The sequence below is a fragment of the Akebia trifoliata genome, chromosome 14 (assembly GCF_017979445.1).
Source record: "Akebia trifoliata isolate Shusen 1 chromosome 14, ASM1797944v1, whole genome shotgun sequence".
Taxonomy (NCBI): Eukaryota; Viridiplantae; Streptophyta; class Magnoliopsida; order Ranunculales; family Lardizabalaceae; genus Akebia; species Akebia trifoliata.
The window spans coordinates 32,094,431-32,238,078 of NC_141388.1; the positions used below are offsets into that span (position 1 = coordinate 32,094,431).

At 33.8% G+C, this 143,648-nt stretch overlaps 6 protein-coding genes across 7 annotated transcripts; 4 read left to right on the forward strand and 2 right to left on the reverse strand.

Moving 5' to 3' along the window:
- Window positions 1-4,621: 4,621 nt before the first annotated feature.
- On the reverse strand, window positions 4,622-9,261 carry CXIP4 (CAX interacting protein 4). 2 transcript variants are annotated; one of them, XM_086423610.1, is made up of 2 exons: window positions 9,101-9,261; window positions 4,622-8,780 (listed from the first exon to the last, which is right to left on the reverse strand). In XM_086423610.1, the coding sequence occupies exon 2, from the start codon at window positions 8,736-8,738 to the stop codon at window positions 7,809-7,811; it is 930 nt and encodes a 309-aa protein (XP_086279736.1). In that variant the 5' UTR covers window positions 8,739-8,780; window positions 9,101-9,261; the 3' UTR covers window positions 4,622-7,808. The 2 variants fall into 2 exon arrangements, with proteins under 2 accessions (XP_086279736.1, XP_086279737.1); XM_086423611.1 differs by having other exon boundaries at window positions 4,622-8,758; window positions 9,101-9,248.
- A 35,587-nt stretch (window positions 9,262-44,848) lies between these two features.
- On the reverse strand, window positions 44,849-46,152 carry LOC147386791 (strigolactones hydrolase CXE15-like). The gene has a single exon (XM_086421996.1). The coding sequence runs from the start codon at window positions 46,093-46,095 to the stop codon at window positions 45,088-45,090; it is 1,008 nt and encodes a 335-aa protein (XP_086278122.1). The 5' UTR covers window positions 46,096-46,152; the 3' UTR covers window positions 44,849-45,087.
- A 12,528-nt stretch (window positions 46,153-58,680) lies between these two features.
- LOC147386792 (mitochondrial import receptor subunit TOM40-1-like) lies at window positions 58,681-75,434 on the forward strand. Its single transcript, XM_086422740.1, has 11 exons — window positions 58,681-58,978; window positions 63,086-63,167; window positions 63,287-63,386; window positions 63,510-63,605; window positions 63,706-63,756; window positions 65,599-65,664; window positions 68,138-68,239; window positions 69,344-69,412; window positions 69,510-69,593; window positions 73,629-73,724; window positions 75,026-75,434. Exons 1-11 carry the CDS (start codon window positions 58,849-58,851, stop codon window positions 75,080-75,082), a joined length of 933 nt encoding a protein of 310 aa, XP_086278866.1. The 5' UTR covers window positions 58,681-58,848; the 3' UTR covers window positions 75,083-75,434.
- Window positions 75,435-76,814: 1,380 nt separating this feature from the next.
- Window positions 76,815-79,674, forward strand: LOC147386793 (uncharacterized). The gene is made up of 6 exons (XM_086424614.1): window positions 76,815-76,852; window positions 78,327-78,520; window positions 78,625-78,818; window positions 78,938-79,009; window positions 79,103-79,275; window positions 79,392-79,674. The coding sequence occupies exons 1-6, from the start codon at window positions 76,815-76,817 to the stop codon at window positions 79,672-79,674; spliced, it is 954 nt and encodes a 317-aa protein (XP_086280740.1).
- Window positions 79,675-82,451: 2,777 nt separating this feature from the next.
- LOC147386794 (Pentatricopeptide repeat (PPR) superfamily protein) lies at window positions 82,452-84,621 on the forward strand. The gene has a single exon (XM_086424685.1). The coding sequence runs from the start codon at window positions 82,539-82,541 to the stop codon at window positions 83,979-83,981; it is 1,443 nt and encodes a 480-aa protein (XP_086280811.1). The 5' UTR covers window positions 82,452-82,538; the 3' UTR covers window positions 83,982-84,621.
- Window positions 84,622-97,992: 13,371 nt separating this feature from the next.
- On the forward strand, window positions 97,993-100,386 carry LOC147386795 (WAT1-related protein At5g07050-like). The gene is made up of 7 exons (XM_086424238.1): window positions 97,993-98,333; window positions 98,452-98,514; window positions 98,658-98,774; window positions 98,884-99,130; window positions 99,232-99,390; window positions 99,467-99,618; window positions 99,914-100,386. Exons 1-7 carry the CDS (start codon window positions 98,131-98,133, stop codon window positions 100,167-100,169), a joined length of 1,197 nt encoding a protein of 398 aa, XP_086280364.1. The 5' UTR covers window positions 97,993-98,130; the 3' UTR covers window positions 100,170-100,386.
- The last annotated feature ends 43,262 nt before the right edge of the window (window positions 100,387-143,648 follow it).

Consider the following 143,648-nt stretch of genomic DNA (forward strand, 5'->3'; position numbering starts at 1 on the left):
CGTGATTAAGACTCTCAACTCCAAAAATCCATTTTACGTTTGTAGAACTTTGAAAAATCACATTTTCAGTACTTTGACAAATTTTCACAACTTTACATATTTATGATTTTATCGTATTTTTCAAGTCTTTCTACACAACCAAAACCATCATATGAAATTGATTGAAACCTTAATATCACAAATATTCTTTTAAAAAAGAAACATATCTTGATAGTTACTTAGAATGATAGATGTTCATCAATGGATGGCTAGAGAGAACTTATGTCCTCGACTGATTAATAGGACAGTGCCTCCAGACTTATGCAGTGGCTATGCCACATTATGCATAATAGATAGATAGATGGATGGATATCTCACGTTCCCATAACCACGTGAGATATTATTGATGGGAAGATGGTTTAACAGATGGATGTAACTGGAGAGCACTACCAAACCTTTGTTTGTATTTTTTATAAAAAGAAATTATATATATATATATATATGGGTGCCATTCGTTGCCTCACGGTTTACCCTACGCTTTAGCAAACAGTTTTGCGCTGTTTGATCGGACACAATCCAACAGTCGAAATCTATTTAACGTTAAATTATAAATTATCACATTTTTACAGCGCCGTCCTTTAATATTTATTCATTTAGTGTTAACTCCCTCCCAACGTAAAACCCAAAAGAAGAGAGGGAGGTTTGTTCTCTCTTCTCCTTCTCCTTCTCCCCGCTCAACCCACTCTCTCTCTCTCTCTAGTTTGCTAAAACTCCATCTCTTTCTCTCGATCGTGTTACAGCTCTCTCTCTCTCTCTCTCTCTCTCTCTCCCTCTCTCTCTCAACTCAACCCTCTCTCTATATATATAAACGTGTATTCTTGTAAATCATCAGAGTGGAGCAAACAATATCTCTGATTTTTGGTGGAGAGAAGCAGAAAATCGGTTAGAAGAGAGAATGGGTTTGAAGGTTTACAAGGTTTGTTGGAAGAACTCAGGTTACTTTGATTCTGATATACTTGCGGCCTTTGATCATGTTGTGGCAAATGGTGTCGATGTGATTTCGATCTCAATTGGTGGTGGAGATGGAGTTTCTCCTCCATACTATCTAGATCCAATTGCGATTGGGGCTTACGGTGTTGTTTCAAATGGGGTTTTTGTGTCATCCTTAGCTGGGAATAGAGGACCAATTGAAATGTCAGTCACAAACGTCGCTCCATGGCTTACAACCGTCAGAGTTGGAACAATTGATCGAAATTTCCCTGCTGATGTAATCCTCAGCAATGGACAGAGACTCTCCAAGGACAGAAAGGGTTTCAGCAAGAGAGATGAGAGAGAGAGTTCTACGCTCTGTTCTTTTTTGGGTTTTAAGTCCCCAAGGAGGTAGCACTAAATATTCAAAAACAGATGGACGGCGCTGTAAAAACGTGATAATTTATATTTTAACGTAAAATAGATTTCGACCGTTGGATTGTGTCCGATCGAACAGCCCAAAATTGTTTGCTAAAGCGTAGGGTAAACCGTGAGGCAGCGAACGGGACCCTATATATATATATATATATATATATATATTCAAATAAAACTATTTTATTTATCAGAAAAGGGCCATAGAAAACCTAGAAAGAGTGATTCGTTGCTATATTTTCGAAAGCGACAAATCAATCTAAGATAACACTTGATATCCTATCTTCTTTGGTAGTATAGGATACCTTCAATAATACTATAGCTCTTGAGATCAGAGAATTTCTCTTCTTTCCTGGGGAACAATATGTGCGTAAAGGCGGTCTTTGTATAGTGTAGAGACAATCGAGGTTTACATGTATTACCTCTTGATAGGCTTAGATGCAAAAAGAACATTCTAGGACTAGTTAGTGATCATTAAGAGTTTATAGTCGTCAAACAGTTGACCACAACTTGGTTGAACTCAATATTGGGTTCTTGGTCAACGGCTATTCTGAGTCGGATAAATGATTACCCAACTATGGTATGCAAAACCAGACATAAAATCAGATGAAAATAGTAGGATTCCACACCGGATGTTAAGTATTGGAATATCGATTTGCCATAGAACTAATTACACCGACGTGTTTGTACTATGTATTTTTTTTTTTTTTATTTGTATGCACAGATGTTTATATTTTGAAAGCATGTTAGAACTAATTACAAAATATTTGATAAAACTGATAGATTGATAATTATTTGAATTGCCTTAATATTTTTCTTTAGTCCTTATCCGAATGCTATGTTATATTGAAACTTGCATGATTTAAATTTCAGTATGTTTATTCATTACATGTTATAACTAGTTATTAGAACGGTAGACATCCTGCTGAGTAGCTTCCGTTACTCACCCTACCATTCACATTTTCAAATCATACGACTTTAGATGAACCAGTCCTTGAGGAGGAGATTTACGAGGCAGCACCAGAGATAAAATATGTGAATGAGCAACTGCCTCCATCAGCTTGAATAAGAGTTTAGCAGTTTTTTTTGTTTATGTTTCAGTTTGAACAACTTATGTCAGGGCACTGTGTGTCATTTTATTCTAGTATTACATATTAACTATTTTTATGTCAGATTTGGAGTCATCAATTTATGTTATCACAAGATTGAGGAGTGTGGATTATTAATTGATTTTTAGCTTCCGTAAACTATTATCTATTGATTTTAGTCATATTCTGTGGTGATACAACTATTAAACATGAACTATTATCTATTGGGATGGGATAGTTAATTACCTCGAGATTTTAAAACTTAATCATTGGGATTCGTGTTGAGATTTTGGGCATAGGTTTGTAGGTTTTAGCTGAACCGAAAAAATAAATATTGTGTTGATGTGTTCACCCACAAAGTCTTTAAACAATCAATGAAAAGCCAAAGGTAGAAGATAGACAAAAAGAACTAATAAGACTTGTATTTGCTTTCTTTTTCAATCTTCCAATTCATATACCTTATTACCAACTTACGCGTTGAAGTACAATCTAGCAATGTCCCATTGAGCTAAGGCAGAAAATGATGTAGGTCAACGAGTCAAGTTCATGGCACAGATCTCGACATGTGAGGAAACCGAAATTTCCTCCACAACAATCATTTTTAGATTACGAATTTTTCACCTCAAGTCTGTTGGGTATGTATGATCACCCTCAATTCAATGTGGATCACCACTCAATCAGTGTTTATAACTTACTCACTAGCTAATCAAAAAATAATAATAATAAGGTTTGAACAAAAGTATTTATTTTGCAAAGTTTCTTATTTCTCCAACAAGTGATTTCGAAACCTTCAAATTATATAAATGTCTATGGAAGTTTTATAGAAATACAAAGGCAAAACTTTTCATTTCTAAGGTGAGACGTATTAGCAATTTGGCAAAATAATAGAATGGTAAAAACTTTTCTTTATTCATACCACATATGGCACAGATATGTTGGAAGTTTGTAACCATTGCAAGGTCCCTACTCTGAAATTTCCTAGGACAATATAAACCTGGCCTGATTAACTTAGCTAGATGGGGAGAAATGGTCTGAACTGGTTGGTTTTGAGAAATTAGAGAGACGAAGTTTAGATAACGATGTGGAGGACGAGTGTCTAAAAAGGATTCTAAACTTGAGATAGGGTTTGGGGCCTTCGAGATAATGAGATAGGGGAGATTCATTTGGCAAACAAAGGTAAATCAATGGACAGTGCTAATAGGAGGTTACAAGCTTCATCTCAAGGAACCTAGTCAGGACTCCAAGCTGAAGATGGGAACGAAAAGAATTTGACCAAGCTTATCCCTTCAGAAAGGAACAAGTCATGGGCAGTAGTTGTGGGGGAGCTGCTTCTTGGAATGGTAAGGCCTTCTTTATCTTCCATGACACTAGAGTGGTTATGGTTTGTGGAGCCTAATGACACTGGTCAATAAAAAAATTTCTCAAAGGTATTTTCATAATTTCACTAGTACTATGTAAAACGCTAATTATGTTTTCCTGAGGTATATATTTCTCTTTGTTGGTGAAAGGGTATTATATGTAATTGCGAGTTTTCTCTTCATAGTGGAATCAGTGTGATCCGTGGACGTACCTCAATCTTCAGGGAACCACGTAAAATATGTGTTTTCGTGTGTAATTGCATCTTGTTTTTCTTCTCGTTCTCCGTTACTTCTTTGTTCTTCTAAGCAGAGGTTTTCAATGGCAAGATCGTAATCAGTTGTCCAAAAGAAGTTGAAGAGGGAGAAGCTAATTGAGAAGGCTATCTAGTTGGGCATTTCTTAAATCAAATATTACCCTTCGCCCTAGTAAAAACTGTTGTGGAGAGGACGTTGACGACTAAGGGGTCACCTGAAGTATTCTCTGATGACAATCAATTATATTTTTTCAAATTCTCAAAAATAGAGGACAAAGCAAAGAAGCTAGAGTAAGGCCTATGGTTTGTTGGGGGGGACTCCTTATTCTGAGGCAATGGAATAGGCTCATAGAATTGGAAAAGAGGGAAGTTGTCTTCATCCCAACGTGAATCACAACGTTCAAGCTCCCCAAGTAATTATGGACTATTGAGGGCCCAAGTTATGCTGCTAGAGAGGTTGGTAACCATTTGTGTTAATAAAATATGAGCAATCGAACCAAGAAAACGAATTGAGAGAAAGAAAACAAGATGCAATTACACATACAAACACGGAGATTTTACGTGGTTCCCTCAAGATTAAGGTACGTCCACGCATCACACCGATTCCACTATGAAAAGAAAACTCACAGTTACAGATTACACCCTTTCACCAGAAGGAAAAACTTATATACCGTAGGAAACATAAATACGGTTTTACATAATACTAGTGAAATTATGAAAATACCCTTGGAAAATTTTCTTTTAGGGCATCAACCCTTGAACCCACATTTTTTGAGTAAGGACGCCACTGACCCCTTCCAACCCTCAACGCCAAGCTTGACCGACATCTCCATTATGTTAAAAGATGAACAGTACTCCTTGCTAACCAATGCCATCAGGCTCCACAAACAATAACACTTTGTACATGGACAAGGCCACAATGGAACTCGGGAGGATCTCATTTGCTCGAGTTTGTGTGGAAATCAATGCCTATGTCTGAGAAGGAAAAAACACGAAAAAGAGGAGCCTAGTGGGAAAGAAGCAGTTATCAGTACTAGTAGTGTGCGGGGTCTCAATGATCTCCTAAAGCAAGTTGAAGTTTTTAAATCTTGTATTCAAAAGAATAAGATCTCCATTATGGGGTTGTTGGAAACAAAGTTTGAGTTAAGAATAAACAAGTGATTCTTAACCAATGTTGTCAAATGCTGTCACATATTCGCATATGCTACAGTCATATACCCCAAATTATGCTATCTGCCAATATGCGATAGCATATTTTTGTGTGCGATGGCATATGTGATGTGTGCAATGGCATATGTGATTTGTGTGATGGCATATATTTCTGCATTTTTTTTGCAACATATGTCACCAGATATGCGATCTACGAAATCGCATATGCAAACAGCATGTGTTGGTCGCATAAGCTATTTAACAACATTGTTCTAAACAGAATCTGTCCTAGGTGGGACTTTAGTGACAATTTTTCTTATGCCTTTAATGGTTGAATGTGGGTTATGTGGGACAGTGTTGTGGTTACAAGATTATTCAAATGTCCAGGGTTTAGATCCATAGCTCAATTGATTGACGTATTGCAACCTCAACTTTGACGTCAAGGGTTCAAGTTCAGCTTACCCATCAAAACAAAAAAAATGCAAATGTCCAGCCAGATCATTCGTGCCTTCATTGGTCCTATTTATGGGTATATTTTTTTTTCTTTTATATGGTTTATGCTGCAAATGATCAAATCGAAGATGAGAGATTTGGAAAGACATTGCCTCTATTGCTAAATTTATGAAGGTCCCTTGCATTCCAAACTGCTACCGTTGGGGACATTAAGGTCAATGGTTGTAGGGTTCACTTGTAACCAACAGGAAGAATAGTATCCAAGTTGGATAGGCATGGATCGATTCTTTCAATGAGTCTGAAGCTGAGTTCCTCACTAGTGGAGTATCTGATCATAGTCCCATGGTCGTCACCACCTATCAAACAGTCGCATCCGCACAAAAGCCCTTCAGATTCATTAATTTTTGGGCACATGACATTCAGTTCCTTGAAATTGTTTCCAAGGCTTGGGAAATCCAGATTAGAGGCAACCCTATGTTTAGAGTTGTCATGAAGCTTAAATATGTCATCAAATCCTTGAAGAAGACTTTCAAAGGAGTATGCCTACATAGAAATGAATGTAGAATCTGTTGTGAGATAGAAATCTCGTGTGAGGTGGTTCCAGCTTGGTGATTGTCCTATGTTTCTCCCATCAATCTCTCAAATTAAGAAGATCAAAGAACAGAATCACCACCTTAAAGTGTAATGATGGAAGGACTGTTTCAGAGAACAATATATAATTCAATCTGAAATTGTTTAGTACATCAAGGGACTTCTTGAGAAGGAGCTCCCACCAAGTAACCTGAATAATGGGCACATTTTTTTTTATATTTCTAAGGAGGAGAAATCAGAAAAGCTATTTGCATGGGTATTTTGAGGGAAAGAGAGGGATCAGACAAGGGGATGGGATTCCTTGTCCTCGTATCTATTCGTTATGGTGATGGAGGCCTTCTCAGCTATGATTAGCATGCAAGTTCTACTTGGAAGATATAGTCTTCACCCCAAGTGTAGGAATCCTGAAGTCTCCCTATTAAGGGAAAGAGCAAACTCTTCTTTTAAGGTGTTTGTATCAACACTAGAGAAGAGATAAAGAGTATCCTAGGATGTGGGGAAGCTAATCTTCCCATAAAATATTTGGGGTTGCCTCAAGGCTTTCTTATAAAGAATGTGAACCCCTTGTTGACAGATTTTGTTCCAGAATTCAGTCCTGGAAGAGATGATTTTTATCATATGCTAGACGAGTGGAACTCATCAAGTCGATGTTAAATAATCTTCACATCTATTGGTTGAGTACATTCATCTTACCAAAGAGGATTTGGAAAGCTGTGAACAAAACCTGTGCGAAATTCCTTTGAATGGTCCCGGTTTGGGGTCTAGAAAGCAACCTATTGGTATAAGTAAACCACTATTGGTGCCCAAGGAGGAAAATGAATCCAAGGGAAGAATGGAAGCAATAAAAAGTGATATAAGCCTAGAAATACATAGAGATTGTAAAATTATAATTAAATTAGGTATTCCTTCATAACTACTATCGTGAAAGGATTGAGATAGTGAAAATGGATATCATGATGAGAGAGAGAGATGAAAAAATCCTAAAAGATCTCGAAAGAATGATCGCCAGCTTGCTAAGTTTGTTGAAGTAGTCAGTGTCAATAACTAACTAGCTAACTTATCAAAATAATAATAGTAATAATAATAATAATAAGGTTTAAGCAAAATTATCTAATTTGCAAAGATTCATGTTTCTCCATAGAATGATTTCAAGACCTTTAAATTATATAAACGTCTGTGGAAGTTTTACTCAAATACAAAGGCAAAAGTTTCCGTTTCTAAAAGTCGGATGTATTGGCAATTTGGCATGGTAAAAACCTTTCTTTATTCATCCCACATATGGCACAAATATGTGGGATGTCCATAACCACCTGAGGGTCCCAACTTTGAAATCTCTTAGGACAATATAAAACCTGAACCAATGGAGAGAAATGGTCCGAATTGATAGGTTTTGAGAAATCGGAGAGGCCAAAGTTTAGATAACAATGTGGAGGACCAAGGGGGCCCTTGGAAGTATTCTCTGATAACAATAATTCATTTTTTTTTTAATTAACACAATAATTACACCAATACAAGTCCATAAGGGGGAATTACCTTTAGCATTGTTGCCGCCGATGCTTCTTACTCCTCTTCTCAGATCGCTTGGTGCCCCGACCAACCCGTGAATCATCCAAGTTGCTCGTACCAGAATCTGATGGTGATTCTCCCCGCCTACTCTTCCGCTTTTGATGTCTATCCTTATGACTTCTCCTCGTTCTCTTCTCCTTCCTACTTTTCCTATGACGGTGACGATGCTTATCATCTTCATCCGAGTCCTCATCTTCATCTGAAGACTCGTGTCTCTTCCTCCTCTTCTCCTTTCTTTTATCCCTACCATCTTCATCATCATCATCCGAATCATCACCACCACCCCTCTTCCTACTACTCCTTTTCTTCGATCTTCCTCTCTTCTTCCTTTCTCCATGATCCGATCCCTCTTCATCCGAAACCTCCTTTTTACTTGCCGACCTCATCTTCGAACCACCCTTTTTACCCATTCGAGCAGAAATAATCCGCTCAATTTCCAAATCAACATCAGAATCCGAACTCTCGCTCTCTTCCTCCTCTTCCGAACTTTCATCAGAGCTCTCCACTCCCTTCAATTTATCCAACCCAGATGAAATTGCAGCTTGAAGGGCAATTGGGTCTTTCTCTTTGTTATCTTCTTTCAAGCTGAGAAAATTCCGACATTGGAAAGTGAGGTGTCCGACACGACCACATTTCTTGCAAGCACCACGGGCTTCATCAGCATTTGATCCGGTAATACGGGCAAGTGCAAGAAGGCCTTGGAAGCTAGCATAGGCATTCTCGCCATCAGGTTCAGCATTAGAAGACTGGGGTTGAGTTGATTGCTTTGCATCGTCTTTGTTGGGTGCATATGGATCGTACCCAATTGCGCTCTGCCATATGCCATGGGTTTGAAGAGCAGCGCTACTGTGCACCCGATTGTTCGCTGGCATGCGAACCCTACCCGCTGTGGCCGGCATTTTTGAATGTGTGGAACAAACTATCAAACGAGAATACCGTCACTGAATTTGAAAAAGAGAGAAATATGAATCAGTGTTGCAAAACCTAGAAATCAATCTATCTATCATCAATTCGATGGATATTCATAATCAAATTCCGAATTTGAATCTGATTACCTTATCGGATATCAAATAACATCCGATTCATCTTCAAGACTTCAACCCTCATTTAAAATCTGTAAATATCCCTCATTTTCTACTTAAGTTATAAAATAAATAAAAAACCCTAGATTCTTTTTTATTTTTCCTTTAACCCATTAATCTTCAATCTGTGTCAAAAAAAAGCCCATATTTTTCATCTTCAATCTTCAAAAAAATCTTACCCGGATTGATTTGCGTGAGCCCTGAGTTCTCTGCCGCAAGAGATCGCTGCTGGTACGTAAACCCTAAAGGGAAGAACGAATGTGAGGGTGAAGATTGAAGAGAGAAGATGAGGAAATTAATCGAATATGCTTTTTGTTTCGGTCTCTTCGTTTTAGAAAAGGGAAAATTACTTAATAGTCCCTGATGCTGACTTTTGTGGTTGATCAAAACATGGTTTTAAAACTCGGTATTACGTATCGTCTCGTTCACCGCTGATACCGAGTTGACTCGGACGATACGTCTCGTCTCGTCGAGTCGTCTCGTTCAACCTTGAAACAATGGTTTTTAACCATTTAAAAAATCTGAAAAATTCAGAAAAAATTCAGAATTGATTCCTATTAAAAAATGAACCTAAAAAAAATATATAAAATTAAAAAAAAAAAATCATAATACACATATCAAAATAAATAAATTAAATATTTACATTGATACGTTGTTTCATTTTCATTGCACAAGTACACTAAACTTTTTTTTTCCAAATACAATATTTAAAAAGCACCAAACTTACCATCAAAAATATCAATTAAAACATTAATTTCAATTTGATAAAAATCGGTATTATAAAAATTGGATCGACCCGTATTGAAATTTATTTTTATTCGATCTCAATATGATTCAAATATGTTTCAATTGATTTTCATCATATTATAAGTATGATTTGACATATAAAATACAAAGAAGCAACATTCAAAAAAATAAAATACAAAGAAACTTCACAATTATGTAACACAATTGACCTACTTTCTCACATTTTATTGGATAGGGACACGATTGATCCATATGCCATCCGATAGGTTACTGCATCAAATTTTTATCGGATCTAATTTTTATTGGAACCCAAATCTTTAATCCATGTATGAAGTTATCTAATAGGCACAAATTGGAATTTGGATCCATTGACAGCCAAACTATTTTCAAAACCCAAATCTTCAATCAAGATATGAAATTATCGAATTTGAATGGATCGGATTTTGGACCCATTGATTGCCTTACTATTGAGGGGATCATAGTAATTTATGATCCTAAGTATCCAATTACATCAGTAATTAGCAGTTGAGAAGCATCCTATATTTGCGATTTAGAAAAATGACCCACAATTTAACGGTGTTGATTCAATGTGCATCATTGTTCCATCACTAATTTCAAAAATATTCGGTAAAACTCGGTTAACTCGGACGAAATTTTGATATTTACATATCAAAATAATATATATATCAAAATAAATAAATTAAATATTTACATTGTTACGTTGTTTCATTTTCATTGCATAAATGCACTAAACTTGTAAATCCACCTTTCACTTCGATTTCTTCTTGAATCGGATAATTTTTTTTTCAAAACCTTGATTTTTGTTCTTCACTTGATGGAGAAGATGAAGAAATAATGGAGAACATTGATTTGGGGGTGAAATAATTGAAGAGAAAGGTAAAACTCGGTTAACTCGGACGAGATTTTCAAAATCTCGTCCGAGTCAACTCGTTTGTCTCGCGAGTTAATGAAAAAACTGCATTTTCTCGGTTATCTCGTTCGTCTCGGACGAGTTTTGCGAAAATATCGTCCGAGACGACTCGCATAACTCACGAGACGCGGTCGTCTCATAACTCATTGTGAGTTGGTCTCGTTCACCGCTGATACCGAGTTAACTCGGGCGATACGTCTCGGTCTCGGACGAGTTTTAAAACCATGGATCAAAATGGTTCATTTAGTAAGCCCCTATTTTAAAAACAGTCCTTAAAACTTCGTTCAAGACATTTCTCATGGTCGACATGTTGAAATTGTCCTAATCATTCAAATTCATAATTTTTCGTCTAAAAACATTGGATTCCTAACATCCTGGTTGAGAATTTTGGAGACTCCATTAAAAAAAAAAAAATGATTTGAGAAGAAAGAAGAAGTTATTTTTAAGGATTTTTTCAAAAATTTTGAAGTTGTATGAACAGACTTGAATTTTTTCAATTGTTTTACTTTTTTCTTTTATATTTTATGAAAATTAATTAAGGATTGTTCTTTTGATTTGAAATCATCTACACAAATCGTTATGTCAAATTTTAAGTTGATTTTTCCATGTATTTTAATTGGAAAAACTTAGAAAAAAAAATGAAATCAAGTGGATTTTACAACATCGAGATCTACAATTTTTTTTTAAAATATTATTGTCAAGGTCACCAATGTTTTTAATTATTGTCAACCTTACCAACTTTTTTATTATCGAGGTCGACAATTTTTTTTTAAATTATTGATGAGATCGACAATAATTAAAAAATTGGTGACCTCGACAATAATTTTTTTTTTTAATTGTTGATCTCGATGATGTAAAACCTACCTAATTTCAACTTTCAACCTCAAGACAAGATAGAATTTTTGGGAAGTTAAAAATTATAAACTTTTGGATAGAAAATTGTAGAACTATTTTTTATTTTACAAATGGTTGAGATGAGGTGGAAAGCAATAGAATTTTGGATGGAAAATAATTGGATTTTTTATCTTTACAAATGGATAAGTTTGACTTTTATATTAGCTTGACTAAATAATCCCCAGTAAATTCATCTGAGAAATTTTCGTCTGACCCAAGTCGCGTATCCCTATTGTAGGCCAGTTGAGCCGTTTTCTTGGGAATAAATCGTTGACAGTCCGGAAAATTTATCTTTTGAAATTACTATGAATTCATTAGTCAAATTTATTTCTGGAAAGCATAGTTCAGATCCAGAAAATCCAGATGTCTTAAACATGGAAGAAAATTCTATTACAGATATTGAAACAAGTTTACACAATTGGAATATACCAAAAGTTCCAATTAAAAACATATATATAAAAGGAAACTTTCTCACAAAAACAGACTATACAATAAAAACATGTGAACAAACAATCCCTTTACTAACAGATCATCAAACAATAGAATTATTTTCCAAAGAATCAATTTTAAGACATCAACAAAAACACAAGTTCTTACATATTGGATTAATTCAAGTAGGGATAAAACCCCTAACAAGAATAGGATTGAAAGCCTCAGTATTATTATGTCTTAGAGACAAAAGACATCTCAATTTTACAGACTCCCTATTAGGATTAGTAGAATCAAGTCTCTGTGATGGACCAATATATTTTGACAGTTTTCCCAATTTTACAGTAGCTCTATCTGACCCAGGAATAATGAAAGTCTTAAGTCTTAATATACAAACCTCAGGATACAATATGATACCTGGATCCCAACCATTAGCCTTAGTTTTTAGAATAGTATATAAAACGATGAATACAACAATAAACCCAGGAGCCCTGTCAAAACCATCTTTAGAAGGAGAAACTCTTTTGCTACAAAGTAATATATACAAGTCAAATAAATTAGTTCCTAAAAGAATCTCCTGGAATGATGTCCAACTACCATCAACGTGGAATCTGACAGGAGAAGGTCAATCACAAATACCAGAAAATAAGGAACCTAAGTCAATAATTCAATACCCAGATGGAAACATAGAAATAAACTTTCCTTCATTTAAAAGGTCAATAATACTTACAGATGAAACAAGCTCTGTAACTACAATACCATTAACAGAAAATTTAATCCCAGCAAGAACATCCTTAAGTAGAGCCTCAACAAGTAAGGATTTAAAACTCAAAGGAATCAAGGATGAAACAATTCTAGTAGCATACTATCATGATCCTAGAAAATTAACTACTCAATCTCCCAATTCTTCACCTACCCAATCACAAATGCATGATGACCTGCCCCAAATAAATGTGATAAATAAAATAAATTTCAAACCAGACGTTTCACAAATAAAATTAGAATATCTCCTATCTAAAGAAAGAGAAGAGTTTGAAGAAAGATCAGAAAACTTCCAAGAACAAGTATGGGAATACTATTATGACCATCTAAATGAAACAAAGAAACAAATCCCTTTCTTTACCTGGTATAATATGTATTTCAAACAACCAACACCAATACATAAAGAAATTGATGTAATAAAATCAAACGTATGGGATGTTCCTAGAATAGGACAAATAAGATCTATCCATCCTCCTCCTATAAGTGAAATAGTTATCCCAGTAGATAAAGATACAGTAATAGGATCACCTTATAAAGCAGTAAAACCAGAAGCGGAGCCTTTAGTACCCACAGGAAAAGATATAAATAATATAATGAAACAAAACAATTATACAAACAGATACCTCAACTCAATTGGTGAGCAATTAACAAGAATAGAGAACAATTCAAAATCTACACTTCCAGAAGTCAAACAGACTTCTGTAATAGACCAAACGAAAAATAAAACTCCACTTTTTACACTGAAAGCGCCCTCGATCCGCGGGGTGCGCGGATCCACTTTTGACCCTTGAGGTTTGGGAGTCGCCACCTAGTTATTGTGGTCTAGGAACTAAACTGACTCTAACATGGATAAAAAGAACTAATCTACCATAAAAAATCTGAATTCGGGGATCATGTTACGGGGTTGGAAGGTGTTAGGCACCAACCCCGCCCGGCCAAAGCCGGTCTCTACTAACTTCCCAATATATCACATTGCTAAAAACCTAGATAAAAATAAAAATAAAAATTTCATACCTTTCCGATAGCAAAGATTTTGCTCCCTCAGATCTGACAAAAATAGCTCCTTGTACTGTATTCCCTTACTTCGTCGTCTGTCTCCGGATTTGACTTCGGATCTCCTAGATCAAGGTATCTCCTTGTTTCTGAATCTGAACTCTTCAAGTTGTTACGGATTTAGGGGTGTTTTTGGAGGGATTTTAGGTGTTTTCTATACTAAAATTGAAGGGGGAATGTTAGGTAAGGAGTTGGGGCTCCAAAACTAGGGTTTATGGGGGGTTAGGGGAGCTTCTAGACCTACTTCTCTTAGGGTTTATTATTTCATACGAAAATAGGGTGTGAGCACCTCTATTTATAGATGTTTTTTGAGTTGATTTGGATAGAGTTAGTGTTTAATTAGAGATCTTTTAATTAGAGTTGTGTTTTAGTTAAAATTGTTTTAGGTAGAATTTGTTTTAATTAGAATTGTTTTAGGTAGAATTGTTTTTAAGTTAGAACTCTATTAGATAGAGTTATTATTTAATTAGAATTGTTTTAGGTAGAATTATTTTTAAGTTAGAACTCTATTAGATAGAGTTATTATTTAATTAGAATTCTATTATGACTTTAGGTCTTATTTGATTGACTTTTAATGTTTTGACTTTGGTCTTAATTGATTGACTTTTAATATTTTGACTTCAGTCTTGCTTAATTGACTTTAATTTTGACTTTAGTCTCACTTGATTGACTTTAATACTTTGACTACAGTCTTGCTTGATGATTAAATTTTTTTGGAGAACCCCCTTCCATTATTTCTTTAATTCTTTGGACCCCCAAATGGAGGGGTCTTTAAGAAATATCCCACGAACCCTCAACAATTTTGCCTGAGAGTCCGATTAATCGATTTTTTAGGTTCAAAATTTTAAATTAATTTCATTAATGTTTCACTTTAATTATTTAATGTTTTATTTATTAATTTCGAATTTTTAATTATGAAAATTGTGAAATTACCGTTTTGCCACCAGAGAGGACTTTTCACGTTTTAAGTCGGTTTTTTAATGTTTTAGGATGTTTTAGAATCGATTTTTCGTAAGGAATTCAATGGAAATATTATTTTGTGTCATTTATGAAGTTTTTTGTGTGAATTGGTTGTGAACTTTATGAGGGGCATTTTCGTAATTTTGTCAAATTCTGTTTTAAATTGGTGAAATGATTTGATTTTTGTTTCGATTTGCTGTTTTATGTGTTCGAGAGGGTTTTCCTAAGCGTAACGCAGGCTCTAGGGTTGTTTTGAGGTTAGGGGTTTATTTGGTAATTTGGTAATTTTTTAGTGATTTTTATCGTGAAGCTTCTTTTTGGTCTGCAAGATGATGATTTCTATGTTTCTGGGGTCGTATTTTCCTAGCGTAGCGTGGTTTCTAAGGTTTTGTAAGTTCGAGATACTTTATCCGGATTTCTGAAACGTATCTGGTAACAAAATAAAGTAACGGAATACACATCCATCATTGGGAATCATTGCGATCGGGTTGACGAGTTGATTAATCAGGCGAGTGCAAAAATGGGGTGTCTACAGATGCCCCTCTTTGGCAGAGGGTTGAAGCAAACTAGATAGAAAATCTTTTTGGTAGATAGTGCGATATCCGAATGCCAAAGCTAGTGACAGTTCATTTTGCAGCCTGATTTAGCAATTCGTCAGGGTGTTCGGATCCTTGAGCGTAAAACTCTCCTCGAACTAAAAGGTTGTCAGGTCCTCAAGCGTGAGCTTTCACTGACAGTGTCAGATCCTTGAATTTTAAAGAATTCTCCTTGACTAAAAAGTGCAAGTGTGAGTGTGTATACTGTGTGAAACTGAGTAAAAATGTGCCAAGTCCTAGAGATCTTCTCTCACTGACAATAATGATTCAAAATTGAGATGCACTTATGCAACGAAAACAATCATAGTAAGGTTTAACAAAAGTAATTGGAGTTATAACATTGTAGGAACTTTGTTAAATCCTATTTGAAATTCTTTTTAGAGTTTGAAAAAGTTTGAGTCTCATTTATCGGACTGGAGCCTATTGTAGCCAAGCTTCTCAGGCTAAGGAACTTAAACAATCCTATTAATTTAATATGATTTCAAACAAAACTGGAATCTCGTTTCTCAGACTCTGGCTAAGGTTTACAGGAACTTAAACAATCCTATTAAAATTGGAGTCTCGTTTCTCGGACTCAAACTAAGGTTAATAGGCACTTCAAAAAGCCTATGATTCAAAACGTTGGAGTCTCGTTTCTCGGACTCGAACTTAGGTTTATAGGCACTTCAAAAAGCCTATATATTATTCAAAAAGTTGGAGTCTCGTTTCTCGGACTCGAACTTAGGTTTGTAGGCACTTCAAAAAGCCTATTCATTCTAAAAGTTGGAGTCTCGTTTCTCGGACTCGAACTTAGGTTTGTAGGCACTTCAAAAAGCCTATTCATTCTATGATTCAAAAAGTTGGAGTCTCGTTTCTCGGACTCGAACTTAGGTTTGTAGGCACTTCAAAAAGCCTATTCATTTTATGATTCAACAAGTTGGAGTCTCGTTTCTCGGACTCGAACTTAGGTTTGTAGGCACTTCAAAAAGCCTATTCATTCTATGATTCAAAAAGTTGGAGTCTCGTTTCTCGGACTCGAACTTAGGTTTGTAGGCACTTCAAAAAGCCTATTCATTCTATGATTCAACAAGTTGGAGTCTCGTTTCTCGGACTCGAACTTAGGTTTATAGGCACTTCAACAAGCCCATTCATTCTATGATTCAAAAAGTTGGAGTCTCGTTTCTCGGACTCGAACTTACTAAGCCACGTTTCTCGGGCTTAGATTTATAAGAACTTAAACAATCCTATTAATTGATTATATGATTCAAAATCGAGTTCAAAGTTTGAAAGATCAGGCCTTTATTGGCTTATCATGCATCTGGATTCGTAATTATCATTGGGTTTCGCCGGACTTTTAAGCTTTTGTATGATTTTATTTTTATCATGTGATTAAAAACAAAAACTTTGGAATTAAATGACCTTCAAAAATGCCCCTAGTTTCAAGGTTGGCTTTAATTGGGACTTGACTACGAGACTGATGGAATGGATTACGCTTGAAAAATATGGACTCTGATGTATGATAGATAAAAGAACTGACATTCTCTTAAATTTAAGACTCTTAAGATTATCATATGTGCAATAAAGAATTGATCATTTTCTTTCGAATTTCTTTTGAAAAAATGCTTGAGCTGGACTTAAAAAATCTTGATAAATATTAGAATAAAAGATCTTCCTCTTCAAAGTGGTTGATGATTCTACATCTTCCATTAGCGAACACTTGAACAAGTAAACATACTTTTGAAGATCCTACAATGTTCAAGATGACTTCTGATTTTTTCGACTTCAATATTGTCTTTGTCGGATGTGAGCTCTTGGCTAAAAGACAAATATCGTGGCTTGAATGGTTCTGCAGTTTCTGCACAAGCTTCCTTCTGAATTTTTCTTCTTGACGGGACCTTTCCTCCCATTTGATGATGCCCTAATTTTTGCCTAGATCGCCTCTTTAGGTTTTCAATCTAGCGGGCTTTGTTTTTCTTTTTCTGATGATGCCTTGATTTTTGCCTAGGTCGCCTTTTTAGGTTTTCAACCTAGCAGGCTTTCTTTTTTATGGTTATGCCCTAAATTTTGCCTAAGCCGCCTTTTCAGGTTTTCGACTTAGCGGGCTTCTCTTTTTTCCTTGATGATCTTGTATAACCAACTCGACAACTTCTCAGTTCCCTGCACCTTAACCGAGTCAATTAGCCTTCAGGAGGACTTAATAGGTGGGCTTAGGATATGGTTTAGAAAGAAAAGATATAAGGCTCAACTTCCCAAAATGCCCCTAGTTTGATATTCTCTCTTTTCTATCAATTATTTTGATTTTTTTTTCTAAATGCCCCTAGTTTGGCATTCTTTTCTTTTTGTCAATCCTTTTGATTCTTTTTTCTAATGCCCTTAGTTTAGCATTCTTTTCTTTTGAACATTTCAATAGTAGATTTTTCTTTTGGATGACACTTTCCTTAAGAGAATACATTTTTCTTTTAATGACCGGGCCTGAAGTAACTTCTCAGGTTGCCTACGTACCCCAAATATTTCTTTTTTTCCTTTTGGGATCAGGTCAAAACGTAGTTCATAAAAAGATTCCCTCCTAAGGTTAGTCGGTATGGTTTAGAAAGAAGAGGCTATTGATTTTTTTTAAAGGCTGCGAGGGGCTAAAGAAAGTTATCTTTTTCTTGGTAAGATAGGAAAATGGTTCGACCAATGAAGACCTCCTTTTGTGAAATACTATTTGATTTGGCCAAGGTTTTAGGAACTTGATGTCTTGATTGCTCTATCGAGTAAGGTCTTCTTTTGAGAATGAGTCTTCAATCTTCTTCTGAGAATGAATAATCTTCAGTCTTTTTCTGATAAAGAGAAATCTTTAGTCTTCTTTTACAAAGTTGAGTGTGATTGACTTCTTTGTATTTGAAGTCAACCCTTTCCAAACTTCAAAAAAAATCTTATATTCTTTCGCGAATGAGAACTCTTCTTTCTTAAGTGAAAAATATGATGAATCCCTTCTTGTAGATCTTAACACCTTTGTTGATGGTTTTAACTACATCATTCTTGATAATCTTTGATTTTGAAGTTCACCCTCAATTTTAGGATTTGATCAATTTTGGTGCAATCTATCCATGTATTCTTACGAGACCATGCAGGAACACTGTTGAATTTCTCAAGTAAATTTATTATTCTCTTATTTTTTCTAAAGAAAATGAAGTACCCATTTGCACTTGTTGAGTGTACTCTTTAATTCAAATATTTATCGAGTTTGATTAGTGAGCTTTGAGTCATTTCTCATGTTATGCTCAAATCGTTATTACACGCATGATAATCAGAAGCTTCTTTATTTTATTGGAATTGAAAAACATAGATTGACAAACTCGACTAAAACTTGAAAATTGAAGAAAGACTAACGTAACTGAAACAACTAACTGGATTTAAAGACTGACGAAAACTGGATTGAAACCCAAAGAAAATTAGGGACAATTATCTACAAAGAGAGAATGTCTTTCTGAGTGGATGGACTACTTGGATTTGACATTAGTACTTTGACTAAATGACTCTTTTGACGGACCCAAAGTGGTACAGATGGAGGTTTAGACCGTTTAGGACCAATTATCACCTGATTGGAAATAAACCAAGGTTAACCATTGACTCTAAAGGTTTGACTCTTAACCACATGATTAAAGTTTTGACATAAAATAGCCCAAGTCTGACGGAAAATCGAATCCAAATGCACCATAAGTCTATAGTGACCAAGAAAGTGAGAAAGGTTAGATGCGGGTCTACCCCTGATTGGGATTGAACATTTGATCAAATAAATTAATTTGATCTTAAGATCGAATCTTTCTAGATAAAGTGGTCTGGATCTTTAAAAGTGAAACCAATTAGTCCAACTGATTTGGTATTGATCAGTTTGATCCATTTGTCCATTGGGTCAACTGGTTTAAGTGATTCAAATTAATCAGTACATTTCACCGATTGGGTAGGACCGACATTGCGGGTTTTGTTTGATTATTTTGGATCGGTCCGCCCATTTACCTGTTGGTTGGATTGAATAACGCAACCCAGGAACACCCATAGTCAGTTCAGGTCGTGACCTATAGAAAGGCTTCTAGACTCTAGGTTTACTACGTGCAATGCAATTTTATCTAGCCACCCTTGCCCAAGCATACCTATATACCTTTCGATACGTGGTGACTTGGTTTGATATACCGTATAGGTGATAATCTAAACATCAATTCACTTCTCTGAAGCCAAAAACAACCAGTTCGATCTCCAGTTGAGAGGTGGCGCACAATGCTGAGCAAGGGCCCACTTAAATACCTCTCGTCTAGAATAGACGTAGTCTATCCCCCTCGTACAGTAGGGTACAACGGGGCAAGATCTTACTTAGGCACCGGTTTTGACCAAGAAGTGCAATTGATATACTTAGACTATCTTTTATACCTACGGGTACGAGTCAAGAGTTGTAGCTTTCATAAATGGTTTGGCATCCCACGAGGGGACCGACCACGTACTAGTACTACGTTGGCAATCAGGACATGTGACTGTGTGGCTTACAATAGGTCAAAGGCTCAGGTCGCTCCAGCCTGGGTGCATCAACATACTTCTCAGAATCACCTGATCAGATGGTATTGATGCCCCCAGTTTGATATACCCTAAGGTACGTGACTGGAGTTGTGGATTTCATGAATGACGTCGCATCTCCGAAGAGACCGGGCCACGCACTAGTGCCACGTTGGCTAAATGGAACGTGTAAGTGAGTAAAACAGTAAACGTGCATGTGGTGTGTGTAAAACAGGGTAGGGTGTGCCCGGGACCTTTTTCAAACAAATGGGCCCATGGATCCAATCAAACCAATCATACATTTAATCAAAACCAAAATCATTCAAATCATATGAATATTCAATTAAGATCACATTATTCCCATCACATTAGCACATTAACATTACGATCAACATCAATCATGTATTTCAAGCAAGATCATGGTAAATTAATCAATAAATATGGCATATGATAATGATCAAACAAACATTGCAATAGGCATAATTTTTAAGGTCCAATCAATGATAACTTTTGGGTGATCCAAAATAAATCGAGATTCCAATAGGTGTTACATTGATGATAGAATGACAATGGTTGAGATGAGCTCACTCTCAAGAACATTAATTGTGCCAACATTAGATAAATTCAGATTTTCTGTGAATTAGGAAAATACAATCTGAACTTGCATCGATGATATCTAAGGCTCCCGATAACGAAATTGAGTGAACTCAAGTTCTAAATTAATCTACTCGATGAGATCTACATTTTATTAATAGGTGTCCAGACTTAGTTCTCATCAGAATGTTCTGTAAAAACGTTTTAACGTTGCTGTCCCAATCTTTCATTCAGAAATAATTCCAGATTTACAGATTGAACTTGCATCGATGATATCTAAGGCTTCCGATAACGAAATTGAGTGAACTCAGATTCTAAATTTATCTACTCGACGAGATCTATATTTTATTAAGAGGCTCCCAGACTTAATTCTCGCTAGAATATTCTCTAAAAACGTTTTAATATTTCTGTCCAACCTTCATCATTCCATCAATTTGAATCTTTCATTATTTAGGGATCATCAAAAAGTGATCCTTAATTGGAAAAAAAAATGCAATACTCAAAATCGTCTACAATCAAGACAAAAAATAAATAAACAGAAAAAATAAATAAAATAAATCTAACTAAATAATAAAAAAAACTAGGTCATCTTGGTAATGCTCCCATACTTGGGGTTTTTCAAGTTTGATCCTCAATAGTCCCCAGTGGAGTCGCCACTGAAAGCGCCCTCGATCCGCGGGGTGCGCGGATCCGCTTTTGACCCTTGAGGTTTGGGAGTCGCCACCTAGTTATTGTGGTCTAGGAACTAAACTGACTCTAACATGGATAAAAAGAACTAATCTACCATAAAAAATCTGAATTCGGGGATCATGTTACGGGGTTGGAAGGTGTTAGGCACCAACCCCGCCCGGCCAAAGCCGGTCTCTACTAACTTCCCAAATATATCACATTGCTAAAAACCTAGATAAAAATAAAAATAAAAATTTCATACCTTTCCGATAGCAAAGATTTTGCTCCCTCAGATCTGACAAAAATAGCTCCTTGTACTGTATTCCCTTACTTCGTTCTGTCTCCGGATTTGACTTCGGATCTCCTAGATCAAGGTATCTCCTTGTTTCTGAATCTGAACTCTTCAAGTTTGTTACGGATTTAGGGGTGTTTTTGGAGGGATTTTAGGTGTTTTCTATACTAAAATTGAAGGGGGAATGTTAGGTAAGGAGTTGGGGCTCCAAAACTAGGGTTTATGGGGGGTTAGGGGAGCTTCTAGACCTACTTCTCTTAGGGTTTATTATTTCATACGAAAATAGGGTGTGAGCACCTCTATTTATAGATGTTTTTTAGAGTTGATTTGGATAGAGTTAGTGTTTAATTAGAGATCTTTTAATTAGAGTTGTGTTTTAGTTAAAATTGTTTTAGGTAGAATTGTGTTTTAATTAGAATTGTTTTAGGTAGAATTGTTTTTAAGTTAGAACTCTATTAGATAGAGTTATTATTTAATTAGAATTGTTTTAGGTAGAATTATTTTTAAGTTAGAACTCTATTAGATAGAGTTATTATTTAATTAGAATTCTATTATGACTTTAGGTCTTATTTGATTGACTTTTAATGTTTTGACTTTGGTCTTAATTGATTGACTTTTAATATTTTGACTTCAGTCTTGCTTAATTGACTTTAATTTTGACTTTAGTCTCACTTGATTGACTTTAATACTTTGACTACAGTCTTGCTTGATTGACTTTAAATTTTGGAGAACCCCCTTCCATTATTTCTTTAATTCTTTGGACCCCCAAATGGAGGGGTCTTTAAAGAAATATCCCACGAACCCTCAACAATTTTGCCTGAGAGTCCGATTAATCGATTTTTTAGGTTCAAAATTTTAAATTAATTTCATTAATGTTTCACTTTAATTATTTAATGTTTTATTTATTAATTTCGAATTTTTTAATTATGAAAATTGTGAAATTACCGTTTTGCCACCAGAGAGGACTTTTCACGTTTTAAGTCGGTTTTTAATGTTTTAGGATGTTTTAGAATCGATTTTTCGTAAGGAATTCAATGGAAATATTATTTTGTGTCATTTATGAAGTTTTTTGTGTGAATTGGTTGTGAACTTTATGAGGGGCATTTTCGTAATTTTGTCAAATTCTGTTAAAATTGGTGAAATGATTTATTTGGTTTCGATTTGCTGTTTTATGTGTTCGAGAGGGTTTTCCTAAGCGTAACGCAGGCTCTAGGGTTGTTTTGAGGTTAGGGGTATTTTGGTAATTTGGTAATTTTTTAGTGATTTTTATCGTGAAGCTTCTTTTTGGTCTGCAAGATGATGATTTCTATGTTTCTGGGGTCGTATTTTCCTAGCGTAGCGTGGTTTCTAAGGTTTTGTAAGTTCGAGATACTTTATCCGGATTTCTGAAACGTATCTGGTAACAAAATAAAGTAACGGAATACACATCCATCATTGGGAATCATTGCGATCGGGTTGACGAGTTGATTAATCAGGCGAGTGCAAAAATGGGGTGTCTACATACACCATATGAGATACCAGAAAAATTAAGAATAACAATTCCAGATAAACAAGAAATGCTACAAGAGATAAATGAAAAACTAGCCAAATTAAATTTAGGAAAGGGAAAAGAGGTCACAGTAGTAAACAAGATAACAGAAATAGAATCTGACTCTAATTCAGAAAATGAGGAACAAGATTATGTAATGACTAATTTAGACCAAGTCTCAAGCCAATTTCAAGAAAAAATCAATATGGCTACTACTATTCATAGAGCAAGGATTAGACCAAATCTACCAAACTATTACAATAGACCCTCTCCAATAGATATGGGATATGAAGAAAGGAGCATGACTACCCAATCCGTATATGATGGAAAATCCCTATATGAATGAAACATAGATGGACTAACAGAATACAATATCATAGGTTTATTACAAGAAATGACCATGGTAAGTACAGCCGCACAACCTTATGCAACAGACCATCAAATAGCACAAAAACTAGTCTCAGGTTTCACAGGCCAATTAAAAGGATGGTGGGACCATTATGTCACCGCAGAACAACAAACTTATATACTCACTAAAAACAAGACAACTGAAACAGGAGTCTTAATCAAGAACGAACAAGGTCAAGATATAGGAGACGCTGTTAACACTCTCATTCTTGCTATAACAAAACAATTCATAGGTGACCCAGATCCCTATAGAAATAGAGCCTCAGAATTATTGACAAACCTTAGGTGCCCAAAACTCCATGATTTTAGATGGTACAAAGATGTTTTTCTCACTAGAGTATTACAAAGAGCAGACTGTTCTCAAGGATTTTGGAAAGAAAAATTCATTTCAGGATTACCCACTTTATTTGCTGAAAAAGTTCGTACAAGAATCAGATCCTTAAATAATGGTACCATACCATACGACACTCTCACATATGGACACTTAATAGCTTATATACACGAAGAAGGCCTCAAACTTTGTAATGACCTTAGACTCCAACATAAATTAAAACAAGATCGAATCTCTTCCAGAAAAGAATTAGGCCAGTTCTGCGAACAATGTGGCCTTCCTCCGCCTTTTAGCTCCTCCCCTTCCAAAATCTCCAAACGTTCAAAAAATTTTCACCCCCGAAGGGATAACAATAGTAAAAACAAAAATTATGAACCAAAACGGACATCCTTCTATAAAAAAGCCCCTAAACACCTAAAGAAAAAGTCTTTTGAACGTCCAAAACAAAAAAGGAAAATACCTATATGTTTCAAATGTGGAAAAACAGGACACTATAAAAACCAATGTAAAGTAAAACAAAAAATAAATGATCTAGAAATAGATGAAGATTTGAAAGAACAATTAGAAAATCTAATGATAAACTCTGAATACAATAGCACTAGCAGCAGCCAAGAAGAAATAATTGAAGAAATAGCCTCTAGCTCTAGTGAACAAGAAGAAAAGAAACATTCACTACAATTTTGTAACACAACCTGTAAATGTAAATCAATAAACACCTTAACCAGAGAACAAAAAGTACTATTCGATTATATTGACAAGATACAAGATCCAGAATTACAAAAATGGTACTTATTACAATTAAGAGAGACAATAAAAAAGGAAGAATCAAAATCCCAGGAGTTCCAAGGATATAATTTACAAGAAATTTTTGATAGAATAAAGACACCAGAAAAAGAAGTAACAATCAAAGACTTACAGAGAGAAGTAAATCAAATAAAAGAAGAAATAAAGAGATTGCATATTATAAATAAAGGTCAACAAGAACAGATTGATTTGTTAAAATTTACCAAACCAAAACAAAAAGAAATAATACAAGATGAGGAACAAACAGAAGAACACTTTATACAAATAATTAACAAAATACAATTCCAGAAATGGTTTGTCAATATAGAACTAGTAATAAACAAAGAATTCGCAATCACAATTGTTGCTCTAATAGACTCAGGAGCAGATTTAAACTGCATACAAGAAGGTATAATACCAACAAAATACTTTGAGAAAACTACAGAAGGAATATCAACAGCAGATGGATCAAGTTTAAAAATAAAATACAAACTTACCAATGTCCATATTTGTAACCAAGGAATTTGTATAAATACTCATTTTATCCTAGTTAAGAATCTAACCCAGTTTGTAATCTTAGGAACACCATTTTTAGCATTAATACAACCCTTCACAGTAGACTCAAAAGGAATAAGATGCAAGTTGTTAGATCAAGATGTACAATTTGAATTCATACAAGAACCCCAAGAAAAGGAACTAGATATAATAAAAAACAAAACCATAACAAAAACAATTAATCTAATAAATAAAAAGAAAAAACAGTTAAAGTTTCTGAAACAAGAAATAAATTCATTAAAAATTGAAGAACAACTTCGAGATCCAGGATTGAAAATAAAGATACAGAAATTTAAACAAAATCTTGAAAAGGAAGTATGTTCTAATTTACCCAACGCCTTTTGGTATAGGAAACAACATGAAGTCCATTTACCATATGAACCAGACTTCATAGAAAAGGAAATCAAGACAAAAGCAAGACCTATTCAAATGAAAAAGGAAGATTTAGAATATTGCAAAAAAGAAATACAAGACTTATTAAACAAAAAACTTATCAGACCAAGTAATTCCCCATGGAGCTGCCCTACCTTTTATGTCAGAAAACATTCAGAAATAGAAAGATGAGCACCCAGATTAGTAATCAACTACAAACTTCTAAACGAAGCCCTTAGATGGATAAGATACCCAATACCTAATAAAAAAGATTTATTGAACAGGCTATATGAAGCCACTATTTTCTCAAAATTTGATATGAAATCTGGTTTCTGGCAAATCAAGATAACAGACAAAGACAGATATAAAACAGCATTCACAGTACCATTTGGACATTATGAATGGAATGTAATGCCATTTGGTTTAAAAAATGCCCCAAGCGAATTTCAAAAGATCATGAATGACATTTTTAATCAATTTTCAAAATTTATCATAGTATATATAGATGATGTTCTTATATACTCAAGATCAATAGACCAACATTGGAAACATCTAGAAGCCTTTATCAATACCATTAAACTTAATGGATTAGTAATATCAGCCCCAAAAATAGTTCTATTCCAAACCCAAATAAAATTCCTAGGACACAATATCAAAGATGGAACAATAATCCCAATAGAAAGATCATTACAATTTGCAGATAAATTTCCTAATGAAATCAAGGACAAAAAACAGCTACAAAGGTTTTTAGGAAGTCTAAATTATATAAGAGATTTCTATCACAATCTACACATCATAGCAAAACCTTTGTTTCAAAGATTAAGAAAGAAATCTCCAGAATGGACCAAAGAACATACAGAACCTGTCAAACAGTTAAAATTAAGATTAAAAGAAATACCCCGTTTAAATATCCTAAACCCTCAATCATTAAAGATAGTAGAAACAGATGCAAGTGATATAGGATATGGAGGAATATTAAAACAAGAAATAAATAAAAAACAAGAACAACTAGTAAGATACACCTCAGGAATTTGGAATCCTACACAACAAAAGTATTCCACGGTCAAAAAGGAGATTTTATCCATCGTTTTATGTATTTCCAAATTTCAAGATGATTTGCTCAATCAAGAATTTGTTTTAAGAATAGATTGTAAATCAGCAAAATTTGTTTTAGAAAAAGATGTTAAAAATATCGCTTCAAAACATATTTTTGCTAGATGGCAAGCTATATTATCTATTTTTGATTTCAAAATAGAATATATAAAAGGAGAAGCTAATTCTATACCAGATTTTCTTACCAGAGAGTTTTTACAAGGCAAACAAGATGAGTGATAACCCGTTAAAACCTAAGTCCAAGAGTTCTTATGCCATGGCAACTGCCACTCCAGCAAAGATAACTCCAGTCAATCCTCTCCAATTTGGATCACCAAGTAACCTGTCCAACAAGTTTCAAGTTTTAGGTACCACAAGTCCAATAAAATCCTTCTCAGGTTCCATAGCAACTTCTTCAACCCAAGAACAAGAACCCAGTTCTCCCTTTTCTTTAAGGCCTCAATACATCTACAAGCCCAATTTAAGCCCAATAATGACAATAGAACCAGAATTAGAAAAGTCGTGTCCAAAAACAATTGCTCAGTCAATCTTTGTCAAACCTAACCATTTCATCTCTTCTGTCCATACCAAAACCCAAAAGTTTTATGAGTTTATCCTCGTAGATTCAGACTCTGCTCTCATCACTCATACTCCAGACAAAAACGACCCAAACAGAATCTCCCACTCAAAGTGCCAGATCCTAAAAATCCTTACTCTCAACACCTGGGGACAGAACCCCAACACAATGAAAAAATTATCTCAACCCTTCAACCCGCAATATTACAATTACTGGGATTACCAAAAGGCCTGGTTCAATACTTTTACCTTCCAAAATGACCAATATAACCATTCCTGGTTTTTCTTGTTCAACAATCAAATCAAAATCCAATTCCCAAATTGGTTCGCAGAGTGGTGGAACCAATATGGACCCATTCCAGCCATCCTCCCAGCTCCAGTACAAGAAGGATTCCAATATTTCATCCAAAATTTCATAGCCCCAAAACATCTAAGCCAGACTCCCAATCTGTTAACCTTCTTTGCTCAATTTTCCTAGCATGGATTTGCTGCTGGGAATATTGCATAGGTTCAATATCTCAATTCCATCCAATTCCAGCATTCTCGAGAAAATTCAAAGTTAAATGGTGGGTAAATTTGCAATTTGACAAAGCCACTAAAGCAGGAGTGACAGCATGGTTACACAGTCATCCCCAACAATCAAGAATAACTGCACCAAGTTCTTCAGACTTCCCTTTATCCAAGTCACAATTACAATCCAAGCTAGCAGGAGCCTCTTCAAAAGCTGAAATGCGAAAGCACTTACTAGAAGCACTGTCTCAAGTAGATGAAGATGAAAATCCCTATGAAGACTTCACACCTCTCAATGAAGACGATTGTGAGGGCATTCTCCCTCCATGTCATTTTCCAGAATTATAAAAAGACCAGTCAAGAAGCATTTCAAGACAAGAAGACCAGTCAAGAAGCCAAGAAATTAGTCAAGAAGAATTTCAAGACAAGAAGACCAGTCAAGAAGCCAAGAAATTAGTCAAAAAGTCAAGCCAAGAAACCATCAATAATTGAGTCTTTAAGAACCTTCAAGAAAGTCAAAAGTCAAGCTTTGCCAAAATAATAATTATCTCTAGCGGGAAACCGCCCAAAGGCAGCCGCCCATGTGCTGTTAGAGATAAGAAGGAATCTTTGGTAAAAGAAAATATTAAAATATTGTCTTCTCTGAAGAAAAACAAGTCACCCATCCTAATCCTATAAAACTTTATCTCATCCCATTATCCTATTATAGTCAAAAGTTGTGTCCCCTCTTTTCAAAAGCAAGAGCCAAGTGTCCAAGTTGCAAAAATTTTAATCAATACTTATCCGGACTCCAAATTTTCAATTTCAAGTCCGTGTGCTATAAAAAGAGAACAAAACTTCATAAAGAAGCATCCGAAAATCGTCTAAAACCTTCTGTCAAAAGAAATCCTTGAAAAATTTCCAGCCTTCCTAACCAAGCAACCCTCTTTTTGGACCAATTGTCTTTCACCAACAAACCTTTTGTCAACCACAATCCAGAGAGGAAACTATTTTAGGTAATCTTTTATCAAATATTTCCTGTCTTTTCTTACTATTTTACTTTCATAGTTTTGTAAACAAGTCTGTAAACAAGTTTGTTTAAAAGTAATTTATCTTGCTTAATCTTGTTTCTCTTTTGATTTACCATGCCTCGTTACAATTTCGACATAAAAGAAAGATTAGAAATTCTGAAAATGTATTATCAAGAATTATACAGTATACATGTATCTTATATAAGAGAAAACAGACCAAGAGATGAAGAATATGAAAATAATTATCAAAAGTTATGCGAAATTAGACAAGAATATTTGAAGTTATTATTAGTATAAAATTGTTTCAAAATTTTAAGTAGAACTCACTTCCAGTTAAGATCCTGTATTTTTTTAAATTATTGATGAGATCGACAATAATTAAAAAATCGGTGACCTCGACAAAATTTTTTTTTTTAATTGTTGATCTCGATGATGTAAAACCTACCTAATTTCAACTTTCAACCTCAAGACAAGATAGAATTTTTGGGAAGTTAAAAATTATAAACTTTTGGATAGAAAATTGTAGAACTATTTTTTATTTTACAAATGGTTGAGATGAGGTGGAAAGCAATAGAATTTTGGATGGAAAATAATTGGATTTTTTATCTTTACAAATGGATAAGTTTGACTTTTATAAGGGGTTATAGAGCTTGAAGATAAAAGATTTTGGGAAACAAAAGGATTATCCATTTACATATTTAAGATGGGGGCATTTAGATTATTTAGCATTAGTTTACACTAATGGTAAATTACGTGCAATGCATGTACATTTTACTAGTCTAATAAATAGAATTCTAAATACATATGAGGTGACGTTCGGCATCCAACATTAGGGAGCCAACAATTTTATCTTATATGGGTTAAAAGTATTGGAATGGGATGATTTTTTGTAAGGATGATCTCTATGATAAGGAGATCATCCTCACAAAAAATCAACCCATTCTGAAATTTAAAACCCCATCCAAAGTGGTTTACAAGTTGAAGAATTGTGGATCGTCAATTTTTATCATTAATTTTGTAAACCACCATTGATGGGGTTAGAAGTTTCAGATTGGTATGATATTTTTGTAAGGATAATCTCCTCACCATAGTGATTATCCTCAAAAAAAATTAGCCATTCCGAAACTTCTAACCCTTTAGGACAAAATGTTGATTCCCTAAGTGATTGTTATCGAACGGGACCTATAACAACTCTCTTAAAAACAATGTTTTGAATTTTACCAACTCGGATGTATCAACATTGGAATCCATATTTGATATTCAAATTTTTTTAATAATATCCATTTTTTCAATACGAATTTGGCTTTCAAGTTTCGACTATCCATTGACACCCTTACTAGGCCTATCGGGACCTTGTGTTTTCAAATTTGATGATGTGCCTCTTGACCTTAGTATTCTTTTATAAATTATTGGTAAATGACTTAAATAACCCGATTTTCAAACCTAGCCAAATGTCATTGATTTCTCTACCAAAACTTGATCAACTTCAAGCTCTTCAAAATTTATGGTAACTTATTTTTAATCTATATTTGATCCCTCATAGAAAACCCTTGAGATTTTTATTTTTTTGGGGCGGGGGGGGGGGGGGGGATCGAGGAATTCGATTACATAGAGTACCCAACTAATCCTCTGGGCACATGCAATCCTCTTCCCCCACATATATCGCCAAGTAATTTCTAAATTGATGAGGATGGCCCCCAAGGGGGGATTCAAACTCAAGACCTATGCTTCTTGAAGCGTGGTCTTGGCCATTTCACCAATTCTTGTAGGTTAACCCTTGAGATTTTTCTACTCGAAATTTTGTTGTCCCTCTACTTATACAACAATTATTTCTTGTTCTAGAGGTTTAAATGTTGAAGTAGACGGAATCTTTTTTTCTTTGTTAAGTGAGCAAGGGGTTAGTGGTTAGTGGAGGTGAAAATGACGAAATCCTAACATAGAAGACAAGGGTGAAAAGAAATTATCTAAGATGTTAAAGATGACTAATTTTGAGAAGAAAAATCAAGAGTATTTTATTAAAAATTTAAGTTATTTAATGTTTAATCATGACAGTAGACCATGATAAAGGATATGTCATCAGCTTGAAAAAAGCAAGAGTATCTCAAATATTATGTGAATAGTGAATTAGAGACATGAACAATGATTTAGACGTTGCAACCCGTTGGAATTCATTTAAGTTCAAAGGAGATAATCAACTCTAAAATGTGAGAATATGCCAAAATAGATACACCCATTGGAATTGCTCTAAGGTATTATCACCATGGGATACCAATAAGGAAGTAGGCAATTAGTAGACAAAGTCAAACGAATTAGAGCAACTCTAAAGGGAATATCCAAAATGATTAGCCATAATGTGTAGCCATTATGTACTCCAATCATTCTATTCAAATGATTATTCATAAATATTTTAGTATTTTTTAAGTTGAGATGGAGATGATTAGTGCGTTGGAGATCCCTAAAATTCAAAATGACTCTAATATAGCAATTGGGGGGAAAGAAAGTCCAAATTTGCTAGCCAAAATGAATAGTGAAAATCCCACTCCCCATTTCGGAAAGGGGATGAATAGTGTGTTGGAAACAAATTTTGGATTTGCTTCTCCAAAATAGCAGTTGAGAGGGGATCCCTAGTGTGATGGAATGTGCGTTGGAGTTGCACATTTTGTTTTGATTGAGAGAAGTGGAGAGAAGAGAAACCCATTAAGAGAAGAGAAGAGAAATTTAGTTTCTCTCCACCATGTTTGGATTGATACGAGAGAAATCGAGACAACTTTATAATTTCAAAATATCTTAAAAGAGATTTAGGGGTAGAGTTGGAAAGAAAGAAAACTCATAATTTTCTCTTCTTCTCTCCAATTCTTTTCTCTTCTCTCTCCACTTAACAATCCAAACAATAGAAATAGATAAAAACACATTTACATTCTCTTCTCTTCTCTCCATTTCTCTCAATCCAAACACAACCGGAGGGGCTAAGGTGATATAATGCCTTCAATGGGATGATGCCTTCTTCGCACCATCGGTAGCAAATAGAGCTAAAAGCAAGGGTTAGATAGACATTTCACAAAAAAAAATTATTCACAGCGCTCAAAGGGACTAGGACCCCACCAATCACATTAGCTCGCATGTATTGAGGGCATTCCCAAATTTACATAACTACCCTTACTTCATGTGTACGCAGTAATACCCTGTGAGGGTTGTGACTAAAAAGTCTGAGCAAAAAATTTCTAAAACCCCCTTCCTACTATGTTTGGTCAACCATCACCACACTTTACAACCTCTACTCTGTCAAAGTATTCCATTATCCTTGCAATAAAGCTTACCTTCAATGTAACAACGATCCAACCACTTTTACTGTGGAACTGTAGATTTCTAAATCCCCAAACTTACAAATTCACTAACCAAAGACCTATGATTTACATTAAGTCTAGTCTCATCAACAAATGTTATAATGTCAAAACAAAATATATCAAGGGATCTGTTATTAAGTATGAGAAGTTAATTTATTCTTAAGTTTTAGCTAGTGTTTAAAGGTATGGATCTGTGTTATGGATTCATTCCTATTAGATCAAACCATAAACCAATATGAAGCGAATCAATTTGTGATATGATTCGTACTGGGGTCCTAGAGTACGGCTATATGTGTGTATGTATGTTGCTCTGGTTCAAACCGAGAACCAAACCAAACCGATGCGATTGATTTTGGGTTAAGAAAATAGAGAATCAAACAATTTGGTACGGTTCTTGGTTCAAGGCTTGTATTGAACCAAACCCTCTTGTAATAAATAAATATTTAGCTTGTTATAAATTATATTAGGAGTTAGGACATAGATTAATGATTTTTTTATGGATAAATTAATGATTTATCTTTTTTAATAGGTTAATGATTTATTATATAAATTTTATGTTTATTATATATATTTGATTAAAAATATGTTACTACTGAGAATGATTATAAACTATTAGCAACCCATAGACCCGAACCAAACCAAACCAACCTTAGTTCTATTTAGATTGATTTTTGGTTCGGTTCCATTTTTGACCCCAAACCAAACCAAGTTGCACAAACAATCAAAACTAACAAACTTAGAACCAGGTATGTTTTATTGTAGCAAACCATGAATCCAAATTCGAACCTAAGGAACTGACGAACTAAAATAGATAAGGACTTGGAATTGAATTCTTGTCATGGATTATGAGGATATTTTGGTTATTTTACTAATTCACACAAAAGACTGCTACCAAGGGAGTTTTTATCTCATCATGTGGATTAGCTATCCACCAAAGATAGGACTGTAAATGGGTTGGGCTTTGATCAGCCCGACTCATCGTCAGGTTTGGAGTATTGTGAGTTGTGGTGTGACATGGGTCCGCATGACCAAACATGTCTACTAAAACAAGACCAAAATCATTATATCTGGGGTCTATAATAATACAATGCAAACAAGATGACTGACTTGACTATTGAGTTTCCTCCCCATTTGTTGCCCGTCCAACCACATACATATAATGGATAAGGTTAGGTACATGGATATGAAGATACATGATGAACCCATTTTTCTTTTTAAGTTCTAATAATGTGCTTGTCTAGATACAGCAAAAGATAGGAAAATAGTCTCTTCTTTTTTTTTTTCTCATTTTATTAGCATGGATTTAACCCATTGTTAACAAGTTTTCCCATTGAATAATGATGAATGCATGCGGTTTGGTATGCGGTTGACATGGTAAGGATACAAAACTACACATATTTTTTTTCTATGTATCCCGATGAAAAGATCTATGATTATGTGCCCTTGTCGCGTCAGCCGTGTACCCAACCGCTTGCATTCATCACGACTCTTCCCATTATGTGCAAATTGGGTTGCAAGTGTGGTTGCACAAGTTATCGAAATTAGTATTCATATAATGTTAAGAGTTGTTTTTATGATTAATTTAAGAAGTTGTTTTAGAAATTTTAGATAGATAATATTGCAATGGAAGGGTACTTGTGTGATTTACAAAATATTAATTAATGTGCATGTTTTGCATAAGCAACACTAACCCTTCATTCATTATAATAGTAAATATATTAGCCTCTTTTTTTATTTTCTTTTTTTTTCTTTATGTTTTTGTAATAAAACATATTTGACAGCTTGTAAATGCAAAATTCTAGATCAAATTACAAGAGTAATCAAAGTTAAATACAACCATTGAACACAAGATGTATAGTTATTAAACAATGCTTATATCCACCATAGAGATGAGAGAGATTTACTTAATCGTTGTATATATATTTCTATAACACCTCAAACAAATTGTGTATAATTTAGTGGCCTATGTTGTTGTACAGTTAATTTAAATAAGTATGGATCTAGGATTTGATCTTGAACAAAATTATAAATCGAAAAATAAATGATAAATATAAAATACTTGAAATCGTTTTTCCAATAATCCGTAAACAATACTTCGATCTCAATCCACGAAGAATAGTCGTACTATCTCAATTCTGCCAATACCTTGGGGATGGGAGCCTCTATCTCAATAATAGAATTGTATGTAGAGAGGGAGGACAACTACTTACTTATAAAAATGGATACTAGGTTTTTTAGCCATCAAAGAATTCTAGTATTGGGTGGATATCACTTGAATTAGATAGGAGGTTCATTAACTCATCATATTTGATATTAGAAGTCAATACCAAACCACTTACCACATGCATGATTCTCAATTTTACCTTCATGTTTTGAATAATTACAATCCAATATTTATAAAATTATATATGCGAAAATATCACAAACTTGTTTTAATTAGAAAATAATAAATATATAATAATCCAACAATCTCTCACTTGGTCTTCACATATACCATTTTTTATAATAAAAAATGACTCTAGATTGTTACATTTTGAATAATTTACACTCTTTTAAAAACCAATTATTCAAAATAATTTAGATAATCTTTAACTGTCACCTTCATTCAACGATACCATTAATAATGAATTATTGATGTAACAAAGTGCTCATTTTTCGGTCTTAAGACAGATCCATAGTCTCAAAACTAGTACCACTAATGAATTTAAGAGTTTACCTTCATGTGAATTCTTTTGTGGTATTAAAGCAATGTACATCCCTCAATATAGTCTCTATGTACATTCTCTAAGTGTCAAGCTTCACACTCGTCATATGTCATTTTGATATTTTATTGGCAATCAACCATGTGTTATCTCATCGCATTTCTACCAGAATGAAAATTTCATCAATGTGATATTAGGTCATGTCCAAGCATTTGCAACACTTTACGAGTACATCAACCCATAGGCAATAATAACATGTGTACACAATAATGCATAAATAATGACAAGTCATGATCAATTACTTAAAATAATAATAAATAGTCTATCAAAAATATAAATAAAACAATAAATAAACATTAAAAAAATTCAATATTTAAATAATATGATAACTCTCATACAAGTCACATATTCTTTCAAAACCTTTAGTGGAAGGCCTTTTATGAGAGAGTCAACTATCATATTGTTTGAATTTATCTTGACAATCTCAATCAACCCTTTATGAACATTTTCACATACTAAAAGATATTTTATTTTGATATACTTGTTACCTTTGGTTGCCTTTTCATTCTTTGCAGTGGTTTTGTTATCACAATAAATAATAATATGTCTATGAATAAAATCCACAATCATTAATTTATCGATAAATTTTTTTTAACTAAATTGTTTGACGGGTTGTTTCATAACACCCAATGAACATATGTGGTCAAATCACCAGGATAGTCTATTTTGAGCTTCTCTATGTGATATCTCCACGAGCAAACATAAAAATATAATCTAAAGTAGACTTCAAGTTATCACGACATCCAACATCATCTGCATCAAAATAACCAACAACTTGAAGCTCACTTGATTTTATGAATACTAACATAAAGTCTTTTATTCTTTGCAAATATCAAAATACTTTCTTTACTACTCTCCAATGAGTAATACTGGGATTTTGTTGATATCTCTCAAGCACACCAATGATATAATTAATATCAGGTCGGATGCAAATCATTGCATACATAAGACTACCGACTATTAAGGCATATTTTGATGCATCTACTTTCATCTTCTCAATCTTGTTCTTGGGACATTGATCTTAACTGATTAAATCTCCTTTTACCACAGGAGCTTCACTAAGAGTACATTTATCTATATTAAATCTTTTTAGCATATTTTCAATGTATGCTCTTTATGACAAATTCAAAAGTCCAACTTGTCTATCTCTATGAATTTTAATTCTTATAATATATGAAGCACCTCTCATATATTTCATGTCAAAACTTCTTGACAAAAAATTATATGTCATACAAGAGACAGATATTATTACTTGTCAGTAATATATCATCAGCATAAAGCACAAGAATAATGAATCGACCCTTACTCATTCTAAGATATAGGCACTTGTTGATAACATTTTCTTTAAAATCATATCTAGTCACCACTTGATCAAATTTTAAGTATAATTATCTTGATTCTTGTTTTTAAGTCATAAATTGATATTTTCACCTTGCAGATAAGATGTTCATTTTTATCAATTTTAAAACCATTAGGTTGTGCTATGTAAATCTCCTATTCTAATTTATCATTCAGAGACATAGTTTTTTACATCCATATGATGTAACTGTAAATCATAACGTGCCATTATAGTCAAGATAATCCTCAATGAATCCTTAAAAGAAACTGGATAATATGTCTCATTGAAGTCAATACCTAGTTTTTGCCTGAAATCCTTCGCCACAAGCCTTGTTTTAAATCTTCGACTTTACCTTTTGAATTTCTTTTTATTTTGAAAACTTATTTACATTTTATTATCTTACGATTTTCTAAAAGCGTCGTTAATTCTCATACTTCATTTTTTTCATAGATCTCAATTCTTCTAGCATTTTCTCTTACTAGAATTGTGATTCATTTAAATTCATGACTTCTTTGAATGTTGAATAATCATCTATATCACAATTCATAACATCCCATTCTTGAAAGTACACCTCATAAACACATGTAATAGTAGATTTGTGCTCTTAGGTAGATCTTCTAATGGGAATGAGTGATTATGAAGCTGAGACATCTACTATTTGAGAAATGGGTTTTGGTTGGACTATTATCTCTTCTTCAGTAACAATTGTACAGACAGGTGAAGCCACTGAATGAGGTAGATGTTGCAGAATAAAATACATTGGTGGATCACTACGATTATCTTTAAATATAATCATTCTTTGTTTTTCACTCTCATTATTTTGATCATATTTAATAAATTTAGCACAATTAATTTCAATAATCTCCATATGATAAAAAAAATCTATAACCATTCGATCTCTCTGAATAATCAAGAAAATGACAAGTCGTTGTTCGAGAATCAGGCTTTTCTGATTTTGATTGTACAATTTTGCCTCGATAAAACACCCCCAAACATAAAGATGGCCAATACTTGATTTATTACCAATCCATAATTTGAATGAGTTTCTGGAGTTGCTTTGTAGGGAATTCTATTAAGAATATATACTATGATCTTCAAAGTTTCACAAAAAAAGGGTAGGTCTAAGTGACTTATCACACTACGAACAATTTTTTGATAAGTCTGATTTCTTCTTCCACTAACACCATTTTACTCAAGTGTTCCAAGTGTGGTATATTGAGGAACTATTACTTGTTCATTCAAATATTTCACAAATTTCTCATGATTTACACTATTATCATCCATTCTTTCATAATACTCTCCACTTCTATCAGACTAGAAATTTTGATCTTATTTTCTAACTACTTCTTAACTTCTGCTTGATAGATTTTGAAAACATTTAATGTTTTATTCTTGTGGTGGATTAGACACAAATAAAAAAATCTAGAATAATTGTCTATGAAAGTAATAAAATAACGTTAACCACCTCGAAAAATAACTAAAAAAGAATCACAAACATCTGTTTGAATTAATCCCAACAAATCAATAGCTTGGGTAGCTTCAAGATTTCATTTATTAATCACTTACCCTTAATGCAACCTATACATAGATTAAAATCTAAAAAATCTAAAAGGCCTAGAATTCATTCCTTAACTAAGGACTCTAGTTTTTTTTTGGAGATGTGGCCTAATCTCAAATGTCATAAAATAGAATAATTTTTTTACGAACTTGAATACTTATACCCCAAAACATATGACTTAACAGATAAATATAACAGAGAAGAAGCAAATGAACCATCCAAAAATAACTTATAAAGTCCATTGACTAATAAATCATGTCCAACAATATCATCATGATAAGAAACGTGCATCTTATTATCTCGAAATGTAAAATTATAATCAATAATGTCCAATTTAGAAAAATAAATGATGTTCTGTCTAAATGACGAGATGAAAAACGTGTCTTTTAATATCAAAGAATGTCTTGTATGTAGAATAAGACAATAAGCTCCAACAGCCTCAATTTGTAATGCATTTTACATTTCCAAGAAAAAGTCTATTATCTAGTCTAGAGCTTCTCTTACTGACAAACCCCTTTAGAGAATGAGAAATGTGCATAAATGCACCCGAATCAATCCACCATGAGTTTGAATGAACGTCAACTAAATTGAAGTCATAGAAGACTAAAACAGAATTAGTATCTCATAAATTCTTTTGCAACTAGTTCTTATAAACAAAACATTCCCTCTCCATGTGCCCTTCTTCTTACAGAACCAACATTCATTATTCTCTACTTTTCTAGCATCTATCTTTTCTTTAATTATTTTCTAATTCTTGAAACTTTTGAATCACTTTCCTTACTTGAAGTTTTTGTTACTGCCTTTCTTAAAGTCTTTATTCTTAAAACGTTTCTTGATATTTGTGTGAATTGCCAAATGTGCTGACTCAACCTTCAAAGCTCTCAATCATGCATCCTCAATAACATAAAAGATAATTAGTTGATTTAGATTCCATTTGGTTTCTTATGTATTGTAATTGACCTTAAACGTATCATAAGACTTAGGTAGAGATAAAGTCATTATATGAATCAGAATATCATCTTCAAAAGTAATTTCTTACTCATAGAAATCAATAATAAGCTTGGACATCTTAAGAATGTGTTCTCGCACATTTTCGTTATCGTCATATTTCAGGTTCATTAATTGATCTAAATATTCATATTTAACATATCTCTTGAATCACACAAACTGTTTCTTGATAATTTGTAACAATTCTTTAGTCATATTTGTGGTTTAAATACTATCTCGAAGAATCTCACTAATAGAAGTTCGAATAATCATCCTAGACAATCTGTTAGTCTTTTTTCCATTTTAAAAATTGGATCCTTACTAATTTCAGAGAATTTTGAAGTAGAGTTGGTGGTACGTCCTCAAAAAGATCAAAACCAAAATCTATACATCCTAATAAGATGTCAATGTTCATCTTTTAAGATGAGTAATTAGAGTCATTAAGAAGCTTAATCCCTACCATACTCTTTTGAATCAATGACCTATCCATAGTTGCAATAAGACAGGTCAACATTATTATAGATACTATGGGACTTAATTATTTCAATTCGTACTAGAGTATTTTATTAAGGGTGAAACTTTCCACTCTGTAGGTACAAACAAGTCACATCGTCAATACTCACTTTTAGGTTGATGTCTCAATGTATGCCCCCTAAAATCGTATTGGAATACACACATAGACCTAGCCACTCATATTCCAATTTGATTTAGACACTATAATAAGATAGTTATGCTTGTCTTCTTTTCACACTTGTGACTATTCTACTCATTATATCTACACAAACATTCATAAATCATATTTAAACAGAAGTTAGTGATTTCATGTAAAAGTGTGCCACAAAGTGATCTTATTGATATACTAAGTATAAAATTTAAGAACCCGTAACTTTCATAGAACAGTCATTTTTAGGCAGATTATCATCCTACTTCCATCACATTCCTTGAACGATCACTCAATTAGTCTTCCTAAACCCCTATAGGCAAGAGATATACCTTAATATATCTAAATTTGTTGTCTAATTATTCTTCCTTTGAATGTGGGTACAAATATTTACAATAATATAAACAATTGAAATTATTCATAAAACACAATATGATAGAATTTGACATAAAATAGAAAGCAATTCTAGATATATTATCGAAGAAAGGTACATACTTGATCTAAATTTTTATGATATATATTGATGTCAAAAGGTCATTTTAATAATTTCATTGAATAAATCTAAAAAAAAATACTCAAAATGAACTGTTGGTTTTGTCCAAATCGAAATTAAAACGAATAAGTTATGACCTTTCAAAGTTTGTTAAAAAAAAATCAGATTTTAATGGGTTGGTTCATGCTTGAACCAATTGAACCGGTTTGGCCCAAATAGTTTGGGTCGAACCACACCGGGTTTGACCCAAATGGGTCATGTAAACAGGTAAAAAATTGGCCCTTAATGGCTTGGGTTGGATTGGTGCAATTGGATTGAGTCAAATAAGTTGAGTTGGTTTGAGTCAGTAAGGTTGACTTGGTTATTCACACATGTACGAAGACCATATAAAACGCAAGACTTGAGTCAAGTGCCATGGACCTCAATGAATAGGCTTGTATAAATCTTATAGGCTTAAACTGGCTTGGCCCAAACAAATATAAAAAGCCCAACAGATTGCATGTTCTTTACAATTTTAATAAAGTATTTGTTAAATTGAAGTCAGTAGGTATTGGTGAGAGTATTTGTATAGACTTTTCTAAATTGAAGTCGGGAGGTATTGGTAGATTTTTTTAAATAACCAAAATGCATAAATTATAATGGTAAAATGGACTCGTGGATCAAACGTGATACTTTGATTAATATTAACGACAACAATCTTAATCAGAGGTAACATTTGATTCGAGTGTCCGTTTTATAATACATAAATTTGGACTTTGGGAAAGATTTCCTACATCAAGCATGGAAAATCCAAGCACCAAATCCTGATTGTTAAAACAAAAAATCCAATGGTTGAAAAAAAATTGTGCCCAACTATATGTACACATTCCTATTTATTATATTTATTGCAGAAGTATTTGATAAAATGGTATTTTTTGTAAAATCATAATTTATTTCATAATAACTAAAACACCCTTGCAAAATACTAAATTCATTTCAAAGACATTTTCAATGATTAAGGTGGGGGCAGTACTACACAATGGGCCTCCTACATGATTAAACTTGGTCTAGTAAAGTAAGATCAAAATCTTTTTTAATAATACAATGCAAATAAAATTGACTGACTTCATCATGAATGATCCATCCACTAATGTACAAGATGTGGCAGATGGATATGTACCAGCATAATTAATTCCAGAAATTATTTTAGAAATTTTTTATAGTTATGTTATAAATTCTTCTTTTTATATTTTTTACTAAACAAGCAAATTTTTTCATTAATAACCAAGGATTATAGTGTTAAGGGGCATACCCCCAAATTACACAAAACGAAACAATGGAAGATTTACTTAGTCCCCTATATATGATTTCTTCACTTCTATGGGAGAATTGATCTAGCTTTATATAGGGGTGTCAATGGATAGTCGAAAATTCGAAATCGAAAAATAAGATATTATCCGAAAATTTTGGATATCGAATTCGAATTCAGATAGTTTTATATATTTGAATATTTATCGGATATGGATTCGGATGTTAACATTTCCAATCCGATTCAAAATAATATATAATATATAATATTTTATTTTATTAATTTATTATATAAATAATATAATATATAATACATTTTTTTTAATAATGAAAAATCAGTTGGATAAGGGAAAATTATATATATTTTTTTATATATACAAATTATTCGAATTCTAATCGGATATTATCTGATATCCGATAAGATAATCAGATTCGAATTCGGATAAAATTTTAGAACATCCGTTGGATTCGGATATTACTATATTCAAACCAATAAGCATCCATTGACGGCTTTAGCATTATAATACATCTTATTTTATGGAATGCAAGGGAAATTTGTAATTTAAAGAATAAAATCTAATATCGATTTTATATAAGTCATACTTATCATTTGATTTCACTGTTTTATGATCTTAAAATGAATTACATTATATACATAAAAGCCCAAAACTCAGGATACCAAAATTACTCATGATTGATTTGATTTTAACTTCGACGACAGAAGCAATTATCATTCCTTTGTCTACAAGTGATAAAAAGCAAGTGTTTATTGTGGAAGCAGATCTCATGTGGCGCAACTTTCCTATGGCAACTTGTAGTGGGTTTTAAACAACTGAAATAACCCCACATCAGCAGTACAATTAAACTTAATATTCAAATTGTAGGAGTTTAGTGGCCGTCCATTTTCGAGGACTTGGATCAGTGAAAAAAAAAATATTTTTGAGTTTTTTTTTTTGTTTGTCTAAATCAGATTTAAAACATGAACAATAGAGGATTGAGATATTATTATTTTTAAACATGGCACTTTCTCATCTGTTGAGAGAGTGCTACAGGATTGTTACGTTACAGAAGATCTTGTTTCGATTACAGTTGGGTGGGTAATCGCTCCTAGTATGAGGTGGGTCCCACAAGTATAGAAAAGTCAAAGGTTTCTCTTGTGTTTAAGTTGTGTAAGTGGTGTTGGATATTGGTAATTAATACTCCCACTCATCCTCGGTCTCTCCAACATATCAAAGAATGAAAGAGATTTTCTTTGAGTCATGCTACTCGTGTCCACCATATACCTTAAGATTCGTGAAATAAGATTATAAATGATATTTTATTGATTTTGATAAAATATATATACAAATCTCAATAATATCCTCTAATTAATAGTCAAATACAAAAATAAATAATGACGTGCGTGTAATTTTCTTCTCTGATCTTCACACGTGGTCGACTAAGAAGGTTGTTTTAATGGTGACTTTATTGTGTTTGATCTCTCGTAGAGTCTTTGTGAGGATTTCTATTCTTCGAGTTTTGAACTTGATCAGTTGAAATGAGTTCTTGACTTTCGGAGAAGGGCATTAAACTTGATTTTCTCTTTAATTGGAATCTGAGTCTCTTGAAAATTCGATAGTTATCCTAACAAACATAATTTTTTATTAAACATTTCGAAATTGATTCGATAAGTACTGATTGTACATTACAAAACAGATTCGATAGGACCAATCAAAACAAATTTTCTTGTGTAATCCTAATACCTCCAAATGTATTTACTGAAATTATTGTGATATTCGGTAGGATACCTACTACAACAAATTCGGTTAGAACCTAACAAAAAAAATCTGGCAAAAAAAATAAGATGATGAGTGTATAGAGTAATTCAATGAGGGTGTATGTGTAATTTCCTTTTTTTTCACTTAAGTGGTTGTGGAGAGAGTATCACTGCGTTTGGATAGAGCTTTTTGACGACTTCTGCTCTTGCGGGGAGCTAGCAAACGTTTGGATACATTTTTGCTTTGGCGTGGAGAGGTTTTTGCTCTTGCGGGGAGAGGTTTTTTGCTCTTTGTGGAGAAGCTTCAAAGACCTGCTCTTCCGCGGAGAGGTTTTTTGCTCTTGCGGGGAGTGATTGAGCTTTTGCTCTTGCACGGAGAGGTGTATCCACACAGGCCCTATGTGGTCGGCGCAAGTAGCACAAGTCCTCTTCTTTTGGTGAGTTTTTTGTGTGTGCTTTTAGAACACTTTTTTATAGAAACATTCATCCAAGAAGAAGAGGGTAAAAATAACTCTATTCTTGCCTTATTCAAGCATAGATTATGTCGATCTCGTCGGATTTGTTCTAGTTTATGAAATCCTTAATTCACAAGCTCAAGGGTCGGATAAGATTTGTTGTTTAATTGATTGAAATCCATCATTGTTGGTGAGAATATTTGTTCTGAATTTCATGAGTGTTATCTCTATTGATGATTATATCCTATAGCATTGTCTAAAGAGAAATCTTTGTTACCCTCTATTGTTCATATAATGGAAAATTATCCAGAATTTGGTCCCGTGATTTCTCCCTTTACTTTGAAGGGTTTTTCACCTAAATTCCATGGTTGATTGCTTGTGTTTGTTATATTGCTTGATTGGATCAGACGAAAAGGAAAAGAAGGTGAGGTTATTTTTCCAACACTAACAAAAATATAGAGAAAAAAAAAACACTTGACAGTTAAATATAAACATGTCATTACATGATGATGATGGATCCCATGTGTCTTTGGTTGTTGGAAGAATATATAAATAAATAAATAAAAGTTTTATGAAAAAAAATATGGTATTAAAGAATAGAAAATACAGTCTAGTTAAGAAAATTCTTTTTTTTTTTTTCCAGATAATATAGAAGGTGAATCGATTGCCTAGGTTTTGAGGTTCCTTTCATGGCACGAGTTTGATATAATTATCTTTCTTTTTTATATTATAAAAGGGTTCAACTATTTTTGCAAAGTTAAAACCTAGTTCCTTACTAACATCAATTAGAGATTAAAAAAAAAAAAAAATCATTTTGTAACACTCCCAAGGTACACTACCAAACTATATTGAATCATAATCCATCGATGTGTTATAATCCTTTAAAAAAACACTGATAGTTTTGTGCAAAATCACCTAAATAATTCTAGAGTTACATCTAATGCATTTATCTGTAGACATGAATTCAAATCTCGTCCGAGTCATTTCGGTATTGTTCAAGATCGAGTGAGATATTTTATGTGAATGGTCTCTCACCATTTCTTGTTTGACAACTGAGATGATTCAACAATATTTTGAAAATCTCAGCAAAGTCAATAAATTAAGCTCAGTCAAGTCAATTGAATTTATATATGTTTTTACTAAATTAATTATTATTTTAATTGAAATATTTATTTCCCAAATAAAAATGTTATCTTGTGTCTAATAATCTTATAATTAAACACTTTATTTTATAAAACAAAAAAGGTATTTCTATTTACATATAAATATGGACTAATAAATAATTGTAAACCAAGTTAAAGAGATTATCTCATCCAAAATCAGATGATTCAAGTGAGTCAACTCAATATTGGTGAGGGCGAGATGAGACAAAATACCAATTTTTTAATCTCAATTGCAACTTTGTCAAAAATTTCCCTCAAGTTGGTGATTTTTCAATTTGACTCAACGACTTGGAGAATTTACTTGCTAATTTTCCAAAGAGTTCTGTTGGAGTGACCTCAGGCTAGATCTCATATCACATTTTTTGACGTGAAAGTGAATAGGAAACATTGATACAAGTGGAAAAGCATACATGATTCCTATCCACTTTCAAGTCAAGAAGTGCAATAAGAGATTCCAGCTTGACGTCACATCAGCATTATCTTTTTTAAATTGAGTCGAGTCACCTCGAAATCAAATCAAGTCAACTCAACAAAGTTTGGAAACTATAAAAAAAATATTAATATATTAATATATTATTTTATTTTATTCTTCATACCATTAGTAATCCATCCTACCACCACCTTTAATTTATTTTTTCTTCACTTCTTTCTTTTCTCCCACTCATGAGTCCCGACTAACAGAATCAACTCAAACATACATAAAATAGTACCCAAACTGACAAAGTGTTGCACTGGCGCATCGTGTATAGTAAACACATGCTCAATGCCTCTTGATGAAGTCCGTGATCTTCGTGATCAAGAGATCGGTCTGTTCAGCTGTGTATCGGTCCGCATCAATGGCTACCTTATTAAGGTAGAAGCAATGGCCCATGCCCGGGCTAACCACCAATTCAAGGTCCTTCTCTGCCTTCTTCATGGCTTCATAGTACTCTAATTGCGTATCACGCATCAAGTCGTTCTGTGCCACCACCACAAGGAATGGTGGTAGCTTCAGCCCCGTAAGCAGCGGGGCTTTGGCCCCCATCGGACAAGTGATGGGGTGGTCCTTGGTGCTGCCAAGTGGCAGCGCCATGGCCAAGAATTTGTCTACCATGTCGAGCGTTAAGAAGACTGAGTCGGATTTTAATTCCAACTCAGATTTACTACGCTCGGCACGGACAAACCCAGGGTGTATAGGCACACCCCCAACTAACCTCAACGGATCTAAATCTTTAGTACCTGCACGTGCAGCCACCTCGTGTACGAGATTCCCTCCAGAACTGTCTCCCATGAGGAAGACTCGCTCGAAGTCCGCATATTCAAGCCATGGCTCGATGAATTCAGCTTGAGCCATGGATTGAAGCCAAAGTAGTGCTGAGAAGCAATCGTCACACGCCACAGGGAGACGATGCTCAGGAGCAAGCCGCATTTCTATGGAGACACAAATAGCTTGAGCCGAGCGTACGAGCCGTGTGTAAAAGTGGTAATACATGTACCAATCGGCATGGCTGATGCAAAAGCCGCCACCATGGAAATGAAGTATGATGGGTAGCTTCAAATTGTTCTCAGATTTTGTTTCGGGGATGTAAATTCGAGCCGAGTTGCCCGAATTTTTGTCTATGATGATGTCACGTGTTGCTACACCATCGATGAATTCATCGTGAGGGGGTACAGGTTTCACCAAGAACTCAACATCAGGGGTTCCGGTCCATATGCGATCGATTGATCCATCGTCAAATTTTCGAAACCAACCGCAAACCTCTTCCACCACTTTCTTGGTCTGAGCCATATTTACTTCTGTTTAGAAAAGTTAACTTAAAATGATGGAAGACAACCATGGCTGTAATTGGACTCCCCTTTTATAAAAGGTTGGTAGGCAGGAAACTATTCACTTCTACACAAAAGAAGATGGAGACATAAAGGAGAAGTAATTTTCTTGATAGAGTGCTCACAAGACAATGAGCAATTATTCATTATTGACGTATGTGTCTCTTCTTATATACATAATTTGAGATCAAATAAATAAAGTAGAAAGAAAGGTAAAATATAGCAACAGAATACAAAAGGGTATAATACAGAATATTACACAAGGCATCTTTTCCTTTGTTATATTTTTTCTTTCCTCTCTTACTATGAGCTGATGGATGATGGTTACATTGGTATGTGCTAGACTGCTAGTTGAGGTTGTGGCATGGAACTAACTCACCGTGTCAATGTGTTGAATCAACTGAGTCCATTTTAAAATGCATTGAGTTAACTCGATCAAGTTATTCCATGTATATCTGTAGTATTTTATGGAGAAAAAAACAAAAAAATGGATTAAAATATTAAAACTATTTTTAATGTTTAGAAATTAACATTTTTTATTTGACTTACCTAAGTTGATTGGAGAGATTTTGAGTGGACTTGACTTAACTTGACTCAATAAACATTCTAGTCTAGGCAGTAATTATGAAAATTTGTACCAAGTTGAGTTGAGTTGAGTTGACTTGACTTGACTCAATAAACATTCTTGTCTGGGCAGTAATTATGAAAATTTGTACCAAGTTTTGGAGGGACCCCTAAGCAATGGATAGTAAAAATTTGTAAATCAATTAATCGGCTCCGAATCAAATAAGGGTTGATTTTGGGATCAGTCTAATACGGATCAGATTGGATGACCTCTGTTCCATTGGGTTTTTATTTTAATCAGATCTAAATCTAAGCCAATAATAATTGGATTGGGTCTGAATTGGATCAATCTAAGTTCATAGGAAAAGTCTAATTAAAATGATTTATATATGTAAATTAAAATCTATAATATAAGTTACATACCTTCTCAAATTTTATTGGACCGGGTCCTTATCCTTTCAAACATGGTTAATCCAAAATCAATTTAATAGATATTCGAATCAGATCTTTATTGGAACTCAAATCCTTGATCCAAATCAAAGATATGGAATTTCAGGTCTGATTCAATCTATCAAACAAAAATGGACTCTTTACATTAACTTGAAAGTTGTTCATTAAGTAGACAATTCTAATAAGTGTGATGTGCCAGCGTTGCATGTGCCCCGGGACTAATCTTTAAAATTGTTTTATTTTTTATTTTTTATTTTTATATTATTAATTATAATTATATATTACAAGTATTTTTATTTTTCTTAAATTTTACTTTTTTCCATTTTAGACTTACATAAGGGGGAGTACAACTGTACCATTGAGTAAGTATAATAGTACCGTGGGACCAGACCATTCTTCAATGGGGAATTCTTACTCCATTGCAAGCAAATATTGACCTTCTTAAATTTTAGGAAAATCCTAGAGGTTGTTTTTCACTGTGTTTCACACTACATTGATGTGGTGGCCATAGATGTGTTTCCTCGAGATACAAGTGAAAACATCTATGGTTATGTGCGACTCCTTGTCAATGCAGTGAAAAATGAAGTCTCCCCAGCACGACTCTTAACTTTTAAACATTTTTTTTTCATTTCGGACTTAGGTAAGATATGGTAGAGAGGAGGTGGTGGGGGAGGGGGGAGTTTGCCACCAGGGCTGTCAAGGGATTGGGTCTGGATCATATCGGGATCAATTTGGTATCAATCCAATAAGGGTCGGATCGAGTTCAGAACTGATCCGATGAGTATTGGATCGATTTTTTTTTATCGGTCTCAATTTTTAGATCGTAACAATCGAATCGGGCAAAATACGATTTTATATACAAAACTTAAATAAATTTTATATATCTCAACAAATATATAATATAATTTATATACTTTCTAACATATTATTGGATTGTGATATAGTTGATCCAGATCAGATATAATAAGATATTAGATCGAAATCTTATCGGAGTCCAAAATATCGATCCAAACCCGAAGTTATCAAATTTCAGGTATGATCCGATACATTGGCAGCCCTAGTTGCCACCAGGTGAATAAAATTTGACCAAACTTGTGTCAAATCTACCCCTTTTTTTCATGTAGATGCTTAGCGTAAGGGTGGACATTCGTATGCATTTTGTTTTTTGGTTTTGTTTTTTTTGAGTCGTGATGACTACACACAGTCTTAGTACGCGAATGACGTGACAAAGACACAGAGCCATAGATCATTTTCATCGGGATATATAAGAAAAGGGTCCAGTTCAGCAACAAACATTTTGGCAAAACATTTTTCAAAACATGGGTTAGAGGTTTTGGAATGGGCTGATTTTTGGTGAGGATGATCTCTACAGTGAGGAGATCATCCTCACCAAAAACCAGCCCATTCCAAAACTTCTAGCCCCAGTTTACAAGTTGAAAAATCGTGGATCGTCCATTTTTTGTAAATCATTTTTGATGAGGTTAGAAGTTTTGGATTGGTTGATTTTTGGTGATGATGATCTCCTCACCGTAGAGATCATCCTCACCAAAAATCAGCCCATTCCAAAACCTCTAACCCATGTTTTGAAAAATGTTTCGCCAAAATGTTTGTTGCTGGACATTTCCCATAAGAAAAAGATGTGTGATTTTGTGCCCTTGCCATGTCAGCGGCATATCAAGACTGTGTGCATTCATCATAGTTCTTTTTTTTTTTTTTTTCTTCTTATCATTTTTATTATATTTTATTATTATTTATTATTTTCTATTATTAAATATATGTTTTACCTTTTTATCTTTAATTACTCATTTTCACATATTTGGACCAACGTATGGTGTGGGTTTGATAAGGCGTGATAGCGTGAGATTTGATGATTGTGACAAGATATGGAAGATTTGTTGTTTTGAAAGTTATGTGATAAGCTGAAGAACCAATGGCACGACGCCATATGTACCGAAAAGTTAGTAAAACTAAAGCACTTCCGAAACAGCAAATCTCCCTTCCAAGATATGGTGAATGGGGGAAGGGGTCAACAACGTATGGTGGGTGGGTGCGTGGGTGGGTGGGTCAACAACGTCTGGTCTGGGCTTGCATTTTTTCTTTCTTTTTCTTTTTCATTTTTTCTTCTTATTTTCTTATTTATATTTTTTATTATTCCTATGAAATATATTTTATTTATTCTTAAATTTTACTTCTTTTCCCAGTTTCAACTTGCAGATCTTCAATGCTAAAGACTGTCCACAAATTTTGAAATCTTAACATATTGTGCAATTTTGAAATTATTGTACAATTTTGAGATGTCTACAATAGTAGTCTAACATTACATCTATAAGGACCATATAAGGAACAATACATAAAGAATTAAGATAGAAATAATTACTTAATGGATCCACACGGAAGGGTTTTTTTTTTAAATAGTCAGGGGTTTTTTTTTAAATAGTCCCTAAGTTTTGCGCGTTAGCTAGATAGGACATTTAGTAAACTTTTTTCTTTCTTAATGATCACTCGTACTGTTGAGTTCATAATTTTTACTGTTGAACTCAACATTTATTTATTTATTATTGAACTCACCACTACATACTGTCGAGTTCATCACTTTTTATTTGTTGTCAAACTCGACGTTTTTTTAATTATTGTCTTACTAAGCAACCGTTGAAAACTTAAGGACTATTTAGAAAAAAAATCCCTCCAAGAGGGTCCTTTAAGAATTTTTCCATTAAAATAGGGTGTTGCTTACAAGGGGATACGATCATCAAATACAAGCACTTGGATGTTTACAATGCTTGCAAAATTTATTTTTGTAGTTAATACATGAATATATTTAATCGCAAATAAAATTTAGCATATAATTGACCATCTTAGCACATTTAACGTATGCATACCCCTTGTCTTTCCTTATTTGGATCACGCGCGATCTCCACATATCACCTAAAATGCAACTTGCTTAATGTTTTTCCAAATAAAATGATAAATCTTCTTTTATCATATTCATTATTATTGAGATTTCAAAATATTTTGAGAAAATTTCATATTTTGAGCTATTGGGTTGGTGAATTATCATGAATTGGTAGGTCAATATCAACATGAGTGAATAGGTATTTCCATCCACTAATTGATGGAAAGTAAAAAACAAAGTAATATAGTATTCTTATTTTATTTTTAATGATGAGTGTTCTAGATCAATTAGCCGATAGTAAGGACGAGGCAATTGGCCTCTTAGAGCACCATATCTCGTCCGAATCCCTGAGTCCATACAAATACCCCACAAACCATACATACCAAGTAAGAAGGGATAAATCCAAAGGGATGGCCAATGAGAGGGCTTGAATTCAATACCTCTCCCTTCCTGGAGGGATATTTGTTTTGGCCATTGCACCCAACACTCGTTGATTAAAATAAAATATTAGTTTTTATGTATGACACTGGTTATTTTTGTGGAAATTATTTATTAAGAAGGCAAGCTCAATTATCTTAGTTTCTGTATAGGGTCAGATTCAAAAGACAAAATTCTAGACAAAGCTTTTTGTCCTATATGGGCTAAAAGTTTCGGAATGGGTCGATGTTTTGTGAGTATGATCTATATGGTGAGGAAATCACTCTCACAAAAACTCAGCCCATTCTAAAATTTCTAACCCTAGTTTATAAGTTGAAGAATCGTGGACCGTCAATTTTTTTATCATTAGTTTGTAATCACTTTTCATGGGGTTAAAAGTTTCGGAGTGGGTTCATTTTTTGTGAGGATAATCTACTCCCCATAGAGATCATCCTTACAAAAAATCAGCACATTCTGAAACTCTTTAACCATATAAAACAAAATTTTGTCTAGAACATTGTTTATTGAATGGTAATTTTAGGAGTCCAAGTCAAAACCAATTGACAATGAGTGGAAAGGCCCAGGAGCTTATAAGGAGAGAGAGACAAGGCAATGAGTGTCCAATGTGAGACTAAACTCAACACACCCCCACACATGTGGGTTGGACTGGGCCAAAGCACGTGGAGATATGAATTGATCCAAGAAGATTGTATACTTGGCAAAACATACATGAATAGTTGTCGTTGCTTAGCCAAGAAATCTAGTTGGCCGAAGATGCTACCCAAGATCATCTACCCCTCTTGATCTTGGGTCTGTCTCAACTCAAGTCACCACTAAGCAAACCTCGAGCAATGGAAATAGAGGTCGTTTAAACCATCGCTACAATGGTCATGGGTGTGGTCGTGGTAAGGGGAGTGGTCATAACCCCCCTTCTACTACTTTTATGCATCCAAGCAGTGACAACCATTGACGTGTGTCCTACTAAGTATGCAATCATCTTAGCCACACTGCTCTTCAATGCCGCAATCGATTCAAAGAATCATTTCAAGCTTTCGACTATAACTCTGCAATGACTGCATTCAATGCCCATAGCAATTTTGATAATTGTAGGTACCCAAATTCTTGTGCTTCTAATCATGTTACAACTGACTTGGCTAATCTTTTTATTCACTCGAATTATATGGGTTCTAATCAGCTAAAGGTTGGAAATGGAGTAGGTTTGGACATTAAACACATTGGTTCTTCGCACCTTTCATCATCTTAGCGTAAGTTTAAGATGAACGATATTCTTCCCGTTCCATCCATTACCAAGAATTTGTTATCTGTTAATTAATTCACTCATTATAATAATGTCTCTTTTGGTTTTCATCGTGATTATTTTTATGTCAAGGATTGAACCATGGGGAAGGTACTTCACGAGCCAAGTTCTCATGGGTTATACAAGCTCCATATTCGTCTCTCACAAAATAAACATTAAGACCTTAGTACTTTTGTGGAGGAACGTGCAACTATATAGTTGCATAAAGTAGTGATTTCAATCAAGTTGAAGGTTAGCATGGTGGAACGGTTCAACTATATAGATCGTTGGCATCAACGTTTGGGACATCTGTCACTTCGTATTGTTCATCAAGTTATTTCATCTCATCAACTACCAACATTCCTCACAAGGTCCGTTTGGTGTGTGAAACATGTCAAAAAGGGAAAAGTGGATTTCTTGGCTAAGAAGAAAACCTTGGAGATCTGTGAAAGAAATCTCATCAGATTTGATGGTCATTGCAGTGACAAAAGGTATATTCTCAGGGCCTAAGCCACCCAAAACATGCAACACCAAGTCATCTTCTCTAACGGGTCGAGCAACCGCAGCAAAACTATCTGCAAGAGTCTTGACTTTAAAAAGATACTCCATGGCAGATAAGGTACATTTCTTCACCGACTAGAGTTGCAACCTAAGTTGCATAATATGTGCTTTGGAGTGGGATGAATATGCCCTTTATTAGGTTAAGCCAAACAACCCATAAAATAGTGATCCCTACCAGTTGAGCACGAACACTTTCTAAAAGTAATGATATGATCCAACTTAATAGGATTTGATCCTGACATTGCCAAGAAAAATAGTCAGGGTTGGGTTTAGGTGCATCTGGAGCAGCATTAGTAGAAGAAGAGGAAAGAAATTGAGAAGGACAAGGATACATTCCATCAATGTAACCAATAAGATCATAGCCACGAAACACTAACATAAATTGAGAATGCCACAAAAGGTAGTTGGAGGGAATGAGTTTCACTGGAAGATAGTGATGAATATTAGTTGTTGGAGAAGGGAGAGACATGGTGCAAGAATTCAAGTATCTGTTGTGGTGCTCTGATATCATGATAAATTTGGGGGTCCAACTCAAAACCAATTAGCAATGAGTGGAGAGGCTTGGGAACTCATAAGGAGAGAGAGAGAGAAGGCAATGAGTGTCCAATGAGGGACGAAAAATACCGAATGCTAATGAAACTTTCGAGAAGAGAACCTTAGAAAATTAGGATCTAAATTTTTTGTTTGTTGTTGAGATTGAGAAGGACTCAAAAATTTATATATCGAGGTCTATGTAAAGGGAAATGGGGTTTTTTTTTTTTTTTTTAAGACTACATTTGTTTTTATTATGATTTTAGTAAAGTAGATTAGTTGATTAATATTTGTTTTCATGAATTGGTGTTCTTTATAAATTCGTTGCAATTAAAATAAATCCATTATTGGTTCTTCTTTAGGTAACCGTTGAACACCCAATTCTTAATAGGTCCGATCAGATCCCTCATATGGTTACGCAAAATTGAACTGAAAAATATTTGGGTCCATCATGGTGAATCTGAAATCGAATCAGTCCCAGAAAATTTGGGTAATCGAATGACTAAGTACACATTGACACCCTTAAGTTTGAGTAGTGTTATTAGACCCATTTATTTATCAAATTTCTCTTTCAAGATAAGAATTGGATAAAGAAATAAGTTTCATTTATGTCAACTTTAACGAAACAAAAAATGTAACTTAGGATATATATATATGTCAAAATCTCTGTAATTAATATAATTTAATTTAACTAAATTGAACTAAGGGTACGTTTGACTGCACGAAAAATTAAGGAGAAATTGAAGTTTTGTAGAAAATGATAATTTTTCAGTGTTTGATGTGTCAAAAACTCTAAATTTGCGCGGAAAACAATTGCCAACATCCTCGATTTTTCTTCATTAACGGCAAATCATTTTCTTACCCCCCTCCCCTTGGAAAACGATTTGCTAGCACACGGAAAATAAATATAAAAAAACTATAATTATTTTATAAATAAATTTAAACAAAAAAAAATACAAAAAAATTGAAATCAAACAAAATCATAATTTTCTTTATAAAATAAATATTTAAATTATTAAAAATTAATTATTTTTATCACAAAAAAAAAATCTAAATCAATCCTTTTTTTTTTTTTGTTGTAAATTTTGATTGAATAATTAATTTTAAATTATTTCAATATTTATTTTATAAATAAAGTTAGAGAATTGTTGGCACCCCAAATTTTATTGATTACACCCCAAATAAATAAAAAATAATAATGATAAGTAAAAGTTAAGGTGACAAAAGAAACTATCTCATTATTTGCTAGATTTGATCAATTTTTTAGTTTAGGATTTTATATGAGCCTAATCATAATTATAAACAACTACTAAATTTTTTTGAACGAGTGTTATAATGTTGAGATTATAATTTGAGCCAAACCTTTGTAATGTTTGAAGAATGTGTTTTAATCTTTAATTGGGTTGCGGTAAATAATTTATGAAAGTGGGATAATTAAAATGTAAGGTACCAATAATAGCTCTCTACCAAATTTGTGGTGCCAATAATAGTTCTCTAATAATTTAAGAAATTGGAGTGTAATAATCCAAATCTTTCTTTAAAAAATGATTTTATTATTATTTTTTATATAATTATTACAAAAGTCAAATTAAAATAATATTTTTTATATATTTCAAACAACAACAAAAAAATTTCATGTTGTGCCCAAACAGTAGAAAAGGACTTGCTTTGAAAATCATTTACCAATTAATATTTTCTATGCAATCAAACACACCCTTAGTTCCCATCAATTTGACAAATTCTTAGTCTGGTCGGTTTTGATTCTTAAAACATTGGCTTTTAAGATATAGACTTAGACCCAAGTTTTATTGTGGTGGGATTATGTATGGGCTCCAATATCTAAAAATCAAACTCAATCATCATTCAATAGGCCCAACTCTATTCCATTAGCCCATGGTTTAAAAACTTATCCGAGTCATTTGAGACCTAGATGACTCAAACCAGTCTTGCAGCCTATTAGGTGAGATAGTCAATGTGAATCATCCATCACATTGACACATCGAGATTACTCGTGTGATATTTGAATATATCAATAGAGCTTATATAACTTAGGCCAAGTTAATTGTTTTGATAAAATTATTAATTTTTAGTCATTTAAATGTTTGTTCTGGATATATAATACGATTTATTTTATGAGTCGTGATAATTTGACTCGAAAAACCATACTCAATGTGTACATGGTTAGCATGTCAAGTGCACCAAAGTACCATTGATCTTTCTCTTAGATACATAAGCATACAGACTGCATTTGTTTTAATGAGTCATTTTATCATTAGTCTTTTTTATATGTCCCTCTATTTACCACCTTATAATATTTAAAATAAGAGAGATTCTATTTGCACACCAATTATTGCTAACACCACCCTAACTCACATGTAAATCACTAAAGATTAACATACATTTTGAGGTGACATTAGCAAAAGTTGGTGTGACAATAGTATCTCTCAAAAATAAATAAAATTAATATAAAAAAATTAAGTCGATTTAAATGGTTTGACTCATCCAAGATGACATGACTCGGACAATGTGAGTTGCGATGGATGGTGAGTCGAGACATGGCATTGGGTTTTTAAACCATGCATTAACCTACACCAAGCCTATCTATTCCTCTTTTAAAAGTGTGCGAAGAAAGATAAAAACCATCACTTCTGAAATTAGGTTGTTGAAATTATATAGAAGCAAATAGGTTGAACGTTGAAGCATGACTCTCAAGTATGCAAGCCCATTTTGAGGCATCACGAAGTAGAAGGAGAATCAAAGACAAACTTTGGATGCATTTATCTTAACCTCGCATTGTTCCAACATCTTTAACTCTTCACTCGTTTAAGGTTGATCTCAACATATTATTCACTGTGGTCGACAACCCACTAAGAGTCTAAGATCATCTTCCTCTTACCAAAATGTTCAATTACTCGCCGAATCATATCAGTTCGTTTAAATTGTGTGTGTGAGAGAGAATTATTTTAAGGAAAATTTTATTGATACATGGAAGAATTCTAAGCGCCCTTATACTTTTAGGGCCCTAAAATTTAATAATTTATTTTGGGCACTCTATGTCAAAGAGTATCTTTGTTAACCCTTGTACTCTTATCATCCTTCCTTCAATTTTGGTGGCTCTATTGATTCAGGTGATTCCATAAGAAGAGGAAGAAGAGATCATATAAGAAGAAAGAAGGGAGATCGGCACTCTCATCATCCTTCTAACGATTCCAATGGCTCCATCAAAGAAGAAGAAGATGTTAGAAATTTTTTATTTAATTTTGATTTATAATATTTATTTACCTAAAAGTAATTTATATTGTTTATGATTTATTTTAAAGTTTTCTAAAAGTTTGAAATTCAAAAAAAGGTTTGTTAAGTAGTTGTATTATTAAACTATTTGTGTACTTTTATAAACTTCAAATGTTTTTTTGAAGGAATTCCTCAAAAAGACGATCAGGTTGATTGGTGGTTTAGAGTGGTTGATCGTGGTCAAAATTGCGGGTTAACATGGTTTAACCACGTAATGACTTGTCAATAGGTATGACCATGAGTCAAATAGAATTGACAGTAGGCTAACAAGATTCTTGCAACTGTCTATTCCAGAAGGGTGTGATTATCTAACAAGAACCCTTAATAATTATGGTGCCTATTCAAAGAGACACAATCACTCTATAAGTTCAGATTTTTCAAAACCCTTTAAATATATTGAAAAATCATAGATGTCTTAAAAATTTTAAATCTCTCTCTCTCTCTCCTTTTCTTGGGCATAATTTCTTAGTGTTCGGATCTCTTTTTGTTAGTACAAAAACAATGAGAGATAACAAAGAGACTGGGTTTCGTTGTATCCTGGGAACGTGTTTGTTCGAATCTTTTTTTTTTTTTTTTTTTTCATTCTTGATATAAATCCAAAATGAAGCAAATAACATTTAAAGAAAGTATAGTTACAACATGTTTCGAAGAACAATCGATCTTCTTTTATTGCTTAAATACAATTTTTCCAATAGAAGAGAGATCAAAAAAGAAAAAAATGAAAAAGACAAAAACAAAATGAAAGGGAGGAGTTATAGTCGAATAAGTTAAAAAAAAAAAAAATTTCCGTAAGATTCAAAGTTTCAACGACTGGTTTTTCTGATGGGATTTAAAATTTTGACATATGGTTGCTTCAGCAATGAAAAAGAAGAATAAGAAGTGGTGCCCTTAAAAAAAAGTTTTTTAAACTTTATTTTTAACTTTGGCGGCCCTTAGAAATTTGGGGCGTGTCAATAAAATTTTCCTTGTTTTAACTCCTTTCTGATTGCACATAATCACTTGCCATACTTCGGACTCATACCAACAGCCCAACCTAATATTTGCGCAATGGTAATCCCTACTTTGTAGTTAGGTCTCAAATTTATTGAATCTCACATTTCTAACACTATATCATTCCATAGTTAGTAACAATTTGATACATTTCTTCCATCTTATAGGTTAAGGCAAGTGTTTGTGTCAATTTTACCTACCATAGGATTGTTGTCTCAAGAATAAAGATGAGAAGGGATAATAGATCATCCTCTCATGGTAACGCATGTGGGCTGAGATAGGATACCAAATATGAGTAAATCAACATTAAATATTATAGCTTAACACACTCAAAATAATCAGCTTAAGGTCGGCTAATGAGATGAAAAGAGCTACAACGAATGAGCTCAACTGCAAGAGTGAAGTTGATAGAGCTAAAAAGACTATTTTTAATTTTTAATTTTTTTATGCATGGGTATTCAGACTTGGTCAGACTAATCCCATGGACATGCCAGTCACCACTTCAAAACTACTTATGGAGCATTGGTGTAATAGCACATCTGAAAGATATCATTGATACCAGTGGGGGATGTTCATGAACAATTACAATCCTCAAAGTTAATTTGGTGAATAATTTCAAATCCTTGAGTTATTGGATAAGCACGATTTTGTCTTAAACAAGGAAGAAAATAATTTGCAAGTAGTTGAGCACAATTGCACAAATAATTTGGAAAATATAATTTTATGTCAACCAAAAACGAGAACTTTAATTTTAACCACAAGGGGTTGGCTCAATCGCAATTTCAGGTCGATAAGCAGTTAATGCCCACAGGTTGTGAGTTCGATACCCATTATAAGCATTTATTTTTTAGGGGCCACCCGCAAGGGCACACCCTCACTTACCTATCGTGTGTGATGTGCGAGCATTGCACGTATCCCAAGACTAATCCTTGGATAAAATCATTGCACGTATCCCAAGACTAATCCTTGGATAAAACCATGGTTTATGGATTGGGCAAAGTCTAAATACAAACTTAATCCACTGTCTATAGGGATAGCTGGTTATTAAAAAAAAACAAAGAAGAGAACTTTAAGGACCACACAAAATCTTTTTATTGCATTGTTCTCTAATTGGATTGATGCAAATCAGATCTAAACACTAATTAAGAAGTGATATTTTTTACTCACTTAGAATTTTGAAGTTTCTCATTCATTTTTAAAGGAAGAAATTAAAGCTCTTTCTTCTATTTTTATTTATGTTTTTTGGTTTTTGTTCTTGTTTTACTAATTACTGTAGTGATAGTTAGGTGTGGCCAGGGAACTTCTCATTAAAATAGAGAGCTGATATTTTCACACCAAATTTTACTAATGCCACACCAATTCATATGTAAATCACATAGGGATTGCACCAATTGGTGTTCCGTTAGTAAAGTTGGTGTGGCAATAGTAACTATCTAAAAATATGCACCGGGGGATATTTGTAAGTAAACCATCTGATTTGGGTACTAAGATAATTATCGCAATTTAACAGAAGAATATGTAAAAAGTTATAATAATTCAAGGTCCATTTTGAAAATTCCCTCAAAGAAAACCCTGCCTTAAACCCTGAAGCCGCGGCTCATCCGACTCTCCTCCCTCTTCTCGATCACTAAACCTTAACCTACACACACCTCTCTACCAGACTTACTCCTCTCTTCCCCTAAAATCGTTCCAAAAAGGTTTCCGAAACCCTAACCCTAAAAATGGGTTCTCACGTCGATGGCGTCCCCACTGCGCCTGTCAAGGAAATCGAGACCAAGATCGCAGAAAAAGTCGATTACTTGAATCTTCCTTGCCCTATACCTTACGAAGAAATCCATCGAGAAGCTTTGAGTAAGTCTTTAATCGATCTATTTTTCGATTTTGTCTTGTTATCTGGATGCATTTTAGGTTTCCAATTGGGTAAAATGGTTTTCTGGAGCTACATTTCAAACCTCTTAGCTGGAGTTGCCCAGAGGGCTAGACTCATCTTTGGATTGTTCAAGTGGATAGTTGTAAGTTTCCAAAGTTTTTTTTTGTTGTTGGTTAGTATGTAAAATTGAACCCATGACCTCAAAATTGCATTGAAATATGTAAAAAATTTAAATTTAAATTTAACTAATAGGAAGTATAATAATATTATATATTGGATTGCATAATCATAGGCACAGTGACAAAAATTTTCATGATTAAATCACCATTTTATTAGTTATTGATAAAATTTAAAGTTAAAAAAAATACATTTGATTCTTCAAAAAATTACATTTAATCATGGTTTAATCAATGATTTTTTGAAAAAATCATATATTATTTTTAGCATTTTTAAGTGTTATTTTACCATTTAATATAGTAAATGCATAATTTTTTTTTTTATAAATGTAAAAAAAATATATATATATTTTAAAATTTATCTTTGTTTTCCCGACTGTTGCTGACTTTTTCCAAAGCTTTCTCTTGCCACCGACTCTGTCACCATGATCATAGAATTAGTCGCTCCATTTATGGATTAAGTCTAGGATTAAGAATTTGATTTGTGTTGGTTTAGAATTTGATTTGGAATAAGCAATGTATGTTCATTTGTAAATCAATCATAATTATTACTAGAATCCTTTGGATTAAGGAGAGATGCCATCTCGAACTGGTCTAGGAGGGGTAGATACCTTGAATCAGCTATCTTCTTCCCTATTTTCTTAAGTTCTTTTATTTGTTTTGTAATGATCCTACTAGAACGTTACAATTGATATTAGAGCGATATCATCTCTGTACATCATGTCCTGAAATCTTGTTTGTGACCCTTTAGGAAATTGACCACTATTTACAAGTGTTTTTGTGGATGACATTTTAGCTATAGAATTCTTTTGGTCATTAGTGTCTCCTAAAGTGTAAGAAGATAGAATGGACCACCCTCAAGACAACTCCCTTATGTGCTCTACGAGATGCTCAAGATGCCCATTATTGTTCTTCTCTTGTTTGGCCTAAGGAATAACATTTGGAGAGTCTCTTCCTTCTCTTGAGAACTCAACAAATTGTGACTAAAGATCTGAAAAACTTCAAATAAGAGCTCTAGCTTCTTTCTATATAGAATCTACAACATTAATGGCCCCCAAAATAGACTATGAAGACTCCCAAACGATGTTTTCAGATGCTGAGGCGTGAGGTAAGGCGGTCGACTGGTCATTGCCTCGAGGCATAAGTCTCAAGGCGTAAAGCGTTAGCCTCACATGCATGGTATTTTTAAATAAATAATGTAATGTTAAAAAACTAAAAATCAAGATAGTCCTTGCATATTTACAAATTTCAAATCTATGCCAATCGAATTTCTAGTTTTAATCCATTACAATAAATAATAATATACAATATTATCACTTCATATTTTAGCAGAATAAAACTTTTCCTTGATAACTATTTTATATTTACAGAAAACTACAATTAGATATGAAAGAGAATGTGAATCGTTGACTCTCCATCCGATTTGCACAAGGAACACAAGTTTGGGATTAACAACCCTCTTTTTTATTGAAAGCGAGAATCCTCTCATGAGAGGCTAACCAAATGAAAAAGGACACTTTGGAGGGTACCTTGGATCCCCAAATAAACGAAGAAGGAAACAGATCAATACACGGGGATGAATCCAACAAGATAGAAAAGAACGACTTTACAAAAAAGCAATTTCTTTTAGAGGGAGTCCACTTCCATCTATTTGAACTTGAAACTTCCCATGGGATTTGATCTAGTTGGTTAATTAGTTCTGCAAGCTCCTATATCTCCTAGTCATTAAAGTCCCTCCTAAAATCCAAATCCCACGAGGAAGCACTTCCATTGTGATTCAAGAAGGCTTCAACAGGCAGGTTCTTTTTCTTGATCACTACCCAGGAATTTTGGAGGAATATTGACTTCACCTGATTCTTCATCTTTCTCTTAATTCCTGGCAGCAATTCACAATATCAAATCTTGCACGCTTCTTCTACAATTATCTTTCAGTTGTTGTTGAAAGAATTTGAACAACCTTTCTTTCCTCCTTGGTCGAAACTCTGAGAATCAAATGTAAATCCACATTTTAACTACCAAGGTTTCATCAGCCTCACCAGGTTGACATCAATAACTTATAATTGGATTTCATAAACACTTACAGTACAACCTGAAACATTGAGATTTTTGTTTTGAGGTTATCTAATATCTTTATTCTTTCAGTTTGTGATTGTGTGAATTTATTTCCCTTTTGATTTCATGGCAAGGAAAAACAATATTCAGATCATATGTTGATATGTTTCATAACTTTTTCATTTTATGTTTTTTTGGCCAGTTGAGATTTTTGGAACTTCTACTGTTGAAATTAGGTTCGGGAATGTGGGATTAACCTCATAACCAATATTTTAAGTGCTAAATTGTGGATTAAGGGTAACTATTAACTTCTTTAATACCATCATTCCGTTTACAGGGACATTTCCTCCCCCTTGCAAGCATTTTTTGTAGATTCCCAAAGTTCGAGCACTTTTTCTGTTTTGAGATTGTCTATGATGCATATGGAAGCTTACAGTTCAGTGAACAACCATGCAAAGTTTATTTTTTATTTTTATCGATGAATAAAACCAGAAGTAGTCTTGAGCTAGTTGTTTATAGTAGGGGTGCAACTTGGTTCGGTTTGGTTCGGATTGGGGTCAAATTGAAACCGATCTGACAGAGGTCAGTTCCTCTAAATAAGAACCATAACCGAACCAAAATACTTATGGAACCAAACCGAACTAAAGTTGGTTTGGTTCGGTTCGATTCTACGGGTTGCCAATATCCTATAAACATGCTTGGAAACAATATATTTTTAATAAAAAATAAATAAATAATGACCATGGAATTTATGTCATAACTAGATAAATGGATAGTCATTAATCTATCCATCAAGAAATGTCATTAATTTATCCATAAGAAAGTCATTAATGTATTTCTTAACTCCTAAAATAATTCATAAAAATTAATATATATTTATTTAGGGGGACAGTTCAGCAGCCCTAAAGTTTGGCAAACATTGTGCCAAACATTTTTCAAAACATGGGTTAGAAGCTTTGGAATGAGCTGATTTTTTGTGAGGATGATCTCTATGATGAGGAGATCATCCTCACCAAAAATCAGCCGATTCCAAACTTCTACCCCATCAAAAGTGATTTACAAAAATTGGACGGTCCACGATTCTCAAACTTGTAAACTAGGGTTTGAAGTTTCAAAATGAGCTGATTTTTGGTGAGGATGATCTCTTCACCGTAGAGATCATCCTCACAAAAAATCAGCATATTCCAAAACTTCTAACCCCATCGAAAGTGATTTACAAAAAATGTTTGGCAAACTTTAGGGCTGCCGAACCGCTCCCATTTATTTATTATGCAAGGGTTCGGTTCTAGGGTTGGTTCGGTTCTATACAAGCCTTGAACCGAGAACTGAATTGATCAGTTTTCCATTTTCTTAACCCAGAACCGAACCATAACTTGTCCTAAACCAAACCAAACCAAACCAACCCAAAGTTATCGGTTTGGTTCAGTTCTCAGTTTGAACCGAACCAAGTTGCACCCCTAGTTTATAGATCCTTCACAAACATGCTCTCTTTGGCCAGTTTTGTAGTTTTTGGCTCACTGTTGCTTGAACTTTTTATTTATTCTGTTTTTAATTAATATATTATTATTGTTATTGTTATCAGATTTATTTACATCTTGGAAAATATCATCCTCAGCCTTGTATTTGTTTTATTTTCTTAGAAGTTGTCATCTGTTAATGTCTTTTACTGTTAACTGAAAGATGAAAAAGCCCCTGTGATCTTACTAAGCCCTGTTTAGTAACATCCCACTTCAATTGATGTGTGTACAATATGAAATTTAGGAGTTATGCTACGTGAGAATTGCATGAATGAAGAAATCAATTTGAAGGTTTGGTGTAGGGGTTCTCTCAGCTAGATCTTGTATCTAATGTTTGTTGCAGTGTCCTTAAAGCCCGAACTTTTTGAGGGGATGCGCTTTGATTTTACGCGGGGACTGAATCAGAGATTTTCACTTAGTCACAGGTAATATAGGCTGTTCATACATTTATTGTGCATGGTTTTCCCTATTTATTTATTTATTATTAATTTTTTTTTTTTTTGGTCATTTGTTCTGACTACTTTCCTTCACAACCATCCACCAGTGTGTTCATGGGACCCACAGAGGTCCCTTCTCAGTCCTCTGAGACTATCAAAATTCCTACTGCTCACTATGAGTTTGGGGCTAACTTCCTAGACCCAAAGGTAAGTTGCCATCCCTATTTTATTTTTCAAGAGCCTCCTATGTACTTTCAGTCATTCTAATTAATTTTTTTTTAAAAATTAAATGTATTGTTAATTGATGGAGCATCCATGGGCATTTCACAGATGATGCTTTTTGGAAGGATTTTGACCGATGGGAGGCTTAATGCCCGAGTGAAATGTGATTTGACTGACAACCTGACTTTGAAAGCCAACGCTCAGGTAATTGACATTTTCATGTACTCTTTTGAATTGTGGATGTGCGATAATTCATTTAATTTACACTCTGATGTTTCATTTTTTTTTTTTAAATTTTCTCCAGCTTACAAGTGAGCCACATATGTCACATGGGATGATCAATTTTGACTATAAGGTTAAGCTCTCTGACTCGTTAACCTCCTTGTATTACCAATCAAAGCAAATAAATAAATAATAAAGTCCTTGTATTCTGTGGCATTTCTTGATTTTCATGTGATTGATGCATGTTGTATCTTTGTCGCTGGTTCGGTCTCCTAGATGCGCCTCCCATAGCATTGCTGAAATCAATCTAAACCATGTAATCTATTGTTCTTATACAACTGATAACAATGGGCAGATAGTGGGTATAGGCTCGACGCATCCAAGTGTTAAGAGAAAACCCAGTGTCTTCAAAATCCGGAAATTTCCATATAAAAGATCTCCTTACCCCCCCCCCCCCCCCCCCACCTTTTCTTCTCTTACATCCTTTAAGCTTTGATTATCTGTACAACTATCCGTTAAGAATATCCAACAATTAGGACTCTTTGGCATGTTGTTTGAAAGCTAAGACACTACTTTTAAATCACTTGTTAAAAACGTAAGCCTTCTTAAAGTGTGGAACCACCACTTAACTGGTTTATTTATTTTCCTTTCTATCTGCCTACACATTAAAAACATGGTCGCTGAATAGACTAAAAGAAAAACAGTAATATAAATTCTGACCATTTGGTGGGAAGGTCTGGTCCTCCTTGGATGAAATCAGAGGCGTCCACTCCTTCATGTTGATCTCTGTCTAATTTATTTTCTTTCTTTTTATTTCTTTTTGTGGGTTGGGCAGTGATTGTACTGGTCCCTCCCTTTAGCCTTGTATGCCCCTCATCAATCCCGATGCCCTCAGCTGATGTCTGATGCTCTTCATCACCTACCATGCTGAGCGGCTGTGTGGATGGCGGTTCACAATCAGCTACTCAGACTACCCTAAAATATCTGTTTTATGTGTAGGGATATTATAGAATGAAGTATCCTAGGCTTGGACCCTTAGTTTAATTGATTGACATGTTGTAACTTGTAATGCAACTTTGAAGCCACAGGTTCAAGTCCAACTTACCCACCAATAAAGAAATGTAGAGTTATCTTCTTCTTCCGTGTAGATTTTCAACTGAGGTGTGCAGCTCTTTGTGCTGTTTGATTGTTGTTGGGTAAAGACCAGGGTATCATGGTGCATTTTAAAATTTGATGTTGGGAGAATTCCTCTAAAGGAGATAAGATTCTCTGGAAACTATTTTTTATGGTGTTAGTTGAACCATGTGAAACGAAAGAAGTAAACATAATTTTGAAGAAAAAGTGTGAGTGATAATACCCCAACTATGTGTTCCAAACCGACCTTCACCAGCTTGCCAATCAAGAAAAAAAGAAAAAAAGAGAAGAAAAAATAAAAAATTGGTAAGAAAAGGTGGTGGATTCACTTCATACTTTTGAAGATTATAATTTCAAGGAGCTCCTTTTGAAGATTTCTATTCAGATGAACTTAAAAGGTTGTATGGTCTTCATAGGTGAATGCCTTTATGTATTGATGTGTTATGAGGACCTTCCTCACTACATATTCTCTTCTACTCTTGTACACTTTTCTTCTTATAGAGAGAGGGATGGGAAGGAAGGGATTTGAGCATACAGATTATGCCTTGCCCTCTTGTTGAAGAGTCTTTTGCATACCGAGGGAGGGTCAGAGGGAGAGACTTGGGCATACAGATCATGCAATGCCCTTTTTGTTATTTAATATACGCAGATGGAATTCTCTTTGTTCCTTTTTGATGTACTGGTTATTTTTTTGAATGTCCGTGTTATAATAGTCCAGCTTAGTACTTGTATTGGTTCGTATGAGATGGATGAAATGCTTTCTGAGTAAAAAGAATCATCCCTTTTGATGTCTTTTTGTAGATAAAAATGTTTCTCTGTTTTTTTTTGATATCTCTTACAGGGTAAAGATTACAGGACTCAGTTTCAACTGGGGAATGGTGCCTTATTTGGTGCTAGTTACATCCAGGTAAAATAGTCGGTCTTTTTTTTTTTAATGTTGTTGCCATGGATGGCTGGACTTTATTAATTTTCTTATATGGAGCAGTACTCAATTAGTGGATCTTAGTTTGTTAATAAACAATATGTTGGATGGTTATATATACTAGTGAACTTGTAAGTTTCTTTGAAATGAGTATGATCTTATTGGGGATACTTGAAAATCTGCAGTGAGAGGGATGCCCTTTTCCACCGAAGACAGATAAACATGAAAATAAAAATAAAAATCCTGGAGGATAAACATCTTACAGACTCCTAAAATCTTTGCAAGCCAAACGACGGGCAACTTGGACCTGGATGTACTTTATTCAGGGAAAAAAACTATTCCCACAATGCCATCTTTATTGCAAATGATATCTTGTAACTGCAAGTTTTTGTGTTCCTTTTCATTCCATGTGGTCTTGAAAAGAATTAAAAAACTTTATTCTCTGAAATTTACTAGCAATTTAGGTTTGTCTCAATGTTTCAAAATAATCGCTTTTCCTTTGGTGAAAACTTGGATAAGCTTTGTAAGATGGATGAAGTATAGAAACCAAACAGAGTGCTTTAAACATAATTGGTGTTGACAGCGTATTATCTAGTCACTTTTACTTTCAAACATTTGTTGACATGGCTACTAAGGCATTTGATATTTTATCAATGGTTGAGATTTATAAATATCCCAAAAATACATATCCCTATGATAAAATCCGAGCGTTTTTCGTGCTTTAACTGTTGAGATCATGTGTTTTTCCATGAGTCACCCAATTCCGGCACTCATTATAGTACTTAATAGTAACAATAGTAGTAATAGTTAGGTTTAGGTTGATAACTAATGGAATTAGTGATTTACAAATAAATACAAGTTAGGTTGGCTGTTGAAATTAGAGTGGAAATAACTTTGAAACTCAAACTATGGTTATAGGAAATCTTAGAAATTAAAGGTTTTGTGATAAGTGGGAATAATATAGAATGTATATATAAATATTATAGACAGTTTATCTTTGGTAAGGGCTCTCCTTGGGATGGGACACTAGTCTAGACTCTAGACTGGCAGACGGGAAATAACCCTAGGAGATAACTTCTATTATTTTGGTTCAATTACAGAGAGATTAGTGAACATGGCACCCATATAAGGGTAGATAAAGCGGAAAACAGATTTTAAAGTATCATGTGACAATCATGCATAATCATACCTGACATCAATATGATCACCCATGTTTTGTGAAGGAGAATGATAGACAGTCAAGAAACTGCACATTCATTGAATGATGAAGATCTTTGTGTGGTAAGAATAAGAAAGGAAAGAATTAGAAATGAGTACATCTGATGGAGTGTTGGAATATCATCTATAGGAGATAAAATGAAGTCAATTGAGATGGTTTGGACATGTACAACAAAGACCAATAAAAACTGGTGAGAAGGGATTTGGGACAATCAAATCACTTCACCCCTTGTTGGCCACCACCCTGGTGTTTTAAAAGGCCAGGTACACAAGGCACGTGCTGGAAGTGGTGACGGGCGTGTCCATGGGATTAATTGGACCAAGTCTGGATACCCATGTACAGGGGCGGAGCCAGGATTTTCTTGTAGTGGGGCCAAACTATGGTTAGTTGTATAGTTGAAGAACTTGAAGATGAATGGTTTTAGGGAGAAATTCAGAGGTTTTTGTTAGAAGTTGAAGAAAAGGATATTTAGGTCATTTCCAATTAGTATATGAGAAGGCCTGGTCAAGTGGCAATGTCATCAACAAAAAATTGAAAAGGGGGGGGGGGGGGCGCAAAAATTGGAGGTAGGTGAGGGTGTGGGGGCAAATGCGGAGAGAGGTGAGGGAGTGGGGACAAATAGGACATGTAAATAGTTGAAAATATAGGGGTGTCTCAAAGTTCTGTGGGGGCAATTGCCCCCATCAGCTCCTTACTAGCTCCGCCCCTGCCCATGTAAAAAAAAAAAAAAAAGGTAATGAAGGGGAAAAATAATGTGGATGAAGTAGTAATGAAAATTTCCTATGTAACTTATCAAAATTTTTGTTTTCCTATGTACTACATATCTAAACAAATAAAAATAATCTCTTATGTACTGGGACAATTATTGTACAGATTTTTTCCCATTAGCTTCACCATTTCTTTCTGATTTTTTTTTTCTTTTGGACATTGGCTTAGCAGTAGGCATCATAAAGTCCTTTGGAAGTTTGTTCCTTTTGAAAGGATATTTAGTAGTGTTTGTATCTTTCTAACATATATGTCTCTTGATTGAATTTAAAAGCCCACCAGGACTCCTGTTGATGGCCCAAAATAGTAGGGATGATGCGTATTTATTGGTGATGATAATGATGATGTATCTTTCTTAGAGACTTAAAGAACTATGTCTTGTCTTTCTATATTTCTTTTCCTTTGATTGGTACATTTTTGTAAGCAGCCTAAATTTGTTTTAAATTCTAACTGGAAATGCATTTTGTACTGCAGAGTGTCACTCCACATTTATCTTTGGGTAGTGAAGTGTTTTGGGCTGGTCAACATCGAAAGTCTGGTATTGGTTTTGCTGCACGATACAACACAGATAAGATGGTACTAGAACATATTTTTCATTCCCTTGTCAAAATTTGCTATCTGCAATAATGTCATTTCTTTTGTGAAGAGCTGACTTAGTAAAGTTGGTAAGAGTCAGTATCAGGCATTTTCCTTAGTTGGGCCTCCCAAGCTTTTTCTCTAAGAGGTTGCATTCTTTAGAGGCTTCTCCTTTTGCTATTAGCTGGGGTTTTGAAAGGAATGCAATGGTAGGGTTTTTAAGGAAGAGGAGAATGTTATTTAGGAGTCAACTCATCATCCTTAAGATCAAGTCATATATGTGAAACTGGTTGGTGCTTTCCAAGGAGTGTAGGGGTCTTTTCTTTAATGAATTTGTCTGTTCTAAATTCTAATAGATTTGTGGAGGGATGAGGGAATTATCGTCCCATTGGTTTATTTTATTTATTCTCTTTCTTGTTGCTTCCTCTGTACAACTGGAGGTGTATTAAAAATAGGAAAAGGAAAACACTAGTAGCCATTGAACTAGTGGGTTTATAAATATAGCCCAAGCCTCGGCTTATAGTTAGTTGGGTCTAAAAGCCCATCAAGCCAGCCTGACCCATTAATACTCCAACTTGTTTTATTGATCCTTTGTAAGGATCAAGAAATTATGGAAGCTCTTATTAATTATCCAAGGCCTCTGTGTGTGTGTGTGTGTGTTGGGGGGGGGGGGGGGGTGCGTCTATATCAAAATTGAATTGAATTACTTGAGAGGGAGTTCTGTGTTGACGAAATTGAGCTGAATTACTTGAGTGGGTGTTTTGTGTTGACAATTGTATTTATTTTATTTAATTTTTTGCTAAGCTGTTGATTTGTTTGTACTAGCTTATGTATGAGAGAGAGAGAGTGTGTGTGTGTCCTGAAGAAGTGTACGGAAAAAAAAAATTAATGGAATGGGCTGAGAATTGAGACGAGTTTTTCACCTCCAAAGAGGCTTATAAAAAAAATCTGTCAAAGAGAACTTTGATTTTTCTTTGGGAAATGGATAGGCATGAGAATTGTGAACAATTTATTTTCTTGTTTTTGCTCTCACTTGTGTGGTAGACACATTGTGAAGAAAAAGGAGCTTTTTCAGACTAGAGGCGTTTGGCTTTGTCCTTGCAGGTTGCAACAGGGCAAGTTGCCAGCACCGGGATGGTTGCTTTGAGCTATGTTCAGAAAGTATCTGAGAAGGTAAGAAAGTTGACTGTTAAAGAATTTCTTCTGGCCTATTCTCTAACCATATTTACAGCTTATATGCCCATGTCTCTTCTTGTTATTCGCCATGCAGGTTTCTCTAGCATCAGATTTCATGTATAACTACATGTCAAGAGATGTAACAGCTAGTGTTGGTTATGATTACATACTTAGACAGGTAATTTCTACGACACCAATGTCTAGATAGTTATTTTTCCACTAGGAAGTACTTGTCGGTTGTTACACATCTGGGTAATATTTTGTTTTGGCTTCATCTTGTATTAGAGGGTTATGTTTTACATTTAATTAGCAAGGCCTTCTTCAATTTTGAAAGTAGACATTCAAATATACTAATGAATTAATTTTTTTTATCAATGGATCTGGTTTTTCTAGTGAAGTTTCTTTTACTTCTAGATAATTTCGTCATTTTATTCCCCAAGGTAACATAAAATGGCTGCTAAATGACAATTTATCTTGAAGGTGTAAAATCTTTATTGGAAAATCCATTCATTTTCATCAAATATGGGTTGATTTAGTTAAATGGGACTTTGAAGTCAATTGTTTTTTGCCTTTGTGCATGCGTTTTACATATTTGTTTTGGATAGTTTTAGGGTTACTGATTAGCAGGTAAAGTTGGATTCAAGGGGGTTTGGACCTAGAATGTGGGAACAACACTCCACATGTCTTACCAGCTTTAGCTAAGTTGGCACTTCGTGTGTGTTTTACATTTTCCAAATCACTTTAATTATTCAGTCCAATTATACAGAAAGTTGGAGAAATTGTTCAGCTGCGACTCATAGTATAGGTGTTAGTGGATAAAGTGGAGAAGGTTTTGGATTGTTATGTGATTGACTTGTAATGTTCAAACTAAAGGGAAATTTTTACAAGGAAACAATAAAATCAGTCATTCTTTATGGAGCAAAATGTAATATTGTCAAGAAATAGTACATTCATAGAAGAGATAAGGATGCTGAAATGGATGGTTGGTAAGACTAAGAGAAACAGACCAGAAACTAGTATATTATAGTAAATTTAGGAATAGATCGAATATGAAATAAAACAAGGAAAGTCATTTGAGATGGTTTGGGCATGTGCAAAGAAGATCAATAACAATGCTAGTGATTTGGAGTGCTTTGGTGCAAGTCAATGCTCTGAACGGGCTGAAGAAGACTACAAATGACATGGATGTGGATAGTAAGTAAAGATATGAAGGAGCATGCCTTTGATTAAAGATATGGTTCTGCTAGGGCAAATGGCAAAATGGGATTGATGTTGCTGACTCCAATTAATTGAGATAAGGTATAAACAATGATAGTGTACTGCTTCCAAATCAAATTATTTGATCTCATCTTCATGCTTCAAATAATATTGAAGTGAAGGTGTGATATGCAAGTAAATAGTCACAAAAATGGCATTTTTTTTAAATCGTGTGTAAAACACATTTTTGTACCTCTAGCAAATAAAACAAGTAAAAACGTACGATTTTTTTTCAAAATAACACTTTTTTTCCACAAAAAATATTTTTAACACATTTTTTGTGGATCTACGAATAATTTTTCCAGCCTTATGATTTTTTTAGGTTGGTTCATGAATGTAATTTAATATGGGATTTGTAATGTAATGTCTTGATGTTATGATGGTTATTTTTTTGGTATTGTGTTATTTTGCTCAAAAGATATGTTTATGGTTAATTTTTTTAGCATCATGGCACGTATAATTATTTGTGGGTACATGTTATCATGCATATATATTCACCTATTTATTATTGACCACTAAGTGCATATATTTTCTGTAGTGTGTTTTTTCTCAAAAATATATTGAAACCTTGGAATAAATGTCTAATGTATTATATGTATGTACCTTTTTTCATAATATTTAATATATTATTATTTTATTATTTAATATTTAATATACTTAAACTCGTACTCCGACTTGGCAACCTTGTATGCAACCGTGGCATCCCAAGTTAATTAAAAGGAAAATCTTGTATGAAGATTTTAAGACCGACTATGCTTTATGGAGTTGAATGTTGGATAATTAGAACACATTCATAGATTGAACATAGCAGAGATCATTGAGTGGAATGTCTAAGAAAAAAATAGAAATGAACCTATTTGTGATTGCAATGGCTTCAATCATGTGCCACGAAGAACTGTAAACATCCTAGTTAAAGGGAACATGCAAGTTGAAAAAACCATTATCAAGACCAATAAGGACATTGAATGAGATAGTGAGAGCAAATGTGAACACACTTAAACTAACAAAAGACATCTTTAGACAAAATTGAATGGAGGAATAGGATTCGATCAGCTGACTCCATGTGTTTGAAGCAAGGGTTTGTAAAATAAGTAATTAAACTGACAACACCTAAAGAATATTTGCAAATAGAGTGAATTGTGTAAGGAAATCGAATATAGATATTCTTGTTCTACTCTTCAAGATTGTTGAGCTGCGTGTGGAGATCTTTTCCGTTGAGTTTGCTAAGTGCTGTTTAGTCACTGTTGGAGATTTCTTAATCGTCTCGGATATTCTATTTTAGGTGTTACTTTACTTGGGAATTTCAATATATCACTATTGATTTAGTTTTCCCTCCTTTAAAACAACAAATTTAGAATTATTTGTTCAGTTTATTTCCTTGAATGTTATTTTTTTAAGTATTTATGCTTGTAGTAATTATAAATTAGCAGATATGCGTAACTAGTATCATGTTGAGTTCTATACATACTTTGAGCTCTTCGTATTTTTTTTATTAAAGGTAATGTAAGTGGCCAAGAAGGCCACCCGTACAAAAGCAATACTAGGTGGACTTACCCTGTTCCATTACGTAAAGATTCCCATCTAAACACAAAATGTTAAAGAAAGAAAAAGACCTTGAATAACAAGTACTAGGACTATAAGAATCCCAAGATACTAATGATAATCTCTTGAGCGGAATTCGACTTTCGTTCCAAACCCTTGTTAGCAATTTGCTAGGCCATCTGGAAGGAGAGAAATTGCTGCATTTTATATGCCATGGAGCACTATGTGCATGATTTGATTATGGGTCTGTTTTTTTTTTTTTTTTTTTTTTTTTTCTTTTTTTAATTTTTTAAATATACGCAAAGGAAATTTTATGAAAACAAAAGTGGAGGTCGAGATGACCAACCCGAAAACAAGAACCACCTAACATTACAGCCCTGAAATACTACACACCCTATCCCACCGACAAAGGAAGTCCTCGAAAAAGACACCTTTGAATTCTTTAAAAATCTTATGCCAAAAAATAAAATCCCAAGACCCAAAAGGATGATCTCATGACTAGTATGCTCTTTTCCTTCAAAGACCCTTTCATTCCTCTCCCTCAAAACACTCCGAGTAATAGCAAATGGGGTTAGGTTCCAAATCAATCTCTTGGAATCACGGTAGCTCGACCCAACTGAAACCATTCAATGAAGATGTCCCTTATGGGTCTGTTGTAATATCTGTGGTATAAGATATTTAAATAATTTTTTTTTTTGGGTTGAAAGGGGGGGGGGGGGGGGGGGGGGAGTCTTTGAAGATCTGATTGCCAGGTGGGAGTGGGTTTGTAAAATTGCCCATGCTTAATTGTTTGTTGTGCGAGGTCTTTGTTGGGTTCGTCAGCTCGAGCCCCCTCTCTATTTTTTATGAAATTTAATCTTTACTTAAATAAATAAAAAGACCTGTTTGTTCCTCTCCTTCTAGATGCCCTAAGAAACAGTAAATAGAGTTAGCCCCCAAAGAATTCCTTCTCTTTCCATAATTGAAACATAAACAAAAACAACTGTGGAAGGCAACCATGATGGTTGAAAAGGAACATAAGATGCAAAATTATAATGCATTAGCGAGTGGTTGACAAACTCTCTGTTAGACGGGCACATTAGAAAATGATTGACTAAAATGACTCTGACTCCCTTATAGATAATGTTATCAGTTGTATAAGAACTTTGTTCAAAGCCGCATACCAAACAAATAATGCCACCTTAGACAGGACATGGTAAAAGTAGTTGACATAAAATAGGCCATCTTGACAGCATATCCTTATATCCATGACATCTCATCATCCCCATCATTTGCAATTGGGATATGGAAAATTTCACCCATGACTACTGGTGGTCGCATTTCGTGTGTAAAGAAACATCATAGATAATTCTCCATGGAAAGTTGAGCACAAGCTATTTTAAGCTCTGTAACTAATGCTTGTGGTTGTTGGCAGTGTCGTCTAAGAGGAAAGATTGATTCCAATGGCTGCACTGCTGCATTTCTGGAAGAACGATTGAATATGGGTCTCAACTTTATTCTTTCAGCTGAGGTGAGATCTGCCAAGTAATTTTTAATACGCCTCCTTTGCTTTATTTATTATTCTTCTGAGCTCCTACACATTCGACCTGTTCATGTGATTAAAATTGGTCCCCAAAAATGGAGTGTCTTCACAATGCCGAAAGAAGTGATGTGGGATCTATATATTTTTTTTCTCTTTTTTAACAAATATATTGTAGAGAAATTTCCCAAAACGTGATTAACTTTTGACGAATTCCTATTCCGGCTAATTGTTCATTTTAATTCCAAAACATGAAGAGCGAGATCGCAGGTTTTTCAAAATGACGGTCTCACTGGTTTAAAGTACCGAGATCACTGAATTTTTTTTTTTTTTGAGAGGTTCTATTGCTACACCATCTTTTGCTAAATCATCAAAGAATTAGCACACATCTTGGTGTAGAATTAGTAAAAGTTGGTATGGCAATAAAAGCTCTCTTTTTTTCTTCAAAGTGACAATTTGTTGGTTATAAAAGTGACGATCTCGCTTTTCATGTTTTGGGAATTATAATGAACAGTTAGCCGCAATCAGAATTTCGTCATATTTAGTTCACAAAATAGTAATTTACCCTATATTTTATTGAAAAGAGAGAAGCACACAGCACGACCAACTCTCACGAGGCCGAGGTGGCCTAACAAGCGAGGACAACACAAGCACTATAACAACCGAAACCCACAAAAGCAACGCAAAAAAACTGAAATGAACATAATAAAACTCAAGGGGTGTTAAACATTAATGACTCTCATCTAAACACGAAATCCTCGAAAAAACCTCCCCTTGGTCTCTTGATGAAGCTTTGACTAACTTGTACACATAGTTGTCCAACTTGTAGTTCCCATAATGGAAATTGCACGGGCTGCATCAGTAACCGTCCACTCCAATCTATAATATAATTTTATACACTTACAAAATACTATGAAGGGTTGGGAAAAAAAATCTTGGCTTGGATAGCTACGGCCATCTGGTGGGGCAGATTTTGATTTAGAGTATTCTGTTGCTGTGACTTCAGATGTTCTTGTCGGGCCTATGTAGCTCAAGTTGACAGAGTTCCCATCTTGCATGATAAAACCAGTTTTTTGTCTAAGAAAAAAGAGAGCTTCTATTGCCACCAACTTTTACTAATGCCACCCCAAGTTGTGCTAAATCTTTGCTGATTTACATATGAATTGGGGTGGCATTAGCAAAAGTTGGTACGGCAATAGAATCTCTCAAAAAATAAATAGAACAAAAAACTCCTCTTCCTACGTCTTCTTGGTTTAAATCTTTAATAATTCGTTTTTCTTCATTGCTTGCAGATTGATCACCGGAAGAAAGACTACAAATTCGGGTTTGGATTGACAGTAGGAGAGTAGGTTAAAACTGATTCGATCTTGTTCATGAGTTTTCTTCGAGCTCATTGTTAGCAGCTACTGAGAGAGTTCTTGTGTAGTTGTGTTGAAGGTTAGAAAGGAAAACCTCAGTCTACTATTTTGTCTCGAGTTAGTCTCCTGCAAACACCCATGGCTGCCCGGCAATGTTAGCAGCTATGGGTATTGCTTTAGAGCTGGCAACATTAGTTGATAATAATAGAGGATGAAGTCGCCCGTTCCTTTCTTTTTGATTCTAATGCTTGATTTTACATTAAATTACATGTTTTACTCAATTATATTGTATTGATACTGTGCTCTCATTATCTTTGATTTTTATATGGAAGCCTTTCGTGTAGCAAGAATGTCAATCAACGTTGTTTGGTAATGTTTAAGAAAATTGATTTGAGGCTGAAAAACAATTTTAGTCCCATAATTTATCTTAAGTGTTGGCAGTCCTGAAAGATTGGTAAAACCTCTCTCACACGCAGGCGAAGGATGACGATGAGCTTTCTATCAAAATGTTCAGATTCTTCGATAGAGTTAGAGGAGGGAGCGAAGATTGGATATTTGAAAGAAGTCAGAATATGCATACCTAGTCACCCAATATTGCGCATATAAATTGATGGTGACACCTGTGGATAATGGATTGTACGATTGAATGTACATCAATTGTCGACCAGTGCATGTCCCAATACATTGGCATGTCTATGGCGGTGCTGTTCCACAAGAGGTTGGATTTTTGTAAAATGATCCCTTGCTGTTATATTTAATATAGTCACCAAACTAATAATTTGAGATCAAGTTCAAGAGGATACTTTCGATGATGTTCTTGCTCTGCTTACTAAACCCTAATTTTCTTTTTGGTAGGATTGGATACCTTGCTAAAGGAACACAAAAATAAAAATCATTCCTTAAGTACTATTTCTAGGAGTCTGAACATTATTCAACAAGAAAATAACAACAAACCATGCCGAAGTAGGAAATTTCTTCTGATTTCTATTGCAGTTTGGTATGCTTTTGATGGGGTTGAAAACACAAAAACTAATATGAGATTGGGTTGCATGACTAATGCCACACAAAAACATGGACCTGTGCCATGTGATATAGAGAACAAAATTCTAACAACTATAGTAAATAGACATGTTTTCCATTCTTGATCAGCGCATTTTAAATTTGAGAGTTTAGTGGTTATCACATTGGAAGGCAAAAACCTTGATTTTTTTTTTCCTTAATGATTTTTTAAAATCTTGTTTTAACCACCTTCTCTTAAGTCGTCTGTCATTTGGACTGTGAAAGTCCACACCCACAATCTTAAATGTTTGATTGCATGAAAAGTCACTTTCCATGGAATTTGAAATCCATGGAAAATTAGTTGTGGAAAATAGGTAGGGTTGGAAAATCAAATTCCATTGTTTGATTTCACTTGGATAGAATCATGGAAAAATATGAGAAAAAAGAAGAAGAGGAGGAGGAAGAAGATGAGAGGAGGGGGAGAGGAAGAAGAAGATGACGAGGAAGAGGGAGGGGGGAGGATGTGGCGAGGAAGGTAGCGGCGACGACGACGACGGTGGCAGTGGTGGTGGCGACGATGGCAGCGATGGAGGTTAGTGAGGAAGATGGGGGGAGAACGTGGTGGTGGTGGCGGAGGAGGTGAGGGATGGAGAAGAAGGAGAAGAAGAAAAAGAAGAAGAAGAGAGAGAGAAGGTGGTCGGAGATGGAGGCGACGGTGACGGCGATGGCGATGATGACTACGGTGATGACGATGACGGCGAGGTTAGTGTAATGGTGGAGGTAGTGGTGGTGGTGGTGGTGGTGGTAGGGAAGAATTGAGGATGGAAAATATGGGTGGATTTCATTTTCCCACCCATATGGGTGGGAAAGTGAAATCCATGATTTAGTGGACTTTTTGAATGGGGTGGAAAATGAATTTCCATTTCCATGTGCAATCAAACACTTGAAAAATGTCATTTTCCACCCTATTTTCCATGTGCAATCAACACTTGAAAAATGTCATTTTCCACCCTATTTTCCATGTGCAATCAAACATACCAGTACTCTTAAAATGTGTCTATTGCTGTTTTTACTACAAAAAAAAAGTATGGGATAGTATTGTAGAATTATATTTTTATGAGTGGTACACCAGTGCCAACCATATACTCTCCCCATCCACTTAAGTAGAATCTTTAAAAAAAATTTAAATTACATATATACCCTTATCGGATTACTTTCTACGCTCACAATCTTCTCAATTTATTCTATTAAATGAAAATCCTAACCATCTCACTATTTTTCTATCCTTCACCATCCACCTCTCTCTATCTCTCTTTTCTTCTTCTTCTTCTTCTTCTGTTTTGCAACTAGAAAAAATTGACCGAGGGTTTTAAGTTTCAATGAGAACGATGATTTTAAGTTTCAACAAGGGTCTGCTCCTTGTTTTGTATGCCCTTATTGAATCATTATTGCAGGGGTTGGTAGGTACCTACTGATCCTAGACACAAAGATTCGCCACTGGCACACCGATTTTGTTTTGTAATGATCAATAGGTACCTACCAAACATAATTTGCTCATGTAAATCTTTGTGTTTGATATGCTAGTACATACTGAATTAGTTTAGTAATGTTTGGTAGGTACCTATTGAATCAACTAAAACAAGTTCAATTTTGAAGTTTGTTCACTAACCTTTGAAAATTTTAGTAAATATGCGTAAAAGGTATTATGAAAAATTAGGTGGGTGACAAATAAGTGGTGCTGAGAAACTATATGACAGGCGCTAGTAGCATAGCTCTAGTATTTTAAAGTAAAATGATTTTCTGACGTCCTCCTTTGACACATGCCTCCCTACACCCCATCATAGAACCGTAAATCATTTACCTTGGGATATGCATAACCACAAAACTTTTTATTTGTATCCCGAGGGAAATGATCTACAATTCTGTGATGGGGGCATTATATGATTATATAATCACGACTCTTTTATAAATATACAATACTCAGTTTCTTTTACAAAAAATCATTATACAAACATTCTTATATGGGTTTTTTTTTTTTAAGATTAAGGGGGAGGGGCGCCGATGGGGGGGGAGGGGGAGGGTTAGGCAGACCCCAACCAGAAAAAGAGAACTACAATCTATCATGGTTATGCCCTGAGCATTTCAGGTGACACAAGTTGGTAGGCTTGAACCAATCAACTTTCATCAAAGGCCGTAGCATTTCAGATAACATCCTCTTGGCTCATGAACTGGTTAGGAATTATCAGAGGAAGAATTGTAGCCCGAAAGAAGCTGTTAAAGTTGATTTGAGGAAAACTTATGACACTGTGGAGTGGGAAGCTATTGTTGGCAGTCTTAAGGTGTTCAAATTTCCTCAAAGGTTCATAGATTGGATCTTCAAGTGCATCTCTAGTGCTTCTTACACTATTTCGCTCAATGGCTCCTTTGTTGGTTGGTTGGTTGGGGGGGGGGGGGGAGGAGGGGGGAGGGTTAGGCAGACCCCAACCAGAAAAAGAGAACTACAATCTATCATGGTTATGCCTTGAGCATTTCAGGTGACACACAAGTTGGTAGGCTTGAACCAATCAGCTTCATCAAAGGCCGTAGCATTTCAGATAACATCCTCTTGGCTCATGAACTGGTTAGGAATTATCAGAAGAAGAACTGTAGCCCGAAAGAAGCTGTTAAAGTTGATTTGAGGAAAACTTATGACACTGTGGAGTGGGAAGCTATTGTTGGCAGTCTTAAGGTATTCAAATTTCCTCAAAGGTTCATAGATTGGATCTTTAAGTGCATCTCTAGTGCTTCCTACACTATTTCGCTCAATGGCTCCTTTGTTGGTTGGTTTGAGGGTAAGAGAGGTATTAGACAGGGGACCTTCTTTCCCCATACTTCTTTGTTCTCATCATGGAAGCTCTTAATCCGTCGTTTCAAGAAAAGGTAATGGAAGGGTTATTTCTTTTTCACCCTAGGTGCAAAAACCAAAATATCACTCACCTTTGTTTCGTCGATGATCTCTTGATTTTCTCCAAGGGGAATCGCTCCAGTAATTTAGCCATTCAGGCAGTGCTAATGGATTTCCTTGCACTTATTGGGTTAGAGGTCAATCTTGATAAGAGCTCCTTATTCATGGCGGGCCATGATCGTGTGATCCTTGAGGAAGCTGTGGCCACCCTTGGTGTTAGAAGAGGCAATCTGCCCGTGAGGTACTTGGGTCTTCCTTTACTGTCTTCAAGGCTTTCATACAGATATTGTCTCCCCCTTGTAGATAAAATGTCCAAAAGAATTCTTTCGTGGAAGGGAAGGATCCTTTCTTATGCAGGAGACTCGAGCTTGTGAAATCAGTCCTTCTTAGTATCAAGGTGTATTGGTGCAATTGTTTTGTTCTTCCTTCCAAGGTTGTGAAGGAGCTGGAAATGGTTTGTGCTAAGTTCTTATGGTCTGGGCCTGATAAGCAGAGTAACAACAGTGCGGTCAGTTGGGAGGAAGTTTGGAAGCCTTTCAAGATGGGCGGGTTGGGTGTGGTGAGCATTTCCACATGGAACTCTTCTGCCATTGCCCCTATGCTTGGAAGATTGCCTCAAGGGAAAGCTCTCTTTGGTTGAACTAGGTTAGCAAACACTTAATCAAAGGCAAGAGCTTGGTCGATGAAGATCCCGATAGAAGCTTCATGGAGTTGGAGAAAAATCTTGAAGGCTAGGCAGTTAGCCTTGAGCAACACAATTCATCTTCTTGGCAATGGCTCGTCTACCTCTCTTTGGAATGACCCGTGGCACCCCCTGAGGATTCTTAATACCTAAAGAGCTCATCAATGACTCTAGAATTGGGTCGAATGCAAAGGTTTCAGCCATCATCAGACATGGTAATTGGAGACTTCCAAGGGGAAGAGGAGATCTCATGCAAGATATTCACCAACACCTACCTCAAGTCCCCATTTTGGGGGGGGGGGGGGGTCCTTGGACAAGGTGGTTTGGAAAGGCTGTTCGGATGGTACCTTCTCGGTGAGTTCAGTAGTTAGATCCATGCTTGCTCCTACTCCTGCTACTCCTCTTAGTTGGGTTCACTTAGTTTGGAGCAAGAACAAGATTCCTAGGCATAGCTTCATCGCGTGGTTAGCATTCGAAGGGAGACTTAAGACCTTGATCAAGCTTAAGGAGTGAGGTCTCATCAATGAAGCTAAGTGAAGTCTTTGTAGAATGCAAGATGAGGATTCAAACCATATCTTTGGGGGCTGCCCTTTTTCGAGGTTGGTATGGACCGGTATTCTCATGAAATGTCTCGTGTGGTGAACCTTTGGTACTTGGGTTGAAGAGGTTGAATGGGTTGTTGAAAATTTTAAAGGGAAGTCAATTATTCAAAGGGTGAAGCAAGTAGCTGTATATGCCTTTATTTACCACATTTGGAGGGAGCGTTGCAATAGAATTTATCAAAATAAATGCCTTGATCCGGATTCGATTATTCGCAAGATTGTTGAAGATATTAGGATCAACTTCGAGGGATTACTAGAAGATATTGAAGACTCTGATTTGAATCGTGCCTTCACTCATGCTTGGGGCATTCAAGCTAGTTTTATCCACAAGCCGAGAAGGTATTGCACTTAGCCTAAACCAGATAGAGGTCTATGGGCCATTAACTCAGATGGTTCTTATCCACAAGTAGAGGAGGGTTTGGCGCAATCATTAGGAACAGTGAAGGAGAAGTTTTGACGGCTATTGCAGGATGCGATTTCTATCATTTCTCATGAGCTCCAGGGCATTTTCCATGGGATTAAGTTAGCAACCTCCAAAGGATGCTTAAAGATTTAGATCCAATCCGATTCCTTGCAAGCTATCCAAGTCCTTAAGGGTAGGTGGAATCCTCCGTGGAGTGTTTTTCACATGGTCCTTGATATAAGGAACTTGCTTCACAGATTCAGCGAAGTTTCCTTCTCCCACGTCTTTAGAGAGGCCAACAAGGTTGCCGATATGCTAGCTTCCTATCAGAATAGCCTAGGTTGTACTGAATTAAATTGTGAGTTGCTCTCTAGTGAGCTTGTATTTGTTATTTATCAGGATGCCTGTGGTATCTCGTTCCTTCGGTTGTAGTTAGTCTGGGTCTGCCTTAACCTGTTGACCTTTAAAAAAAAAAATGGTTATGCCCTGAGGTATCCTTACATACAATGTCCATACGACTACTAGGGAGATCCCTATGCTCAAAGAGAATTCTGCCCACAAAGGGAAGGAATGAGGCTAAGAAATTCGCTACTTGGTTGCATTCTCTAGAGTAGAAGCTAAAATTGATTCTTTGAGAGAGTACAACTCTAGTCCTGATGGCTTTAACCATCCTCTCCTCTCCAAGGGATGAAGCACTCCTCTTTGATACATTGAATGGCCACTTTATAATTGCTCTGACATTTAGATCTTAGATATTGACCTCAGCTACCTTTTATCAACCCCTTCAAGATAGCTTGCAACTCGTGAAAAAGAAGTGACTTACCTTGAGTATGTTCAACTAGAGCTCTTACAGTTTTGCCACCATTGTCTCCGATTATAGCTCATTTTCCTCCAATATTATCTCTAAGGGATCTATCCGAGTTTAGAGCATAGATATTTTCCGGTGGCTTGTCCCATTTGGATCTCACAAGGGCCCTTAATTCGAACTTTGGGGAAAGGCTCCACGTAACGTGTGCCCTAAGTGAAATAAATACACTTTGAAAATTGGGCAGTGTATCGAAAATGCCCTTAAAATTTTATTTTTTACCAAAATACCCTTGGATGCTTATTCCCAAGGTGTATTTATTGCCTTTTAACATGTGCCCTAAGGGCGCATGATAACAATACCCCCTCTTATTTTCATACTAGAAGATACAATAATAAATATTTTATAGGAATATTTTAGAAAAATTCAAGGTATATATACGTGCAAGGCATTTAATCCCAATGGATTGGCCTAGTGGCAAACCAAGCCTTGATAAGTTCCTTAGGAAGGGTAGGTCAAGTGTTCAAGACACTTCAAAGCAATGAATTCTTTGGGACCACCACCTTCCAGGTCCGCTCGACCAACGAATTGCACGTAGGACTTTCCAAGGGAGCGGTAGGTGTGACTGTGGGATTAGTCTTATCCAAAAGGTGGGTATGCCCACAAGAAGCAAAATATATATAGGCATTTGCAGGCCATTGGTGTTACGGTTGATCACTTGATCCAAAGAGAAAATATAGTAAGTTATTAGATAAATTTCACATAGTACTTATTAAAAGAAAATGAAGGCTTACCTGATTTACAACTTAGGATTCATTTAAATTTGAGAAGTCATATTATTATTTTATTTTATTTTTTTTGTGCCTAAAATGTTGATGATGCTAACCATACCATACATGAATATTCTTAGTACGTTCTTTGCAGCCTCAGTAAAGATCTATAATCAAATGATGTGTGCGTATTTGAGAGAGAGAATCATTAGTATAAAAAGAATGTTTAGTTATTTCCTATCATGTTTCAACTTCCAAATTCCATGCACGTAACTCTCATCCTTACCCTTACAAGATGCAACAAGTTCTTCTTTACTACCAACACACCAATTACTACCAAATCCAACCTCATTTCTCACTACTTCTCACTCTTGCAATCATCACCCAACCCCACTCACCTTCGCCATCTCCATGCACGCCTACTCAGAACCTCTCTCTACACAAATGTCATTCTTATTTCTAAGCTCATCTTAATGTACTCCAAACACAACCACCTCTTACCCTACTCCTATTCCGTCTTCCTCGACATGCCCCACCGAAACATTTACTCTTGGAACATCATTATCGGTGAGTTCTCTCGCTCCAATTTCCCACAAAGATCGATAGAATTATTTCTCCAAATGCGGAATTCCGATATTAAACCCGATGTCTTCACTCTCCCTCTAGTCTTGAGGGCGTGTGCTAGTTCGGGTTGGATCGATCCAGGCATGTTAGTACATGGGTTTTGTGTGAAATTGGGATTTGAGAGGAGCTTGTTTGTTGCGTCTGCATTGGTCTTTTTCTATGTTACAATGGGGAAAATTTTGGAGGGTAGGAAGGTGTTTGATGAAATGCCTCAAAGAGATTCGGTTCTTTGGACGGCGATGTTGGCTGGGTACGCGCAGCATGGGAAGCCGTTATTGGCATTAGGAGTGTTCAAAGAGATGGTCGGTAAAGGGATCGAGCTCGACGGGGTTGTTATGGTGAGCTTGCTTTTGGTTTATGGCCAATTGGGGTGGTTGAGACATGGAAAGAGTGTGCATGGATGGAGTGTTAGGAGGTGTTCGAGATTGGGTTTGAACTTAGGAAATGCTCTTGTCGACATGTATGTCAAATGTGGAGCTTTGGGTTGTGCTCACGGCGTCTTCAATAGAATGGTAGAGAGGGATGTGATTTCTTGGAGTGCTTTGATCTTAGGGTATGGGTTGAATGGAAGTGTGGGTGTTTCTTTGGAGCTCTTTGATCGGATGCGAATGGATGATGTGAAGCCGAACGATGTGACCTTTCTTGGTGTTCTATCCGCTTGTGCCCATGCAGGGATGGTAGATAGAGCATGGGCCTGTTTCAATATGATGATGGAGTATGGGGTGGTGGCCAAGTTGAAGCATTATGCTTGCATGGTTGATTGTTTAGCAAAGGCGGGATGTTTGGAGGAGGCAGAGAGGTTTATTGAAGAAATGCCCATGGAGCCTGACGGTGCAGTCTTAGGGGCTCTGTTGGGGGGTTGTCGAGTACATGATGATATTGAGGGGGCGGAACGTATCGCAAAGAAGTTACTAAGGTTGGAGCCAAAGAAGGCCGGATACTATGTGTTGTTGTCGAACATTTATGCGGCTTCAGGGAGGTTTAACGATGCAGAGAGAGTGAGGGATGCTATGAAGGAAAGGAACGTGAGCAAGATACCTGGGTGTAGCTTGATTGAATAAATCACGACTCCAAAAAGATATGAACTTAACTTTCAACACCACTAACATGTAGGTGTTTTTGGTGTATTGATCGGGTTTGCATCATTTGGAATCGGAGCCAACACCATTTCTCGGGTTTAACCTAGGATAAAACTTCTTGGCGAAAGGAGCACTTGAGAGCCAAAAAAAGAAGAGTACTAGAGTGAAAGCCGCCATCACAAAGTGGACATTGGGGGCGTTAGTGGAAGGGCTAACCTGAGAAAATGACTATCTGGTGGTCAAAAAAGAAGGTACCAAAGTGAAAGCCGCTACAAAATGGTCCGAGCGTGGTTGCATGTTATGACCCCAAAGTAATATGGAATTAACTTTTTGCACCAATAACACCTGGGTATTTTTGGTGTAGTGGTTTGGTTCTTATTACAATCATTGACTGTTTTTGTCTATCGAAAAAGAAGTTTTATTCGATTAAAAAATTGGTTGACATTTGTAGAAGCTTTTGAACTGAATGGGAATGAATAGAAAGGGAGAAAGGAAAAAATGAATATTTTTCATCATTCTTGATCTCAAGAAGCATATGAGAGCTTAAACAAATCTCTCTCTGGAGTTCTTTTAAATAAACAAAAATGTTCTGTTCAGTTGAAACCTCTCACTCTGACACTCACACACACAATCCAATTCCCAAGATGATCAAATCCAACTGGGGGCAACCCGAAGTGTTCTTAATTTAGGTCCGGGCCAGGTTAAGCATCCTAGATCCAGAAGTCGGGTTTGCTTCGGCTCAATTTGACCTGACCCAAATGTAACTCAAACATTCTGACTCGAGCATGGGCTGAAGTGTAATTAGTTCTGTTTCTATGTAGGTCCATGGTTGGGCTGGGCTTGAGTTCAGGTTGGGCCCTGGTTAAGTTACACAGATCCTAGGTAGGGTTTGGTTTGAGCTCAATTTGACTTGATGCAAGGAAACCTAAACCGCCTATGGGTTGTAGTGTAATTGGTTCGGTTTCTGTGTTGGCCCGTGGTCAGGTCGGGCTCGAGTACAGCTTGGGCCCGGTAGACCATCCTACTAGACTCAAGTTTGCATTGGGCAATATTTTATTCGACCCAAGATAATCGGAGAAGCCCAAGTCCATGTTTGGGTTGGGTTGGCTCGATTTGGCATGAATCCTTATCAAACCTACACAAATTGATAGGACAGAATGATGACAATTGTATTGCATGTTCGGAGAAAAGTAAAAAAAAAAAATGGAAAATGCTTTACTGCCTCCGTTGGACACTGGATCCAATACTGAGTTGACCTGTGGTTATTTGTCCACTATCATGTCAACTCAGTGTTGGACCCAATGTCCAACACAGATAGTGTAGCAATGACTCGAGAAAAAAAAAAAAAAAACAAAAAACAAAAAACAAAACAGAGAAAATAGCCTAAACCGACCGTTTAACATCTCTTTCTTTTTCATCTATTCCGTATGTTTTTTCCTCATTTCTCTAGATACACAGTGAAATATATACATGCAATGGTAAAATATGTAAAATTTTTTGTAGAGATAATTACCTGAATGTACCTTGAACACCTTAACACTAAATTTAATGGTGAATCCGTCTGCTTCCATTGACTTGGGACACTGGTGTGGCACTTGTCTAATACTCTTCGACACTTAAGTTAGTATCAAAGTTGTAGAAAGTTATGATTATAAAATTGAACCCTCACCCAAACGTTCCTTACACATCACTACGTCAGCCCAAAATACATTTCCCAATACAACATTGGATAACATACAATGCATCTTCTCCAGTAAAGTGCGATTCATGCGTTCTTTCACCCTGTGCTGATGTGGCGCATCTCTAACCATGAAGTGTCTAACTATCCCCTTGTCTTGACATACTTGCAAAAATTGATCTGACTTGTACTCACTACCACTGTTTGACCTGAACCTTTTTATTTTTTTGCCAATTTGGGTCTCCATCATTTTCTTCCACTGAAGAAACACATTCAGAACTTCATCTTTATGTCGCATTGTGTACACCCAAACTCGCCTTGAGAAATCATTAATGTTTATCTCCCAAAGAAGCAACTTTGGTAGGTCCTCATACATCTGTGTGAATGTAATATAGTGTCCCCTGAGTAAGATGAACTACGATCCCAAACTTGACTCTAGTCTGCTTGCCTATAATGCAATGTTCACAAAATTTGAATTTAATAATCATGGCGCCCTTTAACATACCCTACTTCACCAATCCTTGCAAAACCTTATCTCCTACATGTCTTAAGCGCATGTGCTACAGTCAGGAAGTATTAGTCACAATCTCATCTAAGCTATTAGAAACTATTGCTCTCCCTGTGATTGTATTCAGATATAGAAAATATAGATTTCCTTGGCAAGTACCCTTCATTATAATAAGTGCATCAAGTACCACTTTTAGGACTCCACCTTCCATAGTAACTTTGAAACCCTTTGAGTCTAGGATTCCCAATGAGATGAGGTTTTTCTTCAAAAATGGCACATATCGAACATCGGTTAAAACTCTAACTGCTCTATCATGCATCTTCAAACAAATTTTTCCTATCCTCTTTGTTTTATAGGAATTATCATTTTTCATTAAAACAATTCGTTTGTCAATCTCTTGAAAAATTTGAAAACCAGTCCCTATGGGGACACATGTGGTAGGAACAACCCAAGTTTAGAATCCACTCATTAGAATGACTAATTGATGGTGAAGTCAGCACAACAAATTCCGAATCATTATCTTCAATTTGTGCAACATTCACATTCGAATCTTTCTTTTCCTTATTTTTCAATTTGAGATAGTCTTTCTTCCAGTAACCTTTCTTATAACAAAAAGCACATTCATCTTTTGCTGGGATTTTTCTTTTAGACGATGCACTTCTTGTCCTTGAACGAGACTTGCCTCACCAACCATACTTTTTATCATCTGTTTTGCCCCTTACTGTCAAAGTTTCTAATTTTGAGTCCCGATGGACTTGTTAGTCCTTCTTCTGATACTCATTATTCATTAAATTATTTGATACATTATCATATTTGTTTTCATTTTTTCCATATAGTAAAGTAGTTGACAGATGTTCATAACTATCAGGTAAGTAATTTAACAATAATAATGCTTTATCCGCATATTCTATTTTTACTTCAAGATTTTGCAAATCAACGAGGATTTTATTACAATTGTTTAAATGTTCAAACATAGAAGTACCTGAGTTATATTGAAAAATGGAAGAGTTTCTTCTTCAGATGGAGTCGATTTTCAATGCTCTTTATTATGTACTTGTCTTCTATAGCTCTTTAACTGAAGTCTCTTTCATAATGAAATATTTCTGATCTTTGGCAAGGCAAAGTCTAATGGTACAGCAAGTTTAATGATTGAGCTTCTTCCATACCTTCAGGTTATCCTGCAGAATAATATCCAACTCTTGTTGGATCAGAACATCCAAAACTTTGCATTGCCGTATACCAAAGTTGTTTGTTCCATCAAATTTCTCTACTTCAAATTTCCACTTGAAACCATAGTTCTTGCTAGTGATTCGAATCTTGAAATCATTCAATAGCTAGGTCGAAACCTGAGGGTCTGATACCAATTTCTTGTGCGAAAACGTGCAACAAATAAAATGAACAACGAACAAGAAATTGAATGCAAATGAAGTAGAGAAAAATAGAAAATAGAAGACAAGATTTACATGGTTCAATAAGATGCCTACGTCCACGGACAACGATGATCAATCTATTATCTTCAACGAGATTTTACAAAGTTCATCAGAAACCCTAATCCCCTATTACATCCAATTTCACCCTCTCTCTTTCTCTAGCGGCTCTCTTACATGTTAAGAATGAACCCTAAAAATATCCTTTATATACTTAGAGTTACAAAAAATAGAAAACGGGTCAGATCAAAACCAAAATCAAATGGGTCCAAATTTTCGATCGGGGGCGAATTAATTTGGTCAAGAATCCAGATTGAATTCATGAAAATTCTTCCTACACTTTCTTGAGAAAATAACTTTGTGTCCATTTAATTTTAATCAATCATTTTAAGTTGAATTCAAGAGCAGTGTGTATTAGTGAACTTGTTTGATATTTTCTCTTTTGAGTTTGTTCATACTTTGAGAGAACATGTAATTCTTGCAAAACTTGCCTCTGTTGTATCTTGAAGGCAATTTCGCCAAAATCCGATTGCACCTTCATTTTTTAAGTAGAGTGGTATTGTCTACTATTTGTAAGACAATATAGTAAACCACGTGCCTTAGAATTTCAATTCCTTAGTCTTCTTCTATTTATCCTTTTCTTATCCACACAACCAAACATCACATGTCACTCCTTCATGTGCTGCCCACTCCACCCTTGCAAAGATTAGTATTTCAATTCCTTAGTCTTCTTCTATTTATCCTTTTTTTTATCCACGCAACCCAACATCACATGGCACTCCTTCATGTGCCACGCGGATTCAATAATATGCCTACTCCACCCTCGCAAAGATTAGTTAAAAACTAATTAAACTTGGAAAGAGGTTCTAAGGTAGTAATAGATCTAGACATGTTGGGTTAGGTTTACATCATCCAATGGAGAAAGAAGAAAACCTTAGAAGGGCTTTGCTTGAGTCCACAAAATAAGTAGGCAGAGTAACTCCATGCACTAATAAAAAATTGACTTATTAAAATAATGTTCATATGTTAATTGTTTTGGTAAACTAATCTTAGTTGTGTTGGTGAGTTAGCCATGTATGGATTAATCACACATACCACTAAGGGAACTCTTGGGTTTCTCAAATATTTTATTCTTTTCGTGGAAGAGAAGGTATCTATGTTATTTTCATTTTAGTAAACTAAGTTAGAAGCGAATGATGTTAATAAATGGGTGAGGCAACATTGACTTTTGTCTAAATCAAGTCAATGATCATTTAATTTTTATTTTTAGAAAAAAAAAAAAAAAACAAAGAAAGTTTTGAAATAAAATGAGAGAACAGGTTTGGGGGACAATATGGCATGCTTTGGCGATCATTTGTGCCCTAGGACCTTTGGCGATCATTTGTGCCCTAGGACCTTATATTAATGGAGATGTTGAAGTGAAATGACTAGAATACCGCTCAGTAGAAGCATTTAGACCATATCTTAATTATGCAAGTTTAGGTGGAGTCTAGTTTAGTTAGGAATTCACTCTAACGCGACCCACCACATTATGATAAGTGTTATTGATATTTTTATTAACTAATATTAGGAAAAGAGTATATTTTACTAATATTGGATTTATTAAAATGGGCAAGCCTTTCGATCTATGACTATTATTTAATGAGTAGTGTTCAAGGGCAAACTTTTTAGCAAACTTTTTGGCAAAACATTTTTCAAAACATGGGTTAGAGGTTTTGGAATGGGCTGATTTTTGGTGAGGATGATTTCTACGGTGAGGAGATCATCCTCACCAAAAATCAGCCCATTCCAAAACTTCTAACCCATGTTTACAAGCTGAAAAATTGTGGACCGTCCATTTTTTGTAAACTGTTTTTGATGGGGTTAGAAGTTTTGGAATGTGCTGATTTTTGGTGATGATGATCTCCTCACCGTAGAGATCATCCTCACCAAAAATCAGCCCATTCCAAAACTTCTAACTCATGTTTTGAAAAATGTTTTGCCAAAAAATTTGCTAAAAAGTTGGCCATTGAACGCCCCCCTTATTTAATAATCTGATTATGGTTTATACATTATGATATTTACTTGAGGTCTCCCTAACAGCCAATTGAACTTTCAAGGAGGAAAAGGCAAGTACATTTAACTTTTTTTTCTTTTTTCCTATTATTATTAGAGAAAGATTAATGTTCGATTAACCAGCGATCATGAGGAAAAGCAAGCTTTTGAGTGACTGATTGCTTGAACATAAAGATTCCTATCATGGGGGGTCAGAGAAATGAATCTTTGACCAAAACTTTTTTGATTAAGATGGCATCCAGAGTACAATTATAGAGGCTTTTATCAATGGAATGGGTTTTTTTTAAAAACATTATTAGAGATCATAAAGTTAATTCAAAGTGTGTTGTTTGCTCTAAAGGGGCTGACACCTAAAGGATTTGTTGTTTGATCGTTCTTTAAATTAAGAGAAGCTGCCAAAGAATATAAAGATGTATTGGGTGGAGATACATGCGGGTGAAAAAGGAAGATTTTTTTTCTTCTTTTATTGATTTTTATTTTGTTATCATTCGCATTGGTGTAAGATCTATTAAGAATGTAGGGTGATCTGCTTTGAAGTTTCAGTTTTTAGGTGGGAGTCTATATGCTAAACAAATTGTATAGGGTTAGGTGGACTGTTTAGGATTGGGGTTTGACCGAATCTCCCAACCATGGTAATGTTTTCTCACAAGATTTATGAATTCTTCAAGTTGCAGAAGATCTTTTCTTAATGAAATGTTATTTATTTACCCATTGTCAATCTTATGTTGTAGTATATTTTTCATACATTTGCCATCTCACCCGGCCCATGTACAACATTAAATAGTCACCTTTCTGGTCAATAGGCGAATAAAAATTCGAAATCATGATTTGAAGAGCAAATCTAATCAAGTTAATCAACTTAAGAATTTGTAGGAAAGATGCTGGAGTGGTTCAAGGCATAGTGTTGAAATTACTATGTATATTTTTGTTTACTAAAGATTCAAATCCCTCTCTTTCCATATATTCATCACCTAATTCATGAACTTTATTTACCAAAAATGTATAAAATCAAGTTCATATAACAATGGGTACCAAAATTTCAATAGTTACACCTTTCCTTGATCTAGATTTTCTATTCCTAGTTGAAATTAATGTGGTACGAAAATTGTTGTGGGGCTTAAACCCATAACTCAGTCGATTTGATACATTGTAAAGCAATTTTGAGGTCGTGGGTTCAAGTCCAACTTACCCATAAAAATAAAAATAAATTTATTGTCGTACAAATTTTTTTGAAAGACTGGCAAAGGAACGAAAATATCTCTGATTTTTATGGGTAAGTTGAAGAATTGTGGATCGTTGATTTTTATCGTTAATTTATAATCACTTTTGATGGGATTAGAAATTCTAGATTGGGCTGATGTTTTGTGAGGATGTTCTCCTCACCATAAACATCATCCTCACAAAAAATCAGTCCAATCTGAAACTTTTAAATTAAATAGGATAAATTTTATCTCTCAATGTTGTCCTCTTAAGATTGTTTGTAGAACGCTACCCATATATATAATCACTATAGATTAGTAAATTCTGAAACTTATAACACCCTATCAAATACAGGTTCAAAATCATTTAAAAAAAAAAAAAGAGAGAGGCACGGAACTCATCTCAATGTAGGTCTTATCCCACCTGAGAAGCCAACAAAGGAAGAAAACGACAAACAAACACCACAAGGTACCAATTTTGAAAATAAATTAGTAAATAAAATTTCAGGTGCCTTTTAGAACCATCCTATGCATCATAATCACCACCACTATCTTTCAAGGCCCTCAAACAATTATAGTGGAATCTAACATAACCCTACCCATTAAAAACAAAAGGAGGGGAAAAAAAAGAAAAGAGAGAAGCAAAAAAAACGCAAATTAAAAGAGAAGACATGAAGAGAAAAACACCATCTAGCTTTTGTCCTATGAACTGACTGTCAATCCATTTGAGTCTCCTACCCCTACCCCACGCACCACTGCATTCCACTCAAGTCCCATTCCCTTACAATTTTAAAGACACTCACTACGCCCCTTTGTAAGGGTACCCAGCACATCATGTCTCCTCTCCCATTTCTTTTCTATAATTGCTTTATTACATCCTTCCCAATATCATTTCTTGATCAAATTATCAGACCTTTCTTGGCTGGTCTCCAGATATGTTGGGAGATTTTCCTGTCTGACATGGTGAGGCGTGGCGTGACGTGACACGGAGATGATTGGAGGGTGATTAGATAGCCATTTTATTCTTGGTGCTCCACTTGACTATATATGTCGCGAGTTCTTTATTAATTGTCTACTTGTCGTCAGACTAAAGTATTTTGGTCATTTTACAGTATATGGGCATTGTTCTTGTCATTTGGACAAGTTGAATTTGTGAGGCTAAGAAGATGTAAGGGTGTTTCTTGATATTGTGGTCTGAGTTTGATCTTAGCTTATCCATTTGAAAATAATAAATAACTCAATATAACATAAGTTGGTGTAAAAGGAAAAAAAGCGTAAGAGAATCCCCATATAAATGCATTATACTAAAGGGGACTTCGTATGCAAGTTTCTTATGTCATGGAATTTTTTTTTTCTTTGCTAAACATATGAGCTTTTTAACCAACTAAGCTATAGATTCAAGTTCAAATACATTTGACAAGCTTTTGATAAACTTTGAACCTCTTTTGTTAGAGGAAGAATTTTGAACCCATATTTTCCAAATTTAGTTCTTTTAATTGTATACTATGAAGCAAAATGATTTCTTATTTATAATGAGTTACGGCCAAAGGTCTCATTAGGCAACTTAATTAAAAAAAAATTTAAAATGGATCGAGCCATGTACCCCTCCCCCGAAGGAAAAGAAAAATACCGAAGAAGAAGAAGGAAAAGAAAGAAGCATATAAAAGGATCTTTTATTAATTTATAAAAAAAATGAATTTATATTCATTTATATGGTGATTGTATTAGTTTAGTATCATATGTCATTTTTATTTTGAAAGATATGTTGTAGACACTAAAATTATACGTATATAGTCTAAATTTGTCCTAAGTGATCCAGAATTTCAAATCAAGTCTTGTTTCTACACATCTAATAAAATGGGTTGGCTGGTAATCATGCCCACATTAAAATGGCTTAACTGGATAACCTAATTGTTGGCCACAAACCTCGCACTCAAGAAGATATATGTCAGTGAAAAGAAGGGATTTTGTTTTGAGCAGGGGAAAGAAATGGGGGTGCAACGAAGTACTATGTATAGGTTTGAACTAGGATGTGGGTTTTATTGTATGTTAAAACTGCTATAAAAGAAGAAGTGGTAGTAGTAGTAGTAGTGACCCCATGCTTCTTGGCCTGTGTACCCATTACCAATGGAATGAAATAATCAAGGTTAATGAAAGCTATCACGTGGTCATAATATACAATTGCAATTATGATAAAAAAGTTCTATACAATGCAATATATGCATGAATCCATGCAGCATGAAAATAGAGTACAACGATTACAAAAAAAGTATTTAATTGCATGTGGTCCTTTAAATTAATTAAAGGGTGATTTAGACATAACTCTTCACATTTTGTTGAATATTTTAGATATCAGTATTTTCAAACTGATGACATGAACCTTGACCTCAATCCTCTCTAATAGACTACTGACCTAAATTTTGACCAATCTGTACCCAATAAACCTCTTATTCTTAATTTCTCCCAAATTTCTTTTAATAAATTCAACCTCTTCAATCCATTGTTTTCAACCATGCCTTAATTCTGTGTAGAAAATCCTTTTATGAAAAATTCATCTTCTACTTCTCCAAAAATCATATCTTGTTCTTGAGATTTGAACATTGAAGTAGATAGCATTTTAAGATTGTAAGGGAATATTTCCCAAGGGGTGGACGATGACTGATTTTAAGAAGAAAAATCAAGGTTTTGGACTACATGTTAAAGACAAGGGCATTTAAGTATTAGTCCATTAGAAAAGATTGAGGTCAAAGGTTGTGTCATCAAATTGAAAGCACGGTAATATCTCGAATATTCACCAAAATGTAGAGGGTTTGCTGCATCTAGATCACAATTGAATGAATTGTATAAATTGAATCTCTTTGTTTGCTCATATAGACATCGCTTTTTTCTTCTTGTCTTTTTTTTTTTTTTTTGATCGATTGCCCATAGATATCTTAAGGGTGTAGATCGTATAGACCAAGGGAGCTAAGTAGGGTTAAAATTCGCTTCCCACACCTCAAATCTTACCATAGATCTCTCACTAAATTCACTGGAAAAAAATAAAAAAAGAAAAGAAGAAGAAGAATTTTTGATACCTATGTGGCAAGATCTATAGTGTAGGAGGTAGATTTTAACCCTCCTCCGATCCCTAAGTGTATGCAATCCGAATAGGGGTGGACTTACATTGGGGGCACTGGGGGTACTTACCCTCACAAATTTTTTGCGAAATCTATGAAAATACATGAGTTTTTGCGTCATATAACAACGGTAAATAAGAAGATTCATCGCCATTGCTCCCACAAAAAAATTTCCTCTATTGATTACCTCCACAAGAGCAAAATCCTGGCTCTACCCTTGAATCTGAACACACATTTTATTATCAAATGAATTGAAATTGTCAAAAAAAAAAAAAATTTATAATTAACTATACATTTAAGTTAAGGATTGTCTTAATATGCAAAAAGTATAGCTTTTATTAGAATCAAAATACACATATATACACATACACACATACATTAATTGTTCATGCATGTACACTATGAGAACCACAAAGAGTGGAAGCTTATTAGATATTTTGGTGCACGTATCTATCCTACTCTTATTCGTCTAAGGGGAAAAAAATTATTCAACTTTATCAAAGTGATGAATGTCCCACAAACCACTATATTTAGATTTAAATACAATACTTTTTTTACTAAAAACTACCATCCAATGGAAGGAATTACAAGAATGCCACTCAAATTACAAAGTACTAATAGTTGTAAAATAACTGTAGCAATCTGGCTTTAAGGGGCCACCTGTCCTATTTATTCTTTATGTTCCACTGACCCTTTGATTGCTTTGCTCTCTATTCCTTCGGTGGCTTACACAATGAAAATTAATATGATTGGTGATTTCTTGTCATTGATTGAGTGTTTCAAATCATAGATTTGGGATCATATCCAACCAAATTCACAAAAAGCCAATTAATAATGATAGAATGATCTAATGATTAGAAATCGCCAATCAAGATGAAGATTAAAAGTAAAAAAGTTGAGATGGTAAAATTAATATAAAAACAGATAAAATCAATTTTGAAATAATAGAAGACACGGCTTTAGATAGTATTAAATATGAAATAACAAGATTCGTTATGAGACATTATTGCAAACATCGATCGACGTATGATTCTGATACGATGATTCATGGATCATCTGATCAAGTAGAATATTTTACTAAGGATATCGATGAGTTCGACACATATAGTGGGGCGTAGCAGAATCCTGATTCGTTAATCCTTATAGGAGCAGCACCATTTGATTGCTGTATTCATAGTTGAGGACTTGAGTCCCAAACACCCAAACATTACCGATACATCATCACCCCTGGTGGTCCCTATCATGAGTCATGATGACCACCACTCATGTTTTGTGATTTGAGTTGGGGCTGTAATGGATCGGATCAGACCCAAAATCCATATTCTGGTATGAATGTATGTAACATTGGATCTTGATCAAGGATTTGGGTTTCGGTAAAGGATTCAATTTGAGAACCTATCACAACAATTCTAGATTTACCATATCCCGATCTAATATATATAATAGGGTCCGGATCAAATAAAATGTGTGTGTATAAATTATTTTACATATTTATATAGATATATGAAGTTTATCTATATTTTGTATATCTAATTGGTTCAATTTCTTTCTACCAAATATCCTTATTGAATTTTGCTCCAAGTCAAACCCGATCCGATCTGAACCCAATCCATAGACAGTCTATTAGGTAACACTGAACCCTAGCTCCATATCTCACCAAGCTTGGTGCATGACAGGCCACCTGATCACTCCTTGGTCCTTACATAACAATCTACGTACATCAAGAGTTAGAAATGCCTTTGCACAGAGGTGGAGCCAAGATTTTCTTGTAGTGGGGGCAAACTAGGGTTAATTGTATAGTTGAAAAACTTGAAGATAAATGGTTGGGAGAAATTTAGAGATTTTTTATTAGAAATTGAAGAAAATGATATTTAGGTCATTTTCAATTAATACATGAGAAGGCCCTTTCAAGAGGCAATGTCATCAACAAAAATTGAAGAGTGGGGTGGGGAGGGGGGCTCAAAATTGGAGGGAGGTGAGGGTGTGGGGGCAAATAGGGAGAGAGGTGAGGGAGTGGGGATAAATGGGGCATGTAATTAGTTGAAAATATAGGGGTGTCTCAAAGTTCTGTGGGGGCAATTGTCCCCATCAGCTCCTTCCTAACTCCACCCTTGCTTGTGCACCGTAGATTTTCCACATCGGGATAAGGCCCACACTAACAATGCATTGTCGGGATGCCGAGTCTTAGCATAATAAAAGTGGGCCTCACACGTATGACCAACAAGCCCCATAAACGATCCGTGACATCACATTGCACTAAATTCACCTCCCTTTTGTGTTGCATCTAACAATCACTTTGCCTTAGGCCATGGTATGTGGACCTTTTTCGTTTTCCAACCATGGATCGAATCACAAAATCCCACATGTCAACCTTTCAAATCCTGTTGATCTACCGACCAAAACAAATCCGCTTGATTGGTGATTCCTAACTATGGTTTCAAATCTATTGGCAAAATTCACCTATGAAATAGGTTTGAATAAAATAGCTAGAATTTATCAATTTAAGTAATTTTAATGTGTCAACCCTCCTAGCAGGTTCATGTGTTCGAAAGTGGGTGGCCTCAGCTTCCTAATTACTTATACTATTGCATGTTGGGAGACTTTCATAAGGTCAAAGAAATCCGATGCAGGGATTAGTTTCAATCCTAAAAGGTACTGTGGCACCACTAACAAAATAAAATATTTTTGGTAACCCCAGGAGTATCCCCAGCTTTGGTGAGGCTAATCTACCTAATCTACGCACACCATCCCACCCTCTCATGCAAGGGAGGAGTCAGGATTTTCTTGTAATGGGGGCAAACTGTAGTTAGTACAATTGAAGGACTTTAAGATGAATGGTTTTAGGGGAGAAACTCAGAGGTTTTTAACTAGAAGTTAAAGAAAATGATATTTAAGTCATTTCCAATTATGTAAAAAATTAGAGAGGGGAAGGGGGTAGGGGCAAAAATTTGAAAGAGACGAGGGAGTGGGGGCAAATGGGACATGTAATTAGTTGAAAACATAGGGGTATCTCAAGTTAAAGGATATCTAAAACCACCCAAAAAGTTCGCGCGGGGGTCAATTGCCCCACAGACACCTTACTAGCTTCACCCCTATGGTCGTGTGTGACAACGGGTAAGTAGCCACAGTTCTGTGGAGGGGCATATAGAGACCCCAAGTTACAACTTGGGGAGCATACCCAATCCCTTCTTAGCATCTCAGCTAATTCCTGGTGGGTAATAAATAAATTATTCATGTGTCAATAGAACCTCCTCTAAATTATTGCACTTGGCATATCATGTGATTGGAAAACTCGAAAACTCCACGTAAATTGACACCAGAAAAGAGGTTCTAGGTTTTTGCCTATATTCACTGAAGGAGAAGATTTGATTTCCTTGTTTAAGTCGAATGAACTAAACTCTTTAAAATAAAGAGGACGGGGGAGGGATTTTATATAAAAGACAAAAATCCTTTGACATCAAGAAATGAGGAACTGTTGTGGGATGAATAGCCTTTTAAGGATAGAAGATGTCTGAGATGCCGATTGAGTTAGTTCTGAGCCAACTCTGCATTTTTGGCCTGACTTGCCAAATTGAGTCAGAAAATTTGTTTCATTGGGTTTCAAAGTCGAGTAATCCCACCGAGTTTCAAGTTGACGCAGGCGAGTTTTAAAATTAGTGTCCACAGTAATACACTAAAAAAAAATTATATTAGCAGACCAACTTTTACTTATAGCACATCAAATCCACAAATAGTCATTTAATTTCGAAAGGATTGGTGTGTTGTAAGTAAAAGATGGCTCGTACCAGTAAAATTTCTCAAAAATTCAATAATTTACTCACCCTATTAAATTGCTGCCATGGTGAATTCATCATCTCTATTTTCTTTGATATGGGCCTACCTTTGTGAAAGTATATTCAAAGTGTTAGCCTGAGTGTTACTGGCACGTACGAGAGAGACCTCTCACACGCTCACACAATTTGGATAGGATCTCAAAAGCATATAAATATGTGAAGGTGCCCATCTTTTTACTTAGGAGAAACACAAACATCTTTGTTGTTCTCCCCCTCCTCCTCCTCTTCTTCCTTTAGTTCTACAAGGCATCCTTGCTCCTACTGATCTTCCTTTTGGGTAAAATTTCTGAATTTTCCAAAAGAAAAGAAAGAAAAATGGAGAGCAAAGGATGCTTTGGCAACTTCGTCCAAAGGTGCAAACCTTACATAGCTATGATTTCCCTCCAATTCGGCTATGCCGGCATGAACATCATCACCAAGGTTTCCCTCAATAGAGGGATGAGTCACTATGTACTTGTCGTCTATAGACATGCCTTTGCCACCATCGCCATCGCCCCCTTCGCTCTAATTCTCGAGAGGTAAACTCTATCGTCACCAAAAATCCTACCACCATACTCGAACTTGATAAATTAATTAATCCATGTACGTACCTTTAGATTGGAAATTGATTCAATTGTGGTTTTGTTTGGATTTTAGGAAAGTGCGACCAAAGATGACTTTCCCGATTTTCATGCAAATATTTGCGCTTGCTCTTCTCGGGTTAGTGCCTAGCTATTCATGACCTACTATACCAAGTAGCCCATAATTAGCTCATTACATATATCATGTCATGAAAAATAGTTGTCATTTCTTTTTATAAACATGGATGAAATGTCATTCTGACACGTTATATGATTTGATAGGCCTGTGATTGATCAAAACTTTTACTATGCCGGGCTAAAATTGACCTCGCCGACCTTCTCATGTGCCATGAGTAACATGTTACCCGCAATGACATTCGTTATGGCAGTCCTCTGCAGGTACATACATACATACATACATAAATCATTATTACTGTTATATATAATTATGATTATCGAGACATTGTGGATAGTTTTTTTGACATGGTTGGTGGATGTGAAATTAAAGGATGGAGAAAGTAAATATAAAGAAGGTGAGGTGCCAAGCAAAGGTGATGGGAACCATATTAACGGTAGCTGGAGCCATGTTCATGACCTTGTACAAGGGACCCATCATGGAGTTAGTGTGGTCCAAGAATGCCCATGCACATACTTCCAATACCACCACCACTGAAACAAGTGACAAAGATTGGCTGAAGGGCTCTATTCTCCTCATCATTGCTACACTTTCTTGGGCTGGCTTGTTCATCTTACAAGTAAGAAAAAAAAAACAAAATTTAATATAAAAACCCAATTCAGGAATTTATTTAAATTTGGATTAATTTTGACTTCTTTTTTTATTGTCAAAATTTTTCAGGCAATAACTTTGAAGAGATACCCAGCTCATCTCTCTCTTACAACTCTTATTTGCTTTGTTGGTACCCTTCAATCTATTGCTGTCACCTTTGTCATGGAACACTCTCTCTCTGTATGGTCCATTGGTTGGGACATGAACCTTCTTGCTGCTGCATATGCTGTTAGTCTCTCTCTCTCTCTCTCTCTCTCTCTCTCTCTAAATGAGTTACTAAGTTGTTCAATATTTTCATGTATAGGGTATTGTATCTTCAAGCATAGCTTACTATGTTCAAGGGCTAGTGATGAGGACAAGAGGGCCTGTGTTTGTGACTGCCTTCAGCCCTCTAATGATGATCATAGTTGCCATCATGGGATCTTTCATTCTTGCAGAAAAAATTTATCTTGGAGGGTAATTAACTCTTTAATTCAAATTCACATTTTTGCCTATAAAAAAAATTGTTATTCAAAATAAATTAAAAGTAACCCTGTTTAATTTCCAACATTAATAAAGATACCCATTACATCATTTCTTCTTTGTTCTCAAACTATAATATTTAAACTGATAACAAATAATAATAAAAAATTCTCAATGGGTATTTCCTCAGTATCTCTCAACTAGAGTGAAAGAAAGAAATTTACTCTTTTACCCTCATTTGATTCTGTCTTTTGGAATTTTACTAACTGATTTTTTTTGGGTGGTGCAGTGTTATTGGTGCAGTTTTGATTTGTTTTGGCCTATATTCTGTTCTATGGGGCAAGTACAAGGAATACAAAGAGAAGGAAGCCAAAATTCCCGAAGTCGTTAAGGGTGTTGAAGGAAACTCTAAGAGGATGGTGATCGAAGACATCGAAACTAATGATATTGAAATGCAGAAAACTGACGCTACCAAGCTCTCTTTAGTTACTGTTGTCCCCATTCCTGAACCACCCATGGCAGCTCATCAAGCACCAAAGGCTTAAACGATAGAGAGAAAAGAAGAGTGAGATAAAGTGGAAGTTGGCCAGGGGTCCACAGGGGCTTTTTTGTCTTCTCACATATCATCTTTTTTTTCTTTTTTTTGCCCTTTTTTTGGTTATGGCCTTGTGGGCTTTGTTTTCTTCCTGTAAGCTATAATATTTAGAAAACCAATGTGAAAAAAACAAAGAACGAAGGGAATCTAAGAATCTCTTTTTAATGTGTTTGATGTCCCACTTGAATATTTCCTTGGAATTTTCTTAATACACGTGGTAGAATAGCTGACGTCTTATTCAGATCCTACTAATGTGTTTGGTTGTTTGGTTTCGAATCTTATTTGAACCCATCTTGCATCTGATTCCTCATTTGTCTAATTATCTCTATCCCCCTAATACCTAATGAACCTTTTTACTATATATTGTTGTGTTTGACAATGATCATAATTCATAAGGTTATTCTGAATAGACTTCCACTACTTAGAACAGGATTATTCATGGTTGGTCCACCACTAAACCAACTTTGAGATTCTTACCTCTGACCTTGTATAAAGTTCAAGAATTTTTCTTAAAGAAAAACTTGAGAAGGAAAGTTCTTCTAAGCTCCCACATAGTTAGTGCGGCCTTAATTTGAAAAATGTGCATTAATTTTGAGTTATATAAGGTGTTGAGTTAATGCCTTGAATTATGGTCTTTGTCGATATTTTTCATTAAATACCCAACCTAGGATCACAGAACATGAGTATCAATATCAAAAGTATAACAAGGATATTTAATGTGAGGGCAAATATCCATCAAAACTCTATAGATGTTCTATTTTTTTTTTTTTTTAAAGTCAAATTTGGGAAAGAATTCTCGGGAGTTTTCTTTTTTCAAGAAAAATTTGACCAGGAAAGCTCTTCTAAGCTTCCATGTAGAGTTTTAATTAATTTGAAAATGCTCTATATTAAAGTTTAGAAAAAAAATTCCTCTAATTAATGCAAATGCTTAAAAAAAATTCTTAAAAAATAAATATGTGGGATTGTAAGAAATCCTAGAAAACTTCTACTCTTTAAAACATGTTGAAAATAATATAGGTTATTTTTTGTAGGAAAACTTCTCTAAAGAAAATTGTTTAAACTTAAAGGAAAATGCTGAAGTAACATTAAAATGTACATAAATCCTCACATCGATGATGTAGATGTATGTACGAAACCATAGATGCTTTTAATCGAGATACGATTGAAAAGTATCTATGGTTATATGTGCACCTACACCTCAGCAATGTGATATCTTTCAATATTACTCCAGCATGACTAATTTTTAATTTTGTGTGATATCTTTAGCGGATTTCATATGTAGATAGGATCGGGTACATATGTTGTATTGCTATAATGTAGCTTTTTTGGTTTGTCTTGTAGTTGGTCATCTTGATGAGTTTTCTTAAATAAAATAGACTTATTAAAAAAAATATATGCTTTTGCGATGAGAATTCTTTACATATATATATATATAATATATATATATATATATATATATATATATAGGGTAGCGTTCAAGGGCAAACTTTTTAGCAAATTTTTTGGCAAAACATTTTTCAAAACATAGGTTAGAGGTTTTGGATTGGGCTGATTTTCGGTGAGGATGATCTATATGGTGAGGAGATCATCCTCACCAAAAATCAGCCAATTTCAAAACTTCTAACCCATGTTTACAAGCTGAAAAATTGTGTACCGTCCATTTTTTGTAAACTGTTTTTGATGGGGTTAGAAGTTTTGGAATGGGCTGATTTTTGGTGAGGATGATCTCCTCACCGTAGAGATCATCCTCACCAAAAATCAGCCCATTCCAAAACCTCTAACCCATGTTTTGAAAAATGTTTTGCCAAAAAGTTTGCTAAAAAGTTGGCCATTGAACGCCCCCCATATATTATATATATATATATTATATATATATATATATATATAGGGTAGCGTTCAAGGGCAAACTTTTTAGCAAATTTTTTGGCAAAACATTTTTCAAAACATAGGTTAGAGGTTTTGGATTGGGCTGATTTTCGGTGAGGATGATCTATATGGTGAGGAGATCATCCTCACCAAAAATCAGCCAATTTCAAAACTTCTAACCCATGTTTACAAGCTGAAAAATTGTGTACCGTCCATTTTTTGTAAACTGTTTTTGATGGGGTTAGAAGTTTTGGAATGGGCTGATTTTTGGTGAGGATGATCTCCTCACCGTAGAGATCATCCTCACCAAAAATCAGCCCATTCCAAAACCTCTAACCCATGTTTTGAAAAATGTTTTGCCAAAAAGTTTGCTAAAAAGTTGGCCATTGAACGCCCCCCATATATATATATATATATATATATATATATATATATATATATATGGGGGGCGTTCAATGGCCAACTTTTTAGCAAACTTTTTGGCAAAACATTTTTCAAAACATGGGTTAGAGGTTTTGGAATGGGCTGATTTTTGGTGAGGATGATCTCTACACCGTAGAGATCATCCTCACCAAAAATCAGCCCATTCCAAAACTTCTAACCTATATTTACAAGCTGAAAAATCGTGGACCGTCCATTTTTTGTAAACTGTTTTTGATGGGGTTAGAAGTTTTGGAATGTACTGATTTTTGGATATGATGATCTCCTCACCATAGAGATCATCCTCACCAAAAATCAGCTCATTCCAAAACCTCTAACCCATGTTTTGAAAAATGTTTTGCCAAAAAGTTTGCTAAAAAGTTGGCCCTTGAACGCTACCCTATATATATATATATATATATATATGTGTGTGTGTGTGTGTGTGTGTGTGTGTGTGTGTGTGTGCGCGCTCGCGTGCACGCACGTGCTAGTAGAAAAAATTACCTTACCCCAAACTCAAATCTCGATGAAGATCTCTTTTTGGTTCCCACAAAAAATTCTTAAATGTGGGAAGAATTTTCAAATCAAAACCCTTTGACGATCAAATTAGCAAAAATCCCAAGGACTTAAGTTAAAAAATGAGTCAAAAGTCATGTACCTGTGTATTGATTCTTCCATTTATAGACTCAACGAGTCCATTTTCTTCATAGACTGCCTTTACGAAACTCTTATAGATATTCAATATTCTCCTTGGATTAGGATCTTTCCAATCTTACCTTTTTCCTCATATGTTGATTTATAATTATTCCTTAAGTTAGTTTATTTCTTTTTTGATTTGAGAATAAATTGAAATTAGAATCCTAAATATCTCAAGAAATCTTCTATTAGAATATTTGAAGACCCTCTTACTATTTCAGTGATTTCTTCTAATTGTAAGGATCACTTGATCATGCTCAACCGTTCGAGTTCTTTGGCTTTACTACGTGTCACTCTAGTTGAGTCATCTTTAGGACTTGAAGGAATTGACATGTGGGGGTCTCGATAAAGACCACTCATCAGTTGAGTGAGTTCACTAACTTTGTAGCACAATACGTGGCCATCTTGACTTAGTCTTTTCATACATTAGTGGCCACGTGGAAGTCTTTTATTTGTTCACTTCATCAAACATAATTATATATACAACAACAATAACATCCATGCACTTAGGGGACATTAGCATAATCCCACTCTTTCATTGGACAAATAGTTGCCTTAAAGAAATAAAAGGATGAGACTCGAGAGCCAAAAAAAAAAAAAAACAACAACAAAAAATTACACTAGAAAGATTGTTGATGGGAGATAGAGAGAAGAGTTATGTGTGTTTTTTTTCCTTGTTGAGAGAGGTTTCTATGTAAGTTATGCTTTTGAGATAAACATGGAGAAAATATGGAAACTAAAGTCATTTTTCGTTTACTTCTGAAAAAGACCAAATTGTCTTGATAAGATAATGTTGATTAATGATCTTAAAAGGGCATTTCTTGTCCAATGAAAGAGTGGGACAGTGCCTAGTCATTTTTTTATTTTAAAAATAAAATCATTGTCCCTATAAGTTAATAGGAAAAGTTTCTGATCACATTACCTTGTGGCATCCAAAAACATGGCCAGATATACTACAAGCATGTAAAGCACAAAACGTTGAATTTTAACTTTAAATTTGGGAGTTTGGTAGTCATCTATTTGCAAAATCATTGATCAAACTGTAACGCCTCAGACCCACAATAATACAATATTGACAATTTTGTATCGAAGCCTACATGACTTTAAAATGCATTGTACAGTGTAAAATCTAGTTTGTCCTTATAGACCGGGATCTAAACGTTCTCCTGTTCAAAATGGTATTAAGTTTTACATTCCTCCTTACCATTCCACCCGCAATGTGATGGCTCATCTTCGACCATGTGGTCTCTACAACCCTTTCCACACCCAACCAGTAACGCACCAAAAAGGCTGTGAGAACCTCCCCACCAAATAGGAAGAGTCATTCATTATCATAGCCTCGCCAGTGTACCACTAGCTGGATGTGAAAATGGATGCGGAGACCATGTGGTTGAAATGGCGTCGTCACATTGCAGGTTAAAATGACAGGGAAGAGTGTAAAACTTAGTCTCACATCAGACAGGAGAATGTTCAGATCTTGGTCTATAAGGACAAATCAAACCTTACATAGAACAACACTTTTTAAAATTGTGCAAACTTTGACTTAAAATGAACAATATTGTATTATTATGGACTTGGGGCATTACACAAGCCAAAGAACCACTGTTGTTTTTTATTTATTTTAATATGAGTTTTACTAAGAAATCTAGAGGGTTGTGGTGTTAGATCTGATGAAAAACACTATCCTTACCAATTTAGTAAGATTTGAAATCTTACTAAGGGTTGTTGAGCCCACATGGATATCACATTGGTAATCCAACAACACACCCTTCTACATTTCATGGAAAAATTGAAATTAAAAAAAAAAAATCTATTTTGAACTTCATCTAAGGTGTTGAAATTGGATAGATTTAAAATTGAATTCAATGGTGAAAATTAACTCTATTTAAAATAAAATAAAAATTGTTCAAGATTCTTGAAATTTTGTCCTCTACATCTTTGTGGCATGGGAACATGTTTTTGGATGCCACAATGTGAAATCACTACCCTCCGTAAGCTTTAAAATCTTACTAAGTTAGTCAAACCAGCTTGAGTCATGTTAGATACTTAGATTGCCAATGTGACAAATCATGTGGGCACAATCCTTAGTAACATTTGAAATCTTACCAAGTTAGGAATTCACATTCCAAACTGATTTACAAAATAAGTTAAAAAAATTATTTTAGATAAATATGTTAATTTTTAGGGACAATGACTTTAAAAACCTATTTTTTGAAAATATGTATCAAAAAGTCCCTCCTAAAAAAATATGGACTCTTTAGTATTAATTTTATCAAATATTAGTTTCAAAAGGATTTTTGAAGCAAAAATGCCGTAATTACCCTTTTTAAGTTTAAGAAACATGTTTTTCTGAAAATATTTGAGCTACTTTTATGTTTTAAAATTAATGATTTGACTACTGTCATCTCTTATAAAATAATGAGAAAAAGACTTAAAAGAAAAAAAATTCTTATTTTCTCTTCTCAAAACTAGTAATCTTTAACTCACATAGATGATAATGGAGATGAGTATGACAATCACATACTCATCATAAAATTGATTTGATCTATATACGTTAGATTTATTATAATAAATAAATAATTATAACATAATTTTAGAACTCCACTTGAATGTTCATTGAATTGATTCAACTAAAAAATTAACAAGTCGATATATATGAGTCAAATAAAATTATATTGAATTTATGAATACCTTTTAATAAATTAAAAATATATTTTTTTTTTATTTCTCACAGAACTATTAATAACCAAATAAATTGGTGAAGTTTTTTATTTGACTCATTATATTTTTAGATCAAACCATTTTGTAAAGTTGTTAAAAGGGTATTTCAGAAATTTTATTTTAAAAAATCTTTAATAGGTTAATATTTTATTAAGTAAGACTTAAATGGTCTGTATTCTTTACTAGGGGACTATTCTCCATATTTTTTACTAGGAGACTATTCGATATATATTCTCAATAAAGAGTCCTTCACAGTCATTGTCCCCAATTTTTAAATGGTTAAAATATTATTAATAAATAATGTAAATACCCTAATATTAAGTGAGTTGTTCACTTCAACACAAACTCTATATTTCACGCCCATCACACACACACTCTCTCTCTCTCTCTCTCTCTCTCTCTCTCTCTCACCAACTTAGAATCGAGCAAATGTGAACCATGTTGATTGAACCCATACCAATACAAGGACATATGGTTGGAATCCTATAACACGACACTAAAATCTTGACATCTTGGAATCCGACATCTCATACTAAAGAAATAAATAAAATTAGATTCTCTGGTTCCATGCCCAACTTCTTAATTAAAGCAAACAAGTTGCTTTGTTAAGTCGTTAGGGAGAATTCCACCCATCCCACCCTCGTTTGGATCCCATCACCTTTAAGTTGGGGAGAATAGTATCTTCTCCCCTTTGGATCCCATCAACTTTGGCTTCCATCGTTCTATTCTCTTCAACTTATGATGGTTGATATTTTCGTTGATTCCCACATTCTATATTCAAGCATTAATTTGTCACTTGTAGCATAATTTTAAAATTCCTCAGAGTAAACTTGATTGGATTTTGAGGTGACTTGGCCTGTGGTAGGCCACAAAAAGAATTGGACCATGATCCGAATGACATATTATTGAGAAAAATATATTTTTATATTTCTCCAAACAATTTTTCTACTATTTTTCTAATGTGGATTCTTATCAAATGATAGGATTATCATGATAAAATAGAGGGGGGAGGCCAAACGGTTCACTATGACCCGACTTGAATCAACTCGATCAAACAATTTGGATTGGGTGATCGGATCTGTTTTTAGTGAACACAAAATGGTTCAAATATGGTCTGCGTGTAGGATCAAGTTTCATTTGAATTCGGATCGAGATAATAAAAGAATGGATTTGAATATGGATAAATTTAGATTTGACCCAGGTCGAACCCATTTTATGTTCTACTTGGCTCCAAACTCAATGGAACCAACTCATAAGTCAGCTCTATTAATCATCGAGTAGGAATAAAAAATCCGGATCCAATCTAATTTATGCCCTACTTGGTTCCAAACTCGATGGAACCAACTCATATGTCAACTCTACTAATTATCAAGTCGGAATAAAAAATTGGGTCTGAAATGGATAAATTTAGATTCGACCTGGATCAAACCCATTTTATGTCCTACTTGGCTCCAAACTTGATGGAACCAACTCACAAGTCAACTCTACTAATCATTGAGTCAACTTACCAACTCAGCCAATTCAGAGCGAAAATGCTTCGAGAGCTCAATAACTTTTGTGATGGCAGAAATTGAACTGATGTCTATCGTATCATCACCTATAGACTTTAGCATCTAAACCACTCGGTACCTTCAATTTGAAGGAGTTTTTTGAGTTCATTTGACTCGAATCATATGGCAAGTCCATTAGGTCGAGTCGACTGAATTCGCAACTTGTGAGCCATAAAAAAATTATTAATATTTTATAAATGTGGGAAATATGATTGAGTTTGCGATGATTATAGTAAAGTAAAATGAGGAAACCCATTGTTGGTTGTTACACATCCATTGTTGCCACTATTGACGCACAATCACTTGTTATCCCCACTGCCTCACGTTGTTCTTATTGAAGGTGTTGTCTCTCTCTTCATGTCAATGTCGAGTCTATGACTTGTAAAATTGGAGAAATAGTCAAATCAAAATAAATTTGTGGAGCCGCCTAACAATCCAAGGGATATACTCCTCCTGTCAAAAGAAATATTGAAAGTCTATTGAGTTTAGTCACACATTGGACACTCATTGCTTTCTCTCTCTCCTTATAAGTTCCTGGGCCTCTCCACTCATTGTCATTTGGTTTTGAGTAAGACCCCTAAATTTATCATGGTATCAGAGTATTATGCTACGTGCGACAATTATGATGAATAATATGAAAAGAGAAAAATAAGAAAAAAAAATAATAACACATAGATTTAATGTGGTTCAGCAGTGTGTCTACATCCATAGGAGCAAGGGACTAAATTTTCACTATATATCAAATTAGGGTTATATTATATGAATTTATAGTATACCCTAACCGTATAATAGGTATTAGAAAATTTCAATAATACCCCTGTACCGTACCATCGCTCTGCTCCACTTTACTCTCAGCATCAACCTGTTTACTCTATATACGTGATCCACTCATTATGAGCCATATACTACAACACAGAGTGGGCATTCTCTCCCCCACGTCACCTAGTTCATATCTCCACGTACTTTGGCCCAATTTAACCCACACGTGTGGGGAGCGTGTTGAGTTTAGTCCCACATCGGGCATTCATTGCATTGTCTTTCTCCTTATAAGCTCTTAGGCCTCTCCACTCATTGGTATTGAGTTTTACCTCCAAATTTATCAATGTATCAGAGCGTGCCTTTCTCTCCCCCACGTCACTTAATTCATATATCCACGAACTTTGGCCCAATTCGACTCACACATGCGGGGTATGTTGAGTTTAGTCCCACATCGGACATTTATTACCTTGTCTCTCTCTTTATAAGCTCTTGGGCCTCTCCACTCATTGCTAATTGGTATTGAGTTTGACCTCCAAATTTATCAAGGTTAATTCTTAAAAAAGAAGAAGAAGACCAAAAAGAACATGAATGAAAAAAATGAAAGCATATATGAATTCACTCTCAATAATAGAAGTCTTGACTTTGGACTAAGTGAAATGGAAGATTAAGATTTGTTTATAATTAGGCTTTGTTGTTGTAGAACTAAAATTGAGTATATGAAAGTACAATTTGAGTAATTGTACATAGAGAGTGGAAGAGCCATTAAAAAATTGAGTATGCAAATATTCTAAAAAGGCCATTTTAATTTCATTATGGTCATTCTATGAAGGAGAGATCTGAAAAGATATTTTTCCATAAAATTAGAGATTGATGATTAAAGTAAAATTGTATTTTTGAAGTGCTATGTGATAATAGGTAGGAATGAATCCAATAAAATTAGTGTAGAAGAAGTTATTAAAATAGATGAGCAAAAATACTAAAAGTCATAAATTAGAAATGTTCCAGTTGAAGGTCCACAAAGAGCCCGAGGCGAATCCAAATAAGATGTAGATTAAAGTAGTAAGAGTGAATATGAATACACTTGAATTAAGATAGACATGACTTCTTTAAGTGGACACCAAAATTTTGAGATAAAACTTCATCTTACATGATGTCGATGATTTTTCCATTTCTCAATTTAAATTACATGTTGCTCTCAATTGAGTCAATAGATGTTAGGGTGATTTAGACAACCGTTCTATGTTTGGGTGAATGTTTGAGATACCTCATTGTGTTTTGGAACTGATGACATAAGTCCTTTGACCCTGTTTTCTCTGGAGGACTGATGAGTGTCTCGAAACACTGAATTATACGTACATTTCCCAAATATTTATCTTTATTTTTGTCCATATTTCTTCGTATTAAGGTAATAATCATGATAATTAGGCTTAATTATACATAAATAAATTTATTTACTAGATCAATCTAATTACGTATGTTTCTTGTGCAAAAAATCAACATTTTGGAATCAAAATCTCAATGCAAAACTATTTAGGCCCACTTTAGAATGTCCTAATCCTTTGGAACGCCCTAATCCTTAACTCATGTTCTCATCTTTTGTCTTTTTGTGCAAAGAAAAGTAGACGCTACTTTTAGAGTCTTCTACACACATTTTTCTCTATAAATAGAGCTTCAATCTCTAGAGAAAATTTTCCTCCCTCTTGGTTCTTTCATCCAAGACTCCTTTAATCTAAAGCTCTTAGTTTTTTCTCTTATATTTTTGTATTTTAATCTTCTTGTTATTTTTCTTTTGGTTAAATAGTCTTGTAAGAAGTAGAAGAAGAAGAATTTGTAAGTTTCTCTATGAAATGAGAAAAAAATCTTTTATCTCTTATCTTTCCTCTCTTATAATGACATTAGGCTAAGCTCCCCTCCATTGGAGAGTGGAAAAGCCTAAAGCAAGTTCTTATGTTGTTTCTAGTTTCATACCTTTCTTTTATTTAAAATACTTATGAGTTTTCTTTAAGATTTATTGCACATTTTATTCTTAATATAAATACTTTATGCTTAGATTAGATCAAGATAAAGTATGTTTAAACTAAATAATTGGTAGTAGGAAGTTTTCAAAGAATTCTATTTTATTTATGTTCCCTCATTTGATTTCATTTGTAAAACTTTCCAATCAAAGGAGCTAACACCAAGCCCTTACGATTGAGTTATAAAAAATCTAGAGACTAATAATTGCTCATCAACATGTTCTAGGTAGATCCATCTCCAATGGTATTTTAATTTCATAAGTTTACTTGCTTTTAATTTAATTTACTTTGGTTAATTTTCTAGCAACTTTAAATCTTCTTGATAAGTTCAAAAATACAATTAAAAAAAGTTTTAATTTCTTTTAGTTTATTCAAATTTTATCCTCTTAGCTTAACTCTATTCCCCCTTTCTCTTGGGTTCGATATCTTACTTACCCCACAAATAAGGTAAAAATAAGATTAATATTAACTCTGGTGAGAAGAACAACGATAGTCTCATCAAGGATTATAGAGAATGATCTAAACACCCTCTTCTTCATTCTCCAGCCTATTTGAAAACCTTTATTTTTCTCTCAAAAGTCAGTATTTTCAACTTTAGGAGGGAAAATTTTCTTTAAAAAGTCAAGGTTAGAAGACGTTAAAAATGACAGATTGACGAAAAGCTTGAATAGGTTAAAAATATTCAAGTGTAGACCGTCATGGAGCATGTCATTAGTTTGAAAACACATGGAGTATCTCAATTATTCACGAAAACATTGAGGTGTATTTTCTACAAATTAATCACCCTAGAGAAGCTAGGATAAAAATGAATTTTAAGGGTTATCAAATAATGTTCCATCTTCTCAAATTCAAGATCATGTTGATATAATTTCAACCTCTTTGGATTTTTATTTATTTTTTTTATTAAAGCAATCGGGAATTTAAGCGGATCCCCAACTGACAGAATATAATAAAGAAAAGAAAGTTACAATATTACATAGCCCTTGCCACTAGCATCCTTTTTTAAGGATGCAATCTAGCTCCCTAAGGAACTTGTGATGTAATATATCACATAAAATAGATACAGATCTATATAGACATCCCATTTAAAGTAGATTCAAGAAACAAAGAGAAATTCTGATTTGGTTCAAGAGGGGCAAGTGGTGAACACACTGCACATAGTGCTTGTCATATTCAACAATTGGATAAAATTATGAGATATTGAAACCAAAAATAAAAACAACTTGGATAATGACAACAGCATAAATTCCACTTGAAAATCAAAGTTAATTCTGCATGTAAATCACTATGGGGAAAGCCATTAAACAAGGCATGATCATGCAACATCGACTCCCCACATATCTTTGTTTTCCAATATATGTTGCTTTGTTTTGTTCTTGAGCACTCTTGGAGTGCCTTTGCCCTATTGCCAGGAGACACACAACAAAGAAAAAACAAATTCTTACATCACTCCACTACTATTATACCCTAATATTGTATCCAATAATTATCCTAATTTAGGTGTTGTGCCTTGTGGACTTGAGTTTTCATTCTTTTCATATAATATTTGAATTGATGAATATTCCCATTATAAGATAATCAGATTTGGAGCATTTCTCTCTCTCACATCACCCCACTACTCTACTGTTATATGCAATAATTATCCTAATTTTGGTGGTGTGGATGTTGTGTACTTGAGTTTTCATTCTTCTCATATAATATTCGAGTTCTAAAATAATCAGATTTGGAGTCTCTCTCTCTCTCTCTCTCTCATCACCCCACTTTCTAATGTTACATGCAATAATTATCCTAATTTAATTGTGGATGTTGTGTACTTGAATTTTCATGTCGCAAAGATTTGGTGTTGGCTAAATGAATCATATTCCTCAATTAATCACCAAGTTCAATCTTTTGTTATTGACAGTCAGCTCATATCGGCTTTCACGACCCCCATCCGCAATCATTTGAGTCTTCTTCTAACTTTTTTAAGACCTTCACATGGAGTTATTCCAATCCTACATTTTCTCAAATTAATGCATTTACTTTTAATTGTGTGTTTCCTGGTCTTTGTATTCATCCATATAAATATCCTCCTCTCTGTTACACCCAATTTAACAATATTTTGCTTCTTGATTACTTACATTTAGTTCCATAAATTATAGTTGGTCTTCTTACCATCTTATAAATTGTTTATATTATAATTTGATTGGTATATATTTGTCACATAGTATTTCAGAAGCGCACTTCTACTTTAACTATCAAACTCTTAGTTTATGGATAACATTTTCCTCAATCTATCCATCCATTATATTATTCACTACTACAAATTAAGACTTTAGATGCCACTTTTTTTTAATAGACAGCAATTTGTAAAAATAAATGACATCTAAAGTGCAGTTTTTATGGGTGGAGGGATCGCACCAAAATGTGTGGGACTTAGGCATCAATTTTTTAAAAGTCAATGTCTAAAACCCCCACTTACGCATGCTTTTTCATCCGAAGAATAGACATCATTTAAAAATAATATAATGCAATAAAATTATGTGAGGATGATGACCCATGTATGTGTAATTTATTGTATGGATGAAACATTTAAGACGATATCCATACTGTTCCAATAAGTAGAAGCAAATGAGGGCAGTAACTCATATATGTAAACTAATTAATTTTAAAAAGTAAGACCAAATGCTAGAAAAGAACTTAATATTTAAGTTCTATTATCCCTAGAATAGTAAACTATAATGCAAGAAATGAGATAATTATTCACATGACCCATAATGTCATCATATTATGCTTTGAGGTTGCATCATTTAAAAAGTCATTTTGTAAACAAACATTTTATTTTATTTTATTTTTGGTTCTTCAAACTAAAATATACAATGAGATTAAATTAATTAGATACACAACATCATTTGGGTTTGGTAATGAGAGGATAAAGTAATATTTGATATTTTCTCTTGATGCTAAAGTGTGTTGTTGGATTAGCAATATCCATAAGAACCTAATGATGCATAAGGGAATGGGATACCCAATGGTATATTGAGATCATGGGTGTGACTAAGCACATTAACTCAACCCAAAATTCTCTTTTTTGACAACATAAGAACAAAGTATCTCTAAACAAAAGTATGTGGTTTTAAGCATGTTTAGTTTTCTCTCTCAAGGAATTTCAAGGCCACTGCATGCCTTATTTATTCTTGTTTTGGATGACTATGACTACACTACTTGTGATGCAAAAAAGCAAGTTATGTGGTCAGATTTTGATGTCTAATGATCTTATATGTAGAACCTTAAGGGATTAATGTTATGGATTGATGTTGAAGGTGTCCACATGGAAGATTTTTTAAATTGACTAAAATCATATTCTAAAAAAATAATCTCATGTGGTCCTGCAGGAGTTAGGGCTGTCAATGGATCGGATCCATTCTAATAACTTTGATTCTGGATCGAGGTATTGGTTCTAAGAGACAGAGAGGGAGAGAGAGAGAGGATCCAATCCAATAAGGATCCGATATGATAAATTATCAGAATGGATTACTTATGTTCTAATCTGATAAAATGTGAGAAAGTATGTAAATTATATCATATATATTGCATATCAAATCAGATTTGATCTGATTTGGACTTGGTCCGATTGTTACTAGATAAGATTTGGATCCTACTATTAAGATCTGATAAAAAGTACTCGATCCGACAAAGATCTGGTCTTATTCTTATCAGATCGGTTTGGGTCTGATCCGATCTTTATCAAATTGGTCCCAGATCGACCCCAATCCAATCCATTCATAGCTCTAGTAAGAGTTCCTATTTTTTGTAATTGGGTTGGGAACCATAGATCCTGTCAAGAAGTGTGATATGAGGTTCTAGCGAGAGGTCATTTCAACATTATTCTTAAAATAAAAAGAACAAAAAAGAAAAAGAGAAAAAGGAAAAAGGACAGGATCCCCATCCAACATGTTTTGTAAATTGGGACAGAAGTTTCATGAATGGGCTTTTTTTTTTTTTTTTTTGAGTACTATATATATATGGGTGCGGATCATGGGACATATGTAAAAACAATAGTTCTTTAAAATATGAGTTAGAAATTTCGGATTAAGCTGATTTTTTGTGAGGATGGTCTCTATGATGAGAAAATCATCTTCGCAAAAAATCAATTCAATCTGAAACTTCTAAGTCCATCAAAAGTGATTTAAAAATTATTGGTAAAAAAATTGACAGTCCACATTCTACATCACTTTTCATGGGATTAAAAGTTTCAGATTGGACTGATTGCTTTTAGGATGATCTTGTCATCATAGAGATCATTCTCACAAAAAATCAGCTCAATCTGAAATTTCTAACCCATATTTTGAAAAATTGTTATTTTTACATTGTTTTTACATATGTCCCATGAAGTTTTCAAAATATGGGTGGGTTAGAAGTTTCTGATTAAGCCGATTTTTTGTGAGGACGATCTCTATGATGAGAAGATGATCCTAAAAAAATATCAGTCCAATCTAAAACTTCTAACCCCATCAAAAGTTATTTAAAATATGGACCGTTGATTTTTTACCAATAATTTATAAATCACTTTTGATAGACTTTGAAGTTTCAGATTGAGCTGAATTTTTTTGTGAGGATGATCTTCTCATCATAGAGACCATCCTCACAAAAAATCAGTTCAATCCAAAACCTCTAACCCATATTTTGAAAAACCATTATTTTTACATATGTTATTACATACATCCCATGAACTGCCCGCATATACATCTATATTACATGCGAGCTATCTAATTGATGGACATTCGAGTTATGTTTCGGGCCTCAAGTTGGTTTGGGCATTTTTAGGCCGGACTGGACTAGCTCTTATTAGCTAATTCAAGCCTAACAACGGCTTAGGACTTGCTTTGACATCCGTAACACCAAGGCATAACCTACATGGACTCCATGATGGGAAGGGACTACATGGGATAGAACTAGGGCACAGACAAATGTCCCACCTAATGCTCCCTTAGGGCTGTCAATGGGTTGGGTCGACCAGGTAATTATTGGGCAAAAAAATCTTAACCTATGCCTGGCCCGTCTAATAGTTTGACGGGCCAATAAAAATTAGTTCAAGCCTGAACTGACCTGTAAACATTCAGGCTTATTTACGAGCCTAGCTAGGCTGAATCAAAAATTTTCTTATACGACTCTCCATTTTGCATATGGAACATTATAATTGGAGGGAGAAAGAACAAATATGGAAAAATTCTTACTTTCTCTCTCATGATTAAAGCTGGAGTGACCTCAGTGGGGCACACACGGGACATCTTGACGTGGTGGCGAGCGCATGCCCATAAATACATTTTCTGTGAGATACAAGTAAAACGCATCTACGTACATGCACCCGCCACCACGTCAAGGTGTCCCCCGCTGAGGTCACTCTAGTACCACTATTTTCTTATTCATATCAATAAATAAAAGTAGATCGCACTGAAGTGACCTCAAGATTGGACCTCATATTACACATCTTGATGTGAAAATGATAAGAACAATAAATGTTTTTCACTCATATCTCGAGGAAAAACATCTATGGTTCTCATACACTTTCATGTCAAGGGGTGCCATGTGTGATCCTATCTTGAGGTCACTTCATCATTATTCATAAAATTATAATATAAGTGATCGAACTTGAGAAGCTCGATGGTCTAACTCTCAAGTCAGAGCCTAGCTTATTAAAAAAAACCCAAACCCATTGGATGATGGACCTAGAGAAAAGCCTGATGCCCGGCCCATTGACAGTCCTAGCACATATGAGTTTCATCGTCAACAAAAGTTAAAAGAAAATGATGTTTTTCTCACTTCTCGTATGGCTGATCTTTTCCATAATCTAACAATGTAAGCTGAAATTGGGTGTCTCATATGGTAATTTATATTTCACTAGAAGGTGGCATTTGCAAACGCACATGTAATTGAAGGGCATATTTGAAATTTAAGAATAATGATTTTCTGACACCCCCTTCTGACATACGTCCCCTTAAGATCACAGAATCATAGATCATTTGCCTTGGGATACACAAAACCTCTGAGGCAAATGATCTATACAGTTTTGTGAGGGGGGGGGGGGGGGTCAGATTATCACGACTCATTAATTAATGGGTGGTTTTGAACGATGTGTGATTGCAATTTTCTAAGTTTTGACTAAAATGTCTTTAATTATATTAAGTTTAATTGTTAAGGTGGGGGCATTTTTGGAATTCAAGTTTTGGTGTTGAAACATTTCTACTACACTTCTCTCATTATAATAGTAAAGATATATGTGAATCTCGGCCTTATATTTTATTTAATTTGAAGCCTCTAAACGGAATATACATGACGTTCATGCATGTGTTTTAAGGGTTGAATGATTGAATCCCTTATTTTCCAACTAGTGGAAATTTAATTCTTTATTTTCTTTACGGCCAGAAGTTTGATCAATATTATTAGCATTTTAAATTCAAAACCCAGGATTGGTATCATGATCGAATGGCTAGATTTAAGGTTTCTCATCTATTGATCATTCATCAAGTGGTAAATTTTGAAAGAGCAAGATTCGACAGTAGTTCAGTATACTAAGATTGAAATATGTATGGGTTTTACATTGTTATTTCTCAGCATGGAATCCAAATTCACCCACGATGACTCGGCCACTTGGTGAGTCATCCCAAGTCTTCGAGGCTAATGGGCGTGATAATGTAAATAGTACGTTAGATTGACTTTTCTGAGATTCGATATGGTTCATCCAATATTTTTAAAATAGTGGCTGAGTTTATGAATGAAAACTTGGATTGAATCAATTGAATCTTATGATTGTTTATTTATTTATATATCTATATAAATTGATTTAAATATAATGGTATTATGATCAAATTTGCTAGATTTAAGGTTACTCATCGATCAATCATTCATCAAGTGGTAAATTTTGAAAATGGTAAGATTAAAATATGTATGGGTTATACATTGTTATTTCTCAGCATGGTTTCCAAATTCACCTGTGATGACTCGACAACTTGGTGAGTCATCCCAATCTTCGAGGCTAATGGACATGATGGTCAATGTATCAGTCCATCACATTGACTTGTTTAAGATTTGATAAGATTCATCCCGAAATTTTGAAAATAGTGGCTGAGTTTATGAAAACTTGGATTAAATCAATTGGATTTTTTGTTTTTTTATATATATTGATTTAAATATTTGTTGTACATGTTATTGATTTTTTTTTTTTTTTTTTATTAAGATTTTTGAGTCTGATAGGGCTTTCAATGGATCGGGTTCAGATTGGATCAGAGTTGATTTCGTACCAATCCAATAAGGATCAGATTCAGGACTGATCCGATAAATATTGGATTGGGTTTTATCATAACTCAATATTAAGATCCAAATCCAATCCATTAACAATCGGATCAGGTTAAGCCCGGTTTTATATACAAAATCCAAATAAACTTCATCCATTTCAACAAATATATAATATAATTTATATACTTTTTAATATATTTTCATATTGGGACATGGTTGATCTAGATCCAATCCAATAATATATCAAATCGAAATCTTATCAAATCGGATCCTTATTGAAATGCAAAATATCAATCCAGATTCGAAGTTGTTGGATCGAAATGGATAGGATTTTCAGGTTTGATCTGATCCATTGACAACCCTAGTGTCTAAGATTCTACTAATCCACCTTTAGTAGATACTTAGAAAGGCATATGACTTTTGAACTAGAAAATCATTAGGGAAAATCAGGGGTGGATTTACAATGGGACCAATGGAAGACTTGCCCCCATGAGAATTTTCAAAGTCTATGGAATAATGAGCTATTGCGTCATATATCAGCGGCAGATAAAAAAATCTGCTACTATTGCCCTCACAAAAAAAAAAAAAAATTCAATCTTAGTTGTCCCACAAATTTATTTTTTCATTCTTTATTGCCCTCACAAAAAAATTTCCACTCTTAGCTGTCCCCACATGGGCAAAATCTTATCCCTATTGCATTCCTTGAAAAGTTCAATTTCGTAAATTTTTGATTATACATTTTCATATTTTTCAATCCTTGCAAGAAAATGTACCTTAGTGCATATATGTGTGCATACATATATATTTTTAAATAATAATATCTTTTCATGATATAAGGTGAATTAGAAGATGCTTAGTCAAAGGATCATCTTTGTATTTTGATAGTAAAATTTCAAATTATCAAAAAATTAACAAAAAACTAGTTCACTTAACCAAGTTTTTTTAACTCATCCAATATTTTCAAAATAACGGACGAGTCATCTTGTATTTTGAATGGGTCAATGTAAAGGACAATTAATATTGAATATCCCACTTGGTCATATGAAGGATATTTAAATGAATTTACGATAATATTTAAAGGATAATTTAGCAATATCCCCCTAAGAAATTAGGGATATAAAGGATGCCCCTCATTTTTTTTTACTTACACCTTTGAGCAAAAGTCAACGTCATCTGATGATGAAGAGATAACAACCATCTTAAAGTTTAATGTCAAATATCCAAAATATCCATTTTTGATTAAAATTACTAAAACTCCATGAGATTTTTTTTTTTAATGAATTTATAATGGATTTAGTTAGGGTTTTGTTCAATTGTCCATTAAGATTCATTATCAATTGGGATTTGTTATTAATATTATTATTTAGGGTTTTAATTAAATAATTCATAACTTTCATTTATATTATTTACAGTTTCTTCATTAACATATTTCTATTAAAATTTTAGGGTACGTTTGTTTGCAAGAAAAATTAGGTGGAAAATAATTTTCTGGGGCAAAACAATATTTTCATGTATTTAACACAGCAAATAAACAAAAATTGTGTGAAAATCAATTTGTTCGTGCACATGACTTTTCATGATTACAGTCAAATTTTTTTCTTAACTCCCCCTCCCATTTGAAAATTGATTTGCTATCACAAAGACAATTAATAAACGCACAAAAAAAAAATTTGCAACTAGAAACCCATACTTTTCAAACTCTTTTCCTTTTCATCTCCTCAACTAGAAACCTTATGACTGCTCCTTATTATAAGTTCTCTCTCTTGTTATTTTCTTTGATTTTTCAATGATTTGTATTGATTTTTTATTTCCATATTTTAGAACAAATCGATTAAAAAAACATAACAATCCCCTTAGTCATGTAGCCATAAAAGCTCTTTTTTTATCATTAGACTTCTTCTTTTTTAGGTTTTAGAGTAGGAGTTTATAAATCCTAGAGTGGTGTGGTGTAGAACTGACAATGATCCGAAATATGCCCGATGTCTGAACATGTCCGAATTGATCATATATGAAAAAAAATATGAAAAATTGGATTTTTGGATTAAATTCAAATTAGAATCTTAGATTCGAAATAATTTCTGAATAGATTTGGATCTACCCCATCCCACTCCGTCCTAATCTAATCCAAACATATTTTAATCATCTTTTTATTATTCTTGATTGCATATCAATACATAAAGATAAAACGTTTTAATCTTTTTTATTTCCTTCTATATTTGTAGTTGGAAGGTAGATTTTTTAAAATTTTATATGTTCTAAATTTTTTAAATTTTTTTAACATTGATCATTTGAAAATAAGGCATGTTTTTTTATCGGATCAATTTCAAATTAAGGATGAAATGAAATGGATTGGATTCAATTCACATATTCATTAATTCATTTAGATCGGTATTGGAGTGGTACTAATTTGGTATCGAACCAATCTATTTCTAGCCCTACTGTAGTGTGGAATAACTAGTGATTGGAGCGTTATAATAGTATATAACAACTATAGATAGATTGAACGAGTTGTACAGTGTGAAACAACTTCCCATTGAATGAGTGGTAGTGTAACAACTCCTCGTTATTTTCATGTTTTAAACACTGTTGAGTGGTCATTGTGCTTGAACAAAGTGATATAATGTAGAGCATAATTGAGAAACATTTTCCTCACTAACTTTGTAAATATTTTAAGCCTCACTAAGGGTCGTTTTGATCAAATGGATTACCACATGGGAAATCCAACACCACAACTACCTTCTAGATTTCATGGAAAAACTCAAATATAAAAAAAATTAAAAACCAATTTACTTTACACTTGATCCAGGGTTTTGAAATTGGATGGCTATCAAACTTCCACATAACTCCCAAATTTAAAAATAGAATTCAATAGTGAAAAATAACCTTTTTTTTTTTCAAAGTTCATATAATTTTATCTTTTACAACTCTGATGTTATCCAACTAGTCTTACTAAGTTAGTAATGATTTCACGTTTGCTAAGGGTCCTTGAACACACTTCTTGGCATCCAAAAACATGTTTGATGCTTCAAGGTTACAGAGGATGAAATTCTATGAATTTTGAAAAAAAAAGTTATTTTTCACCATTGATTTCATTTTTAAGTTTGGGAGTTATGTGGAAGTTTAGTACTTGTCCATTTTCAAGACCTTGGATTTAATTCAAAAGAAATTATTAATTGTTATCTGATTTTTTCCATAAAATCTAAAGGGTTTTTTTCCATAAAATCTAGAGGGTTGTGGAGTTGGATTACCAATTTGGTAATACATTTGAGTAAACCGACCTTTAGTAAGACTCAAAAATTACTATGTTAGTAAAGAAAAGATTTCACTAATAATTTGAGCCAAACCTTTGTATTGTTGGATACTGTGTTTTAATTTTTAATTGGAGTGTGATACATAATATAAGAAATTGGGATGTAATAAGTAAAAGTTGGGGTGTCAATAGCATCTATCTAAATCTATGAGACATGAAAATATTGGATGATACATTTCTTTCAATAACAAAAAATTGACATGAAATCCTACAAAAAATGCATATTGCAAAATTGTTGTTGTTGTTTGAATTAGACTCACTAATAGAATTATTAGTTACATTGTTATTACATTAATAATCATTTGGAACTTTGAGATTTATTTTTAAAACAATTCTTTGTTGACTTTCATGGTATTGGTTCTATGAAAAATATATACATATTTATGTTTTATAGTGTAATTGTAACCACTATTAACTTTATTTTTTAAAGTAAGACAGACATACAACATCATAAAAAAATAACTACCATAATCAAGGTATTAAATTTTGATTTCGGTTAGTCTACAAATAGAAATATATCGTGAAAATATTTTTATTAGTATGAAAATTAATACAATTTTTGAAAATGATAGAAATATTGGAGAAATATTCATTGACCCTATAAAAAATGATAAAATAGACATTAAAACACACCCATTAAGTCATCAAGATATAATAAAGAATTATATGAAATGTGAAATTGAAGAAAAATAACATTTTGCTATATGAAAATAAGAATAATAAGTTGCGTTAACTAACATACAACTTAATATGTAAAATATTGAAATGAAGAAACTATTAAATTGCATTCATGTGTTATTATGTTTCTTATTTAATAATTATGAATAAGTTGCTAATGTATTAAAGTAATTAAAATATGACTAATTGCGTATGTACTTATATAAATGTACTAATATGCTTGGAATGCATTAAAATTAAAGATGCAACTTGGTCCGGTTCAAACCAAGAACTTTGAGGTGGTTTGGTTTGGCTTGGAACAAGTTGCATTTTGATTCTAGGTTACAAAATAGAAAATCGATCAATTAGGTTCGATTCTCGGTTCAAGCTTGTATAGAAATGAACTAAATCGAGAACTAAACCCCTATGCAATAAATAAATATATATATGTATAACAATTATTATAAATTATTTTAGGAGTTAGGATATAAATTAGTGATTTTTATGGATAAAATAATGACTTTTTATGGATAGATTATTGATTATTGTTTGAAATTTTATATTTATTATATATTTATTTTTTCATTAAAAAATATTCCTTACAAATTATAAAATATTGACAATCCATAGAACCAAACCGAATTTAGCTCGATTTAGGTAGTTTTAGTTTCAATAAAATTTGATTTGGTTCTGATTCTAATTTAGTGGTCGCTTCGGTTCTAATTTTACCACAAATCGAATCAAGTTGCTTTCCTATTTAAAATACAAATAAGATAACTAGCTAATCATAATTTATTTATACTAACGGATAAATGTTTTATACAATATTTTACTAGTAAATACAATGTGTAATTTACAAGTTCTTTCTAAAAGTAATTACAATTTTTTTCAAAAATGAATATTTCGAACGAAATTACTATTTCTCGAAATATTTTCATCAAAATATTACTTTTTATACTTAAAATTTGATATTTCAATCGAAATTCATTATTCATCGATATATTTCGTGAAATGAACGGTGATTTCCACCAAATTATATACAAAAAGAAATTGTTGATTAAATTTCATGTCAAAACTTATAAAAATGAAAATATTTTGGTATATTTCATGAAAATATGTCAAAATTTAATATTATGGTCATAGTTATTACGTTTTGTGCATATGTAATTTTCTTACACGTTAGACGGTGAAGATTCTTCAAAGACAACCAACATTAAATAGAAATTATGAAAAAATCAATATCTGAAGAAGAATATATTGTGAGAATGATATAAATTTTCACGAAAATCTTTAGATGAATAGAATGATAATTTGAAGATTATGTATTTGTTTAATAGAACTTGGGTAAACGTACCAGAACAGGTTACCATTTTTCTTATTACTATTTGGCACGATATGAAAAATAGAAGTGCAAAATTTAATTTCATATGATTTGAATAAATGATAATCGATACTTTCATAATGTTCTTAGAACGGTTACTAACATATATAAAGATGTTATGAAATCGAATAACCACGGTCATTTAGTCCGATATACGAATAGAGATTGGCCGTACTACTTTGAAGTAAATTATAACATATGATAGTCATTTGAATTATACGAAATTTATTTTAAAAAGAATTTTCATAAGTTTTTATTTTAACATGATCTCATTTAACATAAGACGATGTAAGTGTAATTGATGGTACCAATATACATGACATGATTCCTTTAAAAGAACATGATCTCATTTAACATAAGACGATGTAGGTGTAATTGATGGTACTAATATACATGACATGATCCCTTTAAAAGAACAAGCTAAGTACAACAATAGAAAAAAATGACATTCGTCAAAATGCACTAATAGTTTGTACATTTGATATGAAATTTAGATATGTACTTGTTGGTTGGAAATGTTCAACACATAATGATAAACTACTGAGAAACACAGTAAAAACTAATCGAATGGACAAATTTATTTTAATATCTGATATATTAAATAGTAGAGTATATGATATAAAATAATCTATTACATTGAAGATGTTGGATTTGCAAATGTTTCGGGATTTCTAACATCATTTCGAAGTGTAAAATATCATTTGAATGATCATCAGGGATATATCTCATTTAACATTAAGGAGTTTTACAACTATAATCATTTTTCATTATACAATGTAATTGAATGAACAATTGGTCTTTTGAAAAAAAACGTTTCACATATTTAAAAATTATTTCATAAAAATTAACACAGGTCAAATTCATTTTAGCTTTTGCTATATTGCATAATTTTTTATTGGAAGTTGACATTAATGACTACTATCAAGATAAACATAAATTATATGAGAAGGAACATAATGAGATGTCAATTGAAAAAGAATGAATAATTATTACATCATCTCCAACATAGAATGTTAAGAGAAATACGTTAGCTGATTGAATGTGAATGAAATATAAACATCGATAACTATATTATTTATTACTTATTAATTGACAGATACTATTAGGAAAGTGTGAAAATTAATTACTTTTAATTTTAAAATCATTGTATTTAATTTTATATTTGATATGAATTAAGTGATAAATGATTTTTTTTTACATTGAACTTTATATATCTTTGAAAGTTGTTATTGATTTTGGTTAATTTAATTATTGTAGATTTAATATTTTAATATTCATATTTATATTCATGAAAATATATATGATAGATAAGTCATGACAAAATACAGCTGTAAACAACAAAAAGAAAAATGGAATAAAAAATCTTAACAATAATGCTAAAAAAAGAATTCAAATAAAAATAAAATTTTAAGATGGACTACATACTTATTAATAACTTACTAGATCAATTTAGTATTAGAGAGAAGAATATAAATAATGGACAGTCTTGTGGATTTTTATATCGTACTAGTAATATCGTTATAATGAGAGTTGGTGTAACAGACATTCTAGAAATATTCAGAGTAAACTTAAAATATTTAGAAAATTGTACAATAGTCATCACATTTTTTGTATCTGTCTAATTTGATAATTCGTCAACTGGTTATTATGGATTCTTAATGATGAGTGCAAGGAATTCGAAAACTTGAAAATTCCGTTCATAATTTTTTCGTTTATGATCATTTCGCCACTCTCACGTATTATTATTGGATATAGAAAATTACACACGCGTAGGTTACTATACCTTACACTCGACTTAGCAAGCACTTACGTTTAAGGTCGCTACATATTTCGATAGCCTAAAGATCTCACGACACTAGGAAAATATATCCTTGAAACTTAAAAATAATCACATTAAGATTAAAAGAAACCTTAAATCAAAATTCACAATAAAAATTGATAAAATATATAAAATATTCCTTGCGAATCCTGTGCTCCCGAAAAATCTCAAAAATACTTTCATTACCCTCAAAATATGATTTCAAATTTAACGAAACTAAAATCGAAGAAAACAAAGAAGTTTACGAAAAATTAAAAAATGACCAAAATACCCTTTGATGTTTGATTTTTACCTAGAGAACTTATATTCTTAGAAAAGCATAGGCAAAAATAAATTATTGACAAATTTACGAACATCAAAAGAAAAAATTTAGAAACCTCTCAATTAGAAAAATTGAAATGACAAAATCAAATTGAAAATTTTTAACAAAATCAAAAAATTATAAAAATCCAAATCGAAAAATTAATCTTAATTAACCAATCAAATTGAATATTAAAAATTAACTAATTAAAATCTTGAAATCAACCAATCAAACTAAAATTTAGTTATCCAATCAGATCGAAAATTAAAATTTAATCAACCAATAAAATAACATCAATCAAAATATTTAATCTTAATCAAATATTAAAATTTTCAATCTTAATTAACTAACCAATATTCAAATCTTAAATCAATCAAGTAAATCAAACCGATGTTAAAATTTAACCTTAATCATTCAATCGAATTGAAAATTAAAATTAAACGAATCCAATCAATAAAGAACTAGTGAGTCGCAAATAACATGAAATTACTACTCACCTCATTATAAGAAACGTGAAATAAAGAATTAAAAAATAAATAAATAAGAAAAACTTTCAAAAAAATTCAAACGTACCTCTCTTATGAAAGATGAAAAATCAAAAGAAAAAATAGAAATCAATCAATAGAGGATGTCCCATTTTGTAAAAAAATAAAAATAGAGGAAGAAAAAAAATAGAAATAAAAAGTTCATAAAATTCAAACGTCCTATTCTTTCTAGGACCCACATTTTTTTTTTCTTTAGATCATCTATCCTCCCACCACATTCTAAGTTTCTTTCTCTCTTAAACATTACCTTGACTGGATTTATTCTCTTTAACTATTCTCTCGATTGAAAATAATAGGGAGAATAGAAGAAGAACATAAGAAGATGAAAAAGAATTAGAAACAACATCTCTCTTAACCTTCGATCATCATCTTCACCGTTTTCTTCCCTAGTAGCAGTAGCTATTTCTAATCCTTATTTTCTTTTACCATAAGAACTCTCAAACCGACTTGAGTCGCATCTAAAGAAAGAACAATCAACCATCATCTCGATTTTGAGGTAAGTCCATTTTTATTTGTTTTCTTATTTTATTTCTTCAATGGTTATTTTGTGGATATTTTATATTATTTTCAAATTATAATTATCATGTAGCTTGTCTTAGAATTTTGTTTCCTTTCTTTCTCATTAATGTTTCACGTTAGTAGGATTAAGGAATGTATGTCTCCTTTTACAAATCAATGCTTATCATGTTCAAACCATTATTCTTATTAGGATTATTTTTAAAAAAATTGATGACCATCGTAATTCGAATTCTACACATATATTCATGTTTTGCTGATTTGAGAATCTTACGTGCATTTGCATGTTGTTGATTTTGTGATTTACATAATATTGAAATTTTCAATCTTATGTGCATTCGTATGTTGTTTTCAATTTGAGAACTTCTATGTTGCTGATTTGGTGATTTTACATGTTATCAAGTTTTTAATTTTGAAGTTCACATATGTCCATATTGTATCGATTCGATAATTTTATATGTAATTTGTCACAAGGTATAAAGGTAACTTACCCATTGGAATAGTCCTACGTGCCCACATAATGCCTGTAATATCACCTGCATTATAAATGGGAATTAGTACAAAAATTCATAGAGCCGAAGACTTGGTTCAATGGATCTTATTATTGAGAAACTTAGATATGGGAGAACTGATTCTGGCTACACTCGTATTTTCTTTCTTGGTTAAAATTTTAGGCAACATAATTGAATATAAATCATACTACAATTCGTTATAAAAGCATACATTAGAAACGATTTTTAATGGTGAAACGGTTTAAACCCATTTTTAATTAGAAATGAATACAATCCGTTTTATAATTTAGTTCCTGATTCACTGTTTTCTTGTAGTGGGATTTTAAACTAAAAATGGTGACAGAATGAACTAGTTTTTTGTATATGGATCTCACTATGTGCATGGTATTGCGATTTCAAATGCAAACACACAATTTAAGGAGCTGGATTTAGGTATCCAGCGTCACTTGTAAACATTTGGTTTACCAAGTTAAATGTCAGAAACATTAACAACATGAATTCAGTATCTATCTAACAGTTGTAACTAATTAAAAGAAAAAGAAAAATAAAAACATGGTAGTTGTTAAGCCAGGACCACATACGGACCACTAGGATACGTGTTTTGTGTCAATTAAAGGTTTCTTGTTCTATTGGTGTAAAGTGTTTGAAGAGTTAAATAAGTCTTCTTTGAGTACTTCAAGGGGAGATGGGAGTGAGTTTGCAGATGGCTTAATTGTATTGTTGGTGTTGGACATCTTGTTTTTGTATATATATATATGTGTGTGTGATGACTACATATAAATATATATATATAGTATTGCTACATAAAAATAGTTTCAATAATGAATATGATTAAAAGATCTTAATGCGAGCCCTCGAATCGGGTATAAGATCACAAGTATTGTTTCCACCCAATTGAAAACTGCACATTACATGGAAAATTGCTCATGGAGAAACAGGGAAGCAATTTATACTAGTGGATAATCTACGATAACGTTGAGTTATGGTAGTTTGACTAAAAATAGAAGATAAAAGTTTCTTATGTAGATTCCAAGGAAAAAACTAAGGGGCCGATTGATTGCGCTTCTAAACGCGGCTTTACTGGCGTTTGCATTAAAAAGCTGGATTTTACAAAATTTCGCGTGCTTGATATCGCTTCTAAACGCGGCGTTTTGAAGTTGTAAACGCAAATATGAAAAAAAAAATGGTGTTTTGAAAAGCGCATGTGAACCGCTTTGCACATTTGAGTTTTAACGCGTCGGAGTGAAATGACAAATTTACCCTTCTTCATTTATCGAATTTACACACTCAGTCCGCGATTAAAACTTCGACTGTTTTCATCTTCATCAGTCTCTCTCTCTCTCTCTCTCTCATCGATTCTGACCGCTAACGGCGACCCACCTCGACGACGCCGATCATTTTTCCGAACGTAACCCATCGACGACGACGAAGACGTTGTCTTGGTTAAACGGACGACCTTGAAATCCGATCGTAACCCATCACTCTCTCTGCAACTAAGATTTACTAATCGTTTGGTCTCTTCACCTGCACAGCAAGCACGCACATCAGTTGCGTTTAGACGCCATTGAAGACTCCGAGTCCGATCGACGCCATTGACGACGACGATTCCAAGTTCAAGCGAACTCAATCTCTCCGTTTGCCCCTTTTTCGATCGACGGCTTTCGATTCATTCGCACAACATCTTCTAAGAAGACCTGTGAGCTCTCTCTCTCTCTCTCTATCATGGATTTCGATTTTTTACGAAATTCCAACTTCAATGTTCGATTAACAGAAAAATTTCTGTTAGGGTTTTTCTAATTTTCAATTTCTTGTTAGATTTTTATTAAAAAATTATAATAGAAAAAATTAATATTCACTAATTGATTGGGTTAGAAATTGTTGTATATTTTTTGTTGTTTATTTTTATTCACCATTTCAATTGATCGGGTGTACCCAAATATTCTTCCATTCCAAATTGTGGATGTTTTTTGTGTTCATTTTTAGGGCTATTTATGAGCAACTAAAATGTTCAAGATGTAAATTATGATTCTTTGATATAGTATATAGATATGCCCTATATGATCAAGTATATAGACATATCATATGAGAGCACTTTTTAATGGTATTTTTGCTTGTCACAGTGTGTTTCGAATGCGTGCATATATTTAAGAGTATACCCATACTTTTTTTTTGATAGATACTATGAACGCATGCCTATACTATGAACATGTATGTTTAGATTCCACCTTAGATGTTAAGGAGTGGTTTGTATTTTTATTTATTTATAAAGATGGTTAGTGAGGTGAAAAAACATATTTGTGATTGAAAGGTGTTACTCAGGCGTTGTTGAAGTAGTTGTTTGCGTGACAAAGGTCTCAATATGTAGTTTTCACTTTGCGTAGTTGGTGGAACAACTCAAACGATATATAGGGTGGCCTCTTGAATTGTAGATGTGCAAGGGATTAGATGAGTAGAATGATAGGAACTATCATGAGATGCTCTAAATGAATGGGTTGACATTCCTTTAGCTATGTGCATGTTTAGAATGATTGTTGGAGGAAGCAATTTTAGATGAATCAGTAAATTAGTTTTCGGAAGGAATATAATTTTCACAAGGGATGTAATTTCTATGTTTATGTTGTTCTTGGGCTATATATTAGAGTCATGAGTAATTGTTTTTGGAGTTAATGGAGCTTAGGGATTTTAAGAGTTTTAAGAGCTGCTTTGTAACCATTCTAATTAGAATTGTTAAACATATATACAGTCCAACATGAGTGGGGACTAAGGACTAAGGACCCAAATATTCTTTTCTACCTTGAACCCATTTTTTCATGTATACGGTTGACACATCTTAATAATAAGTTGATTGTTGTATTTGCTTCGTTTAATTCTTTTTTTTAAAATACTATTATTGGCCTTTCTTGATTCATTTTTCACTGTTGTAATCATAGAGAACTACCCAACCATATTTCAATTGTGGTGAAAAAAAATTCTTTCCTTCTAGTATTGTAAGCCCAATCTGACCGTTGGGAACGTTATATAACAGCGTCCAACATGGGCTCATGTCGCCTCAAAATATTTTGACGGGGTTTTGTCCTTTACGACTCAACCTTTACATTAAGAATCATAAATTTGATATTGGAGAGATTTTTAAATGCTTTGTTTATCAGGAAAATTTCATATGTCCATTTTTAAGAGGAGATGCTGTCGAAATTTCTATAGAATTATAAATTTTTCTATAATTTTTATAGACATTTTAAAATTAAAATAATAATTATTTTAATTTTTATATAATTTTATTATATTTAGTGTAATTATATAATTATAGGGGTATTCTGGTAATTTTTAATGTATTCTGGGTGCATTATCAACCTTAAGGGTATTTTGGTCATTTTACCCTAATACAGCAAATTCTTGAAGCTGTATCAAGCAGTAATTACCAGATTCTGACAGCATAGCACTTTTAAAAAGCTCTATCAAGCAAACTTTTCAGTGTTTCAGATTCTAATAGCAGATTCTAACAGCAGATTCTGACAGCAGAAGCTAACAGCAGATTCTGGCAGCTGAATCAATCAGGCCCTAAGCCTTCAACACAAATGACAGAATTCTCTCCTGATATCGGTTTCTGCTTGAAGTGTAAATGGTTTCCACAAAGTAAGTATAATAATGCATATGAATTATAGACATAGGTTTAAAGATTCATACCATCTCAGAATGTTTGGTCCAAGTCATTCCAGTTTTAGCTAAAAAAGTAACGAAAAATTGAATCGAAACATTGAATGTTTCGAATTGTCTCAAAATGCTTTGGAATGTCTTGATCGAGAAAGTCTCAATTTTCCTCCAGACCAAGACATTGCCTCGAGATGAGATTTTAAACCTTAGTCACTACCATTTGTTATGAGAAAAACTAAAGATATTTATCAAAATAGTTACATGAAATCTGTTTTCGACAAATTGGTAAAGGTGTTTGGAATTTGTCTTATTAGCTTGTTAAAGCTGAGTTCCCTGCAAAAAATACAAAAATATAAAAGGGATAAGGAAAAGGTTGCATCCAAAAGACTGTGTTTTACAACCAAGTAACTTCCTCAATGTTTTTATCAATAATTATCACTTATAGTAAAAGATATCAAAGAAACTCATTGAAATACTACAAATAGAGATAGCTCTGATGAACTGTTGATGAAACATAATAGAAACTAATCACAAATCAACTGATGAAGTTGATGACCCTTGAAGACAGAGCCCAAAATCCCTTAACATTTATAAAAATAAAAAATAAAAAGTAAAATTACCTCATATGCTTTTAGTGATTGATCAGCAACCTCTTTTATCTCAATACAAAGAAACAAATAGAATTAAAACCTAATCGATATTCGCAACTTTCTTCATCGAATCCACCATTTCTACCAAAAATAAAGAAATAAATAAAATTAAAACCTAATAATTTGTCAAATGATTTAAACCCTAACCCTAATTGAATTGACATTCGAGATCCATAGAAGAAAAGAAAAGAAAAGAAAAACCCTAACCATCATATCGCTTTGCCTGTTCTGCAAGTTTAACAACGTAAACAAAGTTCTCACGTTCTTTAGAGGAAGTCATGACCGAAGGAGATCGATCGAGGGGTCAGTCGAAAGAAACTATGAAAGAGAAATGGAGAGATCAATTGAGAGAGACTGAGAGAGAGAGAGATCAATCAATAGAGAGGATCAAGGGAGCGACTAAGAGAGAGAGATGAGAGAGTTAATTAAGAAAAAGACTGACAACGAGAGATGAGATCGAAGGAGAGCCAGATAGAGAAAGAGAGGTTCATTCCAAATTCCTATAGAAAGAGACGGTGGTTTTGGACATTTAAAATGATGATTAAAACGGTTTTTAAGAAGTAAAACGGTTTGATACCGTTTTTAAATAAAAACGGCTTAATGCCGTTTTAAACGGTTGTTCCTATTTGGTAATTTTTTGTAGTTAAAAGGAGATCATCTCAAGAATAAGAGATTGACCTCAATAACAAGTTCGATCAAAGTTTTTTCTCTTTCATCCTATAACAAATGATTTGAAAGAAAAATTTGTAGGAGCCTACACACTTTATACCTACAATGGAAATTAATATAAGCATTGCTCCACAAAGACCTTTATAACTACAATGCACCAACTTTTCATATTTATCTTCTATTAGAAATTTTCAAACTTCAACATGGAGAAAAACATTTAGATAACTGTCTTACTGTCTTTTAAACCAAAATAATTGTCTACTATTTTCAAAAGCATTCAAATGAGAAATTTGAGTAAATTTATTGATTTGGAGCTTGTGAAAGAAGCATATGTTAAGCAATGAATAAAAGCAAAGGGTACGCAAACAACAAACAAATAATTAATACAAAAACAGTGGCTTCATCCGGGATTATCTAAGATAATTTTCTTTGTCTAATTAAAATTTTATTGCAATGTCGACCCATCTGAGAGCACCTCCTTCAACAGGTCAAGCAACATTATAAACGAATTGTTGTCCTATCCACAAGACACTTTATGTAAAATAGTTTAACTATGAATAATAATTTATTATATTTTGTATAACCAGGATACAACTCTTTCTCTATATCGCTTACCAACTTATAAAATTTCTCAACTTCTACGTATTCCCTATCATTTCGTATTTCTATATGATTACCCGTCACATTATATTCTGCATATAACATTATGAAATTATCGTTTAACAGATTTCCCATTTCATATCCACTTTCATTTTTCATTTCTCATTTCATTGTTTGATCGAGTATATGAATCTAAATTCTGACATCTAGATGATGGTGACCCATTATCTTCACCATGTAATAATCATTTAGTATAATTCTTGTCGAACCCATATCAAATTATATGGTCATATGTATTTTATTTGTCCTAGTAATATATGTTATTGCATTTAGGACTTGGATACTTCAACATCCCAACAATAGTAACTCCACGTTCAAAAGCAAACTGAATGAATCATTTTACCTCTTCGATATATTCTTGACTAATCATAATACATTTAATCAGTTCATACTAACAATACATCAACATTATGATATGATGACATCAAACCATTCATGTTATGCAATATCAACATACCTCGACTTTCAAATCTAATCTTATCTATTAGGCAATAGTGAAGCTGTTAGATAATATCATTTAATGAGTTATTTTATGAACAATGAAATGTATGCATTCACACACATACACACACACACAAACACACAGATATATATATATATATATATATATATATATATATATATATATATATATATATATATATATATAAAAGAGAGTTCTACTTCAAATTTTGAAACAGTTTTTACAATAATAATATCTTCAAATATTCTTGTCTAATTTCACATAATTTTTTATAATTATCTTCATATTCTTCATCTCTTGGCCTATTCTCTCTTGTATAAGAAGCATGTATACTATATAAATCTTGATAATACATTTTCAGAATTTCTAATCTTTCTTTTTTGTTGAAATTATAACGAGGCATATTAAAAGAAACAAGATTAAACAAGATAATTTATACTTTTAAACAAACTTGCTTACAAACTTGATTACAGACTAAGAAAGCAAAATAAAGGAAGAGAAATATTTGCAAAGATAGGAAATATTTAATAAAAGATTACCTAAAATATCTTTTCTTCTCTGGCTTGAGGTTGACAAAGGGTTTGTTCGGGAAAAGATTATTGGTCTATAGGAAGCTTTGGCTAGAAGGGATGGAGTTTTCTTTTTCAGATAATTTTCTCGGATGCTTGCACAAGAAGTTCCTGCTTTCTTTTATAGAGCATGGACTTCAAATGATTTATTTGGAGTCCGAATAGTGTTGGTCTTGAATTTTGACACTTGGCTCTTGTTTTGGATTGATAAGAATTGCTTTTTGAAAGTGGACGTAAAGATTGAGAGATGGACAGGAAATGGGACATCCACTTGGACACTTGGCTCTTGCTTTTTTGAAAAATGGGGGCATACTTTTGACTAATATGGGATGAGATAAGGATGGATGACTTGTCTTTTCTTCAGAGAAGATATAATATTTTAATGTTCTCTTTTATCAAAGATTCCTTCTGATCTCTAACAGCACATGGACGGCTGCCTTTGGGCGGTTTCCCGCTAGAGATAATTATTAAGACTTGACTCTTGACTTGACTTGACTTTCTTGAAGGTTCCTGAGACTTAATTATTGATGATGATCTTCTGGCTGGATTGTCTTGGGTTTTCTTGACTTCTTGACTGGTCCTTGAAAATTCTTCTTGACTTTTATAATTCTGGAAAATGACATGGAGGGAGAACACCCTCACAATCATCTTCATTGAGAGGTGTGAAATCTTCATATGGATCTTCATCTTCATCTACTTGGGACAATGCTTCCATTAAGTGCTTTCGCATTTCAGCTTTTGATGATGCTCTTGCCAACTTGGATTGTAACTGTGACTTGGATAATGGGAAATCTGAAGAGCTTGGTGCAGTTATTCTTGATTGCTGGGGATGATTATGTAACCAGGCTGTTACTCCTGCTCTGGTGGCTTTGTCAAATTGTAAGTTTACCCACCACTTGACTTTGAATTTTCTTGAAAATGCTGGTATTGGATGATATTGAGATATTGAGCCTATGCAGTATTCCCAGCAGCAAATCCATGCTAGGGAAAATTGGGCAAAGAAGGTTAGTAAATTGGGAGTTTGGCTTAAATGATCTGGGGCCATAAAGTTTTGGATGAAATATTGAAATCCTTCTTGTACTGGTGCTGGGAGGATGGCTGGAATGGGTCCATATTGGTTCCACCATTCTGCGAACCAATTTGGGAATTGAACTTTGATCTGATTGTTGAATAGGAAAAACCAGGAATGGTTATATTGATCATTTTGGAAGGTAAAGGTGTTGAACCAGGCTTTTTGGTAATCCCAGTAATTGTAATATTGTGGATTGAAGGGTTGAGAAAATTTTTTCATTGTGTTGGGGTTTTGTCCCCAGGTGTTGAGTGTAAGGATCTTTAGAATCTGGCACTTAGAATGAGAGATTCTATTTGAATCGTTCTTATCTGGAGTATGGGTGATAAGGGCAGAATCTGAATCTACGAGGATAAACTCATAGAACTTTTGGGTCTTGGTATGGACAGAAGAGATGAAATGGTTTGGTTTGACAAAGATTGACTGGGCAATTGTCTTTGGACATGACTTTTCTAGTTCTGGTTCTAGTGTCATTATTGGGCTTATATTGGGCTTGTAGATGTATTGAGGTCTTAAGGAAAAGGGAGAACTGGATTCTTGTTCTTGGGTTGGAGAAGTTGCTATGGATCCTGAAAAAGGTTTTATTGGACTAGTGGTACCTAAGACTTGAAACTTGTTAGATAAGTTACTTGGTGATCCAAATTGGAGAGGATTGACTGGGGTTATCTTTGCTGGAGAGGCAGTTGCCATTGCATAAGAACTTTTGGACTTAGGTTTTAATGGGTTTTCACTTATCTTGTCTGTCTTGTAAAAATTCTCTGGTAAGAAAATCTGGTATAGAATTAGCTTCTCCTTTTATATATTCTATTTTGAAATCAAAAATAGATAATATAGCTTGCCACCTAGCAAAAATATGTTTTGAAGCAATATTTTTGACATCTTTTTCTAAAACAAATTTTGCAGATTTACAATCTATCCTTAAAATAAATTCTTGATTGAGCAAATCATCTTGAAATTTTGAAATACATAAAACAATGGATAAAATTTCTTTTTTGACAGTGGAATACTTTTGTTGTGTAGGGTTCCAAATTCCCGAGGTATATCTTACCAGTTGTTCTTTTCTTTCTTCTGTTCTTTGTTTTAATATTCCTCCGTATCCTATATCGCTTGCATCAGTTTCTACTATTTTTAATGATTGAGGACTTGGAATATTTAAACAGGGTATTTCTTTTAACCTTAGTTTTAATTGTTTTACTGCCTCTGTATGTTCTTTGGTCCATTCTGGAGATTTTTTTCTTAACCTTTGAAACAAAGGTTTCGCTATGACATGTAAATTGTGATAAAAATCTCTTATATAATTTAGACTTCCTAAAAATCTTTGTAGCTGTTTTTTGTCTTTGATTTCATCAGGAAATTTATCTGCAAATTGTAGCGATCTGTCTATTGGAATTATTGTTCCGTCTTTGATATTATGTCCTAGGAATTTTATCTGTGTTTGGAATAGAACTATTTTTGGGGCTGAGATTACTAACCCATTATATTTAATGGTATTGACAAAGGTATCTAGATGTTTCCAATGTTGGTCTATTGACTTTGAGTATATTAGGACATCATCTATATATACTATTATGAATTTTGAAAATTGATTGAAAATGTCGTTCATAATTTTTTGAAATTCACTTGGAGCATTTTTTAGTCCAAATGGCATTACATTCCATTCATAATGTCCAAATGGTACTGTGAATGCTGTTTTATATCTATCTTTGTCTGTTATCTTGATTTGCCAGAAACCAGATTTCATGTAGAATTTTGAGAAGATATTGGCTTCATATAGTCTATTTAGTAAATCTTTTTTATTAGGTATTGGGTATCTTATCCATCTAAGGGCTTTATTTAGAAGCTTATAATTGATTACTAATCTGGGTACTCCTCTTTCTATTTCTGAATGTTTTCTGACATAAAAGGCAGGACAACTCCATGGAGAATTGCTTGGTCTGATGAGTTTCTTGTTTAATAAGTCTTGTATCTCTTTTTTGCAATATTCTAGATCTTCCTTTTTCATTTGAATAGGTCTTGCTTTTGTTTTGATTTCTTTTTCTATGAAGTCTGGTTCATATGGTAAATGGACTTCATGTTGTTTCCTATGCCAAAAGGCATTAGGTATGTTAGAACATATTTGTTTTTCAAGATTTTGCTTGAATTCTTGTACTCTTGTTTTTAGTCTTGGATCCCTTAGTTGTTCTTCAATTTTTAATGAATTTATTTCTTGTTTTAGAAACTTCAATTGTTTTTTCTTTTTATTTATTAAATTGATTGTTTTTGTTATGGTTTTGTTTTTTATTATATCTAGTTCCTTTTCTTGGGGTTCTTGTATGAATTCAAATTGTATGTCTTGGTCCAATAGTTTACATCTTATCCCTTTTGAGTCTACTGTAAAAGGTTTTATTAATGCTAAAAATGGAGTTCCTAAGATTACAAACTGGGTTAGATTTTTGACTAGGATAAAATGGGTGTTTATACAAATTCCTTGATTGCAAATATGGACATTGGTCAGCTTGTATTTTATTTTTAGACTTGATCCGTCCGCTGTTGATACTCCTTCTGTAGTTTTCTCAAAATATTTTGTTGGTATTATACCTTCTTGTATACAGTTTAAATCTGCTCCTGAATCTACTAAGGCGACAATTGTGATTGTGAATTCTTTATTAATTATTAGCTCTATGTTAACAAACCATTTTTGAAATTGTATTTTGTTTATTATCTGTATGAAGTGTTCTTCTGGTTGTTCCTTATCTAGTATTATTTGTTTTTGTTTAGGGTTGGTATATTTTAACAAATCAATCTGTTCTTGTTGCCCTTTGTTTATAATATGTAACCTTTTTATTTCTTCTTTTATTTGATTTACCTCTCTTTGTAAGTCTTGGATCGTTACCTCCTTTTCTGGTGTCTTTAGTTTCTCAAATATTTCTTGTAGATTATATCTCTGGAACTCTTGATGTTTTGTTTCCTCCTTCCTTATTGTTTCTCTTAACTGTAATAAATATCCTTTTTGTAATTCTGGGTCTTTTATATTGTCAATATAGTCGAATAGTACTCTCTGTTCTTTAGTTAAGGTGTTTATTGATTTACATTTACAAGTTGTATTACAAAATTGTAGTGAATGTTTCTTTTCTTCTTGTTCACTGGAGCTAGAGGCTATTTCTTCAATTATTTCTTCTTGGCTACTACTAGTGTTATTGTATTCAGAGTTTATCATTAGATTTTCTAATTGTTCTTTTAAGTCTTTGTTTATTTCTAAATCATTTATTTTTTGTTTTACTTTACATTGATTCTTGTAGTGTCCTGTTTTTCCACATTTGAAACATATTAGGAGATATATATATATATATATATATCTGTGTGTGGATGTGTGTGACTTTATTGTTGGTAAAAGAAATTGACGTTAAAATGCAAAAATAAGAAATAATCAGATATACTTTTAATTCTTTCGTGTGACACTGCTAAAAATTAATATTTACCTTAAATTTATCGTCGAGGTTAGTCATTGTCAATTAAGCATTTATAGAATTACCTATTATTTCACCTTTACACTATAATAAGTAAATGACGCCATGGACTGTAATCGTCAATGAAGTGGACAAAATATCATTTTTCCATTTCTAATTGCACTTGTCATTCATCACCCTATTTTTTGTTTGTGTTATATGATAATTTAAAAATACGAAGAGTTCTATTTGAAAATCAAAATGCTTACAAATCTCCTATTTAAAAAGAAATTTTACTATATATACACAAGTACATGCACAAAAAATAGTTATATAAATATGTATATTAGAACTCTTCTATAATCACTCCATATTTCAAATGGATGCAAACAAGACTAGTAAATACATTAATCTCTAGAGGGGGGAAGGTTTGCATCAAATTTTTGTATGAATCATGCTCCATTTTCATCATGTTCTCTTTAGTATTTGATTAGAGACAAGTTTGCATCCAATCTACAAGTTTATATTCTTGTTTAACCTTTAACAAAGTTATTCAAGATTTATGCACACAACGCATAAATTTAGAAGTAGTATCATGACTCTTATAAAACAAAAAGAAATTTTATGATGTGGTCTTAAAATCAAGATGGGAAGCATACCTCTCTTGATTATTCTGATGGAAACAACAATTTTTTTTCAACCTCAAATTATTTTGAGAAAACCTACAAATTATAAGGAAAACACAAAATAAAATAGAGCAAACTACATACTTTGCCTGAAAGTCTTGATTATATTTCAGAAATCATAATTGAGGAATTTTTGTAAAACTAATAAGTTACAATTTGATAATTATAAAGTTTTGTATATCCAATACTAGCAAACATATTAAATTTTACTTTTCTAGTTTTTGTTTTATTAGGTTTTGTAATATTTTTTTAGCACAAACATTTAAATTAGTTGTAGATACGTGATTTTCAAGTCTGAATATCACCTCTATGTGGGTTTGGAGTCGCCACCATTCGTTTTTAGAAAAAATGTGTGCATGGTTACTAGAAAGTTATTTTTTGGAAAAACATCCTTTTGGCATTGCAAAGATTCTCATACGTATTAGGACATCAATCCACTTAAGATCTAGGTAAGGGTTCAATTAGAAAGAGGGGAAGGTGTTAGGTACTCATATCTCTACATCAAATGAGGGTAATCTTAACAATATGGTCATTTTAGAGAAATAAAAGAAAATAAAAAAATTCAATTAAATGGTGATTTTGTGCCCTTGGATGCGAGGGGCTTTGGATATCGGCTTAAATTGTGAGGGTCATCTCATTAAGGAAAAAAAAAACTATTTCATATTTTTTCTTGAAGAAAAAAACTTTGAAAAATGTTGACTTATTGATTGTGGGCCTACACTCATTAAATAAATAGGGGCCCAATCACCTTTAGCCTCAAAACAAGTTTTGTGATGTGTGCATCAAGTATTTGAAAGTTTAAAACAATTTTTTTAAAAGTGATTACAACCCCTACACTTTCAACCGAATCAAAGACTAATCTGCCGAAGGTATGGAAGGGTACTCATTATATCCTATAGCCTTCTAAAATCAAAATTAAGGAAATGAAGGGGAGAGATAGGATAGGGATATAAAGAGGGCAGAGAGGGGGAATTAAAATGAAAATGCTACTCTAAACCTACTTTGAAGCTTTTACTTTCTCTTCCTTTCTTTTTTTTTTCTTTTTTGGATTTTCTTTTTAATCCTTGAAGGGGTCATTTTGATTTTGATCTTAATCTTGATCTTGAAGTGTTGAGACATTAAGGATGAAAATAAAAATTGTTTTAATGTTGGGATTGATATGAATTGAGATGTTTATAATATGAAATTGTGAGTTGAGAGGTTCTTTAGAGGGATTGAGAGGGGTGAGAGAGATACTGAGAGTTAAGAGGCTTGAGAGATGGGATTCAAGCATGGGTTTTTTGAGAAAGAGAGAGGGAATTTTATAGGTTTTGAGAATGACTTTTGGGGTTAGAAATGTCAAAAATAGCAAATTAAAAGATAATTGCATGACGTGTAGACATTGAATGATTGTTATTTTAGGATTGGGGAGGGGTGTTTGTGGAAGGTGGTGGAAATAGGTCATTATTGACTCAAGTGGGTTGGATCTTTCAACCCATATGGGTTGAGTGTTAGGTGAGATTAAGAGGTGTGAGTATTACTTGAAAGAATGATTGTGTAAGGAGGGTAGTTGTGGATATTTTGAGAGGGTAGAGGAAATGGTGACATGTGTCCAATGGTATAGAGTGGGTAGGTTAGGTAAGTTAATTAAGGAAATTAGGATGTGGGGATATGAAGATGACTTATGAAGTATTTTGAGGAGGATGTGATGGGGTTAGGTTATGACATGGGGTGTGGGTTGTGATATGGGTTACATAGTTTTTATGGGTGATGATGAGGTTGGGTATAATAATTTTGGGACGTGGGTTGTGGTGGTGACAAGTGTCTCTCATTGATGATAAATGATTGCATAGACTTTGATTGGTGATAATCATGGGTGTGGATATGAATAAGGGCATGGATTTTATGATTGGACTTGATTGAGTTGGGTTTTGAACTTGATAAGAGTTTAGATCTTAGGATAGGCTTGAGTCTAGGGTTTAGGCTAGAATTGGATTGCATGAGATTAGGGTTAGGTTAGGTCAAGACATTGGTTTGGGTTAGATCTATTTTAGGGTGAAACTAAAATGTAATTTAGGGATTGAATTTTGGTGGGCCTTAAGACATTTTCGACTTCGGGGTTAGAGGATGAGATGTTGAGAAGATGATGGGTTTAAAAAGCCTTATTGTGGGTTCATGAGACCTTTAAAGGTCTTAAGACTTTTTGATTTGATCAAAATGTTGATTTTCGGTGATTTGGGCTTTTTCTAGAAAAATCAAATTTTTTGGGTCTTTTCGAGTGGACCCTTTCAAATTGTCTACATTAGCATCATAATTTTATTGCATTTAAGTAATTGTTGCTTTTCTTAAAACATGAATGAAATGAACAACATCAATAAGACCCAATCATTGTCTTAATTCTTAGACTCATAATACAACTCTAAAGGTAGGGTTGGCAATGAGTCTGGTCGTGTTGAGGCTAGGGTATTATGGATATTTACCAAACCCAAATCTGACCTATTTAATAATCGAGTCAAAAACTTAAACCCATTCCCAACCCATTTATAAATAGGTATACCTAACCCATATATAACATGTTTAATAAATTTTTCTCTTACTTATAAAAAAAATTCTAATCTTTAATGGAAAAATAAGTTCCATTTCCACTAACAAAAATAAAACATCACTACTAAAAATAAAGTCACACAACCATATCTTATGGTTTCAACTTCTTGTGAGATCTTGTTTGTTTCTTCTTTTTACATATCATATATTATGGTTTTGAGTTATAGTTTTCATTCCAAATTGTGAGTAATAACTTAAGGTGCTTATATGTGTGCATCTTTGTCCTTCTCAGCCATTATGCAACACCTTCTTTCCCACTTAAAGATTGGTCCCAAATTCTCTATATATGCGGCCACCCATCCAAAAATTGTCCAAAGTCCATTGTAGCCATCCTATATAATTGTTATATGACAAAATTTCTCTAGATTCTTGTTCAAATCTACTTTGACTTCAGTTACAAAAGTATCAATGGAAGAGAATGAGAAAAGTTAATCCTCAATGAAAGGAAAAGAGCAACTTAATTATTACAAACCACAAAATTAATAAATCAATTCTTCCAATACAGAAACATAATCATCCTAAGGAAAAATTAATTTTTGAGCAATATCGTTTAATTTTTTATCCTACCTAAGGAATTATTTGATGCTTAACCAAGAAAATAAAAACAAACCCTAACCTAATTGAGGATCCAATTCAACCTCCAATCTTTCCTCTTCTTACTTCCAGAAACCCGAACATGTATCGGGATTCAATAGAATTCAACAAGTAAAACTTAATTAACAATCTAACAACCAAACAATCCAATCGATCCAAAACAACAATTCAAAGAGTAAATATCAATAGAGTCCATTAACACAAGAGCATTGAAAATCCAGATTGAGAAGTAGAAAATAATGGATTTTTGGATACGATAATCAAGGTATTAAAGATGTACATAGAGCATCCTATGACGAGAGTATGAACAATGAAATTGTAAATGTTGATCGAGATGGATGTCTAGGTTATTTGGAACCAAATAGTAATTATAGAGTCAATTTTTTGTTACCTTTTACAACTCATCCCCTTATGTTTGCATATTGTCCCCTTTATCCTGCGATGGTGATACAGGTGTGGTACCTACCAAAAGCTCTCCGATGATAAAGTTAGTTACGTAATGGATTTGTAAAGTACTCTTTACTTTTTGGAACCCCCCTTCTTTTGAGTCTCCTCATTTATTTATAGCTTTCTTTGAGAGATCTCTTTGAATAAAGAATCTCTTTGAGATCCCTGATCTTTAGGGATCTCCATCAAAGATTTCTTACCTTTAGGAGAGCATACTGAAAATGGAAAGATTCTTTGGACTTCATCGTCGACTCTCTTGATTCTTAGGATCTTCCCTTAAACTATGGGATCTGAGTTGATTCGGAGTCCACTCAGAAGTCTATCTTGCTTGATCTATATGTTGGGTAAAGCTAACTTTTGAGCTCTGCCCTTTATACGAGCTGGGTGCCCTAGGTACCACTTGGGAGGAAATCAATCAGTTCTGGCCTCCTACTAGTTTAACATCTAGACACGTGTAGGGTCTAGATGCTTTTGCTAAATTTACTCTTTACAATTACCCCCTCTTGAGATGATGCGACCTTTCGCCGTCATCTCAAGAAACGTTCTTTCTCTTAAATGGGTGTCATTAATAGCACATAATTTTAATCCTAATCATTTTGTCTACCCTTAATATCTTATCGCATTAAATGTTATGTCGTTTCATATTTTGGACGGTTGAGATGTTATGTTCTTTGTCTTTGACCATACGCACGCCTTACTTGGTGTTGCAATAAACCCTATCTGCGACGGTTAGGTGGGCGGGTTAATGCTAAGGGGTGTACATACTCTTCCCGTTTCAGGCTATAAATAAGCCTTTGTTTCAAAAATTTTCTTCTTCTTATTGTCTACTTCTCTATCTCTAGAATTTCGTTTCCATGCCTATAAACTTTCTGAGCAATCCAAGCTTTGAGCCTTTCTCATTCCTTGTTCAAAGGTAATTTATTCCTTTTCTCCTTTATTTAAATTGATTTTTTAGATCCCAATGGCTAGGTGATTTTGCAAGAAATGCCGTTAACCTTCTGCCCTAAAAGCAAGCTGTTTTTGTTGTGTTTTCTTCATTTTCATTTCATGATCACTATTCTAGATCATTACTTATATTTTTCAAGAGCCATTTAATTGCATTTTTGATCATCATTTACTTCAAAAATAGATATTTTGTTTGAAAGTACTTCAATCATAATTGAAGTTCATTAATTGATATCATGATGAATTCCAATATAGGAGTCAAACCATGATGCAAACCATGCACATGCAAGGCCCCACTAGTTCTAAATAAAATAAAAATTATATTGTTCATTTGTCCTTGACTTATGATAAGGGAGAGCCTTATCTTGCACGTAATATCACCAATTTCACAAAGGATATTACTAAAGATAACTTTTATTAACAAACCTACTTTTACTTACATGTAGATTTGTGTGTTATAAGTAAAGGTTGGTCTACCAATAAAATCTTTCATACAAATTACCTTGTTTAACAAAATAATCTATATCTCCTATATAAAAAGAATATAGATTTACTGGGCGGGCAGACCTATCTGTTACAATTTTATTACAAAAACTCCCCTACTTTATCAAGTTTATTACCAAAACAAAAATTACTTTATGAATTAGGCTAGCATGACTCACTTGGTAAGGTTTC

What these genes read in the sequence shown, in the direction of transcription:
- LOC147386795 (XM_086424238.1), top strand. Translation starts at nt 98,131, where the DNA reads ATGGAGAGCAAAGGATGCTTTGGCAACTTCGTCCAAAGGTGCAAACCT. An exon ending in TTCGCTCTAATTCTCGAGAG is followed by an intron (nt 98,334 to 98,451) that starts GTAAACTCTATC and finishes TTTGGATTTTAG; the next exon opens with GAAAGTGCGACCAAAGATGA. An exon ending in GAAAAAATTTATCTTGGAGG is followed by an intron (nt 99,619 to 99,913) that starts GTAATTAACTCT and finishes TGGGTGGTGCAG; the next exon opens with TGTTATTGGTGCAGTTTTGA.
- LOC147386794 (XM_086424685.1), top strand. Translation starts at nt 82,539, where the DNA reads ATGTTTCAACTTCCAAATTCCATGCACGTAACTCTCATCCTTACCCTT.
- LOC147386791 (XM_086421996.1), bottom strand. Translation starts at nt 46,095, where the DNA reads ATGGCTCAGACCAAGAAAGTGGTGGAAGAGGTTTGCGGTTGGTTTCGA.
- LOC147386792 (XM_086422740.1), top strand. Translation starts at nt 58,849, where the DNA reads ATGGGTTCTCACGTCGATGGCGTCCCCACTGCGCCTGTCAAGGAAATC. An exon ending in GATACAACACAGATAAGATG is followed by an intron (nt 68,240 to 69,343) that starts GTACTAGAACAT and finishes TTGTCCTTGCAG; the next exon opens with GTTGCAACAGGGCAAGTTGC. An exon ending in ATGATTACATACTTAGACAG is followed by an intron (nt 69,594 to 73,628) that starts GTAATTTCTACG and finishes GGTTGTTGGCAG; the next exon opens with TGTCGTCTAAGAGGAAAGAT.
- CXIP4 (XM_086423610.1), bottom strand. Translation starts at nt 8,738, where the DNA reads ATGCCGGCCACAGCGGGTAGGGTTCGCATGCCAGCGAACAATCGGGTG.
- LOC147386793 (XM_086424614.1), top strand. Translation starts at nt 76,815, where the DNA reads ATGGCGATGATGACTACGGTGATGACGATGACGGCGAG. An exon ending in GCTCAATGGCTCCTTTGTTG is followed by an intron (nt 78,521 to 78,624) that starts GTTGGTTGGTTG and finishes TGAGCATTTCAG; the next exon opens with GTGACACACAAGTTGGTAGG. An exon ending in AGAGGCAATCTGCCCGTGAG is followed by an intron (nt 79,276 to 79,391) that starts GTACTTGGGTCT and finishes TTTCTTATGCAG; the next exon opens with GAGACTCGAGCTTGTGAAAT.